The sequence below is a fragment of the Melanotaenia boesemani genome, chromosome 3 (assembly GCF_017639745.1).
Source record: "Melanotaenia boesemani isolate fMelBoe1 chromosome 3, fMelBoe1.pri, whole genome shotgun sequence".
Classification (NCBI taxonomy): Eukaryota; Metazoa; Chordata; class Actinopteri; order Atheriniformes; family Melanotaeniidae; genus Melanotaenia; species Melanotaenia boesemani.
The window spans coordinates 12859083-13003261 of NC_055684.1; the positions used below are offsets into that span (position 1 = coordinate 12859083).

At 43.0% G+C, this 144179-nt stretch overlaps 1 protein-coding gene, 4 long non-coding RNA genes and 9 other non-coding genes across 14 annotated transcripts; 8 read left to right on the forward strand and 6 right to left on the reverse strand.

Annotated features, from left to right (window-relative positions):
• Positions 1-11945: 11945 nt before the first annotated feature.
• On the forward strand, positions 11946-104606 carry LOC121636430 (transcription factor 7-like 1). Its single transcript, XM_041979939.1, has 9 exons — positions 11946-12151; positions 14143-14269; positions 102224-102285; positions 102390-102446; positions 102634-102781; positions 102869-102993; positions 103099-103155; positions 103464-103487; positions 104441-104606. The coding sequence occupies exons 2-9, from the start codon at positions 14186-14188 to the stop codon at positions 104604-104606; spliced, it is 723 nt and encodes a 240-aa protein (XP_041835873.1). The 5' UTR covers positions 11946-12151; positions 14143-14185.
• LOC121636309 lies at positions 16992-25379 on the forward strand. Its single transcript, XR_006009714.1, has 3 exons — positions 16992-17070; positions 19705-19706; positions 25369-25379. It is a non-coding gene; the product is annotated as an uncharacterized LOC121636309 (long non-coding RNA).
• On the forward strand, positions 53867-53985 carry LOC121637573. Its single transcript, XR_006009884.1, has one exon. It is a non-coding gene; the product is annotated as a 5S ribosomal RNA (ribosomal RNA).
• LOC121637591 lies at positions 55114-55232 on the reverse strand. The gene has a single exon (XR_006009897.1). It is a non-coding gene; the product is annotated as a 5S ribosomal RNA (ribosomal RNA).
• LOC121637574 lies at positions 55726-55844 on the forward strand. The gene has a single exon (XR_006009885.1). It is a non-coding gene; the product is annotated as a 5S ribosomal RNA (ribosomal RNA).
• Positions 56975-57093, reverse strand: LOC121637603. Its single transcript, XR_006009908.1, has one exon. It is a non-coding gene; the product is annotated as a 5S ribosomal RNA (ribosomal RNA).
• On the forward strand, positions 57587-57705 carry LOC121637575. The gene has a single exon (XR_006009886.1). It is a non-coding gene; the product is annotated as a 5S ribosomal RNA (ribosomal RNA).
• On the reverse strand, positions 58834-58952 carry LOC121637561. Its single transcript, XR_006009873.1, has one exon. It is a non-coding gene; the product is annotated as a 5S ribosomal RNA (ribosomal RNA).
• Positions 59446-59564, forward strand: LOC121637576. The gene has a single exon (XR_006009887.1). It is a non-coding gene; the product is annotated as a 5S ribosomal RNA (ribosomal RNA).
• Positions 60694-60812, reverse strand: LOC121637562. Its single transcript, XR_006009874.1, has one exon. It is a non-coding gene; the product is annotated as a 5S ribosomal RNA (ribosomal RNA).
• LOC121637577 lies at positions 61306-61424 on the forward strand. The gene has a single exon (XR_006009888.1). It is a non-coding gene; the product is annotated as a 5S ribosomal RNA (ribosomal RNA).
• LOC121636305 lies at positions 66243-67968 on the reverse strand. The gene is made up of 5 exons (XR_006009710.1): positions 67890-67968; positions 67237-67369; positions 66859-67097; positions 66510-66644; positions 66243-66407 (listed from the first exon to the last, which is right to left on the reverse strand). It is a non-coding gene; the product is annotated as an uncharacterized LOC121636305 (long non-coding RNA).
• LOC121636304 lies at positions 90693-91555 on the reverse strand. Its single transcript, XR_006009709.1, has 3 exons — positions 91416-91555; positions 91264-91332; positions 90693-91157 (listed from the first exon to the last, which is right to left on the reverse strand). It is a non-coding gene; the product is annotated as an uncharacterized LOC121636304 (long non-coding RNA).
• A 1229-nt stretch (positions 104607-105835) lies between the features above and the next one.
• LOC121636300 lies at positions 105836-111617 on the forward strand. Its single transcript, XR_006009704.1, has 5 exons — positions 105836-107883; positions 110554-110662; positions 110758-111145; positions 111234-111392; positions 111507-111617. It is a non-coding gene; the product is annotated as an uncharacterized LOC121636300 (long non-coding RNA).
• Positions 111618-144179: the final 32562 nt, after the last annotated feature.

The following is a 144179-nucleotide window of genomic DNA, read 5'->3' on the forward strand; positions in this document are numbered from 1 at the left end:
TTGCTACTTTATAATATGCCTGTATAGAATAATGTCCTTTCAAAAGTAAACACATGTACACACCTAAAAAATTACGTGGAAGTACAAGAGGACAGAATACATGTCAAATGCAAAGGGTTTTTTGGACCAAATTCAGCCTGAACTGAATTTCCACAAGGTGGCGCCGTTACACAAGCTACTTTGTTACAGGCAGTAACCATGGCCACTCTGAGTCCTTAATTCATCTCTCTCTCTCTCTTTATTTATTTATTTATTTTTTTAATCTTCATTAGCACAATTCTGCATATACAAAAGAATTGTCAAACATTGCTGGTTTGATTAAGAGTGCATAAATGTAGCAGCTTAAGTGGGAACAATGGTAGAATCAAAACAATTAACATAATAAAAAAAATTAATTCAATCAACCTAAATTATTAGATTTAGGTAGTAAAACAAAGTTCTTTTTGTTTGTTCCTATAGGTCTTAATGAGAATTGTATAAGACAAAACATTACAGTAACAACATAGGAGCGAGAACAAGAATATTGATTAAAGCAGTAGTAATAATAGCAATAATAGCAAGGGGCCAAGTACAAAGGGATATAAATCTTCCAACAGATGTCAAACAGCATGACATAAGTCAATGGTTTTTTCCTATTTTTTTAATGTTTTATTGTCGTGAGGTATTGTTTGAGTTCTTTTGTAAAATTTAAGAGTAAGGGTTTTTGATTTGAGAATTTACATTTATGGATGTGGTATTTAGCAAGAATCAGAATTAAATTAATTATATAATATTGGTCAGATTTGGTTTGGTCAGAGTTATAGGAAAAGGAACCAAACAACACATCTTCATATGTAAGAGTAAAATGAAGGTCAATTATGGGAACTAAATGTACAAATGTTCTGCCAGAAGATGCAGGAGAAGGCACAGGACCAGAAAAGGAAGAATGTAAATCTTCTTCAGAGTGATCACAAAAAGAGCAAATAACATTAATATCCTTCTTATATCTTTGCAGGAATAGCTTGCTGGGATAAAAGCGATGAATGATTTTCAAGGACACTTCCTTAACCCTGTTTACAATAAAGTATTTAGAAGGAAGACACCAGATTTTTTTCCCGATTCAGATTAGGAATCAAGTGATTCCAGTAAGATACCACATTTGGGACAGAGACCTTGTCTTTCTGGAATAAGGGACATATCTCATGATTATTATTTTTTTTTTTAGTGGAAAACCATGGCCACTCTGAGTCCTTATTCCGTCTCTTTTCCGTTCTTAGATATTGTTCAACCCGAGATATTTAACTACAGACTCAACTCTAATTGAAGCAACAGAGGAGTCAGGGCTTGTATGAATCAGGAGTAATTCCCATCTTTTTTATGCTTTAGAGAAGATTGAGATAGTACTGAGGGTTTTCTCAACCACTTATTTATCTTTTAGAAGGATGGAGGTGTCATTGGCAAATTGACTTATTTTAAAGTCTTTGTTAAAAATTGTTATTCCTTGTATGTTGCTGGAATTTTTTGCTAACAGTTGTGTTGCCCAAGTGAAAAGCTTTGGGGAACAGGGCAACTTTGACAAATTCCACCTTGCACTTTAAATCAAGGAGTCATTCCTGGGTTCAGAGAGACTAAGCTACTGATATCAGTACAGAGCATTTCAACGATGTTACAAAATTTACTTTCAAAGTCCAAGAATTGTAACATTTTTAACAAAAAGGATGTTTAATCGTCTCAAAGAATTCTAGAAAAAACACATAACTGTCTGTTGTGAGATACACCCTATGAGCAGGTCAAGGATCAGTCTAATATGGTTATGTATGTTTCTACCCTTCACAAAGGCTGATTGGCACTCATCCACTATTTTTAATTAATCCCATATACAAACTATTGGAGTAAATCTGTGCTAACAACTTGTAGTCATTGCATAATAAGGCGATGAGTCTCCAATTATCCAGAAACATTTTATCCTTTTGGGTTTTGGAATTAAGGTGATAACACCCCTTTTCATAGTAGGGGACAGATGACCAGATGAAATGCGTTCCAAGAAGGCATTATAGTGCAGTACTCTGATATCATTCCAAAAATAGATATAAAATTCCCTTACCATCCATTCCTGGTGACTTTCCTTTTGCCATCCTCCCTATTGCTAAATCTAGCTCTTCAATTCTAAGGTTATCATCCATATGTTGTCTAAAATCCTCATCATTTTTTTTTCTGCATTCTCTAATTTAATCTAAAAATACTTGACAATCATCTGCTGAAAATTTGTATAGCTTATTATAAAAAATGTCTTATTTCCTCATTGACTTGGTCTTGGTTGTCAATGCTAATATTATTAATGAGTAACTTATTAATTTTCTTTTTTGTTTGTTTTTCTAGGCTAAAGAAATAGTACTTTTCTCACCTTCATCAAGCCAGCGAGCTCTTGAGCGTATAAAAGCTCCCTTAGCTTTTTGTAGATATAGGCTGTCCAATTGGTTTTGTAGATTATTTAGTTCAGCTTGTTCTTCTAGGGATAAATCTGTTTTTTTATATAATCTATTCATATCATTATTAATGTCCTGTTGTTTTGGTTTATTTTCTTTAGCGACACACGTACTCATTTGAATGGAAGTTTCTTTCATTTTAAATTTAAACCATTCCCATTTATTCAAGGGTGACATCACTAACTGATTAATTTCATTTAATAAGTTATTGGTTTTAGTACAAAATTCCTCATTGCTCAGAAGGCTACTATTAAACTTCCGTAAAGTATTAGGGATAGGCTTAACCCCACCTAGTTGAAAGGAAATTGATATGGCACAGTGATCAGTTAGGGGTGATGCTTATATTTCATATTTATGGACCTCATTTATCAGGTTGGTAGAGATGAACCAAAAGTCTCATCTTGAACACATTGACCATTATTAGCTGTATTATACCATGTGTATTGTTTGGTAGAGGGTTTTCTCATTCTCCAACAATCAATTAAGTTTCCCTGAGTAATAAATCAGCTTATGATTTTCTCATAATAATGACTTTGCCCTCTAGGTGGAAGACAATCCATCCAAAGATCGGGGACCAAATTAAAATCCCCTCCTGCTATAATCGTCAGTAGTATAGGTCATTTTCCATCCTTCCAGCATCTTACTTAAGGAAGAATACAATTGCTTGTTCTGTCCCCTTTTGTCAAACCATAAACACAAATCAAAATATTCTTAACATCATTAAACTCAATCACCATCATTAGCCAATGGCCATTGCTGTCACTTATGTGGTTGATTACATTTCCAGCAATGTTAAACAGGATCATTACTCCAGCTGAATGGGAAGTCCCATGACTGAAGTAAACACAGTCTCCCCTTTGTTGTTTCCAGAATTTAGTGTCCACCTCCACTGAATGAGCCTCTTGCAAAAAAATAATATTGCTCTTCTGTTCCTTACAAAAAAGAAATGTTGCCCCACATTTTACATTGTTCTTTAATCCCCTGGTATTTAAAGAAAAAAAAGGTAACATTCGCTAGATAAGAGTGCACAGAGAAACTGATGCACAGGAATGAGCAGCTTAAGTCCCTATCAAAGTTCAACATTAGCATTTATTGCAACCACCCCCTGAGGTATTTGAACTTTCATGGAACTGTTCATTTAGATCACTGTACCTGTTATGAACCAGTGTCACAATATAAGCTGTTCAATTAGGGTCCACATGTCTGTTGCCGATCAGAGCATAGCCTTCCTTCAGGAATGCTCTCTTCCCTTTCTTCCTGGCCTCCTGAACCAGTGGCCACAGCTTGGAACGAGCGTCCCGATCTTCTTTGGAGAAGTCCTCTCTGAAGTATATATGCAGCTCACTACACATGCGCGCTTCCTTCAATTTTCTCCAGACCTCGTCTCGGATGGTTCTCATCCCGAACTGGATGATGACAGCCCTTCACTTTTACATGCTCCCCCTCAGCAATATCATCAGCAGACAGACAGCTCGATCTCAAAACAACACCCACCTCCTCTGCTCCCCTGCCAACATCCACACTGACCACCTGCCTGGAGGAGACAGAGGCATGGATGAAGCTAAATTTCCTCCAGCTGAATAGTTTGAAAACAGAAGCCATTCTTTTTGGCACTGCACACCAGCTCTGCTCCTCCACCATCACTAGCATTACCTTCTCTGGCCGAAACATCCCCCTCTCCACATCTGCCTCTAACTTGGGTGTTAAAATGGAACCTCACCTTACTTATGACACCCACATCAAACATCTCTGTAAGACCTCATTCTTTCACCTCAAGACCATCACCAATCTCTGTCCAACACTCACCCTGGCAGATGCAAAGGAGCTCATCCATGCCTTTGTCTCCTCCAGGCTAGATTACTGTAACGCACTTCTCATCAGAATCCCTGGCAAGAGCATTCAGAGACTGCAATACATCCAGAACAGTGCTGCCAGGATCCTGATGAGGGTGTGCAAGCAAGATGATATCACCCCCATCCTGAAAACTCTTCACTGGCTCCCCATCCTACTCAGAATAGAATACAAGGTCTCCCTCCTCAGCTACCAGTGCATTTATGAACATGTCCCTCTTTACCTACAGGAACTCCTCACCCCTCCTCACGAACCCTCCGTTCTACAACCACAAACAACCTCCAAGTTCCCAGAACCAAGCTTCGTAGCATGAGTGATCGAGCCTTTTTCAGCTGCTGCCCCAAGACTGTGGAACACCATACCAGACCACCTGAGAAGTCCACAGTCTTTAGAAGTTTTTAAGCAAAACTTGAAAACCTTCCTTAAAAAAAAACCTTCTGCTAAATAGTATTTTTTTTTACTTTTTTTTTATATTCCTGTTTTCTGTACACACTTTGAGATTCCCTGCAATATAAAGTGCTATACAAATAAAATGTATTCATTCATCATTCATTCTCTGTACTGCTTAGTCCATTACTGGTCACCGGTAAGCTGGAGCCTATCCCAGCATTAACAGGTGAGAGGCAGGGTGCACCCTGGACAGGTCACCAGTCTATCGCAGGGCCAACACATAGGTACAAACAACCATTCACACTCACACTTGCTCCTAGGGAGAATTTAGAGTCATCAATGAACCTAACATGCATGTCTTTGATTTATTATTATTTTTATTGTCAAATTTATTATTTGTCAAATCTTTTTAAAAGGTCAGTTTGTTCATCCACTTTCTTAGTAAGAGCCTGAACAGCATGGAGAATGGCAGTGCCAATATTTCCGTTATCCTTATCTTTGTCATTCCCCTTCATGTTCTTGGGATTTGGGCTTTTTGATGGTGTATGATTCAGGTTAATTTTACTTTGAAGAACTCTCGTCCACCTCAATGTCTTCAATGTCGCTCCCAGTCATGTTATTTTTTTTTTCCATCCATGATTGGGTGCACCTAAGTTTATCTAATGACAGTTAAAGCTTCATTACACTGTGGAAACTCGGTAACTCTGTCATTTTGCTGTTTTGGTTAAATCAATGAGTGTTAATCGTTTTCAGTCAAATTGTCCGAGTTCATTTTTTTAGTTCAGATACCAATTTTAAAGCTAACTTGCTAATGTAGCATGCCAATGCATTTCTGGGCTATCTTAACCAGGGTCTGAAGTGGTTGTTTGTATTTCTGTTATCGAATGTCTAATCAGTGCAATTGCTTTGTCTTTTTTTTTTTTTTTTTTGTCTCTCAAAAAGACCAGAAGAAACTCATCCATGCCCTCTTCTCCAGTAGACTGGATTACTGTAATGGTCTTTTACCAGAACTTCCCCACAAGAGCATTAAACAGCTGCAGCTTATCCAGGAAACTACTGCTAGAGTTTTAATCAGGACTAAGAGATCTGAACCCATCACAGCAGTTTTACCATCTTTACACCGGCTTCCAGTCGGTCATAGAATAGATTTTAAAACCCTACTGATAGTCTACAAATCACAGAATGGTTTAGGGCCCAGAATGGAAATGTTCAAAGAATATAAACCTAGCAGGGCTCTTGGATCATGTGAAGGAAATGTCTTTATTAATCCATTTAGTGATCCATATGAAACATTATCATTGTCTTCTATTTATATTATACTGTTCAACTCATCCCCTGACTGAGAACAAAGTGTTATTGGTTAATAACACTAAGTTGCACAAAGACACAACACCTACAAGATTAAGGAGAGGCTGTTTTGGGGGGAGTGGGGAAAGTGGACCATCTTACCTGTCCCGTACCAGGCGGTGTAAGGGGTTCTAGTCATAACAATAGTAAAAAAAAAAAAAAAAAATACTTTCTTCCTTAGTTTCTGTCCTTCAGAACCTCACTGGACTCTGTGAGGGCCTGTGTGGTGCTTTTTGTTAAACTTTACTCATCCAGTCTCTTAATCTTTTTTTTTTTTTTCCTTTCTTTTCTTCAACAATTTCATGTCATGGAACAGGATTTCTCGAGCAACTGGACCGGAGAGGATCCAACGACCAATGCTGTGTCTGATCAACCTGAGAATTCAGCCTCCATGTATAAAGGAGGCTCCCTCGTTGGTTCCCTGCAGTGTCGCCAACAAAATCCACAAAGTCAGAACCTAGAGAATAAGTCTGGTGAGTTGGAGCTGCTTCTATTTTTAGATTGTGAGGGAGAGTCTGAAGGGCTTGGGAGTCACTGCTCTGGAAGCAGAGAAATCGCTGTTGGGCAGCATTACTGCTTGGAGTGGTACCCGCTTAGAGCGGAGGAATAGCTGTTGGACAGTAGGTAATGTTCTTTAGGTAGCTGTTAAGGTCCTTCTGGGAGGAGGACGAGAGGCCAGGTTAACTGATTATCTGGATTCTCTAAAGACTCTTACAGCATAGAACGGTATTCCACCCATTCTAGCAAAATGGATAACACACACTCCAAGCGTCTGCCTCTTCCTGAGGGAGAATTGTGTCCATTTATGTCATAAATGAGGGAAAGAAAAAAGTGCCAATTTTCAAAAGGGATGCTGTTGATCCAACAGAGCCAAAGTCACTAAGTTTTAAATAGTTCGATTGTTATGAGGTTCAGTTGTTTAATTAAAGTCGTGGTGTTGTAAATAAGCCTGCTTTACCCAAGAGGTGTGTACGGAGAAAAGAGTTTAAGAACATTTTCTTGGAGATTACATATCTCATCATTCATGCAAAATAATCTGATCAGACTGAGGAAATGTTTTGCTCTACTTTACATTGCTCAGTACTCACACAAGGACACACATTGTTTGTTTGGCAAGAGAGAAAAAACAAATCAGGCTTCTGTAAATTGACACTGCTTACAATGAAGAATGTTTTCGCTTAAACGCACTCAGCTGAAGATTTTCCAGCACTATCAAACCTTTGAGAGAAAAGGCTTGCAACTTTTCACAGAAACACACGTACACACACACTGTGGGGATAACTATTAACCCTATTTTCCTTTTTTTTTTCTCCTCCCTCTGTCCCTGTCTCTGTCTGAGACACCCTGTCCTGAAGCTCCTGGCAGGCTGTACACCTGATTTGACACAGCTCCTCCATCAGGATTCAACATAGACCCACTAATAAATAAAAGGATGAAAACATATTGATCTTTATGTGCATCTGTATAAATACCAAACAGCAGTTTCCTGATTGGGTGTGTGTGGTGAGATGCACGGGCTGCAAGTCTCCTGATTCCTGAGAACTTTTATGTGCTTGATTTGCACTAAACCACTCGTGTGTCTCTGGGTCCGTCCTTTTCATCTTAATTCTGCTCACAATTGGTTTGAGTTGGGTTTTTGAAAATCTTGGTATCTAATTTATATTGAACCACAGCTGAATCTGAAACAGTTTCCATTTCACTCTTCAAAAGGCTGCATAATAACTCTGACCCGTGGCCTCATGTGTGAACCATAACGTGCCATGTGGGAATTTTAGAGGTTCTTTGCCGTCACATCCAGATACGATATTGGAATGATTTTCTTTGTTATTGATCTATGATCATGGCTCATTGGTAAATTAAATGGATAACGTGGCTCTTTGGGATCACAGTCTTAAACACTAAAGACAAATTTTAAAAAGTGGAAAATTTCAGCATTGCTCACAGAAAAAAAAAAAAAAAAACAGAAAAATGCATGTTGTTCTGCTTTTAAGAATACAAACTGAATACCTGATCTATACTTCTACCACGTGAACTAAGGATCCTGTGAAATCTGTCTGAATAATGGACGAATAAATAAATAAATTGCTTAGAAGAAGATAGATCCCTAACACTAAAGGAGCTCCATATTTAACAGGAGCTGTGTTTCCATTACCCGACCCGACCTGATGACACAGACGAGTGTAACTTTTCCTTCCAGCAGGATCTCCTCTAGGACACTTTGCAAATCTTCCATGAGGGATTGATCGCTGTGTTTCATAATGCTGCCAAGTCTGATGCTGTTAACCGTAATACACCTTTTCTTTTCCTGATGAGCAGGACTGTCTACAGGAAAAGACAATGACACTAATGTTTTTCCAAATACGTGCACATGCATTTCTAAATCAAACATGACATTGACCCATTTGACATTTTTAATAAACTTTTACAGGTGGAGAATATTGTTCTCACATATGGACCTCACAGAGACAGAGGAAGCGTTTAACAGAACTTTATTCCAACTAGGAACACAAAGGAATTGTCTTACTTCGACAGGCAGTGGGAGGGCTGATTGGACATCCTTACACAAGGAGATGGAGAGAAGACAGGTCCATGCTGGAGTGAAAACCTAAGTCCGACAGGGAATGACTGTGGTGCTGGAGTATATATGGAATGGGAGAGGAGATTGGGTGCAGGTGTGGCTGATGAGCAATCTGGGGACTGACTGCTGTGGTGAATGACTGGAGTGCATGTGGCAGGGTGAGAAGATTGGGAACAGATGTGAATGATTGGCAGGGCAGAGGATGACAGGGACTGGTGCGGGTGTGCCAATTATCAACATGTATACAGGTGCATGTGCTGACCGGCTTCACAGGGTTGATGCCAGAGCATGCCACTTCAGAATTCAGTCTAAAAAGAATTTGGTTGTTTTATAATGATTTGTTCTGTCTTAATAACAGGAACAAGCATGCGATGTGAAGGCAAATGGTCGATATGTTCCTGTTGGTGATGATAATATACTTTAAAATGTTTGCTTTTCCACAACTTTCTTCATCATTTTATCTTTAATGAAGCTGGTTGCTTGTGGTCTTGGGCATGAGGCATGTGTGCATTCCCTGCAAGATAAACAATGTGAGTTTGGGTGAGCAACATGTTACGCTCTTGTTACGATTTCTTCATGTTGATTACTGATCAACCCTCTTTGATGTCTTCTTATTTTATTTGTAATGTTTATGTATAATTATTATTTTACTTGTTTATTATTTCTTTTTCTCATTCCATTTTTTCTTCATTTCTTTTTTGTCTTTCTGCCAAAACGTCCAAGCTTGTGGCGCCGACTTGAACAGGCCATCTCTCTACAGATGCAGATGTCACTTTTCACATTGATTCCACTTATACATGGAAAATTGTTCATGAGTTTGGAGAAGTCTGATGAAGTCATTCTTTTCCTGGATTCTGATAGTTTTCCATCCTTCATGCTGATAACATTAATGATCACTTAGATGCCTCATTTGTCCCAAGTACAGCAGTTGACTTCAGCTCTGATGTGGGGGTGTGTTAGGTGGTTCCCTTTTCTTTTCCAACTTCCAGACCTAATACTCGGAGGTAATCTAACCCTAACATGCAAAACTGATTCACAGATGAAAGTGCACTTCTCCAGCTACTGCCTGGCTGGCACTTTGAGTGCCATTCACACAGTAGTTCAGGTTGCTGAGAGCTACCAGGTGCCCCTGACCGCAGACACTGCGGCAAAGGTCGTGGATTCCACCTGGATCTCATCTTGCTCTCCTGGTGGCTGCTGGTGCCCTCTTTTACACTGATGCTGAATCAAAGATGTGTTGGATCATCACAATGAACATGTCAATCTTTTGAGGCAATCACTGCAATCAAACGATTCCTGTAACTGTCAATGAGACTTCTGCACCTCTCAGCAGCTATTTTGACCCACTCCTCATAAGCAAACTGCTCCAGTTGTCTCAGGTTTGAAGGGAGCCTTTTCCAGACGGCATGTTTCAGCTCCTTCCAAAGATGCTTAATAGGATTTAGGTCAGGCCTCATTGAAGGCTACTTTAGAATAGTCCAGTGTTTTTCCTCTTAGCCATTCTTGGGTGTTTTTAGCTGTGTTTTGGGTCATTGTCCTGTTGCAAGACCCATAACCTGTGACTGAGACCAAGCTTTCTGACACTGGCCAGCACATTTCTCTCTAGAATCTCTTGATAGTCTTGAGATTTCATTGTACCTGCACAGGTTCAAGACACCCTGTGCCAGATGCAGCAAAGCAGCCCCAGAACATAACAGAGTCTCCTCCATGTTTCACAGTAGAGACAGTGTTCTTTTCTTGATATGCTTCATTTTTCCGTCTGTAAACATAGAGCTGATTTGCCTTGGCCAAAAGTTCCATTTTTGTCACATCTGTCCATAGGACATTCTCCCAGAAGCTTGGTGGCTTGTCAACATGTAGTTTGGTAAAGTCTAATCTGGCTTTGTTATGATTTGTTTTCAGCAATGGAGTCCTTCTTGGTCGTCTCCCATTAAGCCACTTTGGCTCAAACAGTGAGAGATGGTGCGATCGGACACTGATGTTCCTTGAGCTTGAAGTTCACCTTTAACCTCTTTAGAAGTTTTTCTGGGTTCTTTTGTTACCATTCGTATTATCCGTCTCTTTTAATTGTCATTCATTTTCCTCCAGCGGCCGCGTCCAGGGAGGTTGGCTACAGTCCCATGGATCTTAAATTTCTTTATAATATGTGCAACTGTAGTCACAGGAACATCAAACTGCTTGGAGATGGTCTTATAGCCTTTACCTTTAACACGCTTGTCTATAATTTTCTTTCTAATCTCATGAGACAACTCCTTCCCTTTGCTTCCTCTAGTCCATGTTGAGTGTGATACACACCATGTCACCAAACAGCACAGTGACTACCTGTAGCCCTATATCTAGGCCCACTAACTGATTACAAGATTGTAGACACCTGTGATGCTAATTAGTGGCCATACCTTGGATTAACATGTCCCTTTGGTCACATTATTTTAGGTCTTTTCTAGGGGTACCATCATTTTTCTCCAGGCCTGTTTCATGAGTTTATTTTGTTAAATAATTCTGTTGAAGCATGGTTGAAAAGCAACGTCTGACTTTCATAGGTTAAATCTAATAGAATTTTTATTTAGAATGACTTTTGTCAGATTCGTTATTTCTCTGGCCATTGTGAGTTTTTCTTTCATTAACCGAAGGGTACCAACAAATTTGTCCACGTGTGTATGTCCTGGCTACTCAGTCAGGTCCAGTTTTAAGAAAACCTTTTTACAAAAGGCCTAAGAGACACATCCAAAATTAGAAATGAAGTCTTCCTGTAGAGGAACCAACCCATGAAGACAGAGAGCAGTCAAATGAAACAGTTTATCAAACAAATCTCATTTTGAAAACATGAATCTGCTATGTTTGGAAAAACTAAAAACCTCATACACGGTTTAATATTTACATAATTATTACAAATAAAGAAAGAAAGAACCAGTTTAAAACACACACACACACACACACACACACACACACACACACACACACACACACACACAAAGAATTCATATGCATCTATATGGCCCTGTAAAGACTTGGTTACACTTTCAGGTGGTTCAATACCTAAAAGATATCTCCAAATGCATGCGCAGAAAGAAGAACAACGGCTCTGATTACTAGGCAGAATTACATATTTCTAATCCGAAGGTCGCGGCTTTGATCCTCATTGTGGTCACAACGTCAAACTGTCCTTTAACTCATTGTCTGATTATCATATATTCAATTACTTCTAATAAAGTTTGGGGGCTTTCAAATAATAATAAAAAAATTTAGTGAGATAGTTTTAATTGAGGACAGGATATTTCAGTTAATAAACCAAAAAAACAAAAAACAAAAAAGAACACTGTTCTATTAGATAGACATGAGTCGTGTAACTGTTCTGGCTAGAAGCCAACAGAACTAGATGAGAAGATGGCCAGTAGCAGACAAACTGCTAACAGAAACCCCAAACAGGACATTTTTGTGCCGCTTTCCTCGCTGGAGACAGCCTTTGGGCTGTGAATTGACAGAAATCTGATGCTGAGCTTGCAGAATTTTTTCTAGACTGGTAAGGAAAACGCTTGTATTGTTAACATCGTGAATGCAGCTTATGTTTGTAGCTGTAATATTTGTTCTATCTATAGGGCTATGCTGGATTCTGTGTGTTGCTGCTGACTGAGCCCTCTCTGCTTTGTGTTAGTAATATGCCAGAAGAACAGCACCGAGCTTTGTTTTGCACGCATGAAGCTGAAGGCCATTGTAAAAAGCTCGGCAACGTAAATGTTCGCTGTCATGTTTGTGCCAAATATCATTTTATTTCGACTTCATACTCTTGAAGGTGTATTGTTGCGACTGGCCTGCAAAATATAAGCCTTTAACTGTCAATTAAGAGAAGTTTGTCTTCTTGTTAGCCAGCCGGCTAATTCGCTTGATCAGTTCGATCGAAATTAACTGGAAGTAATTTACACACGCACACACAAAAAGCAGAGGAAACGGAAGCCTTGCCTGACCAAACTTTACCTCACCATGGAAATTATTTGTCAATACCTACTTTTCAAAATAAAAATAAAAAATGATATTTTGTCCCTAATGTTCAATTCTTACTTCCGGGTAAGTACCGCAAGGCCTCATGGGGAATTTAAAGTACTACAAAAGTGGGCTTTTTCTGAGCGGGTTAAGTGTTGAAAATATTTTTCTGATTAATCCTGCTGTTTTTTCACATTTTCTCCGGGTTAGACTCGCGTAAGATGGTCTAATATGTCGAAATTAAAATTTTTTGAATCGGCACCGTTTCACAGTCGCTAGGGGCGTAGAGGCCTATAAATAGCGCTCGCGGTCTAGAGTTTGGTGGTGCTCAACTTGCATTGCAGAAGCTATTTCTGTGGGAGCCACCAGCTGCCGCCAGTGCGCGCTACCGAACATCAGTTGTGTGTGGCATAAAAAAATGAGTCGGTACCGAGCGGTTATACCCCTAGAGGGTAATGATAGTATACCCGGTAGACAACACTGACATAAGCTGTGTTAAGCTAAGAATGCAGTTGAGCCTTTTTTTTTTTTGCCTTACCTCAAACTCTCTCTTCTCCGCAAGTTTTACATAATGTAATACAGACTTTGTGGGTAACAACCACAGGCTGTATATAAAAGTTGGATAGAGCCAAAAATGACAGACGTTTTTTTGCGGGCACAGGCTTTTTAATGCTTGTGATTTATTACCGTCACGGTGTAAAACGGTGAGTTATGTTCTTCCAGGTTATGTTATAAACCAATTTACACTTCCTTATTTTCAAGTGCCATGTTTGCAAACATTAAATGACTTTTTACACGATATGAATCCGAGTTTTATTGCTGTTTACTGGCCTCCTTCTGTTCTGAGCTCCGAGTCTTACACGTCGTAACGTCAGTTTAAGTGTAACACCGTGAAATGAATAAAGACACAGTCTGTCACGGCTTTGTCTTGAAACACCCGAATGTCATCCTTTTTTCTGCTTCTGTAACGGGACTGAGACTCTTTCCATGATATTCTCTCGGTATAAAAGTTAGAGATACTTGTTTTGTTTTAGTCACTAAATCCTGTCAATTTGTATAATTTGCCATGTTCTTTGTCAAATATTTACTTGATGTAGTTTTAAGAATTTCTTAAGTGTAGAAATGAATATCTCTGCACTTTTACATGTAAGGATGAAAATGTGTGTTTGACACACTTGATGTGCAGGACATTTTAACACAGTTGTTGGGCTAAATGAAATCAGGACTTTTTACCTGATTAAATTTAATGTTTATTCTTCTTGAACAACAGCAACAAAAAAGGAATAATTAGATGGCAAGTATGAAATGAAAAATACTTCATTAATGGTGGAATTTTTCTTAGTATTCCCTTCACCATACACTTTATCACATATGTTGTTATTTAACCAAGGCCAAGAAAAGCATATTTTTTCCTGAATTCTACTTTCAGACACTGATGAAATAAATCTGCTGATTCTCAATATTAATCAAATAAAATAAAAGGCAAGAGTTAAAATCCAGATCTCTCTCTCCATCTCTTCTGTGGTCTGATAGCAGCCAGGATAGGCTGCATGCTGATTTTACTTCAAGCCAGTAGATGGCGCCATGTTCGCGGCGCGACACAAGGACAAACTCCGGCAAGCAGAGATGGAGGACTCATCGACTGCTCCACGATCCTTCAGTAAGAAGTCTTTATTACTTTTAGTACAATGATATTATGTCCGGGTTGAGAAATCACGAGTTTAAGGAAAACTAAAGTTATATATGAGTTTCTGGGTTTAAGGTAATGCTAACTGTACAGCCACTGTTAGCTAGCTTGCTAGCGTTATTCGCTGTTAGCTAGCCATTTCCATAACACCAAAAAGGAGGATTATTTTCAAGACTCAACAAAGCTAGGATAAAAGAAAACAAAAAAATGAAACCCATGAGATAGTATGACTCTGTTGTACTCTCCAAAGATGTGAAGGTCTACTTTTGATATTTTTGGCCTTTCCTGGCAGCCTCCAGTGGTTTGTTGTTTGAGAGAAATTTCCTGTACATGTCTGTGCACTCCAACGCGAAGCTGACAAGTTTGCAGCTCTGCCTTGCCACTTTCCACGTGGAGACGATTTAAAATACACACATTCTCTCTCTCTCTCTCTCTCTCTCTCTCTCTCTCTCTCTCTCCATATATATATTAAAGCAATAAGCCCCGAGAAGCCGTGGGTTACAGGGATTTTACAACGGCGGAGGGGTCGGGCCTTATGCCCCTCCGCCGTTGTAAAATCCCTGTAACCCACGGATTCAAGGGGCTTATAGCTTTTATAAAACGGTTACCCTTCATATTGCTTATAAAATATAAATTTAATTAAAGAAACACACACATACACAAAACAATTTAACAATTTATTGGCAGTTTAATATAAAAATAATAATAATAATATATATATATAATAATAATAAATAGCAGTGAGGAAAATTAAGTAATAATTTATTGCAAATAAAACTAATTGAGAACTATGTGTTCTCTCCTTCACGTCAGATTAAGTGGATGGTGGCCAACCAAAAAACACAGTGATATATCTTATTTGGGCTCATTAATGTTGAGCTGAACATTTCCAATGGTGCAGTTGTTAAAATAATGACCAATTTTATGAGGTAAGATGGAGGCTTGTGTTTCAGGACAGGTGCGTTTTTGCCCGGACGTATCTGTTGTGCCGCTGTCAGAGGCAAGGATGTTGCTCCACAATCTTCTGTCGTCAAAATTCAGATGCCAATACGATTGGAGAGAACTGTCAGATTTATGTCCACATTGTCTGTTTTACCGTTGCTTTTTCATTTCTCGACGTCTCCAAATAGTCAATATCCTCTTCAGTGATGTCAGCGTGTCTCCTATCTTCTTTTTCTCCCTTGTCCATTTCCTCCAACCACTCATCAAGGCTCAGGCCATCCAGCAAATCGAAATTTACCACAAAGTCTGACATTTCTTTTCTTTTTTAGCAATTGTAAAAACAATTTACAACGGAACAGGTAAGTTGCGCTCAGAGCTATTGGTTGCTAGGCAACGCTACGCCCGTTGACACTGGCGCAGGAATATTTTGTGATGAGGTCTTACCGGGTCTATGTGTGGGTTACACTCAATTTATCACGGCATGGAACGCTGCTCAGCCAATCACAATTAAGGATGAGAAACACCCGTTTTATAAATTTTTATAAATTTATAAATTTAATCCATTGTATAAGGTTCAGTCCGGTTATTGACATCTGTCAGTGTTTCTTGCTTTGTATGTGATTAATGCGACTGTAGAGATTTGTGGTGTTTCCTTGCGGTTCTGCAACCAGGGCAAAACACGCTTTACTATGTAACTCACGCTGTTTGTCATCATCTGGCTTAAATCCAAAATACTTCCACACCGCTGCCGAATGCAAATCTCTTTTGGGTACGAGTTCGGTTCGGGTGAGGGGGTGACTCGCCACTAGTGCTTGGGTTTTCGTTGCTAATTATTTAAACCTCCTTCCTGCAGACTTTGCTCCACTTTAACTCATGCTCACTCTTTCCAAACACTGGCTTGCAGGTGGGCTTCCTCCACTGAATCACGTGTTGTAATGGCGCTTTACCACTGGTTGAGGGAGGAGGCAACGGCAGCGCTGCGTTTGGGGACGTTTGAAATATCCGGGAGGAAATTAGGAGCGTTTGTGATACAGATCATGATATAAAATGCTTTAGAATCGCTGTGTGTATAAATGAGATCACATGAATGTGTGAATCGAGATCGCAATATTTTTTTGTACGATTTATTGTGCAGCCCTACTTTTCACTCAAATATTTCTTTGCTCTTTCATAGAACTGAATGAAATCAACCTTACATTTCTTTGCCAAATCAGAAGTTACCTGTTTAAATGTTTAAATGTAAAAATTGTCCTTTAGCCTCCTCCCAAGTTTCCCTTTAAGTTCAGTCATCACTATAAACACAGAGGTTATGCTGAATGATTTGGCCTTAAGTGCTTGAATGCAGTCTGCGAACACCTTGAGAATGTGACTGAGGAAGAGGAAGTACATCTCAGACACTGAGTGCTGTCCTCTGCAAAGCACTTCCACAAACTCTTTGGCCATTCTTGGTCACTCAGGCTGTGAAAATAACTGGTCAGGGGCTTCCAACACTTTGGCATTGGGTGGATAGACGGCAGCAGAGACAGCCATCTTGTTATGAGGTGGCGCAGCAGGTTGCACTCACCCACCTCTACAAACTCCCAAAACTCCCTCAGCTGTGCTGTTCTACTGGCTGAGATGCTAAAATGGCTATACACCTTTAACCCAACATTTTCAATGTCCGGATCCAAGTTGCCAGCCGCATATCTTGTGGCATTGTGCAAAATGTGTGCTAAACAGTTTGCAGCAAGCATGCCATTTTGAGCTAGATTTAGCTTCTGATAAACACTGTTGTGTTTTCCATAGTTAGTTGCCAGCAGCTGATTTGTTATAGCTTGTAATGTCTCGTTACTGTCGCTGTAACAATCAAGCAGAGCATGCTGCACGCCCTCCTCAAAGTGAAAATATTTGAATACTTTGGGGAAACATGTCCACACGGCTAATTTAATTATGTTCAGTTCCGTTAACCAATAAAATGTCACACAGAGATTAAAGCATTGAACATTGTGTTTATTCATATTCATTCTGTGCAGGTCCCCACTAATATGGACGAGAGTGGTCAGTTCTTACTGCCACTTCTGATGAGGAAAACCCTGCAAAGTCTGAAGGAGCATGAAACTACAGGTGTCCTGTCAATGCCATCGAGGAAGCTTCTGATGAAAAGTGTGTCGTGTAAGTAATGTAGCAGACTTTGTTTCACGTTTGCAATGAGTATTTCACTGTCTAAATGTCTCAGTTGATGGAGGCAACACAAAACAGAACTTATTTCACCGTGGTTTCTTATTCCCCCCCCAGTTATCCAGTGCAGAGAACATGGCTGTACAAAAAGTATCACCTCCCCATCACTGAGTGTCTCCATGGCAGGACAAGGTGAAGGATTTGTGAGTAAAACTATCACTACAGCATACAATGTTGACCACTTTATGTTGCAGCTCAACTGAACCACATCAAAAACATATGACACGACAGTCCGGCTTGCAGTCGAACATCAACTTTAGTGAACAATTTTTATGAACATGTTACAGGGAAACTATTACGCTCAACTTCTCCATTTTTTTTTTTCTGATGTCACACCTTTTGCGCCAAACTAGCGGGGGCAGCACTCAGTTCAAACGCATGATGGGTAATGAAGTTTTCATGTTAACACAAGAATCAGAACATATTAAATTTGTCTCAAACTCTAAAGTTAATTCTTCACTAATGAATCAGGTTGAAATGAATTCTTCCATCCCTTTTAAACATTTAACATCTGAATGAATTACACCATGAATGACCAAATATTTATCAAAACTAATGTAAACCATTTCTTCTTCAAATAAGTCACAACATCCTCCCCGCCGATAAACTACAGTTTATCTAAAATTCCAAAAGGAAATAACAGTTGAACAGGTCTTCTTAATACAGTCCCAGTGTGGGTGCGAACAGCGCATGACAACACCGTCACGGCCTGGAAACAGTTTCTTGATTCTTCCCAGCCTCCAGGATTGCCTTGGTGTGTTGTCTTCTCCTATGAGTACCACATCCCCCACTTTCAGCATAGGGGGCTGCGGTTTCTCACAGCGATGGGCTGACTTCAAGTCCAACAGGTATTCTCTTCGCCAGCTGTTCCAGAAAGTAGTCATTAATCTTTGTCCATATCTCCATCTCCTTGTCATTTCCTCCTACTGAAAAACAGTCATTACTGAAAACAATAATAACACAAGTTTTATTAAAAAAATGTATGTCAAAATTGAGCTTTGCGCTCCTCAGCACTCTCCTCAGGACGTATTTGACTGAGCACACAAGACGCTGCCAGAAGCCACAACCCCAGGCAGCGCTCTCTGCTATGAATCGCCAAGAGATGGCCTTTTCTGAGAAGAACTCCTGCAGCTGAGGGGACTTGATGCTCTGCTACAGTTCTTTAAATCTTGATCCGCTCTCTTAAATGTTCTGGCACTGTTGGAGGAGATCGCCTTGCACAATCCTATTCTCATTTTAGTGCCAGCAGAAAGTTGTCGGTGAACTGATCAGAGACGAGTTCTAAGTGTACACTCTTGTTACTGCACAGGTAAACAAAGCTACATAAGATTTCCTCATGGAGCGCTGTTCCTTCACATATAGTGGCCCAGCGAAATCCACACCTGTGATTTCAGATGGTGGTGACTCGGTTATCCTGTCTCTTGGGAGAGGAGCAGTGACCTGCTGTCCAGCCCTTGCCTTGAATCTTTTGCAAAATGTGCACCGTGATATAACTTGACGTACCGGCTGTTTTGACCTAATAATCCAGTATCTCTCTCTGTCTTGCACCAAAGTGTCTCTCACACCTGCATGCATTATTTTCTCATGTTGATACAGAACCAACACTTCTGCGTACTTGTTTTTGTTAGGCAGAATCCATGGATGCTTCTCTCTGTAGGTGAAATCAGAAATCTGAAGCCTACCTCTTACACCGAGCAGCTCATCTTCAACCAGAAAAGGTTTTAGCTCTGGCATTTTAGAATCAGTGTTGAGAATCAGCCTTCAGAAGTTTGATTTCCTGGCTGAAGCTCTGACTCTGAGTCACCTTGATCTAATAGTATTCTGCTCCTTGCAACTCTTCTGTTTTCAGTTAATCACACATTTTTGTACTGCTACGTGTGTTCTGAATCTCCTTATCCAGACTGTCACCTGGAACACTGTTTTTAAGCTACTACAGTGTGTGCAGAATTATTAGGCAAATGAGTATTTTGACCACATCATCCTCTTTATGCATGTTGTTCTACTCCAACTGGTACAGGCTTGAAAGCCTACTACCAATTAAGCATATCAGGTGATGTGCATCTCTGTAATGAGTAGGGGTGTGGTCTAATGACATCAACACCCTATATCAGGTGTGCATAATTATTAGGCAACTTCCATTCCTTTGGCAAAATGGGTCAGAAGAGAGATTTGACGGACTCTGAAAAGTCAAAAATAGTGAGATGTCTTGCAGAGGGATGCAGCACTCTTAAAATTGCCAAGCTTTTGAGGCGTGATCCTCGAACAATCAACACACCTGACTCAAATTAAATGGATCTAACAGCCAATCAAGTTCTGAACAATGACTAATTAATTTGAGTCAGGTGTGTTGAAGCAGGGATACATGGAAAACCTGCTGGATTGCGGCCCTCGTAGGATCGAATTGAATAGCCCTGGTCTAAAAGAAGAAAAATAATGACATGGCCTCCTTGTTCACCTGATCTTAACCCCATAGAGAACCTGTGGTCCCTCATCAAATGTGAGATCTACAGGGAGGGAAAACAGTACACCTCTCTGAGCAGTGTCTGGGAGGCTGTGGTTGCTGCTGCACGCAATGTTGATCGTGAACAGATCAAGACACTGACAGAATCTATGGATGGCAGGCTTTTGAGTGTCCTCGCAAAGAAAGGTGGCTATATTGGTCACTGATTTGTTTTTGTTTTGTTTTTGAATGCCAGAAATGTATATTTGTAAGTTTTGAGTTGTTATATTGGTTTCCCTGGTGAAAATAAATAAGTGAAATGGGTATATATTTGGTTTTTGTTAGGTTGCCTAATAATTATGCACAGTAATAGTCACCTGTACACACAGATATCCTCCTAAGATACTAAAACTAAAAAGAGCCCCACTCCAACTTCCAAAAATATTCCGCTTTGATATTTATGAGTCTTTTGTGTTCATTGCGAACATAGTTGTTGTTCTATAATAAAATTAATCCTCAAAAATAAAACTTGCCTAATAATTCTGCACACCCTGTATACCTCTCCAGGCATAACACTGGTACTTGGATGCAGCTTGGCTCGTTGTCATTGCTCCATCCTTGGTTTCTCCCTGCAGATAAGCAACTGCACTGTAAGCCCTTTCACTTGAGCTACTTGTGTTTTTTTGACTGTTCTGGGGCTGCACATCAGTCTTGTACCACCTTGAGATGGACAGCTGGTGTAGCTGAGGAAGCTCTGAGCACCACTGTTGCCATTTCTTTGTGAGATCAGGTGGCAGCTCTTCGTCCCATCTCAGCACTCTCTCCAACATTTCCTGGAACAGATACTTTATTCTGACAGTGAAAGGGGTCAAGAATCCAAGAGGGTCAAATATTCAAGCAGCTGATTGTAGGACTCTTCTCTTCCTATTCTCCCTTTGCTTCAAGATCATGTGCAAACCTTTGGGGTCAAACACAAAGTCGTCAGTTGCTGGTCTCCACACTAAACCAAGAACTTTCAGTATTGATCCATGAGCCTCATGATCAACAGTACAGTCCATCTGGCTCCCTGCCATTTCTCCTTTAGTTCTGGTGAGTTTGATCCATACCAGCAGCTCTCATAATACTCTTTGCTGTCAGTGTCAGTCAGAGATGGCAAGTAACGAAGTACAAATACTCCATTACAGTACTTAAGTAGATTTTCAGGTACTTTGTACTTTTACAAGTATTTATTTATCTGATGACTTTTTACTTTTACTCAGTTACATTTTCAACATAAATATCGGTACTTCTACTCCTTACATTTTCCCAAAAAGGCTAGTTACTTTTTTTTTTTATGGCACCACGACACCAATGCGCGTGGACTGTTTTGGGTTTTGAAAGACGCAGGAGGAGAGGCCGCCTGTCTCTCTGTTTGTGGGTGTGCATACAAGTGTGCGCGTATTGTGTGTGTGTCAGAGCAGGTCTGCCACTCCGCGCCCACACCTGTTACACCACCAACGTTTGAGCAGCTGCACAAAATGGACAACGGTGAGGATCGCGCTCAGTCACAGGAGCAGTCTGTTGGGGAGCTGCACCCATGGCCTTATTTGAAAGAGCTTTTTGAGTTTGTTGGTGCTAAAAGCAACTCCTGGCGAATGCGTTGTATCTTGTGCAAACCAAAACCCCAGGAAATATTGGCGTTCAAGAACAGTCCGTCAAACCTCAGGTTAGCTAAGCTAACATTAGACCGCTCATCCGAATACCTAACATCTTACTGTGCAGACGGTATTGCTATTAGAATTCATGTTCTTGCTCTTAGGGATACAAACATTGTCTGGGGAAATGATTTTAGGTAGGTGGTGCTGCTGTTACAATTCAAAAAAGCCAAACAGTACTGTTAACAGCAGTAAAGTTATAGTGAAACTGGGGGGGGTTCTTTTTCATTTTATGAAGTCAAATGTTAATCTGTATATTTTACTTAAATGCAAATTTTGTATTGAATCACATTTTATTAGAAAAACTATCTGACCCATGACTCATAGATGAAAAAAATCAGCGCCCCCATTTGAGAGCCAGATCAAAATTGTTGTGTGCACCGCTGGTGATGATATAAGGCTAACATTATAAGCTAAAGGCAGTGCTGCCCTGACAAACATTTGTATCACTTGACTCTCTTTGTATCCTATGGCTCTCCAACATTTGCCCCTCTAGAGAAAGCACGAGAGATACCTGGAGAAGTACACCAAGCTAGCTATTCAGAAAAGGAAGCATGAGGAAGATCCGAATGACCAAGCAACACCCAAGCAGCTGAAACTGTGGGATACACCTCGTGTAACACAGAAAGGTGTGGATGAGCGTCTTGTTGATTTTGTGGTTAATGGCCTGCACCCTCTGAGTGTTGTAGAAGAACAGGGTTTTCAACGTCTAATTAAATACCTCCAACCCTACGCATCTGTCATGGTTCACAATACCATGAAGAGCAGAATTGACAAAGCAACTACAGAGATGAAAGAGAATCTCAAGGCGGCGATGCATGATGTGGAGTTCATAGGGACCACCACTGACTGCTGGACAGCAAACAGAAAGGGCTTCATTGGTGTCACAGCCCACTGGATACATCCTACAAGTCTGCAGCCGTGCTCTGCTGCACTAGCATGCAAGCAGCTGAAAGGACCACACAACGTCACTGCACTTGCAGATGCTCTGACTAAGATCCATACAGGTATGTAGGCTATTGGAAGATTTAGTAGCATTTTCCTTGAGTCCAATCCAGTTTAAATATTTAGGCTTGTTGTCACATCTGCATTCATTCATTAATTTTAATACTTTGCCTTTAACTCTGAATATCTGGATTCTTAACTGTTAATGTGTGCAATCATCAAATTTCCTGTGGTGTCGTATCTGTATGCCTTTTTTTACCCGTCTGTCTGTCTAGAGTTCAACATCAGAGACAAGATTGTGCGTACAACGACAGATAGTGGGTCCAATTTTCTGAAAGCCTTCAGAGTGTACGGTGTCGATGATGAAAACAACAATGCAGAACCATTCGGGGCAGAGCCAGATGAATCAGGTGAGTGTTGCATCATATTGGTTGTGAAGATGACATAACTATTAAGTGTTTGGATATCTTGAAAAACACCCTTGAATGCTAATTAATATTTTATTAATAAGGAGAGGAGGATGGTGAAGAGATCACGATGGAGGCTGTTGAAGCCGGCCCCTTGCTGGAGCAGGATGATGGCCTGGAATACCAACTGCCAAAGCACCATCGCTGTGCCTGTCATCTTCTGAACCTGGTGGATGATTGATTGAGTTTATGGATTCAAGGGATGACATGTAAGTTTGAACACTTATTCTCAACACGGTCCTTTGATATGCGCAGGTGGCAACAGTTGATGTCAAAGCAGTGAATGAAGACCGGATCTACATAAAGCTCTCTCGCTCATCGTTTGCAAAGTGCCAGGCTCTCTGGAACAAGAGCAGCAGATCCACCTCAGCTACAGAGATAATTGAAGAACACTGCAAACTCCAGCTCCTGAGGCCTTGTGAAACAAGGTACACTTTGCATTTTGAGACGTGTTCAACCCTTTCAATCTGTTTCAGATGTAAAGCACTATACAAATATAATGTATCCTTTTTTATTGTTACAAGGTGGAATTCTCTCTTCTATGCTGTTGAGAGGATTGTACGGATTGTGAAAGAACAAGGAGAAGCAGCCATTGCAGCGATCTGCAGCACGCTGAAGATTCCGATGTAAGTTTACTTTGCACTACCACTAGGGCTGCACAATATATCGTTTGAGCATCATCGCAATATATTTGTGCGCAATAGTCACATCGCAGGTCAAATCGCAATGTAGGAGGCAAATTAACTTGTGTGTTCTTATCTAATTTCAAAGGTACCTGACATACATTGTGCACAGTCATCCACCATTCACTTACTTAGTTTGGCGAAGAAAAAACTTTTTGTGGTAAAACACAATTCACATTTGTACATAATGAAACAAAATGTACTTAGGTCCTAGCAGATTAAAAGCAGGCAATGAGAAAGAACAATACGAACAACTAACAGAAAAAAAAAAATTCCTGAGCTCAGTTAAAATGCTTACAGTTCACAATAGATCAAACAGTGACATCACACAGTAGCTGGTGCAAAGAACATACACAGATCAAAAGGTTGATCTTTGTTCCACCTTTATGTCATATTCATCTGTGTGATGTCACCTTTTGATCTGTGTATGTTCTTTGCACCAGCTACTGTGTGATGTCACTGTTTGATCTATTGTGAACTTTAAGCATTTTAACTGAGCTCAGGAATTTTCCTCCCTATTAGTCCAAGTAGATTTCCTAGTTGGTTGACATGAAAGGAAGGCTGACTGTTTGTATTTTGTTTGTGTATTATGAATGATGAGTGAATCAATTTAAAGATAAGTGTGGTGTTTAATTGTTTGTTGCAGCAGCTGCGCCCTCTGCAGTTTGTAGAGACGGGTGCAAAAGCTTACAGCACCTGGTATTCCCAGGCGGTCTCCCAACCAAGTACTGACCAGGCCCGACCATGCTTAGCTTCCGAGATCAGACGAGATCGGGCGTGTTTTTTTTTTATCTTTTATTATGAAAAAGTACAAAACATCACAGCAGCCCGAAGACCACAAACAATAGAACACAAATCAAACAGACACTACAGGAATGCAACAGGGAAGGACCAGCGGCCTCACAGTCCCACACAATGGCTAGAAGTAGAGCTCCAGGCGCCGTCCTGACACAGACAGAAGGGTGTTGCCCTGGAGGAAGACGTCCTGAAACCGTTCGTAGTCCGCTCGGAACAATGCATGGAGGCACATAGCGACATAGCGTCGGAAAAAACACCACGGCTCTACGCGCCGCCCCTCGAACAGCACGAGATTCCGGGAGACGTACCACACGTGCCGCGCCACGGCCAGAACGAAATTAACCAGACGCGTATTACAACCAGGGAGGGCGCTGGAAAGATAGCCGAACAGCAGGGGAGCATCACGCACGGCCTGCGCCACAGGCAGCCCACACCGCGCGACCAACAGGTGGCGAAGACGGCGGTGGAACGGAGCTAGCAACGGACACGTGAGGAAGAGATGCTCAAGTGTCTCAGGACCCGTTGCGCACCGAGCGCAGTCCCGAGACCACCGAGCCCCATCGAGCTGATGCAAGACCACGGACGTATACAGGAGGCGATGCCGGAGCCGAAAGTCCGTGTCCAGACATGCCGGGGGAACAAACGGGCACGTAATGGACCCCCATACCTCTTGGACCGAAATGGGGCCGAACCAGATCGACCATCGACGCAGAGCCGCCGGCTTTCTCACGACCGGCTGCAGCAAAGCACGGTAGATCCCACGTGTGGGGAGCTCGAGCAAAGACGTAGCCGTCCAGCCATCGCTCAACTGGAAGGACGGCACGGGGTCCATGGCCGGCAACGACCCCGCACCAGTACGTGCCCAGACCACCCACTCCGGTGGCAGAGCCACCACCAGCCGGTCACACACCGCCCTCACCACGCCGGCCCGGAACCGAATCCCCAGCCGCCGCAACCTCCCGACGACCCCGACCCAATCCAGGACCCCCCTGTCGTCCAGCAACTCAGCCAGCGTGCACACACCCCCCCGGTGCAGGGACGCGCATTGAAAAACCCGCCCGTCGTGGCGAAGGTCTGGATTGAAAAACAGCGGCTGCCGCATCACCGCCTCCCTGGAACCCACCCGTGCCCGGAGGAGGGGCCGAAACCGATGCCAGGCCACCAGCACCTCCTCCCAGAAAGCGCCAAGACCTAGGCGGCCCATGGCCGCCCGTGGGAACAGCCCACACAGGTTAAACAGCCCATGACCGCCGCACGCACCCACCGCCCGCTCCAGAGCCCCATGCCAGAAAAGTGCCCCGGGGTCCCGGAGGAAGCGGGCGAGCAAACGCACCCGAAATGCCTGTTTCTTCACCTCAATGTCAACTAAACGGAGCCCGCCCAAATGGTAGTCGGCCACGGCTGTGGCGCGCGCCACCATGATCCGTCGCGTCCTCCAGACAAACGTCGCCAGGAGACGATTCAAGGTGGCCAGCACCCCCGCCGACATGGCGTGGACGTGCAAAGCATGGAACACCTGCGTGACGATCAGTGCATTGGCCACAACTGCACGCCCCCGAAAGCCCAACGCCCGCATCCGCCACAGGCCCACCGCGGCCCTGACCCTGGCAATGACCCGTGCCCATGTGCGGCCCGCCGCCTCCCGCTCGGAGCCCCCCAGCTGCACCCCCAGGTAGTCAAAGGGGCCCGACTGCACGCGCATCAACGGAACCGCTGGCACGGCCAATGCCGGACCGAAATAGGACACGCTGGACTTGGAGAGATTCACCTTGGCGCCGGAAACGGCGCAGAACTCCTCCACGCGCTCCAGAGCACGCCGAAGACCGGCCACATCCGACACCAGAAGAGATGTATCGTCCGCGTACTGCAGGATCCGCACCTGCCGCCCTGATGGAGAAACGGACCCCCGAATGTCCACGTCGGCATCGACTAGCGCCGCCAGCGGCTCCATAGCCACCGTGAAAAGCAACGACGACATCGGACAGCCTTGCCGGACGGAACGCCGCAGAGGAAAGGCCTCCGTCAACCACCCATTCACCTTCACGCGGCTAGTTGCAGCGCCATACAACTTCTGCACCCACCCGATGAACCGTCGCCCGAGCCCCAGCCGTCCCATGACCCGCCACAGGAAGCCGTGCTCCACCCGGTCGAACGCCTTCTCGAAGTCCAGGCTCGCAAAGACCCCCCCGGACTGGGCCAGGTTCGCCAGGGCCTCCTTGGCCACCAGGATGGTGTCATAAATCGACCGTCCGGGAACACCATACGCCTGGCTGGGTCGGACAATCGTGGCCACGACCGCCTTCAGGCGGTTGGCCAAAACCTTGGCCAGGACCTTATAATCCATGTTAAGCAGACTAATAGGCCGGTAATTGCCGAGAGTCTGGCGATCACCCTTGTTCTTGTACAAAAGCTTAATGACCCCGGCGCAGAAGGAGGGCGGGATGGCAAGGCCGCCAGTCACCCCGCGGTACACCACGAGCAGCAACGGGAGGAGCTGGGCCCGAAATGCCCGATAAAACTCGGCCGTCAACCCGTCCGCCCCGGGACTCTTGTTCCGGCCCAACCCCCCCACCGCCGCCTCGATTTCCGATGCCGTGATCTCCCTATCCATGGCATCACGGTCCCCAGGCGAAACCGACCGCGACAAGCGTGCCAGCAACGGTGAGGGATCAGCCAGATCCCCCTGCTCACCGGCAAACTGCTCCGCGAAGTGGGCATGAACCGCCGCCACGATGCCCCCCTGCTCCGACACCACCTCGCCTCCCTTGTCCAACACCGCGTCGACCACCTGCCTGGCCTGCCGACGCCTCTCGAGGCTGAGAAAATACGCCACCGAGCGCTCACCGGCCACCATCGCGCCGGCCCGGGCCCTGACACACGCACCCTCGCACCGCCGCTGGTCGAGGAGACGCAACCGCTCCGTCACTGCGTGCAAGCAGCCGCAGTCGTGCGCCGGTTCCGGCGCCAAGGTGAATCTCTCCAAGTCCAGCGTGTCCTATTTCGGTCCGGCATTGGCCGTGCCAGCGGTTCCGTTGATGCGCGTGCAGTCGGGCCCCTTTGACTACCTGGGGGTGCAGCTGGGGGGCTCCGAGCGGGAGGCGGCGGGCCGCACATGGGCACGGGTCATTGCCAGGGTAAGGGAATTTTGGCCGTTTTTGCCACTTTCCCTTACGAAATGAATGGGCTTTTCCAGGACGTGGACGCTTTCGTCCACGAAACGGTGACGAAGCCTTCGTCATGTCCGCAAACCCGACTTTTCGTGACGTGTCCTCGGACAGGTAATAGACGTGGACGTGGCCATTAGAGGGCGCTCACGCTCCATCTGGGACACGAACTGGAACTGCGTCCACGTGCAATGAATTTCGGACACGAACCTGGATATGTGTCCACGGTCAATGACTCTCGATGAGCGATTGTACCCGAAGTGGGATTTCTGTACACCAACTGTCATTTAGGTGTGGGGGGGGTCCCAGATAGGTGCGGGAGGGGTCCCGGTGTCCACGAACTGGAATTTCTGTACACGAACTGGAACTTTAGGCTCGAACCACCGGCTTTCGACGGGAGGGGTCCCAGACAGGTGCGGCGGGGGTCCCGGTGTCCACGAACTGGAATTTCTGTACACGAACTGGAACTTTAGGCTCGAACCACCGGCTTTCGACGGGAGGGGTCCCAGACAGGTGCGGCGGGGGTCCCGGTGTCCACGAACTGGAATTTCTGTACACGAACTGGAACTTTAGGCTCGAACCACCGGCTTTCGATGGGAGGGGTCCCAGACAGGTGCGGCGGGGGTCCCGGTGTCCACGAACTGGAATTTCTGTACACGAACTGGAATTTTACGCCCGGACCACCCGGAAGGGTCCCAATGGGTGCGGCGGGGGTGTGGGGGGGGTCCCCTGTCCACGAACTGGAATTTCTGTACACGAACTGGAATTTTAGGCCCGGACCACCGGGAAGGGTCCCAATAGGTGGGGGGGGGGGGTCCCCTGTCCACGAACTGGAATTTCTGTACACGAACTGGAATTTTAGCCCTGGACACTCTGTGTTGGACGTGGGAGGGCCCCGTGTCCACGAACTGGAATTTCTGTACACCAACTGGAATTTTGTCCAAAAAAGCTCCGATCAGGCCGCCCTTCGCAGGGTGCTTCCCGCGGACCCCCGAGAGCGCCCCCTAGCGACGGCAGCTCGATCCGAGCAACTTTTGCCCAAAAGCGGTCCGGGGTCCGGTTTGACGTTTGATTCGCGTTTAGGGCACCCCCCCGACGCCGCCTACCAAACGCCGGGCCCCCCGGACCCCCCGGGGCCGAGATATTAAAGCGTGTCCGCAAAGGCGCGAAACGCGGTCCGTCCGGTGTCCCGAGTCCCACACGACGTCCCCTGGCGATCTGGGACGGATCGGACCCTCGGGGTCCGAAATACGAGGGGTCAAATATCTTCAAAAATGCCCCCAAAGCAAGATTCACAGCATTTTCCAATGCTTAATTGATTTGACCTGTGACCTACATACAAATTAAGGCCATAACTTTTTGGTTCTGGGTCCTATCGGGGTCAGACCGGACAGGGGTCATCGGGGGGACGTGCCGAGCGGGCCGCCGTTGCCGCGGCGACGCTAGCACGCTCGGAAAAGGAAGTAGCCTCGGGGAGGGTTTGGGGCCCCCAGCTCTGGGATTCTGACAGGGGACTTGGAGAAAGGGCCAGCGGTCCAAATTTGGTGAAAATTGCACAAAATTTGTCCAAAAAAACCAGCGTCCACGTCCAATGCATTTCCCATTGACGGTACCCTACCGACAACGCCCATTCATTATTATAGACACGTGGACGGCCTCCCGCGGGCACGCCGTGCGTCGCAGCGGCCCGGGGACGCCTGGAACGCGTGCGGGGCGGCCCCCCGAACAACATATCGCGCCTGTGTCGCGGCGCGGCGCGCCGAAAATTTTTTGCCCCCCTCTCAAAAACTTTCCAAAAAATCCTCTCAGACTCTTAGAGCAGAAGAAGCCCTGAGGTTTTTTTGGGGTGAAAAGGGGGGGGGAGATTTTTTCGGGGGCGCTGCGCGCCCCGAAACTTTCAGGAGTTGTAGAGGAGGCCCAGGCGCACGCCCACGCCGAATCTGGGGCCTCTCGGACCCTCGGGGGCCGCGCAGGACCCCCAAAAGCGCTCCATGAAAACCCCATAGACGACTACGGTCGCTTCTGCGTCGGGGTACCACGCGGCCCCCGAACAGGCTACAGACACCAAAATCGCATCAGTCCTAACTGAGGTCGAGCTCTACCGGGGCCAAGTGGAACGGTGGCGATAGGTTATTCCTGTGCGAAAAGCCACACCGTTTTATACTCCCGGACCCGGCCTCCATGTTAAACTGTGGGTCAGAGAGGTCGAGCTCCCTTTTGGGGCCGTACGCGGCCCGGGAAGGGGCTAGAGACCCCAAACTCGGGTCGGTGCAAACTGAGGTCACGCCCTACGAGGGTGCGTTGGGAGGGTGGCGCCAAATCGTTCCTGCGCCGAACGCCGGCCCGTTTCTCACTGCAGAAAAATGGCCTCCTCAGGCCTCCATGTTACAGTATGGGAGGAAACACACATCTAAATATCTCGGCCCGGGAAGGGTCTGGAGACCCCAAACTCGGGTCAGTAATCCCCAAGGACATGCTCTACAAGGGTGCGTTGGGAGGGTGACGCCAAATCGTTCCTGTGCCGAACGCCAGCCCGTTTCTCACTGCAGACAACAGGCCTCCATAGGCCTCCATGTTAAAGTATGGGGGAAACACACATCTAAATATCTGGGCCCGGGAAGGGTCTGGAGACCCCAAACTCGGGTCAGTAATCCCTAAGGACATGCCCTACAAGGGTGCGTTGGGAGGGTGAAGCTAAGTCGTTCGTGCGCCGAACGCCAGCACTGCAGAAAACAGGCCTCCATGTTAAAGTATGGGGGAAACACACATCTAAATATCTGGGCCCGGGAAGGGTCTGGAGACCCCAAACTCGGGTCGGTAATCCCCAGGGACATGCCCTACAAGGGTGCGTTGGGAGGGTGAAGCTAAGTCGTTCGTGCGCCGAACGCCAGCACTGCAGAAAACAGGCCTCCATAGGCCTCCATGTTAAAGTATGGGAGGAAACACACATCTAAATATCTGGGCCCGGGAAGGGTCTGGAGACCCCAAACTCGGGTCACTAATCCCTAAGGACATGCCCTACGAGTGTGCGTTGGGAGGGTGAAGCTAACTCGTGCGTGCGCAACGCGACAGGCTTCTACACACATGTAAACAACATGGCCGCCAATGGAAACTGACCTCAAAGTGTTCCAAGTTTTAAAACACTTTGACTTTGTTTCATCACCACCCACGTGTTCCCAAGGCCCCCAGGAACCCCTCATTGAAATCCCAGGTCTCTAGCATTAAAAATGACCGAGCTAGGCCAGTTTGAAAATGTGCGTCCACGACTAATACCTTGACATTGGGACTCAGGTGGAGTTCGTGGACGCAGGCTGTAACTTAGTCATACTTGGTCCTAGAGGGCTGAAACTTGGTAGGCTGACTCAGAAGGGCCCCCTGAGTGTGTGTTATCAATATCACATCAATATCTCTAAAAATGACAGAGTTACAGCCTCTGTCCACGTCTAATACTTTGCATTCGATTTCAGGTGGGGTTCGTGGACGCAGGCTGTAACTTGGTCAAACATGAAGATATCGGGCTGAAACTGATACCACACACTCAGGGGACTCCCCTGAGTCCACCCAGCGAGTTTCAGCCTCCTGGGACCATGTTTGACCGAGTTACAGCCCGTGTCCACGACCTGGAATTGGACATTGTGTTACAGTTCCAGGACGTGGACACGGGCTGTAACTCGGTCAAACATGGAGATATCGGGCTGAAACTGATACCACACACTCAGGGGACTCCCCTGAGTCCACCCAGCGAGTTTCAGCCTCCTGGGACCATGTTTGACCGAGTTACAGCCCGTGTCCACGACCTGGAATTGGACATTGTGTTACAGTTCCAGGACGTGGACACGGGCTATAACTCGGTCAAACATGGAGATATCGGGCTGAAAGTGATACCACAGACTCAGGGGACTCCCCTGAGTCCACCCAGCGAGTTTCAGCCTCCTGGGACCATGTTTGACCAAGTTACAGCCTCTGTCCACGTCTAATACTTTGCATTATAAGTCAGGTGGGGTTCGTGGACACGGGCTATAACTTGGTCAAACATGGAGATATCGGGCTGAAACTCATACCACACACTCAGGGGACTCCCCTGAGTCCACCTAGTGAGTTTCAGCCTCCTGGGACCATGTTTGACCGAGTTACAGCCCGTGTCCACGACCTGGAATTGGACATTGTGTTACAGTTCCAGGACGTGGACACGGGCTATAACTCGGTCAAACATGGAGATATCGGGCTGAAACTGATACCACACACTCAGGGGACTCCCCTGAGTCCACCTAGTGAGTTTCAGCCTCCTGGGACCTTGTTTGACCAAGTTACAGCCTCTGTCCACGTCTAATACTTTCCATTCAATTTCAGGTGGGGTTCGTGGACACGGGCTATAACTTGGTCAAACATGGAGATATAGGGCTGAAACTCATACCACACACTCAGGGGACTCCCCTGAGTCCACGTAGTGAGTTTCAGCCTCCTGGGACCTTGTTTGACCGAGTTACAGCCTCTGTCCACGAACTGCACCTGACTTATAATGGAAAGTATTAGACGTGGACGAAGGCTGTAACTTGGTCAAACTTGGTCCTAGAGGCCTGAAACTTGGTAGGCTGACTCAGAAGGGCCCCCTGAGTGTGTGATATCATTCCCAGATTGATATCTCTAAAAATGACCAAGTTACAGCTTCTGTCCACGTCTAATACTTTGTATTGTATGGTCAGGTGGGGTTCGTGGACGCAGGCTGTATCTTGGTCAAACTTGGTCCTAGAGACCTGAAACTTGGTAGGCTGACTCAGTTGAGCCCCCTGAGTGTGTGATATCATTCCCAGATCGATATCTCTAAAAATGACCGAGTTACAGCCTCTGTCCACGAACCTGACCTGACTTATAATGGAAAGTATTAGACGTGGACAGAGGCTGTAACTTGGTCATACTTTGTCCTAGAGACCTGAAACTTGGTAGGCTGGCTCAGAAGGGCCCCCTGAGTGTGTGATATCAATATCAGGTCGATCTGTCCAGAAATGACCGAGTTACAGCTTCTGTCCACGTCTAATACTTTACATTGTATGGTCAAGTGGGGTTCGTGGACGCAGGCTCTAACTTGGTCATACTTGGTCCTAGAGGCCTGAAACTTGGTAGGCTGACTCAGTTGAGCCCCCTGAGTGTATGATATCAATATCAGGTCGATCTGTCCAGAAATGACCGAGTAACAGCCTCTGTCCACGAACCCCACCTGACTTATAATGGAAAGTATTAGACGTGGACGAAGGCTGTAACTTGGTCAAACTTGGTCCTAGAGGCCTGAAACTTGGTAGGCTGACTCAGAAGGGCCCCCTGAGTGTGTGATATCATTCCCAGATTGATATCTCTAAAAATGACCAAGTTACAGCTTCTGTCCACGTCTAATACTTTGTATTGTATGGTCAGGTGGGGTTCGTGGACGCAGGCTGTATCTTGGTCAAACTTGGTCCTAGAGACCTGAAACTTGGTAGGCTGACTCAGTTGAGCCCCCTGAGTGTGTGATATCATTCCCAGATCGATATCTCTAAAAATGACCGAGTTACAGCCTCTGTCCACGAACCTGACCTGACTTATAATGGAAAGTATTAGACGTGGACAGAGGCTGTAACTTGGTCATACTTTGTCCTAGAGACCTGAAACTTGGTAGGCTGGCTCAGAAGGGCCCCCTGAGTGTGTGATATCAATATCAGGTCGATCTGTCCAGAAATGACCGAGTTACAGCTTCTGTCCACGTCTAATACTTTACATTGTATGGTCAAGTGGGGTTCGTGGACGCAGGCTCTAACTTGGTCATACTTGGTCCTAGAGGCCTGAAACTTGGTAGGCTGACTCAGTTGAGCCCCCTGAGTGTATGATATCAATATCAGGTCGATCTGTCCAGAAATGACTGAGTAACAGCCTCTGTCCACGAACCCCACCTGACTTATAATGGAAAGTATTAGACGTGGACGCAGGCTGTAACTTGGTCATTTATGAAGATATCGGGCTGAAACTCATACCACACACTCAGGGGACATACATGAGCACCCCCAGCGAGTTTCAGCCTCCTGGGACCATAAATCACCAAGTTACAGCCCGTGTCCACGTCCTGGAACCGGGACCCAATGTCCAATTCCAGGACGTGGACACGGGCTATAACTCGGTCATTTCTTAAGATATCGTGCTGAAACTGATACCACACACTCAGTGGACTCCCCCGAGTCCACCTAGCGAGTTTCAGCCCACCAGGACCACGTTGGACCCAGTTACAGCCCGTGTCCACCACCTGGAACCGGGACCCAATGTCCAGTTACAGGTGGTGGACGCGGGCTGTAACTTGGTCATACTTTGTCCTAGAGACCTGAAACTTGGTAGGCTGGCTCAGAAGGGCCCCCTGAGTGTGTGTTATCAATATCACATCGATATCTCTAAAAATGACTTAGTTACAGCCTCTGTCCACAAACCTCACCTGACGGCCCCATAATAAATCCCTACTCGTGTACAAGAGGCCATAACTTCCCCAAATCTTAACCAAAATGGATGAAAATTAATATTTGGGGTCCTTGAACTATTCCCAACAGGTGTGTGAAGTTTGGTGAGGATCAGACCAGCAGAAAAAGATCGTTAAATGCACTTTGGAGATGACTTTAATGCAAGATGGAGGCCCTCACGTTCGATCAAATAAATACATTTCTCCTGGACAGAAATGGATGAAACTCCAGATTTATGTTCCCAAACCCCCCGTGCTTGTGTCACATTGATTTCAGCTGGATCCGTGGAGATATGAGCCGGTTCTGGCCGCGTGTCCGTCGCGGACTTCCCCCGGTGCTTTTCTCCAATTTGGTAGACGGGACCGGGCTGAGAAGTATCACACATGTCCCCAAATGTCCCAAAAGTAGACCCTGCGATTCTCAGCTCGATCCGTGCAGAAATGCCTGCGCTGTGGCCTCTGAAGCGGGCCCGAGCGTTCCTCAGCATTCTACCCGCAGCAGAGCGTTCAGATGCCGGCCAGTGTCTTCCGCTGGGCCCCGGTCGACCAAGTCGGGCTAATAACGGAAAAACCGCCAGTCAGAAAATTATGAAAAAATTTACACATGTTCCCCAACATCCAACGAGTCTGTCACACCGATTTCAGCTCGATCCGTGCAGAAATGCCTGCGCTGTGGCCTCCGGACGCGGTCCCGAGCGTTCCTCAGCCTTCTACCCGCTGCACAGTGCTCAGATCCCGGCCAGCGTCTTCCGCTGGTCCCCGGTCGACCAAGTCGGGCTAATAACGGAAAAACCGCCAGTCAGAAAATTATGAAAAAATTTACACATGTTCCCCAACATCCAACGAGTCTGTCACACCGATTTCAGCTCGATCCGTGCAGAAATGCCTGCGCTGTGGCCTCCGGACGCGGTCCCGAGCGTTCCTCAGCCTTCTACCCGCTGCACAGTGCTCAGATCCCGGCCAGCGTCTTCCGCTGGTCCCCGGTCGACCAAGTCGGGCTAATAACGGAAAAAACCGCCGGTCAGAAAATTATGAAAATAATCAGACATCTACCCCAACATCCAAAGAGTCTGTCACACCGATTTCAGCTCGATCCGTGCAGAAATGCCTGCGCTGTGGCCTCCGGACGCGGCCCCGACGTTACTCAGCCTTCTACCCGCTGCACAGTGCTCTGATGCCGGCCAGCGTTTTCCGCTGGTCCCCGGTCTAACAAGAGGTCATAACTTCCCCAAATATGCTCCGAAATGGATGGGAATTAATATTTAAGGTCCTTGTTGGAGGCCAAACAAGTGCTCCAAGTTTGAAACAAATCGGACAAAGTACAGTCCAGTTATGACACTTTGAAACAGGTGTACACGTCTGATACTTGCCATTCAAACTCAGGTCGAGTTCAAGGACACGATTATAACTCGGCCGTACGTGCACGTAGAAAGCTGAAACTCCAGATTCAGACTCCTGGAGGTCCACTCACACGGCCACACTGATTTCATACCGATCTGTCCAGAAATTACCGAGTTATAGCCGCTGTCCACGAAGTCGACCTGGCTTTTTAATGTCAAGTCTCACCCGTGTACAAGAGGTCATAACTTCCCCAAATATGCTCCGAAATGGATGGGAATTAATATTTAAGGTCCTTGTTGAAGGCCAAACAAGTGCTCCAAGTTTGAAACAAATCGGACAAAGTACAGTCCGGTTATGACACTTTGAAACAGGTGTACACGTCTGATACTTGCCATTCAAACTCAGGTCGAGTTCAAGGACACGATTATAACTCGGCCGTACGTGCACGTAGAAAGCTGAAACTCCAGATTCACACTCCTGGAGGTCCACTCACACGGCCACACTGATTTCATACCGATCTGTCCAGAAATTACCGAGTTATAGCCGCTGTCCACGAAGTCGACCTGGCTTTTTAATGTCAAGTCTCACCCGTGTACAAGAGGTCATAACTTCCCCAAATATGCTCCGAAATGGATGGGAATTAATATTTAAGGTCCTTCTTGAAGGCCAAACAAGTGCTCCAAGTTTGAAACAAATCGGACAAAGTACAGTCCGGTTATGACACTTTGAAACAGGTGTACACGTCTGATACTTGCCATTCAAACTCAGGTCGAGTTCAAGGACACGATTATAACTCGGCCGTACGTGCACGTAGAAAGCTGAAACTCCAGATTCACACTCCTGGAGGTCCACTCACACGGCCACACTGATTTCATACCGATCTGTCCAGAAATTACCGAGTTATAGCCGCTGTCCACGAAGTCGACCTGGCTTTTTAATGTCAAGTCTCACCCGTGTACAAGAGGTCATAACTTCCCCAAATATGCTCCGAAATGGATGGGAATTAATATTTGGGGTCCTTGAACTATTCCAAACAGGTGTGTGAAGTTTGGTGAGGATCAGACCTGTAGAAAAAGATCGCTAAATGCACTTTGGAGATGACTTTGACGCAAGATGGCTGCCGTCACGTTGGAGCAAATAAATAAATTTCTCCCGGACAGAAATGGATGAAACTCCAGATATGTGTTCAGCATCCCCCCGTGCTTGTGTGACTTTAATTTCAGATCGATCCGTTCACATATGTCCACCGTTATGTCCAACAGAAACTGGTGTCCACGGCTGAGACTTTACAATGGCAGCCTTAGGTCCACTTCGTGTACACGGACCTAGCGTGGTCCTGCGGTCACGCAGAAAGCTGAAACTCCACACACGGGGTCCAGGAGGTCCAGTCACACGGCCACACTGATTTCAGACCAATCTGTCCAGAAATGAGCTCGCCATAGCCCCTTTCCTTCCGTCAATGTCTCGGAACGGCCAAACTTTTCAAGATGGCCGCCGAGAGGTTTTCGGACCATTACTGGCGAACGCCTTGCTCTAGAGGGCTGAAATTTACAGGGCGTGTGCGCAGAGGACCCCCGCACGTGTCCTGCGAGTTTCGGCCCGATCGGTTCCGAAACGGCCCCGCCAGAGGCCGCTGTCCGCGGCTCGGTACGTCCGGCCCATGTTCAGGTATAGGACCGAGGACACGGTACTTAAAAGCTCGGTTCTAAGAACGGCGTTGCCCCACAGACACGAAACTCTCCGGACCGGTTCTGACCCGTCCAAAGAACCCGTCCTGTGAATTTCACACACGCCAGTTCAGGGGAAACCCACTTTCCGGGCTGAATGGGTGTTGGGAATCCCGCCCTCCGGTGGACGCAGCGCGCAACTGCGTTTGCGTCCCCCTCTTTGAGGATTTATTTCGGGGTCACCGCCCGGGGGTACGCGCGCCCTGCCTTCCCGTAGCGTAGAGGAGACCCGGACGAACGCGTGGATACCAGGCACGCCGCCGTGCGTCTCCGGGGGAGCCCGCGCAGGGCTCCCGAAAACGGCCGAAAACGGCACTTTTTCCCCAGTCAAAGGTATAGGGACGTGGACGGCGTTCCGACCCCGTAGGCGCTAGGGGGGATAACGCCGGGGGGATCAGGCGTGTCCACGAACAAAGATGGGCTGTTGGGGAAGGCCACCGCAGCCGCCTCGGCCACGCCCGAAGGGGTCAGCACCGACTCGGCCACGACCTCCACATCGTCTCGTTCCACCATCGAGGCCCCCCCCCTCACGGCGGTAGAAGCCCCCTTGGCCCGTACCCCAACAGCTTTAATTTCCACTTCACGGGCAGGGCCCATTTTTGGAGCCCCCCCGGCCGGGTCGCCAGCAGGGCCCATTTTTCGAGCCCCCTGGACCCCCGGAACCTGATTGCAGGCGCCTTCCGGCACGGCAGGACCCATTTTTCGAGCCCCCCGGGTCGGGTCTCCAGCAGGACCCACTGTAGGAGCCCCCTGGACCCCCTCAACCTGTTCATGTACACCCCCCGGCGTCCCGGAGGCTGCCTGGTGGGCCCCCTGCTCCACCTGCACGACCTCCTCCCACTCCACAGCTGAGGGCTCGGGCACCGCGCGGTTTGGACGGGGACCGTCCGTGTCCACCAGCTCGGGGACGCAGGCGCAGGCGGCCGCCGGCCGACGGCAGTCCGTGCACCTCTCCCCCACTTCCCCGCACTCCCTGGCGTAATGCCCCTGCCTGCCGCACTTATGACAGAGAAAATCCGGACAATCACGCACAATGTGTCCCGGCTGCAAGCACAGCCTGCAAACCCGGAGCTGCCTATCGTGGACCACCCTGAAAAACTGGACCCCTGTCGCCGTGTCAAACTTGGCCGAATATGGCAGTGACTGGACCACGTCGGTAAAACGGACCTTCAGGAAACGCGTGCCGTCTGCAATTGACGTGCCCGGCCACATCCTCCTGCGGACGGCGGACACAGGCTCCACCCCCCAGCCTCTCAGCTTCTCCAATATTTCTCCATCTGAAATGTAAACGGGCAAATTCAGAAACGACACCACCATCTCATTATTCAACAACTTGCGACCCACCACTCTGTTATTCCCAATTCGGAACCCGTCCAACAACTTGCTCTTCGCCGCCTCATTGCTCGTCGTGACCTCATACGCCCTCTGTCCGAGCTGTCGACAGCCCAGGATCCCGCCACACACCAGCTTGGTTGAATGCAGCAACTGCTGCACCGTGACAGCTTCTTCCCCCTCTACCTCAATCACCAGCGTCAGGTCTTTGCTATAGGCGACCAGGCCCCCACCGCCTGGCCGGGCCTGGCCCTGCCGCTGCTCTCCGTCCGTTCCCGGCTCAACCATTGTGCCAGCAAAGAAGACCACAAACAATAGAACACAAATCAAACAGACACTACAGGAATGCAGCAGGGAAGGACCAGCGGCCTCACAGTCCCACACAATGGCTAGAAGTAGAGCTCCAGGCGCCGTCCTGACACAGACAGAAGGGTGTTGCCCTGGAGGAAGACGTCCTGAAACCGTTCGTAGTCCGCTCGGAACAATGCATGGAGGCACATAGCGACATAGCGTCGGAAAAAACACCACGGCTCTACGCGCCGCCCCTCGAACAGCACGAGATTCCGGGAGACGTACCACACGTGCCGCGCCACGGCCAGAACGAAATTAACCAGACGCGTATTACAACCAGGGAGGGCGCTGGAAAGATAGCCGAACAGCAGGGGAGCATCACGCACGGCCTGCGCCACAGGCAGCCCACACCGCGCGACCAACAGGTGGCGAAGACGGCGGTGGAACGGAGCTAGCAACGGACACGTGAGGAAGAGATGCTCAAGTGTCTCAGGACCCGTTGCGCACCGAGCGCAGTCCCGAGACCACCGAGCCCCATCGAGCTGATGCAAGACCACGGACGTATACAGGAGGCGATGCCGGAGCCGAAAGTCCGTGTCCAGACATGCCGGGGGGACAAACGGGCACGTAATGGACCCCCATACCTCTTGGACCGAAATGGGGCCGAACCAGATCGACCATCGACGCAGAGCCGCCGGCTTTCTCACGACCGGCTGCAGCAAAGCACGGTAGATCCCACGTGTGGGGAGCTCGAGCAAAGACGTAGCCGTCCAGCCATCGCTCAACTGGAAGGACGGCACGGGGTCCATGGCCGGCAACGACCCCGCACCAGTACGTGCCCAGACCACCCACTCCGGTGGCAGAGCCACCACCAGCCGGTCACACACCGCCCTCACCACGCCGGCCCGGAACCGAATCCCCAGCCGCCGCAACCTCCCGACGACCCCGACCCAATCCAGGACCCCCCTGTCGTCCAGCAACTCAGCCAGCGTGCACACACCCCCCCGGTGCAGGGACGCGCATTGAAAAACCCGCCCGTCGTGGCGAAGGTCTGGATTGAAAAACAGCGGCTGCCGCATCACCGCCTCCCTGGAACCCACCCGTGCCCGGAGGAGGGGCCGAAACCGATGCCAGGCCACCAGCACCTCCTCCCAGAAAGCGCCAAGACCTAGGCGGCCCATGGCCGCCCGTGGGAACAGCCCACACAGGTTAAACAGCCCATGACCGCCGCACGCACCCACCGCCCGCTCCAGAGCCCCATGCCAGAAAAGTGCCCCGGGGTCCCGGAGGAAGCGGGCGAGCAAACGCACCCGAAATGCCTGTTTCTTCACCTCAATGTCAACTAAACGGAGCCCGCCCAAATGGTAGTCGGCCACGGCCGTGGCGCGCGCCACCATGATCCGTCGCGTCCTCCAGACAAACGTCGCCAGGAGACGATTCAAGGTGGCCAGCACCCCCGCCGACATGGCGTGGACGTGCAAAGCATGGAACACCTGCGTGACGATCAGTGCATTGGCCACAACTGCACGCCCCCGAAAGCCCAACGCCCGCATCCGTCACAGGCCCACCGCGGCCCTGACCCTGGCAATGACCCGTGCCCATGTGCGGCCCGCCGCCTCCCGCTCGGAGCCCCCCAGCTGCACCCCCAGGTAGTCAAAGGGGCCCGACTGCACGCGCATCAACGGAACCGCTGGCACGGCCAATGCCGGACCGAAATAGGACACGCTGGACTTGGAGAGATTCACCTTGGCGCCGGAAACGGCGCAGAACTCCTCCACGCGCTCCAGAGCACGCCGAAGACCGGCCACATCCGACACCAGAAGAGATGTATCGTCCGCGTACTGCAGGATCCGCACCTGCCGCCCTGATGGAGAAACGGACCCCCGAATGTCCACGTCGGCATCGACTAGCGCCGCCAGCGGCTCCATAGCCACCGTGAAAAGCAACGACGACATCGGACAGCCTTGCCGGACGGAACGCCGCAGGGGAAAGGCCTCCGTCAACCACCCATTCACCTTCACGCGGCTAGTTGCAGCGCCATACAACTTCTGCACCCACCCGATGAACCGTCGCCCGAGCCCCAGCCGTCCCATGACCCGCCACAGGAAGCCGTGCTCCACCCGGTCGAACGCCTTCTCGAAGTCCAGGCTCGCAAAGACCCCCCCGGACTGGGCCAGGTTCGCCAGGGCCTCCTTGGCCACCAGGATGGTGTCATAAATCGACCGTCCGGGAACACCATACGCCTGGCTGGGTCGGACAATCGTGGCCACGACCGCCTTCAGGCGGTTGGCCAAAACCTTGGCCAGGACCTTATAATCCGTGTTAAGCAGACTAATAGGCCGGTAATTGCCGAGAGTCTGGCGATCACCCTTGTTCTTGTACAAAAGCTTAATGACCCCGGCGCAGAAGGAGGGCGGGATGGCAAGGCCGCCAGTCACCCCGCGGTACACCACGAGCAGCAACGGGAGGAGCTGGGCCCGAAATGCCCGATAAAACTCGGCCGTCAACCCGTCCGCCCCGGGACTCTTGTTCCGGCCCAACCCCCCCCACCGCCGCCTCGATTTCCGATGCCGTGATCTCCCTATCCATGGCATCACGGTCCCCAGAGCGGAAACCGACCGCGACAAGCGTGCCAGGCAACGGTGAGGGATTCAGCCAGATCCCCTGCTCACCGGCAAACTGCTCCGCTAAGTGGGCATGAACCGCCGCCACGATGCCCCCCCTGCTCCGAGACACACCTCGCCTCCCTTGTCCACACCGCGTCGACCACCTGCCTGGCCTGCCGAAGCCTCTCGAGGCTGAGAAAATACGCCACCGAGCGCTCACCGGCCACCATCGCGCCGGCCCGGGCCCTGACACACGCACCCTCGCACCGCCGCTGGTCGAGGAGACGCAACCGCTCCGTCACTGCGTGCAAGCAGCCGCAGTCGTGCGCCGTTTCCGGCGCCAAGGTGAATCTCTCCAAGTCCAGCGTGTCCTATTTCGGTCCGGCATTGGCCGTGCCAGCGGTTCCGTTGATGCGCGTGCAGTCGGGCCCCTTTGACTACCTGGGGGTGCAGCTGGGGGGCTCCGAGCGGGAGGCGGCGGGCCGCACATGGGCACGGGTCATTGCCAGGTAAGGGAATTTTTGGCCGTTTTTGCCACTTTCCCTTACGAAATGAATGGGCTTTTCCAGGACGTGGACGCTTTCGTCCACGAAACGGTGACGAAGCCTTCGTCATGTCCGCGAACCCGACTTTTCGTGACGTGTCCTCGGACAGGTAATAGACGTGGACGTGGCCATTAGAGGGCGCTCACGCTCCATCTGGGACACGAACTGGAACTGCGTCCACGTGCAATGAATTTCGGACACGAACCTGGATATGTGTCCACGGTCAATGACTCTCGATGAGCGATTGTACCCGAAGTGGGATTTCTGTACACCAACTGTCATTTAGGTGTGGGGGGGGTCCCAGATAGGTGCGGGAGGGGTCCCGGTGTCCACGAACTGGAATTTCTGTACACGAACTGGAACTTTAGGCTCGAACCACCGGCTTTCGACGGGAGGGGTCCCAGACAGGTGCGGCGGGGGTCCCGGTGTCCACGAACTGGAATTTCTGTACACGAACTGGAACTTTAGGCTCGAACCACCGGCTTTCGACGGGAGGGGTCCCAGACAGGTGCGGCGGGGGTCCCGGTGTCCACGAACTGGAATTTCTGTACACGAACTGGAACTTTAGGCTCGAACCACCGGCTTTCGACGGGAGGGGTCCCAGACAGGTGCGGCGGGGGTCCCGGTGTCCACGAACTGGAATTTCTGTACACGAACTGGAATTTTACGCCCGGACCACCGGGAAGGGTCCCAATGGTGGGCGGGGGTGTGGGGGGGTCCCCTGTCCACGAACTGGAATTTCTGTACACGAACTGGAATTTTAGGCCCGGACCACCGGGAAGGGTCCCAATAGGTGGGGGGGGGGTCCCCTGTCCACGAACTGGAATTTCTGTACACGAACTGGAATTTTAGCCCTGGACACTCTGTGTTGGACGTGGGAGGGCCCCGTGTCCACGAACTGGAATTTCTGTACACCAACTGGAATTTTGTCCAAAAAAGCTCCGATCAGGCCGCCCTTCGCAGGGTGCTTCCCGCGGACCCCCGAGAGCGCCCCCTAGCGACGGCAGCTCGATCCGAGCAACTTTTGCCCAAAAGCGGTCCGGGGTCCGGTTTGACGTTTGATTCGCGTTTAGGGCACCCCCCCCGACGCCGCCTACCAAACGCCGGGCCCCCCGGACCCCCCGGGGCCGAGATATTAAAGCGTGTCCGCAAAGGCGCGAAACGCGGTCCGTCCGGTGTCCCGAGTCCCACACGACGTCCCCTGGCGATCTGGGACGGATCGGACCCTCGGGGTCCGAAATACGAGGGGTCAAATATCTTCAAAAATGCCCCCAAAGCAAGATTCACAGCATTTTCCAATGCTTAATTGATTTGACCTTTCACCTACTTAACAATTAAGGCCATAACTTTCGGTTCTCGGTCCGATCGGGGTCAAACTGGACAGGGGGTCATCGGGGGGCGTGCCTGAGCGGGCCGCCGTTGCCGCGGCGGACGCTAGCCACGCTAGGAAAAGGAAGTAGCCTCGGGGAGGGTTTGGGGCCCCCAGCTCTGGGATTCTGACAGGGGACTTGGAGAAAGGGCCAGCGGTCCAAATTTGGTGAAAATTGGACAAAATTTGTCCAAAAAAATAAGCGTCCACGTCCAATGCATTTTCCCATTGACGGTACCCTACCGACAACGCCCATTCATTATTATAGACACGTGGACGGCCTCCCGCGGGCACGCCGTGCGTCGCAGCGGCCCGGGGACGCCTGGACACGCGTGGGCGGGGCGGCCCCACCCGAACAACATATCGAGCCCGCGTCGCAGCGCGGACGCGCCGAAAAATTTTTTGCCCCCCCCTCTCAAAAACTTTCCAAAAATCCTCTCAAGGACTCTTTATAGCGGAAGAAGCCCTGAGGTTTTTTTAGGGTGAAAAGGGGGGAGGAATTTTTTCGGGGCGCTGCGCGGCCCCGAAACTTTCAGGAAGTGTAGAGGAGGCCCAAGGCGCACGCCCACGCCGAATCTGGGGCCTCTCGGACCCTCGGGGGCCGCGCAGGACCCCCGAAACCGCTCATTGTAATACCCATGGACGACTAGGGTTTTGCCCCCGTGCGGGGTACGTACGCGGCCCCTCGAAGGGCTAGAGACCCCAAACCTCCGGGTCAGTAATCCCTAAGGACATGCCCTACGACTGTGCGTTGGGAGGGTGAAGCTAACTCGTGCGTGCGCCGAGCGCCAGCCTGTTTCTCACTCCAGAAAACAGGCCTCAGGCATCCATGTTAAAGTATGGCAGGAAACACACATCTAATATCTGGGCCCGGGAAGGGGCTAGAGACCCCAAACTTGGGTCACTAATCCCGGGGACATGCCCTACAAGGGTGCGTTGGGAGGGTGACGCCAAATCGTTTGTGCGCCGAACGCCAGCCCGTTCTCACTGCAGAAAACAGGCCTTAGGCCTCCATGTTAGGAAACACACATCTAAATATCTGGGCCTGGGAAGGGTCTGGAGACCCCAAACTCGGGTCAGTAATCCCTGGGACATGCCTACAAGGTGCGTTGGAGGGTGAAGCTAACTCGTGCGTGCGGCCGAACGCCAGCCCGTTCTCACTGCAGAAAACAGGCCTCAGGCCTCCATGTTAAAGTATGGGAGGAAAAAACACACATCTAAATATCTGGGCCTGGGAAGGGTCTGGAGACCCCAAACTCGGGTCAGTAATACCTAAGGACATGCCCTACAAGGGTGCGTTGGAAGGGTGAAGCTAACTCGTGCGTGCGCCGAACGCCAGCCCGTTTCTCACTGCAGAAAAACAGGCCTCATAGGCCTCCATGTTAAAGTATGGGAAGGAAAAACACACATCTAAATATCTGGGCCGTGGAAGGGTCTGGAGACCCCAAACTCGGGTCAGTAATTACCTAAGGACATGCCCTACGAGGGTGCGTTGGGAGGGTGACGCCAAATCATTCGTGCGCCGACGCCAGCCCGTTTCTCACTGCAGAAAACAGGCCTTCCATGTTAAAGTATGGGAGGAAACACACATCTAAATATCTGGGCCCAGGAAGGGTCTGGAGACCCCAAACTCGGGTCACTAATCCCTAAGGACATGCCGTACGAGTGTGCATTGGGAGGGTGAAGCTAAACTCGTGCGTAGCGCAACGCGCCAGGCTTCCACACACATGTAAACAACATGGCCGCCAATGGAAAACTGACCATCAAAGTGTTGCAAGTTTTAAAACACTTTGACTTTGTTTCATCACCACCCACGTGTTCCCAAGGCCCCCCAGGAACCCCTCATTGAAATCCCAGGTCTCTAGCATTAAAAATGACCGAGCTAGGCCAGTTTGAAAATCTGCGTCCACGACTAATACCTTGACATTGGGACTCAGGTGCAGGTCGAAGTACAGGGGCTATAACTGGGGCATTTATGAAGATATCGGGCCCTGAAACTCATACCACACCACGCTCAGGGGACTCCCCTGAGTCCAACCCAGCGAGTTTCAGCCTCCTGGGACCATGTTGTGACCGAGTTACAGCCCGTGTCCACCACCTGGAATTGGAACCCAATGTCCAGTTCCAGGTGGTGGACACGGGCTGTAACTCGGTCATCTTATGAAGATATCGTGCTGAAACTCATACCACACACTCAGTGGACGTCCCCTGAGTCCCCCCTAGCGAGTTTCAGCCTCCTGGGACCATGTTTGACCGAGTTATAGCCCGTGTCCACCACCTGGAATTGGAAACCCAATGTCAGTTCCAGGTGGTGGACACGGGCTGTAATTCGGTCATTATGAAGATATCGTGCTGAAACTCATACCACACACTCAGTGGACTCCCCTGAGTCCACCTAGCGAGGTATCAGCCTCCTGGGACCATGTGTGACCAGTTATCAGCCCGTGTCCACCACCTGGAATTGGAACCAATGTTCAGTTCCAGGTGGTGGACACGGGCTGTAACTCGGTCATTTATGACGATATCGTGCTGAAACTCATACCACACACTCAGTGGACTCTCCCTGAGTCCACCTAGCGAGTTTCAGCCTCCTGGGACCATGTGTGACCAGAGTTACAGCCCGTGTCCACCACCTGGAATTGGAACCCAATGTTCAGTTCCAGGTGGTGGACACAGGCTGTAACTCGGTCATTTATGAAGATATCGGGCTGAAACTCATACCACACACTCAGTGGACTCTCCTGAGTCCGACCTAGCGAGTTTCAGCCTCCTGGGACCATGTTTGACCCAGTACAGCCTCTGTCCACGTCTAATACTTTCCATTCAATTTCAGGTGGGGTTCGTGGACACGGGCTATAACTTGGTCAAACATGGAGATATAGGGCTGAAACTCATACCACACACTCAGGGACTCCCCTGAGTCCACGTAGTGAGTTTCAGCCTCCTGGGACCTTGTTTGACCGAGTTACAGCCTCTGTCCACGAACTGCACCTGACTTATAATGGAAAGTATTAGACGTGGACGAAGGCTGTAACTTGGTCAAACTTGGTCCTAGAGGCCTGAAACTTGGTAGGCTGACTCAGAAGGGCCCCCTGAGTGTGTGATATCATTCCCAGATTGATATCTCTAAAAATGACCAAGTTACAGCCTTCGTCCACGTCTAATACTTTGTATTGTATGGTCAGGTGGGGTTCGTGGACGCAGGCTGTATCTTGGTCAAACTTGGTCCTAGAGACCTGAAACTTGGTAGGCTGACTCAGTTGAGCCCCCTGAGTGTGTGATATCATTCCCAGATCGATATCTCTAAAATTGACCGAGTTACAGCCTCTGTCCACGAACCTGACCTGACTTATAATGGAAAGTATTAGACGTGGACAGAGGCTGTAACTTGGTCATACTTTGTCCTAGAGACCTGAAACTTGGTAGGCTGGCTCAGAAGGGCCCCCTGAGTGTGTGATATCAATATCAGGTCGATCTGTCCAGAAATGACCGAGTTACAGCTTCTGTCCACGTCTAATACTTTACATTGTATGGTCAAGTGGGGTTCGTGGACGCAGGCTCTAACTTGGTCATACTTGCTCCTAGAGGCCTGAAACTTGGTAGGCTGACTCAGTTGAGCCCCCTGAGTGTATGATATCAATATCAGGTCGATCTGTCCAGAAATGACCGAGTAACAGCCTCTGTCCACGAACCCCACCTGACTTATAATGGAAAGTATTAGACGTGGACAGAAGCTGTAACTTGGTCATACTTGCTCCTAGAGACCTGAAACTTGGTAGGCTGACTCAGAAGGGCCCCCTGAGTGTGTGATATCATTCCCAGATTGATATCTCTAAAAATGACCAAGTTACAGCTTCTGTCCACGTCTAATACTTTGTATTGTATGGTCAGGTGGGGTTCGTGGACGCAGGCTGTATCTTGGTCAAACTTGGTCCTAGAGACCTGAAACTTGGTAGGCTGACTCAGTTGAGCCCCCTGAGTGTGTGATATCATTCCCAGATCGATATCTCTAAAAATGACCGAGTACAGCCTCTGTCCACGAACCTGACCTGACTTATAATGGAAAGTATTAGACGTGGACAGAGGCTGTAACTTGGTCATACTTTGTCCTAGAGACCTGAAACTTGGTAGGCTGACTCAGAAGGGCCCCCTGAGTGTGTGATATCAATATCAGGTCGATCTGTCCAGAAATGACCGAGTTACAGCTTCTGTCCACGTCTAATACTTTACATTGTATGGTCAAGTGGGGTTCGTGGACGCAGGCTCTAACTTGGTCATACTTGCTCCTAGAGGCCTGAAACTTGGTAGGCTGACTCAGTTGAGCCCCTGAGTGTATGATATCAATATCAGGTCGATCTGTCCAGAAATGACTGAGTAACAGCCTCTGTCCACGAACCCCACCTGACTTATAATGGAAAGTATTATACGTGGACGCAGGCTGTAACTTGGTCATTTATGAAGATATCGGGCTGAAACTCATACCACACACTCAGGGGACATACATGAGCACCCCCAGCGAGTTTCAGCCTCCTGGGACCATAAATCACCAAGTTACAGCCCGTGTCCACGTCCTGGAACCGGGACCCAATGTCCAATTCCAGGACGTGGACACGGGCTATAACTCGGTCATTTCTTAAGATATCGTGCTGAAACTGATACCACACACTCAGTGGACTCCCCCGAGTCCACCTAGCGAGTTTCAGCCCACCAGGACCACGTTGGACCCAGTTACAGCCCGTGTCCACCACCTGGAACCGGGACCCAATGTCCAGTTACAGGTGGTGGACGCGGGCTGTAACTTGGTCATACTTTCCTAGAGACCTGAAACTTGGTAGGCTGGCTCAGAAGGGCCCCTGAGTGTGTGTTATCAATATCACATCGATATCTCTAAAAATGACTTAGTTACAGCCTCTGTCCACAAACCTCACCTGACGGCCCCATAATAAATCCCTACTCGTGTACAAGAGGCCATAACTTCCCCAAATCTTAACCAAAATGGATGAAAATTAATATTTGGGGTCCTTGAACTATTCCCAACAGGTGTGTGAAGTTTGGTGAGGATCAGACCAGCAGAAAAAGATCGTTAAATGCACTTTGGAGATGACTTTAATGCAAGATGGAGGCCCTCACGTTCGATCAAATAAATACATTTCTCCTGGACAGAAATGGATGAAACTCCAGATTTATGTTCCCAAACCCCCCGTGCTTGTGTCACATGATTTCAGCTGGATCCGTGGAGATATGAGCCGGTTCTGGCCGCGTGTCCGTCGCGGACTTCCCCCGGTGCTTTTCTCCAATTTGGTAGACGGGACCGGGCTGAGAAGTATCACACATGTCCCCAAATGTCCCAAATGTAGACCCTGCGATTCTCAGCTCGATCCGTGCAGAAATGCCTGCGCTGTGGCCTCTGAAGCGGGCCCGAGCGTTCCTCAGCATTCTACCCGCAGCAGAGCGTTCAGATGCCGGCCAGTCTTCCGCTGGTCCCCGGTCGACCAAGTCGGGCTAATAACGGAAAAACCGCCAGTCAGAAAATTATGAAAAATTTACACATGTTCCCCAACATCCAACGAGCTGTCACACCGATTTCAGCTCGATCCGTGCAGAAATGCCTGCGCTGTGGCCTCCGGACGCGGTCCCGAGCGTTCCTCAGCCTTCTACCCGCTGCACAGTGCTCAGATCCCGGCCAGCGTCTTCCGCTGGTCCCCGGTCGACCAAGTCGGGCTAATAACGGAAAAACCGCCAGTCAGAAAATTATGAAAAATTTACACATGTTCCCCAACATCCAACGAGTCTGTCACACCGATTTCAGCTCGATCCGTGCAGAAATGCCTGCGCTGTGGCCTCCGGACGCGGTCCCGAGCGTTCCTCAGCCTTCTACCCGCTGCACAGTGCTCAGATCCCGGCCAGCGTCTTCCGCTGGTCCCCGGTCGACCAAGTCGGGCTAATAACGGAAAAACCGCCGTCAGAAAATTATGAAAATAATCAGACATCTTTCCCAACATCCAAAGAGTCTGTCACACCGATTTCAGCTCGATCCGTGCAGAAATGCCTGCGCTGTGGCCTCCGGACGCGGCCCCGACGTTACTCAGCCTTCTACCGCTGCACAGTGCTCTGATGCCGGCCAGCGTTTTCCGCTGGTCCCCGGTCTAACAAGAGGTCATAACTTCCCCAAATATGCTCCGAAATGGATGGGAATTAATATTTAAGGTCCTTGTTGGAGGCCAAACAAGTGCTCCAAGTTTGAAACAAATCGGACAAAGTACAGTCCAGTTATGACACTTTGAAACAGGTGTACACGTCTGATACTTGCCATTCAAACTCAGGTCGAGTTCAAGGACACGATTATAACTCGGCCGTACGTGCACGTAGAAAGCTGAAACTCCAGATTCAGACTCCTGGAGGTCCACTCACACGGCCACACTGATTTCATACCGATCTGTCCAGAAATTACCGAGTTATAGCCGCTGTCCACGAAGTCGACCTGGCTTTTTAATGTCAAGTCTCACCCGTGTACAAGAGGTCATAACTTCCCCAAATATGCTCCGAAATGGATGGGAATTAATATTTAAGGTCCTTGTTGAAGGCCAAACAAGTGCTCCAAGTTTGAAACAAATCGGACAAAGTACAGTCCGGTTATGACACTTTGAAACAGGTGTACACGTCTGATACTTGCCATTCAAACTCAGGTCGAGTTCAAGGACACGATTATAACTCGGCCGTACGTGCACGTAGAAAGCTGAAACTCCAGATTCACACTCCTGGAGGTCCACTCACACGGCCACACTGATTTCATACCGATCTGTCCAGAAATTACCGAGTTATAGCCGCTGTCCACGAAGTCGACCTGGCTTTTTAATGTCAAGTCTCACTCGTGTACAAGAGGCCATAACTTCCCCAAATATGCTCCGAAATGGATGGGAATTAATATTTAAGGTCCTCGTTGAAGGCCAAACAAGTGCTCCAAGTTTGAAACAAATCGGACAAAGTACAGTCCAGTTATGACACTTTGAAACAGGTGTACACGTCTGATACTTGCCATTCAAACTCAGGTCGAGTTCAAGGACACGATTATAACTCGGCCGTACGTGCACGTAGAAAGCTGAAACTCCAGATTCAGACTCCTGGAGGTCCACTCACACGGCCACACTGATTTCATACCGATCTGTCCAGAAATGACCGAGTTATAGCCGCTGTCCACCAACTCGACCTGACGTTTAAATGTAAAGTCCCACCCGTGTACAAGAGGTCATAACTTCCCCAAACATGATCCGAAATGGATGGGAATTAATATTTGGGGTCCTTGAACCATTCCCAACAGGTGTGTGAAGTTTGGTGAGGATCAGACCTGTAGAAAAAGATCGCTAAATGCACTTTGGAGATGACTTTGACGCAAGATGGCGGCCGTCACGTTGGAGCAAATAAATAAATTTCTCCTGGACAGAAATGGATGAAACTCCAGATATGTGTTCAGCATCCCCCCGTGCTTGTGTGACTTTAATTTCAGATCGATCCGTTCACATATGTCCACCGTTATGTCCAACAGAAACTGGTGTCCACGGCTGAGACTTTACAATGGCAGCCTTAGGTCCACTTCGTGTACACGGACCTAGCGTAGTCCTGCGGTCACGTAGAAAGCTGAAACTCCACACACGGGGTCCAGGAGGTCCAGTCACACGGCCACACTGATTTCAGACCAATCTGTCCAGAAATGAGCTCGCCATAGCCCCTTTCCTTCCGTCAATGTCTCGGAACGGCCGAACTTTTCAAGATGGCCGCCGAGAGGTTTTTCGGACCATTACTGGCGAACGCCTTGCTCTAGGGAGCTGAAAATCACAGGGCAGGTCCGGCGAGATCCCCCGCACGTGTCCTGCGAGTTTCGGCCCGATCGGTTTCCGAAACGGCCCCGCCAGAGGCCGCCGTCCGCGGCTCGGAACACTCGGCCCATGTTCCGTTATAGGGCCGAGGACACGGTACTTAAAAGCTCGGTTCTAAGAACGGCGTTGCCCCACAGACACGAAACTCTCCGGACCGGTTCTGACCCGTCCAAAGAACCCGTCCTGTGAATTTCACACACGCCAGTTCAGGGGAAACCCACTTTCCGGGCTGAATGGGTGTTGGGAATCCCGCCCTCCGGTGGACGCAGCGCGCAACTGCGTTTGCGTCCCCCTCTTTGAGGATTTATTTCGGGGTCACCGCCCGGGGGTACGCGCGCCCTGCCTTCCCGTAGCGTAGAGGAGACCCGGACGAACGCGTGGATACCAGGCACGCCGCCGTGCGTCTCCGGGGGAGCCCGCGCAGGGCTCCCGAAAACGGCCGAAAACGGCACTTTTTCCCCAGTCAAAGGTATAGGGACGTGGACGGCGTTCCGACCCCGTAGGCGCTAGGGGGGAAAACGCCGGGGGGATCAGGCGTGTCCACGAACAAAGATGGGCTGTTGGGGAAGGCCACCGCAGCCGCCTCGGCCACGCCCGAAGGGGTCAGCACCGACTCGGCCACGACCTCCACATCGTCTCGTTCCACCATCGAGGCCCCCCCCCCCCTCACGGCGGTAGAAGCCCCCTTGGCCCGTACCCCAACAGCTTTAATTTCCACTTCACGGGCAGGCCCATTTTTGGAGCCCCCCCGGCCGGGTCGCCAGCAGGGCCCATTTTTCGAGCCCCCTGGACCCCGGAACCTGATTGCAGGCGCCTTCCGGCACGGCAGGACCCATTTTTCGAGCCCCCAGGGTCGGGGTCTCCAGCAGGACCCACTGTAGGAGCCCCCTGGACCCCCTCAACCTGTTCATGTACACCCCCCGGCGTCCCGGAGGCTGCCTGGTGGGCCCCCCTGCTCACCTGCACGACCTCCTCCCCACTCCACAGCTGAGGGCTCGGGCACCGCGCGGTTTGGACGGGGACCGTCCGTGTCCACCAGCTCGGGGACGCAGGCGCAGGCGGCCGCCGGCCGACGGCAGTCCGTGCACCTCTCCCCCACTTCCCCGCACTCCCTGGCGTAATGCCCCTGCCTGCCGCACTTATGACAGAGAAAATCCGGACAATCACGCACAATGTGTCCCGGCTGCAAGCACAGCCTGCAAACCCGGAGCTGCCTATCGTGGACCACCCTGAAAAACTGGACCCCTGTCGCCGTGTCAAACTTGGCCGAATATGGCAGTGACTGGACCACGTCGGTAAAACGGACCTTCAGGAAACGCGTGCCGTCTGCAATTGACGTGCCCGGCCACATCCTCCTGCGGACGGCGGACACAGGCTCCACCCCCCAACCTCTCAGCTTCTCCAATATTTCTCCATCTGAAATGTAAACAGGCAAATTCAGAAATGACACCACCATCTCATTATTCAACAACTTGCGACCCACCACTCTGTTATTCCCAATCCGGAACCCGTCCAACAACTTGCTCTTCGCCGCCTCATTGCTCGTCGTGACCTCATACGCCCTCTGTCCGAGCTGTCGACAGCCCAGGATCCCGCCACACACCAGCTTGGTTGAATGCAGCAACTGCTGCACCGTGACAGCTTCTTCCCCCTCTACCTCAATCACCAGCGTCAGGTCTTTGCTATAGGCGACCAGGCCCCCACCGCCTGGCCGGGCCTGGCCCTGCCGCTGCTCTCCGTCCGTTCCCGGCTCAACCATTGTGCCAGCAAAGAAGACCACCTACACAAGAAAAGAAAAAGCACACGAGACAGCCTCCCCCCGGACAACGCCACCGGGGGGGGGGGGGGGGGGTTTAAAGACCACACCCCGCACTCACCTGCTGCAAGGAAAGAGCACCACCAAACTCAGCAAAATACCCAAAGGTCCCACCAAAACAAACAAAACCAAAGCCCAGTGCCAAAAAATCAAACAAACACAAACTGTATCCGAAAAGAGAGCAGAAAGGGAAGAAAACCGTGGAGAAAAGAAGAAAAAGCCGCAAGGAAAGGAGACAACTCACCACAAACACCTCTGCTGCTGCTCCTCAGCTCCCACACACCACTCTGCCACTCCTGCACACCTGGCCCCAATCAGCCAATCGGGCGTGTTCAGGGTGGTATGGCCATAAGCGAGAGAGCCAGGCCTAGACGGCGTTTTTATACTCTATGTGCACTCACCATCTTTTTCTACTGTTTGGAAACAGCAGTAAAGTAGAGGTCCTCCGTCCTGGTCTTCCAGGGCCAGGGTCCTTCTGATTTTTCACATTTTTTATAAAGGTTTCCCTTGGGCAACACACCTGATTGAGATGCTGTTGTTGTGAGCCAGGTGTGTTGCTTGCCAAGTGGGATTGAGCAGCCCATGTTGATCCGTCAGCTTTCTCGCCACTCGTGAAAGTGCGTCTCTCAGACTGGGTGGCTGCAAACAAAGAAGCAGACGTTTGTTCCTTGCTTGTATATTTGTAGTGAAGCTGGACACGCAGTAAGATACATGCACATTTGTAGCGTGTGAGCATGTTAAATAGCAGCAGAAACCTAGTTTTGCTGTAATAAGCAGAGACAAAGGTGAGTGTGTAAATGCTGCTGCTGGATGACGTAGAAAAGGATATTTTCTCGCCTTTGTTGTCGCTTACGGCCATACCACCCTGAATGTGCCCGATCTCGTCTGATCTCGGAAGCCTAGCAGGGTCGGGCCTGGTCAGTACTTGGATGGGAGACCGCCTGGGAATACCAGGTGCTGTAAGCTTTTGCACCCCTCTCTACAAACTGCAGAGGGCGCAGCTGCTGCAGCATCACTTCCAAACAGCTTCATATTTCACAATGACAAAACCAAAACTTCCACAAACATTACCATTACAAATGCTTCACGTGCTGCTTTAACACAATCTTCGACACTCCGTTTGGAGCTTCTTGCTATATTTATATACACAGGAACACACACTTCGGGTGTGTTCACAAAACTTCTTTTTTACCTGCACCTCGCACATGCACAGCTGTCAGTCTTCATACAGAATCAACAAGAAAATTCTTTATTTCAATCACAGCAGTCACCTGCCACGTAACAACCTCTTTGTGTAGAAGATGTAAATCAGTTTCACTCCTGAGCTCAATGCTAATGCACTCTTTAAAACCATTTATTATTACGTTTTTCTCTGTTACTGTTGCTTCAAACCAAGAGAAAAGAAATAAATAACAAATAAATATCCTTTGTAACATTGCATATTATCACAGGGTTGCAAAATGCTTTTGTAGCACCATCTGTGCTACAACCTTTATGATGTCACATTTGCCTGTGCGATGTCAGTGATTGACCTGTGCATGACCATTTTACTACTCTTTTGATGTTATTGTCATCTGTGTGATTTCACACTTGCATCTTTGTTTCGCCTTTATGATGTCATACTCATCTGTGTATGATCTTTGTGGCACCTTTTTTGATGTGAAAGTATCTTTGTGATGTCATTGTTTGATCAGCGTATGATCTTTGTGCCATCTCTACGGTACCACACTAGTCTGCGATTTTTTTTTTGAATTTTGACTTTTTTGTGTTTGCTCATTGATCTTTGTTCCACCTTTATGTCATATTCATCTGTGTGATGTCACCTTTTGATCTGTGTATGTTCTTTGCACCAGCTACTGTGTGATGTCACTGTTTGATCTATTGTGAACTGTAAGCATTTTAACTGAGCTCAGGAATTTTCCTCCCTATTAGTCCAAATAGATTTCCTAGTTGGTTGACATGAAAGGAAGGCTGACTGTTTGTATTTTGTTTGTGTATTATGAATGATGAGTGAATCAATTTAAAAATAAGTGTGGTGTTTAATTGTTTGTTGCAGCAGCTGCGCCCTCTGCAGTTTGTAGAGACGGGTGCAAAAGCTTACAGCACCTGGTATTCCCAGGCGGTCTCCCAACCAAGTACTGACCAGGCCCGACCATGCTTAGCTTCCGAGATCAGACGAGATCGGGCGTGTTCAGGGTGGTATGGCCATAAGCGAGAGAGCCAGGCCTAGACGGCGTTTTTATACTCTATGTGCACTCACCATCTTTTTCTACTGTTTGGAAACAGCAGTAAAGTAGAGGTCCTCCGTCCTGGTCTTCCAGGGCCAGGGTCCTGCAGATTTTTCACATTTTTTATAAAGGTTTCCCTTGGGCAACACACCTGATTGAGATGCTGTTGTTGTGAGCCAGGTGTGTTGCTTGCCAAGTGGGATTGAGCAGCCCATGTTGATCCGTCAGCTTTCTCGCCACTCGTGAAAGTGCGTCTCTCAGACTGGGTGGCTGCAAACAAAGAAGCAGACGTTTGTTCCTTGCTTGTATATTTGTAGTGAAGCTGGACACGCAGTAAGATACATGCACATTTGTAGCGTGTGAGCATGTTAAATAGCAGCAGAAACCTAGTTTTGCTGTAATAAGCAGAGACAAAGGTGAGTGTGTAAATGCTGCTGCTGGATGACGTAGAAAAGGATATTTTCTCGCCTTTGTTGTCGCTTACGGCCATACCACCCTGAATGTGCCCGATCTCGTCTGATCTCGGAAGCCTAGCAGGGTCGGGCCTGGTCAGTACTTGGATGGGAGACCGCCTGGGAATACCAGGTGCTGTAAGCTTTTGCACCCCTCTCTACAAACTGCAGAGGGCGCATGCTGCTGCAGCATCACTTCCAAACAGCTTCATATTTCACAATGACAAAACCAAAACTTCCACAAACATTACCATTACAAATGCTTCACGTGCTGCTTTAACACAATCTTCGACACTCCGTTTGGAGCTTCTTGCTATATTTATATACACAGGAACACACACTTCGGGTGTGTTCACAAAACTTCTTTTTTACCTGCACCTCGCACATGCACAGCTGTCAGTCTTCATACAGAATCAACAAGAAAATTCTTTATTTCAATCACAGCAGTCACCTGCCACGTAACAACCTCTTTGTGTAGAAGATGTAAATCAGTTTCACTCCTGAGCTCAATGCTAATGCACTCTTTAAAACCATTTATTATTACGTTTTTCTCTGTTACTGTTGCTTCAAACCAAGAGAAAAGAAATAAATAATAAATAAATATCCTTTGTAACATTGCATATTATCACAGGGTTGCAAAATGCTTTTGTAGCACCATCTGTGCTACAACCTTTATGATGTCACATTTGCCTGTGCGATGTCAGTGATTGACCTGTGCATGACCATTTTACTACTCTTTTGATGTTATTGTCATCTGTGTGATTTCACACTTGCATCTTTGTTTCGCCTTTATGATGTCATACTCATCTGTGTATGATCTTTGTGGCACCTTTTTTGATGTGAAAGTATCTTTGTGATGTCATTGTTTGATCAGCGTATGATCTTTGTGCCATCTCTACGGTACCACACTAGTCTGCGATTTTTTTTTTGAATTTTGATTTTTTTTGTGTTTGCTCATTGATCTTTGTTCCACCTTTATGTCATATTCATCTGTGTGATGTCACCTTTTGATCTGTGTATGTTCTTTGCACCAGCTACTGTGTGATGTCACTGTTTGATCTATTGTGAACTGTAAGCATTTTAACTGAGCTCAGGAATTTTCCTCCCTATTAGTCCAAGTAGATTTCCTAGTTGGTTGACATGAAAGGAAGGCTGACTGTTTGTATTTTGTTTGTGTATTATGAATGATGAGTGAATCAATTTAAAGATAAGTGTGGTGTTTAATTGTTTGTTGCAGCAGCTGCGCCCTCTGCAGTTTGTAGAGACGGGTGCAAAAGCTTACAGCACCTGGTATTCCCAGGCGGTCTCCCAACCAAGTACTGACCAGGCCCGACCATGCTTAGCTTCCGAGATCAGACGAGATCGGGCGTGTTCAGGGTGGTATGGCCATAAGCGAGAGAGCCAGGCCTAGACGGCGTTTTTATACTCTATGTGCACTCACCATCTTTTTCTACTGTTTGGAAACAGCAGTAAAGTAGAGGTCCTCCGTCCTGGTCTTCCAGGGCCAGGGTCCTTCTGATTTTTCACATTTTTTATAAAGGTTTCCCTTGGGCAACACACCTGATTGAGATGCTGTTGTTGTGAGCCAGGTGTGTTGCTTGCCAAGTGGGATTGAGCAGCCCATGTTGATCCGTCAGCTTTCTCGCCACTCGTGAAAGTGCGTCTCTCAGACTGGGTGGCTGCAAACAAAGAAGCAGACGTTTGTTCCTTGCTTGTATATTTGTAGTGAAGCTGGACACGCAGTAAGATACATGCAGATTTGTAGCGTGTGAGCATGTTAAATAGCAGCAGAAACCTAGTTTTGCTGTAATAAGCAGAGACAAAGGTGAGTGTGTAAATGCTGCTGCTGGATGACGTAGAAAAGGATATTTTCTCGCCTTTGTTGTCGCTTACGGCCATACCACCCTGAATGTGCCCGATCTCGTCTGATCTCGGAAGCCTAGCAGGGTCGGGCCTGGTCAGTACTTGGATGGGAGACCGCCTGGGAATACCAGGTGCTGTAAGCTTTTGCACCCCTCTCTACAAACTGCAGAGGGCGCAGCTGCTGCAGCATCACTTCCAAACAGCTTCATATTTCACAATGACAAAACCAAAACTTCCACAAACATTACCATTACAAATGCTTCACGTGCTGCTTTAACACAATCTTCGACACTCCGTTTGGAGCTTCTTGCTATATTTATATACACAGGAACACACACTTCGGGTGTGTTCACAAAACTTCTTTTTTACCTGCACCTCGCACATGCACAGCTGTCAGTCTTCATACAGAATCAACAAGAAAATTCTTTATTTCAATCACAGCAGTCACCTGCCACGTAACAACCTCTTTGTGTAGAAGATGTAAATCAGTTTCACTCCTGAGCTCAATGCTAATGCACTCTTTAAAACCATTTATTATTACGTTTTTCTCTGTTACTGTTGCTTCAAACCAAGAGAAAAGAAATAAATAACAAATAAATATCCTTTGTAACATTGCATATTATCACAGGGTTGCAAAATGCTTTTGTAGCACCATCTGTGCTACAACCTTTATGATGTCACATTTGCCTGTGCGATGTCAGTGATTGACCTGTGCATGACCATTTTACTACTCTTTTGATGTTATTGTCATCTGTGTGATTTCACACTTGCATCTTTGTTTCGCCTTTATGATGTCATACTCATCTGTGTATGATCTTTGTGGCACCTTTTTTGATGTGAAAGTATCTTTGTGATGTCATTGTTTGATCAGCGTATGATCTTTGTGCCATCTCTACGGTACCACACTAGTCTGCGATTTTTTTTTTGAATTTTGACTTTTTTGTGTTTGCTCATTGATCTTTGTTCCACCTTTATGTCATATTCATCTGTGTGATGTCACCTTTTGATCTGTGTATGTTCTTTGCACCAGCTACTGTGTGATGTCACTGTTTGATCTATTGTGAACTGTAAGCATTTTAACTGAGCTCAGGAATTTTCCTCCCTATTAGTCCAAGTAGATTTCCTAGTTGGTTGACATGAAAGGAAGGCTGACTGTTTGTATTTTGTTTGTGTATTATGAATGATGAGTGAATCAATTTAAAGATAAGTGTGGTGTTTAATTGTTTGTTGCAGCAGCTGCGCCCTCTGCAGTTTGTAGAGACGGGTGCAAAAGCTTACAGCACCTGGTATTCCCAGGCGGTCTCCCAACCAAGTACTGACCAGGCCCGACCATGCTTAGCTTCCGAGATCAGACGAGATCGGGCGTGTTCAGGGTGGTATGGCCATAAGCGAGAGAGCCAGGCCTAGACGGCGTTTTTATACTCTATGTGCACTCACCATCTTTTTCTACTGTTTGGAAACAGCAGTAAAGTAGAGGTCCTCCGTCCTGGTCTTCCAGGGCCAGGGTCCTGCAGATTTTTCACATTTTTTATAAAGGTTTCCCTTGGGCAACACACCTGATTGAGATGCTGTTGTTGTGAGCCAGGTGTGTTGCTTGCCAAGTGGGATTGAGCAGCCCATGTTGATCCGTCAGCTTTCTCGCCACTCGTGAAAGTGCGTCTCTCAGACTGGGTGGCTGCAAACAAAGAAGCAGACGTTTGTTCCTTGCTTGTATATTTGTAGTGAAGCTGGACACGCAGTAAGATACATGCACATTTGTAGCGTGTGAGCATGTTAAATAGCAGCAGAAACCTAGTTTTGCTGTAATAAGCAGAGACAAAGGTGAGTGTGTAAATGCTGCTGCTGGATGACGTAGAAAAGGATATTTTCTCGCCTTTGTTGTCGCTTACGGCCATACCACCCTGAATGTGCCCGATCTCGTCTGATCTCGGAAGCCTAGCAGGGTCGGGCCTGGTCAGTACTTGGATGGGAGACCGCCTGGGAATACCAGGTGCTGTAAGCTTTTGCACCCCTCTCTACAAACTGCAGAGGGCGCTGCTGCTGCAGCATCACTTCCAAACAGCTTCATATTTCACAATGACAAAACCAAAACTTCCACAAACATTACCATTACAAATGCTTCACGTGCTGCTTTAACACAATCTTCGACACTCCGTTTGGAGCTTCTTGCTATATTTATATACACAGGAACACACACTTCGGGTGTGTTCACAAAACTTCTTTTTTACCTGCACCTCTCACATGCACAGCTGTCAGTCTTCATACAGAATCAACAAGAAAATTCTTTATTTCAATCACAGCAGTCACCTGCCACGTAACAACCTCTTTGTGTAGAAGATGTAAATCAGTTTCACTCCTGAGCTCAATGCTAATGCACTCTTTAAAACCATTTATTATTACGTTTTTCTCTGTTACTGTTGCTTCAAACCAAGAGAAAAGAAATAAATAATAAATAAATATCCTTTGTAACATTGCATATTATCACAGGGTTGCAAAATGCTTTTGTAGCACCATCTGTGCTACAACCTTTATGATGTCACATTTGCCTGTGCGATGTCAGTGATTGACCTGTGCATGACCATTTTACTACTCTTTTGATGTTATTGTCATCTGTGTGATTTCACACTTGCATCTTTGTTTCGCCTTTATGATGTCATACTCATCTGTGTATGATCTTTGTGGCACCTTTTTTGATGTGAAAGTATCTTTGTGATGTCATTGTTTGATCAGCGTATGATCTTTGTGCCATCTCTACGGTACCACACTAGTCTGCGATTTTTTTTTTGAATTTTGATTTTTTTTGTGTTTGCTCATTGATCTTTGTTCCACCTTTATGTCATATTCATCTGTGTGATGTCACCTTTTGATCTGTGTATGTTCTTTGCACCAGCTACTGTGTGATGTCACTGTTTGATCTATTGTGAACTGTAAGCATTTTAACTGAGCTCAGGAATTTTCCTCCCTATTAGTCCAAGTAGATTTCCTAGTTGGTTGACATGAAAGGAAGGCTGACTGTTTGTATTTTGTTTGTGTATTATGAATGATGAGTGAATCAATTTAAAGATAAGTGTGGTGTTTAATTGTTTGTTGCAGCAGCTGCGCCCTCTGCAGTTTGTAGAGACGGGTGCAAAAGCTTACAGCACCTGGTATTCCCAGGCGGTCTCCCAACCAAGTACTGACCAGGCCCGACCATGCTTAGCTTCCGAGATCAGACGAGATCGGGCGTGTTCAGGGTGGTATGGCCATAAGCGAGAGAGCCAGGCCTAGACGGCGTTTTTATACTCTATGTGCACTCACCATCTTTTTCTACTGTTTGGAAACAGCAGTAAAGTAGAGGTCCTCCGTCCTGGTCTTCCAGGGCCAGGGTCCTTCTGATTTTTCACATTTTTTATAAAGGTTTCCCTTGGGCAACACACCTGATTGAGATGCTGTTGTTGTGAGCCAGGTGTGTTGCTTGCCAAGTGGGATTGAGCAGCCCATGTTGATCCGTCAGCTTTCTCGCCACTCGTGAAAGTGCGTCTCTCAGACTGGGTGGCTGCAAACAAAGAAGCAGACGTTTGTTCCTTGCTTGTATATTTGTAGTGAAGCTGGACACGCAGTAAGATACATGCACATTTGTAGCGTGTGAGCATGTTAAATAGCAGCAGAAACCTAGTTTTGCTGTAATAAGCAGAGACAAAGGTGAGTGTGTAAATGCTGCTGCTGGATGACGTAGAAAAGGATATTTTCTCGCGTTTGTTGTCGCTTACGGCCATACCACCCTGAATGTGCCCGATCTCGTCTGATCTCGGAAGCCTAGCAGGGTCGGGCCTGGTCAGTACTTGGATGGGAGACCGCCTGGGAATACCAGGTGCTGTAAGCTTTTGCACCCCTCTCTACAAACTGCAGAGGGCGCTGCTGCTGCAGCATCACTTCCAAACAGCTTCATATTTCACAATGACAAAACCAAAACTTCCACAAACATTACCATTACAAATGCTTCACGTGCTGCTTTAACACAATCTTCGACACTCCGTTTGGAGCTTCTTGCTATATTTATATACACAGGAACACACACTTCGGGTGTGTTCACAAAACTTCTTTTTTACCTGCACCTCTCACATGCACAGCTGTCAGTCTTCATACAGAATCAACAAGAAAATTCTTTATTTCAATCACAGCAGTCACCTGCCACGTAACAACCTCTTTGTGTAGAAGATGTAAATCAGTTTCACTCCTGAGCTCAATGCTAATGCACTCTTTAAAACCATTTATTATTACGTTTTTCTCTGTTACTGTTGCTTCAAACCAAGAGAAAAGAAATAAATAATAAATAAATATCCTTTGTAACATTGCATATTATCACAGGGTTGCAAAATGCTTTTGTAGCACCATCTGTGCTACAACCTTTATGATGTCACATTTGCCTGTGCGATGTCAGTGATTGACCTGTGCATGACCATTTTACTACTCTTTTGATGTTATTGTCATCTGTGTGATTTCACACTTGCATCTTTGTTTCGCCTTTATGATGTCATACTCATCTGTGTATGATCTTTGTGGCACCTTTTTTGATGTGAAAGTATCTTTGTGACGTCATTGTTTGATCAGCGTATGATCTTTGTGCCATCTCTACGGTACCACACTAGTCTGCGATTTTTTTTTTTAATTTTGATTTTTTTGTGTTTGCTCATTGAACTTTGTTCCACCTTTATGTCATATTCATCTGTGTGATGTCACCTTTTGATCTGTGTATGTTCTTTGCACCAGCTACTGTGTGATGTCACTGTTTGATCTATTGTGAACTGTAAGCATTTTAACTGAGCTCAGGAATTTTCCTCCCTATTAGTCCAAGTAGATTTCCTAGGTGGTTGACATGAAAGGAAGGCTGACTGTTGTATTTTGTTTGTGTATTATGAATGATGAGTGAATCAATTTAAAGATAAGTGTGGTGTTTAATTGTTTGTTGCAGCAGCAGCGCCCTCTGCAGTTTGTAGAGATGGGTGCAAAAGCTTACAGCACCTGGTATTCCCAGGAGGTCTGCCATCCAAGTACTGACCAGGCCCGACCATGCTTACATTCCAAGATCAGACAAAGTTGTTACGTGGTAGGTGACTGCTGTGATTGAAATAAAGAATTTTCTTGTTGATTCTGTATGAAGACTGACAGCTGTGCATGTGAGAGGTGCAGGTAAAAAAGAAGTTTTGTGAACACACCCGAAGTGTGTGTTCCTGTGTATATAAATATAGCAAGAAGCTCCAAACGGAGTGTCGAAGATTGTGTTGAAGCAGCACGTGAAGCATTTGTAATGGTAATGTTTGTGGAAGTTTTGGTTTTGTCCAGAGACGGCAAAAGTACCCGCATTTCTTAATTGAGTAGAAGTAAAATACAAATGTAAAAAAACAACTTGAGTAAAAGTAAAAAGTACTCATCCAAATATCTACTCAAGTAAAAGAAAAAAGTACAGGCTCTGAAATGTACTCAAAAGTATTTTTAAAAGTAAAATGTATTTCTATTGCATGATTCACTTTCTGCAAAGCTATTAAACACAGAATAATTTATATGGATTCTACTTTAGCAATGTTATTGTTTCAACAACCACCGCTGTCTAGTATCTCAATGTAAACTGTCACAAATCATGCTCATAGGCCCAACTCTCAAGCAACTTTATTTAATAGCACTTTTTTAATACATCAGGTAACAAATGTTTAACACTGTACAGGTGTGTTTTTGTAAGTGGCACACCCAGGAACTACAGATGAAAATAAGCTTCTCTAGCTATTTTCCAGTACAATAAACACTGTGAAATCTTCCTGCCAAAGAAATTGAAAATGGAAAAAAGAAAAAGTTGCACACCATGCATTCAGTGAAGATCAATGAAAAACCCTTCACATTAAAGACAACACTTGTGCTCCTCATTTGTTACTCATGTTTACACCTACACAACACTAAACCCCCTCTCCACCTCTGCACTGCATCACTCCATCCCTCTATGCGAGTTTAATGTGAAGGCATGGTAAACAAAACAAATTTAACAAAACCTTTTGTTGAGCTTCATGAGAAGCAGGTTTTCCAAGTTCTCAGAAAGTAGCTTAGCCCTCTTGGGTCTAAAAATCATTCCTGCTGTGCTAAAAAGCCTCTCACAGGCAGCTGAGGCAGGTAGTGGTGTGTTGAGCTTAAGAGACAGGTGGCACACAGATGGAAATGTTTTTAGGATGTCCATGGTATCAGTTGGACTGATCAGGTAGGACTCAAGTTGTTTGGTGTTACCGTCCCGTTGATCTGTCTGCTTGATTGACAAAAAGAAGTCCTCCTCTTCTGCTGACGACAGAGCGTCACCTGACCGTGCTGCACTACTCTGCTCCTTCAGGTGGGTTTTGATGTAGTCAAGGCCTATGGGGGATATAAAACCAAATGAAGAAACAAAATTAGAATACAAGAGAAGGGGATGGACAGAAGAGGGAGGGACTGAGCAAGGGAGGGCAAGGAAATGAAGGACTATGGATGGAGGTGTGGAGAAGGAGGTAGGGAAGGGTTGTGGGGTTATAAGTGGAATTTAACAGGTGCAACGGTCGGTTGCACCTGTTGCGATCCACTTTGGTTGAATGTACATATAGATGTGAGGGGAGTGAGTTTTAGGGTGCTAAGAATATTAGACATAATTTAAAAAATATAACAATACAATAAAAGAAAATAGGGGTGTCCTGATACGATATCGGAAATAGGTCTGATATCTGCAAAAAATAATCGGATTATATCGGACTACATCAAAAATCTCCGATATATAAGCAGTCCATTCCACCCTGAATTCTGGTCTAGCAATTCTTTCCAGCAGCGCTCGGATGCAGCATGCGTTTGGTTAATAATAAATGGTTAATAATAAATTGGTCAGTTTTTTTCCCCTCATGCTTACTGTTGCTAAATATTGTTCTATGTTTGAGTAATATCACTTGATCATGCCGTTCACATATTTCACACTACAAAATGGGTAAAAGTGTGTATGATTTATGTTGATATCTTATCGGACTGATATCAGTATCAATCAATCCTGAAGGCTGTGATATCGGTATTGTATCAGAAGTGAAAAAGTTGTATCGGGATTCAGGACACCCCTAAAAGAAAGCAGCACATACCACATTTAATGATGGCTTCATCAGTAGTCCAGCGTGTCCTGAACTTGGGGACAAGAATGGCAGCAGCAATCAGCTCTGGATCAGCAAGCATCTCTCCAAAGCGACGTTCAAGCCCTGCTTGAAGAGCATCCACCAATGGCCCACAGTACTTGGAGGTGGTGTGAAGGTTCTGGAGCTTGGACTTGAGCAGTGTGATGGTGGGTACAAGCCACCCCATCTGCACGTTTGCCTCACCCTGAAAAACATCAACTGCTTTTGCAACTGGGCTCATGGTCTTTGCATATTCTGTGAGAAAAGCAATCTCGGCAGGACTGAACCTGAGAAACATACAGATACACAAAACCATCAGTGTCTAAACAGTCAAACATTACATGCCCACAACACCTAAAACTATGCAAAGTTTGTGCTGTGTTCTTTGCAAGTGCATTATAGCATTATTACTTAGTTCTACTCCCTGTTAGGCCACTAGGCGGCACTATAAGTTAGCACTGCAGGTCATCACCTTCTTTAGTGTTGGTAGAACAGCAGGGAAGAATATATCACCTGAAAAGATGGTGAATAAAGAAGCTAGCTGCTCTTGTTGATTATCTCTTACACATTTACTTACACCAGCCAACCCTACAGTTAGGTGGTAATTAGGGCTGCACGATATTGGAAGAAACTGGCATTATAATATTTTCCAACCCTGCGATATACATTGCGATATATATTGCAATATGAAAAGATACAAGAATTTCAGCAGATGACTTGAACAGCACTTTAAGTTCTGCCATCTTGTTGACAATGAACCTGCACTGATCTTAACTTTCTAAATGTTGCAAGTCTGTTTTTTTTCTGTTAGTTGTTCGTATTGTTCTTTCTCATTGCCTGCTTTTAATCTGCTAGGACCTAAGTACATTTTGTTTTATTATGTACAAATGTGAATTGTGTTTTACCACAAAAAGTTTGTTCTTCGCCAAACTAAGTAAGTGAGTGGTGGATCACTGTGACAATGTATGTCAGGTACCTTTGAAATTAGATAAGAACACACGAGTTAATTTGCCTCCTACATTGCGATTTGACCTGCGATGTGACTATTGCGCACAAATATATTGCGATGATGCTCAAACGATATATTGTGCAGCCCTAGTGGTAGTGCAAAGTAAACTTACATCGTAATCTCCAGCGTGCTGCAGATCGCTGCAATGGCTGCTTCTCCTTGTTCTTTCACAATCCGTACAATCCTCTCAACAGCATAGAAGAGAGAATTCCACCTTGTAACAATAAAAAAGGATACATTATATTTGTATAGTGCTTTACATCTGAAACAGATTGAAAGGGTTGAACACGTCTCAAAATGCAAAGTGTACCTTGTTTCACAAGGCCTCAGGAGCTGGAGTTTGCAGTGTTCTTCAATTATCTCTGTAGCTGAGGTGGATCTGCTGCTCTTGTTCCAGAGAGCCTGGCACTTTGCAAACGATGAGCGAGAGAGCTTTATGTAGATCCGGTCTTCATTCACTGCTTTGACATCAACTGTTGCCACCTGCGCATATCAAAGGACCGTGTTGAGAATAAGTGTTCAAACTTACATGTCATCCCTTGGATCCATAAACTCAATCAATCATCCACCAGGTTCAGAAGATGACAGGCACAGCGATGGTGCTTTGGCAGTTGGTATTCCAGGCCATCATCCTGCTCCAGCAAGGGGCCGGCTTCAACAGCCTCCATCGTGATCTCTTCACCATCCTCCTCTCCTTATTAATAAAATATTAATTAGCATTCAAAGGTGTTTTTCAAGATATCCAAACACTTAATAGTTATGTCATCTTCACAAACCAATATGATGCAACACTCACCTGATTCATCTGGCTCTGCCCCGAATGGTTCTGCATTGTTGTTTTCATCATCGACACCGTACACTCTGAAGGCTTTCAGAAAATTGGACCCACTATCTGTCGTTGTACGCACAATCTTGTCTCTGATGTTGAACTCTAGACAGACAGACGGGTAAAAAAAGGCATACAGATACGACACCACAGAATTTTTTAATGATTGCACACATTAACAGTTAAGAATCCAGATATTCAGAGTTAAAGGCAAAGTATTAAAATTAATGAATGAATGCAGATGCGACAACAAGCCTAAATATTTAAACTGGATTGGACTCAAGGAAAATGCTACTAAATCTACCAATAGCCTACATACCTGTATGGATCTTAGTCAGAGCATCTGCAAGTGCAGTGAAGTTGTGTGGTCCTTTCAGCTGCTTGCATGCTAGTGCAGCAGAGCACCGCTGCAGACTTGTAGGATGTATCCAGTGGGCTGTGACACCGATGAAGCCCTTTCTGTTTGCTGTCCAGCAGTCAGTGGTGGTCCCTATGAACTCCACATCATGCATCGCCGCCTTGAGATTCTCTTTCATCTCTGTAGTTGCTTTGTCAATTCTGCTCTTCATGGTATTGCGAACCATGACAGATGCGTCGGGTTGGAGGTACTTAATTAGACGTTGAAAACCCTGTTCTTCTACAACACTCAGAGGGTGCAGGCCATTAACCACAAAATCAACAAGACGCTCATCCACACCTTTCTGTGTTACACGAGGTGTATCCCACAGTTTCAGCTGCTTGGGTGTTGCTTGGTCATTCGGATCTTCCTCATGCTTCCTTTTCTGAATAGCTAGCTTGGTGTACTTCTCCAGGTATCTCTCGTGCTTTCTCTAGAGGGGCAAATGTTGGAGAGCCATAGGATACAAAGAGAGTCAAGTGATACAAATGTTTGTCAGGGCAGCATTGCCTTTAGCTTATAATGTTAGCCTTATATTATCACCAGCGGTGCACACAACAATTTCGATCTGGCTCTCAAATGGGGGCGCTGATTTTTTTCATCTATGAGTCATGGGTCAGATAGTTTTTCTGATAAAATGTGATTCAATACAAAATTTGCATTTAAGTAAAATATACAGATTAACATTTGACTTCATAAAATGAAAAGGAACCCCCCCCCCCAGTTTCACTATAACTTTACTGCTGTTAACAGTACTGTTTGGCTTTTTTGAATTGTAACAGCAGCACCACCTACCTAAAATCATTTCCCCAGACAATGTTTGTATCCCTAAGAGCAAGAACATGAATTCTAATAGCAATAACGTCTGCACAGTAAGATGTTAGGTATTCAGATGAGCAGTCTAATGTTAGCTTAGCTAACTAGCTAACATGTAGCTAGCGCTAATGACTTACCTTAATGTGTTTCCTGAGGTTTGACGGACTGTTCTTGAACGCCAATATTTCCTGGGGTTTTGGTTTGCACAAGATACAACGCATTTGCCAGGAGTTGCTTTTAGCACCAACAAACTCAAAAAGCTCTTTCAAATAAGGCCATGGGTGCAGCTCCCCAACAGACTGCTCCTGTGACTGAGCGTGAGCCTCACCGTTGTCCATTTTGTGCAGCTGCTCAAACATTGGTGGTGTAACAGGTGTGGGCGCGGAGTGGCAGACCTGCTCTGACACACACAAAATACGTGCACACTTGTATGCACGCCCACAAACAGAGAGACAGGCAGCCTCTCCTCCTGCGTCTTTCAAAACCCAAAACAGTCCACGCGCATTGGTGTCGTGGTGCCACAAAAAAAAAAAAAGTAACTAGCCTTTTTGGGAAAATGTAAGGAGTAGAAGTACCGATATTTATGTTGAAAATGTAACTGAGTAAAAGTAAAAAGTCATCAGATAAATAAATACTTGTAAAAGTACAAAGTACCTGAAAATCTACTTAAGTACTGTAACGGAGTATTTGTACTTCGTTACTTGCCATCTCTGACTGACACTGACAGCAAAGAGTATTATGAGAGCTGCTGGTATGGATCAAACTCACCAGAACTAAAGGAGAAATGGCAGGGAGCCAGATGGACTGTACTGTTGATCATGAGGCTCATGGATCAATACTGAAAGTTCTTGGTTTAGTGTGGAGACCAGCAACTGACGACTTTGTGTTTGACCCCAAAGGTTTGCACATGATCTTGAAGCAAAGGGGGAATAGGAAGAGAAGAGTCCTACAATCAGCTGCTCGAATATTTGACCCTCTTGGATTCTTGACCCCTTTCACTGTCAGAATAAAATATCTATTCCAGGAAATGTTGGAGAGAGTGCTGAGATGGGACGAAGAGCTGCCACCTGATCTCACAAAGAAATGGCAACAGTGGTGCTCAGAGCTTCCTCAGCTACACCAGCTGTCCATCTCAAGGTGGTACAAGACTGATGTGCAGCCCCAGAACAGTCAAAAAACACAAGTAACTCAAGTGAAAGGGCTTACAGTGCAGTTGCTTATCTGCAGGGAGAAACCAAGGGTGGAGCAATGACAACGAGCCAAGCTGCATCCAAGTACCAGTGTTATGCCTGGAGAGGTATACAGGGTGTGCAGAATTATTAGGCAAGTTTTATTTTTGAGGATTAATTTTATTATAGAACAACAACTATGTTCACAATGAACACAAAAGACTCATAAATATCAAAGCTGAATATTTTTGGAAGTTGGAGTGGGGCTCTTTTTAGTTTTAGTATCTTAGGAGGATATCTGTGTGTACAGGTGACTATTACTGTGCATAATTATTAGGCAACCTAACAAAAACCAAATATATACCCATTTCACTTATTTATTTTCACCAGGGAAACCAATATAACAACTCAAAATTTACAAATATACATTTCTGGCATTCAAAAACAAAACAAAAACAAATCAGTGACCAATATAACCACCGTTCTTTGCGAGGACACTCAAAAGCCTGCCATCCATAGATTCTGTCAGTGTCTTGATCTGTTCACGATCAACTTTGCGTGCAGCAGCAACCACAGCCTCCCAGACACTGTTCAGAGAGGTGTACTGTTTTCCCTCCCTGTAGATCTCACATTTGATGAGGGACCACAGGTTCTCTATGGGGTTAAGATCAGGTGAACAAGGAGGCCATGTCATTATTTTTCTTCTTTTAGACCAGGGCTATTCAATTCGGTCCTACGAGGGCCGCAATCCAGCAGGTTTTCCATGTATCCCTGCTTCAACACACCTGACTCAAATTAATTAGTCATTGTTCAGAACTTGATTGGCTGTTAGATCCATTTAATTTGAGTCAGGTGTGTTGAAGCAGGGATACATGGAAAACCTGCTGGATTGCGGCCCTCGTAGGACCGAATTGAATAGCCCTGTTCTAGACCTTTTCTGGCCAGCCACGCAGTGGAGTACTTGGATGCGTGTGATGGAGCATTGTCCTGCATGAAAATCATGTTTTTCTTGAACGATGCTGACTTCTTCCTGTACCACTGCTTGAAGAAGGTGTCTTCCAGAAACTGGCAGTAGGACTGGGAGATGAGCTTGACTCCATCCTCAATCCGAAAAGGTCCCAGAAGCTCATCTTTGATGATACCAGCCCATACCAGTATCTTACCTCCACCTTGCTGGCGTCTGAGTCGGAGTGGAGCTCTCTGCCCTGTACTGATCCAGCCACGGGCCCATCCATCTGGCCCATCAAGACTCACTCTCATTTCATCAGTCCATAAAACCTTGAAAAAGGTTTCAGAGACTGAAAAATCAGTCTCATGATATTTCTTGGCCCAGTCTTGACGTTTTATCTTGTGTGTCTTGTTCAGTGGTGGTCGTTTTTCAGCCTTCCTTACCTTGGCCATGTCCCTAAGTATTGCACACCTTGTGCTTCTTGGCACTCCAGTAATGTTGCAGCTCTGAAATATGGCAAAGCTGGGGCATCTTGGCAGCTTCACGCTTGATTTTCCTCAGTTCATGGGCAGTTATTTTGCGCCTTCTTTTTTTTAACAAGCTTCTTGCGACCCTGTTGACTATTTTGAATGAAACGCTTGATTGTTCGAGGATCACGCCTCAAAAGCTTGGCAATTTTAAGAGTGCTGCATCCCTCTGGAAGACATCTCACTATTTTTGACTTTTCAGAGTCCATCAAATCTCTCTTCTGACCCATTTTACCAAAGGAATGGAAGTTGCCTAATAATTATGCACACCTGATATAGGGTGTTGATGTCATTAGACCACACCCCTTCTCATTACAGAGATGCACATCACCTGATATGCTTAATTGGTAGTAGGCTTTCAAGCCTGTACCAGTTGGAGTAGAACAACATGCATAAAGAGGATGATGTGGTCAAAATACTCATTTGCCTAATAATTCTGCACACACTGTAGTAGCTTTAAAACAGTGTTCCAGGTGACAGTCTGGATAAGAAGATTCAGAACACACGTAGCAGTACAAAAATGTGTGATGAACTGAAAACAGAAGAGTTGCAAGGAGCAGAATACTATTAGATCAAGGTTAGGGTTAGGAAAGAGCTTCAGCCAGGAAATCAAACTTCTGAAGGCTGATTCTCAACACTGATTCTAAAATGCCAGAGCTAAAACCTTTTCTGGATGAAGATGAGCTGCTCGGTGTAAGAGGTAGGCTTCAGAATTCTGATTTCACCTACAGAGAGAAGCATCCATGGATTCTGCCTAACAAAAACAAGTATGCAGAAGTGTTGGTTCTGTATCAACATGAGAAAATAATGCATGCAGGTGTGAGAGACACTTTGGTGCAAGACAGAGAGAGATACTGGATTATTAGGTCAAAACAGCCGGTACGTCAAGTTATATCACGGTGCACATTTTGCAAAAGATTCAAGGCAAGGGCTGGACAGCAGGTCACTGCTCCTCTCCCAAGAGACAGGATAACCGAGTCACCACCATCTGAAATCACAGGTGTGGATTTCGCTGGGCCACTATATGTGAAGGAACAGCGCTCCATGAGGAAATCTTATGTAGCTTTGTTTACCTGTGCAGTAACAAGAGCTGTACACTTAGAACACGTCTCTGATCAGTTCACCGACAACTTTCTGCTGGCACTAAAATGAGAATAGGATTGTGCAAGGCGATCTCCTCCAACAGTGCCAGAACATTTAAGAGAGCGGATCAAGATTTAAAGAACTGTAGCAGAGCATCAAGTCCCCTCAGCTGCAGGAGTTCTTCTCAGAAAAGGCCATCTCTTGGCGATTCATAGCAGAGAGCGCTGCCTGGGGTTGTGGCTTCTGGCAGCGTCTTGTGTGCTCAGTCAAATACGTCCTGAGGAGAGTGCTGAGGAGCGCAAAGCTCAATTTTGACATACATTTTTTTAATAAAACTTGTGTTATTATTGTTTTCAGTAATGACTGTTTTTCAGTAGGAGGAAATGACAAGGAGATGGAGATATGGACAAAGATTAATGACTACTTCCTGGAACAGCTGGCGAAGAGAATACCTGTTGGACTTGAAGTCAGCCCATCGCTGTGAGAAACCGCAGCCCCCTATGCTGAAAGTGGGGGATGTGGTACTCATAGGAGAAGACAACACACCAAGGCAATCCTGGAGGCTGGGAAGAATCAAGAAACTGTTTCCAGGCCGTGACGGTGTTGTCATGCGCTGTTCGCACCCACACTGGGACTGTATTAAGAAGACCTGTTCAACTGTTATTTCCTTTTGGAATTTTAGATAAACTGTAGTTTATCGGCGGGGAGGATGTTGTGACTTATTTGAAGAAGAAATGGTCTACATTAGTTTTGATAAATATTTGGTCATTCATGGTGTAATTCATTCAGATGTTAAACGTTTTAAAAGGGATGGAAGAATTCATTTCAACCTGATTCATTAGTGAAGAATTAACTTTAGAGTTTGAGACAAATTTAATATGTTCTGATTCTTGTGTTAACACAAAAACTTCATTACCCATCATGCATTTGAACTGAGTGCTGCCCCCGCTAGTTTGGCGCAAAAGGTGTGACATCAGAAAAAAAAAATGGAGAAGTTGAGCGTAATAGTTTCCCTGTAACATGTTCATAAAAATTGTTCACTAAAGTTGATGTTCGACTGCAAGCCGGAGTGTCGTCTCATCCGTTTTTGATGTGGTTCAGTTGAGCTGCAACATAAAGTGGTCAACATTGTATGCTGTAGTGATAGTTTTACTCACAAATCCTTCACCTTGTCCTGCCATGGAGACACTCAGTGATGGGGAGGTGATACTTTTTGTACAGCCATGTTCTCTGCACTGGATAACTGGGGGGGGGATAAGAAACCACGGTGAAATAAGTTCTGTTTTGTGTTGCCTCCATCAACTGAGACATTTAGACAGTGAAATACTCATTGCAAACGTGAAACAAAGTCTGCTGCATTACTTACACGACACACTTTTCATCAGAAGCTTCCTCGATGGCATTGACAGGACACCTGTAGTTTCATGCTCCTTCAGACTTTGCAGGGTTTTCCTCATCAGAAGTGGCAGTAAGAACTGACCACTCTCGTCCATACTAGTGGGGACCTGCACAGAATGAATATGAATCAACACAGTGCTGAATGCTTTAATCTCTGTGTTTTATTGGTTAACGGAACTGAACATAATTAAATTAGCCGTGTGGACACGTTTGCCCAAAGTATTCAAATATTTTCACTTTGAGGAGGGCGTGCATGCTCTGCTTGATTGTTACAGCGACAGTAACGAGACATTACAAGCTATAACAAATCAGCTGCTGGCAACTAACTATGGAAAACACAACAGTGTTTATCAGAAGCTAAATCTAGCTCAAAATGACATGCTTGCTGCAAACTGTTTAGCACACATTTTGCACAATGCCACAAGATATGCGGCTGGCAACTTGGATCCGGACATTGAAAATGTTGTGTTAAAGGTGTATAGCCATTTTAGCATCTCAGCCAGTAGAACAGCACAGCTGAGGGAGTTTTGGGAGTTTGTAGAGGTGGGTGAGTGCAACCTGCTGCGCCACCTCATAACAAGATGGCTGTCTCTGCTGCCGTCTATCCACCCAATGCTAAAGTGTTGGAAGCCCCTGACCAGTTATTTTCACAGCCTGAGTGACCAAGAATGGCCAAAGAGTTTGTGGAAGTGCTTTGCAGAGGACAGCACTCAGTGTCTGAGATGTACTTCCTCTTCCTCAGTCACATTCTCAAGGTGTTCGCAGACTGCATTCAAGCACTTGAGGCCAAATCATTCAGCATAACCTCTGTGTTTATAGTGATGACTGAACTTAAAGGGAAACTTGGGAGGAGGCTAAAGGACAATTTTTACATTTAAACATTTAAACAGGTAACTTCTGATTTGGCAAAGAAATGTAAGGTTGATTTCATTCAGTTCTATGAAAGAGCAAAGAAATATTTGAGTGAAAAGTAGGGCTGCACAATAAATCGTACAAAAAAATATTGCGATCTCGATTCACACATACATGTGATCTCATTTATACACACAGCGATTCTAAAGCATTTTATATCATGATCTGTATCACAAACAAACGCTCCTAATTTCCTCCCGGATATTTTCAAACGTCCCCAAACGCAGCGCTGCCGTTGCCTCCTCCCTCAACCAGTGGTAAAGCGCCATTACAACACGTGATTCAGTGGAGGAAGCCCACCTGCAAGCCAGTGTTTGGAAAGAGTGAGCATGAGTTAAAGTGGAGCAAAGTCTGCAGGAAGGAGGTTTAAATAATTAGCAACGAAAACCCAAGCACTAGTGGCGTGTCACCCCCTCACCCGAACCGAACTCGTACCCAAAAGAGATTTGCATTCGGCAGCGGTGTGGAAGTAGTTTGGATTTAAGCCAGATGATGACAAACAGCGTGAGTTACATAGTAAAGCGTGTTTTGCCCTGGTTGCAGAACCGCAAGGAAACACCACAAATCTCTACAGTCGCATTAATCACATACAAAGCAAGAAACACTGACAGATGTCAATAACCGGACTGAACCTTATACAATGGATTATATATATATATATATATATATATATATATATATATATATATAGAGAGAGAGAGAGAGAGAGAGAGAGAGAGAGAGAGAGAGAGAGAGAGAGAGAGAGAGAATGTGTGTATTTTAAATCGTCTCCACGTGGAAAGTGGCAAGGCAGAGCTGCAAACTTGTCAGCTTCGCGTTGGAGTGCACAGACATGTACAGGAAATTTCTCTCAAACAACAAACCACTGGAGGCAGCCAGGAAAGGCCAAAAATATCAAAAGTAGACCTTCACATCTTTGGAGAGTACAACAGAGTCATACTATCTCATGGGTTTCATTTTTTTGTTTTCTTTTATCCTAGCTTTGTTGAGTCTTGAAAATAATCCTCCTTTTTGGTGTTATGGAAATGGCTAGCTAACAGCGAATAACGCTAGCAAGCTAGCTAACAGTGGCTGTACAGTTAGCATTACCTTAAACCCAGAAACTCATATATAACTTTAGTTTTCCTTAAACTCATGATTTCTCAACCCGGACATAATATCATTGTACTAAAAATAATAAAGACTTCTTACTGAAGGATCGTGGAGCAGTCGATGAGTCCTCCATCTCTGCTTGCCGGAGTTTGTCCTTGTGTCGCGCCGCGAACATGGCGCCATCTACTGGCTTGAAGTAAAATCAGCATGCAGCCTATCCTGGCTGCTATCAGACCACAGAAGAGATGGAGAGAGAGATCTGGATTTTAACTCTTGCCTTTTATTTTATTTGATTAATATTGAGAATCAGCAGATTTATTTCATCAGTGTCTGAAAGTAGAATTCAGGAAAAAATATGCTTTTCTTGGCCTTGGTTAAATAACAACATATGTGATAAAGTGTATGGTGAAGGGAATACTAAGAAAAATTCCACCATTAATGAAGTATTTTTCATTTCATACTTGCCATCTAATTATTCCTTTTTTGTTGTTGTTCAAGAAGAATAAACATTAAATTTAATCAGGTAAAAAGTCCTGATTTCATTTAGCCCAACAACTGTGTTAAAATGTCCTGCACATCAAGTGTGTCAAACACACATTTTCATCCTTACATGTAAAAGTGCAGAGATATTCATTTCTACACTTAAGAAATTCTTAAAACTACATCAAGTAAATATTTGACAAAGAACATGGCAAATTATACAAATTGACAGGATTTAGTGACTAAAACAAAACAAGTATCTCAAACTTTTATACCGAGAGAATATCATGGAAAGAGTCTCAGTCCCGTTACAGAAGCAGAAAAAAGGATGGCATTCGGGTGTTTCAAGACAAAGCCGTGACAGACTGTGTCTTTATTCATTTCACGGTGTTACACTTAAACTGACGTTACGACGTGTAAGACTCGGAGCTCAGAACAGAAGGAGGCCAGTATGTATTAAAACAGCAATAAAACTCGGATTCATATCGTGTAAAAAGTCATTTAATGTTTGCAAACATGGCACTTGAAAATAAGGAAGTGTAAATTGGTTTATAACATAACCTGGAAGAACACAACTCACCGTTTTACACCGTGACGGTAATAAATCACAAGCATTAAAAAGCCTGTGCCCGCAAAAAAACGTCTGTCATTTTTGGCTCTATCCAACTTTTATATACAGCCTGTGGTTGTTACCCACAAAGTCTGTATTATATTATGTAAAACTTGCGGAGAAGAGAGAGTTTGAGGTAAGGCAAAAAAAAAAAAGGCTCAACTGCATTCTTAGCTTAACACAGCTTATGTCAGTGTTGTCTACCGAGTATACTATCATTACCTCCAAGGGTATAGCCGCTTGGTACCGACTCATTTTTTTATGTCACACACAACTAATGTTTGGTAGCGCGCACTGGCGGCAGTTGGTGGCTCCCACAGAGATAGTTTCAGCAACGCAAGTTGAGCACCTCCAAACTCTAGACCGCGAGCGCTATTTATAGACCTCTACGCCCCTAACGACTGTAAAACGGTGCCGAATCAAAAAATTTTAATTTCGACATATTAGACCATCTTACGCGAGTCTAACCCGGAGAAAATGTGAAAAAACAGCAGGATTAATCAGAAAAATATTTTCAACACTTAACCCGCTCAGAAAAAGCCCACTTTTGTAGTAATTTAAATTCCCCATGAGGCCTTGCGGCACTTACCCGGAAGTAAGAATTGAACATGTAGGGACAAAATATCATTTTTTATTTTTATTTTGAAAAGTAGGTATTGACAAATAATTTCCATGGTGAGGTAAAGTTTTGTCAGACAAGGCTTCCGTTTCCTCTGCTTTTTTTTTGTGTGTGTGTAAAGTACTTCCAGTTAATTTCGATCGAACTGATCAAGCGAATTAGCCGGCTGGCTAACAAGAAGACAAACTTCTCTTAATTGACAGTTAAAGGCTTATATTTTGCAGGCCAGTCGCGACAATACACCTTCAAGAGTATGAAGTCGAAATAAAATGATATTTGGCACAAACATGACAGCGAACATTTACAGATGCTGCCCTCTGCTGTTCAGTAAGAAAAAGTGCATTTTGATTCATTCAGCTTACGCTGCTTTTATTTAGTAAAGCCCGATGTTGAGACATTTACACTTGATGGATTTATTTAATGCAAATTATAGAAGGTATTCTTAGCAAACTGACACAACCGATGCTGTAGTTCCTAAAGGCAGTTGTAGCAATTCCAGTTACCTGCTTCACCTCAAAATGTCCCTCTAAGTCAGTTCTACAACCACAATTAGAATCCAGGCAAATTTCTAAAGGAGTGGAGACCCTACACTGACTCTGACAGCCAATAAACAAAACAGAAGGAGTGGATGCCCTGAATTAAATTGTGTTAAAACAAGAAAAGCAGTCTACAACCTCAAAACTGCAGAATTAATTAGACTGAAGTTAAATATGTCCAGCAGATGGCAGCGTTGTCTAAATATTGTCTTTTGTTAGCTTTTATTTTTCACCACCATTCAGCAGCCAACTCTGCTCACCATTTACTGAGTTTAATTGGTTTGAAGCGCTCACGTTCACATTAGTTACACCAGAAACGGATGTGTGACACTCGTGAGTAAGACCCGTGGAGCTTGTGGTGACTAATCCTTGTTAACATTAATTGTGATTCCCCCACATGGTGCAGTCAGTGACACCATCAAGAACACACAACTGGTAGCTGTTTCTGTCTATCTACCTGTATTGTCTGCACACAGAAAGTTTAGTTTAAACCTCGTGGCAGGTAGACTCAGTATACCCCCCGGTAGTTTCTCTGGGAATTGAAGAGTCAAGTTTCATGAATTGCAGCCTTGTTTGATTAGAAAAGTGAAAGCAAAGTGTCCTCTTCCTCTTTAACAAGTTGGAATCTTCCAGTCAATGAAATTAAAGTATGTCTGTGCCCGATGAAATAACATGACATGCATGCACAGATGTCCCTCAGTTTCTCATTTCCATGTTTTTGAAAAGTTTGGTGTGCAGTAATGACCTATTAGTCTGTATCTCACACCAAGGATGCGCTCAGCTGGTAAATCAGCAGAGCTTGTTCCTAAAATGTTTATTTACTTCCCTACTCCAAAATCTTGTCTCTCTTCACCTCTCTAGATTAAATCTAGATAGAAAAAAACAAGACAGTCTGCAGACTTTTAGTTTTATCACCTAAAAACAAACAAACAAACAAACAAACAAAAAATCTGTATTTAGTGGGTGGCCTTGTGTTATGGCATAATTTGCATCGTTTCTTTGCATGAAAAGAAAACTTGAACTGGACTAAACTGAAATAACTTGAAGGCAGCTTAAAATGTTTCTTGTGTCCAGGGTGAGAGAAGAAACTTGGCTGCATGTGTGTTTTCTTAGAACCCTCAAACATGAATCTATACTCACTGCCCAGCATCACATACCACTCATCACATATTTGGTGTATAAATAAGAAGATGTAGCCTATAAAAAGCCTTATACCAAGATGTGGTGGAGCACTTAGTTGATTTAAAGTAGATCCTACTACAGCTGAATGAATGAATGCACTGAATCAGCTTCATGTTTCATGGGCCTGGTTCAGAATGCTATGAGATAAATGGACTAGATCCCTTTGTGCTTAAAGTGATATTTCTTTGAAGTTGAACGTAAACTTCCCTGCAGCAGTCAGACAGAGGCTAGGATTAGTTAGATTATGTACTATTCCATTTAATTGAATATGCACACAAATCAGCCCCAAATCAAGACTAATACCTGAATAAAAGTTAACATGTTGGTCTGCCTGGTGTGTACATTGTTTTGTTAAAGACACATATCAGATATTATTGGAATTACTCGTGGGATTCATGAACTTCCATTTGTAATGTTTGGGGGGGGGCTGAACCGGGTATCTGAAGTATCACATATAACATTAACTATTCAGAACATTATTTCAGCTCCATGGCCTTAATTAGTTTTGACCTGTTCGCTCCAGGCCCACACCCAGGAGGACCAGACCAGCCCATCCAGCCACCCACCATGGGTCTGCATGCTGTTCTGATGTCGGAAGAAACAAGCTTGATGTAATCATTTTAGCAGCAGGAGCACTGCAGTGCACAGATTTACTGTGCGTAAGAGTTCAGATAGTTGCAGTCTCTGCAGAGCTTCCATCATTGCACTGATTCAACAGAAAGAAACTCAGCATGACATTTTTGAGGCATTTTAACTCCACAGGATTGTTAGGTTTTACATTTGTACACATAATACAGTTTAAAGCACTATAAAAAATCTGCAAGAGTAGCTGTTATTGTGGCTGGTCTACAAAGTATCAAGAGTGAGATCAAAATTAGGGTATGATTGTCTTATTTTAAGTTGTTGCCTTTTTCTGGTAAATGATTTTTTAAAGTGATGAGTCAGTAGCATGCCAGTCAGCAGGGCGAATGAAGATTTCATTACTCATCAGGGTAAAAAATATGCATTTTAAATGACTTATTAATAAGAATACAAAGGTTTGTCTCATAAAACTCAGCCCCCTTGTGGTGACAATTTTCAAAGAACAAAGTCACAAAGTCCACCTTTAAACTTCACTTTTGTTTGTTAGGTTGCCTTCAAGCGCTTAAGCCAGCTTGAAAGGTTCTGGTAATTAACTATTTAACTCTTTCAGTTTAGATGTTAAAAATGATTTTTTTTAACAGATGAGGTTTTACTGATGGGATAGTGAGATCAACACTTTTTTTATTTATTTAAAATGCATTTTATTCAAATTATCTTTTTTAAAAGTTCCTACTGTAGTGCATGCTTGTGTGGCACTTTTCAACTTTCTGCCATGAACTGAGTCATAACAGCAGGTTTGACAGTCTAATCTGACTCCATTTGCAATAAGTGTTTGAGTTAGTGATGTTTCACACTTTTCTGTCAGGTCCCATAATCTGTAACTGGCCTTTTTCACTGCTGTGGCAGGTTAATGCCGTATCTTTCCCTTTACAAATGTTCTTCAGTGTGCACGCTTCTTTAAAAAGAACTTATCAGATGGTAATCATTTGTTCCTGCATTCAGAGGCTTTTCTCAGGCTGGTTGCAACACTGATGTGTTTGAACACAGCGCTGCATAGAAGAATCTTTTGTGTCATGTTTGCTGCTCTGCTGGGCCTCCAGTCCCTCATCAAGCTCATATGCTCCATCTGTGGCATCCTTGATTACCACACTACCTGCACTTTTGCTCTGCCCTACTTAAACCCTCCCCCAATCCCAAACCGAAAACTTGAGCACTCGCCCTGAGCCCCTGATGACTAAATGACATCACCTGCATGAGGAGTCGAGGGTGACAGGCCACAAGGGCTCGAAATGCTTTAAATAGGATTGGGACAGCACTTTGAGACCTGCACTGCAAGGAGAGAGACGCCAAAACGAGAGGATTACAATTCTTTAAAAAAAAAAAAAAAATGACAGAAGAGAAGTTGCTGCAGCGACGATTTGTCTGTAAGTATAAAACACTGCAGCCATGATTTATTGTCATGAATGTCTGAAAGAATGTGGCTAATAACAACGTAATATCTCCATCAACAGGGTCTGAAGACCAAACCAAAAAATTAATTTGTCTCAGGATAAAACATGAAGCGCTATTTACGGGCTTCCGCAACGCGTCCTTACAAGGATTTGAGTAAGTGTTGAGTTCTTGTAATCCATATAAAAGTAAATGGGCTGAAAACAAAAGAAAACCAGTGTTGATGAGCAGCATTTGTGTCTGTGTGCGTATGTGTATAGTGTTATCATTGCAGAAATGGGTCTGCAGAAGGTTGTGACCCCCAGCCAGGCTGCAAAGAAATGGGAAAACTTAAAGAAGAAATATAGGGTTAACCTGTTTAATGTTTATGCACATGGGTTGCTGGGTAACGACCCAGCGCCACAATACTGAAGAACATGTTTCACACGTCGGCTTCTCTCGGTAAACTCCGTGTTTCACGTGACATCGCAGTGATTTATGGGTAATTCCTTAGCGAAAGTTGGCATCGATGCTGACTTATGGAAAGGGGGCAGAAAGGGCTCAAAAATGTCCGCCATCATCCCTTGATCACTCACACAATTCCAATTGGAATACCACTGAACCCTCGAGCCCCTCGCGGGAGCGCGCCCGTGAGTGCAGGAGTGCTCAAGTGTTCCATTTGGGATTCGACCCCTCTCTCATTCATGCTTCCCTGCCAGATGGTCATTTACCTTCCCTGTGAGATATCCTGCAGTAAATCCTTGTCTTGTTCTAGATCTCTGTTGCCGACCTTGCTACCACACCTGGACTCCCCGTTGCCTGATCCCCTGCCGGACTTACCTGATCTCTGCCTACCTGGAATTGACCTCTTTCTGGACCGACCACCTCTTTCTGCCTAGCCCCACTTCCTGAATCTGGTGCCTGTGCCTGCCGTCAACCTGCTCCCTTCCTGCCTCTACTCTTCAGCGCCAAATAAACTGTTCACTGTGTGTGGGCATTTCCGGGTCTTCCTGAGACAATCTTTACACTTTTGGGGATTCAGTAATACAAGGTTTAATATGGTACACAATTCAACTTTGATTTTTCTTCACAAAATGTTGGATTAGTTAATTTGTGAGTGCTGGAGCTTGGCCTGTGACCAGCCTCCTGAGCAAACACACGATTGCTAATGGTTTGAATAGTTGCAGTGTAAATCTATCTGACTCGACTGCTTCAAACACACTAAGAGCTTAAACACATGCCCCCTGTTCTGTGATGGCCTAACTGCCTTCTTTGTCTTTTCTGTTTCTTTATCTCATTCTGTCTTTATCCAGTTTTCAAAAATAATTCATCAAAATCTACCATTTTATTTTTCTCTTTATTCTGACTGATTTATCAGTATCAGCCCTTCTTTACTGAAGCACACAAACTTTTTGTTTTTCTTATTTAAAAAGACACTTTTTACTGTAAAATTTAGTGTCCCGGTTTGATGAAAGGTAGTTTTTTTTTTTTTTTTTCTAATTTGAAGACAATCAGATGTAACGATAAATGTTAAAAATGTCTTAAGTAAGAACTTGATGAAAGTTATGTTGACATGATATAACGTGTAGGTACTTAAAGGTAGACTGAGTAAAGTACATATTTATTTGTTGTCCATCCACTGGACATCTGTTGCCTAATGTCCAAAGGGCGCATATGCACAAACATGTGCATAATGGCTCATCAGCTGCTTTAGGTTCCCAAGGGCAATCCTTCTTTAAACACAAGATCACAACAGTCTTCACAGTATCATTGCTGTTTATTTTGCTAGTTAAACTAGACCTTAAGTTCTTTCTAACAAACCCCTGATTGTCTTTATGTGCAAAGTGCTCTTGTTATTGACCCCGTGCATAAAGTGAAAATGTCTTCAGCAGCCTGACCTTGTCCCTGGTGCACTTATTCTCTTGTAATTTTCTGATCATGCAGAGAGAGGAATCTCAGGTGTGGGCTCATTTGAATATGATTTGTGTATTTTAATGGTGGCGTGGACAGGGAGGAGTTGCATAGTCCAACACGTATACTTAATACTATGTTGTGATTGGGACGTACAAAGGAAATATGCTTGGATTCAAGCATGCACACAGATTCATATATCTGGATTTTTGTGCACATATAATGTTTTCTGGATTTGAGCATACATGTTTTGTACACAAGGCCCCAGGTCAAAACTTTTGAAATGGACAGTATCAACAAACTCTTTGTCTTCATCAAGATCAATCAATAAAGAGAAAAATATTGTGATAACATCTTTACCATATTTCAGTTTAGTGTGACAGATGACCGTATCTGTGTTTTCCATATCAAAAGTAAGAATATCTATTCTTATAAGGAAGAATATTTTCAACTACTTTAATTGGAGTCAGAGCCATGAGGCATGAAAGCTGGAAGCTATCTCAACTCCTACTGGGTAAGAGGCAGGGTATATACTGAACAAGTCCCCAATCCATCACAGTCTCATTTGTTGTAAACCCAACATACTGAATGTTTGTTTAAATGATAGTTTCCTTTAATAAAACTGTTATCCAGTGAATAAGAACAACATCCTCTCCTCTAAACTACTTCCATTCTCCTGGTTCTGTTGGTGTAATTTCAAGCACATGTTTGTACTTGTAATAATTTCTGGGAAAGATTTTTAGGGTAAAGTTTAAGAGAACTCTTTGGTATTGTATAAAAGATTAAAGGTTACTGACACAACAGCTTGGTTTCTGAAAGGCCCACACCACACAAGTGTTTCTGCAGGTTTCAGATTGCTCGTAAACATTCAGGTTTTTTTCATCACCTAAGCAGAAAGATGTTGGAAATAGTGTTGAATCTTTTCCTAGAAATGTCCTTTAAATACAGAGTTATACTGGGTAATAATTCTGACATTTGTGTCTCTTGTTTTAAAGGACAAATCTTTGCAACAACATCCCTGAAACGACCTTCAGGGGATACCTAATCTCACAGAAATGTGTAGAATAAGCATGTTCTGCTGGCGGTGAAATCCTGTTTTAGCACCATGGAAAAGATGCTGAGTAGAAGAATTTTACTACTTTTTGTTTTCTGTCAGCTTGTGGTTGGGTTTGGGCACCAAAAACACTTCTTTAGAGCTATATATATATGTATATATACACACACACACACACACATATATATATATATATATGTATATTGTACTGTTGACATGTCAACCCATCAGTTGGATGTGAACATATAAAGACAAGTTATCTGGATCCCCAGTAGCTGCAGCCAACAGCTGCTGCTATTCTTTCTGGGGTCTATTTATTAAATACAATTCAATATCCATGCACATACATGCAGACAAATATCTTTACATATACACATAAATACATTGCATTGATCCATGCAAACTCCATAAAGTATTCTTTGAAATATATATTAATATGGGTACCCACATACATACACATATATCCCTACATACAAACTCGCATACACATCAGCATACAAGTATTCTTTCATTTAACACAAGAAAGTCCATGTCTAGATTCAGATAGATAATGTATACATGCATATAATTTATAACTCAACTTCCTGCTTTATTAAAGGCTGCTGTTGTCTAACAGTGATTGACCATGCTGAAGGATACTCTCAAAAGACTACATGAATAACAGAATTACAGGAAATTGCTGTTCAGGGGTCTCAAATATTTCCTGGAATATCTTTGTCCTTCTCTGTGATGCTGCTGTGATTTACAGTGAAGTACCACCGATCAGAGGGCTCTTCTCTTTGCGTCCTAATTCCTGCAAAGCTTTATGCTCACCATTTATGGGTGAATGTCAGGACAGGATATGAGGGACGTGTCTTCCCAGTTCCAGGTGGATTGATTTATAATGGAAATGTTGTGCGTGACATGGTTTCATTAATCTCGTGGTTTTTCTCTTTTCCATTCCAACTTTTTGTGTGCACACTTATGGATTCTATGTAATAAAGTAAGCCTGTGGTTAAATGTGGATAGGGTAGGAGAAAAAAGTGAAACTGACGTTTTTGTTCGTTTTCGTGGATATTTTGACAACCACAGATTTTTCCATGCACCACAACGATTCGACAAGCTTCATCCATATAAAATGTGTTGTAAACACTAAATGGAGGGTGTTTTTTACTAACCCAACATATTGTCTTTTTTCCCTTAAACACATTGTTTTGTCACATTGTTGCTGCTTTGAGATGGAGGGGCTAAAACTGCCAAATGAGTAAATCCTTGGTTCCATTGCTTTGAACTGAAGTGACATCAAATGGGATAATGGATCATTGTTAGATCATTTCTGCATGAATGATTATATTTCAGCTGGCAACATGATATTAAACCCTAAGTACTGCAGTAAGTAGCTTCTTCTTAAACAACCCTGTCAGAAGACAAATCCTTTGGTTGCAGAAAAGATGTTCATCTATTTCAGAAGGGTCAAACTAATGGCATGCAGCAAAGAAAACACCTAAGAGATGCTGTGACTATCACAGTGAAGTTAAGAACTGTCTAACACATTATCAGATACTGGAAGGATAATGGGGAACCATTATCTTTAAGGAAGAAATGTGGTCAGATGAAAAAACTTGGATGATAGTGATCTACAATCAATGACACACCTAGTGAAATTAATTTATAAAACAAAAAAGAAAGAAAATGTAATGGTGTCTCCCTGAGGACCCGGAAATTCAGCCACACACACAGTAATAGATTCCAAGAAAGTAATTTATTCAGTCTGGGTAATGGAGGAGATGAGCAGGGTTTGGTCCAGTAGGAAGCGGTGGCGCCTTCCTCAGGTAAAGCAGGGAATAATATCCTGAAAGGGCTCCAGAAACAGTCAGGATGATCCACAATCCAAACGAGCAGAGATTTAAGAAGCCAAGAGTCATAAACAGGGGTAGGAGGCAGACTAGCTGGGGCAGGCGAATATCCGTGGTCGTTCCAAAACAGGTCAAAATCCAGGAGAGCACAAGGCAGGAGCAGTCCGACAGGGGATGAGGCAAGAGAAGTCCAAGGGCCGTAACTGGGTCAAACACAGGAATCAGAAAACAAGAGTAAACGCTGGACATCAACAAGGGAAAACAATGCTGACCATCTGGCAGGGAAGCAAGGACTGGAGTGAGCTTAAGTAGGGAGGGGAGCAGGTGAAGAGAGTGAGCAATCAGGATTGCCACAGGTGGAGCAGATGAGCATGATGAGGGACTGGAGGCCCAGCAGAGCAGCAACCATGACAGAAAAAAGAAAAACAGTATCATGGCCATGTTTAATAGTGAAATAAGAGCACCAGTGGGATTGGGACTTAAACACTGTGTATCCTTAAAGTGACAATATGTAACTTTGTGACATTAATGATATTAGTTTCTGACCTCTTTAATGGCCCAGTGACCTGATCTACATTCATGGAGCTGACATTGCTTTGCAATGTCCTGAGGCTGAGAAACTGCAGCTTCAATCAAATCAGTGTTATACGTCCAAAGAATGAGGTCAGCCACCTGAATATACTGAACGAGCAGGTTGTTCCATCTTTCCTGATGGACGGATATATTCCAAGATGACAATGCCAGGATTCATCAGGCTCAAATTGTGAGTGGGTACATAATGAGGCATAAATGCATACAGAAATGTAAAAAGGAAACAGAAATAAAGACGCTTAGAGAAATACAGGAAGAAAATGCAATACTCGAACCCTGGGAGACTGCTGCTTTACCAGTTGAGCTAACCAGCTTTTCCAGTTTCGACCAAAATATATTCTTTAGTTTTATGCTATTCATTTCTTTCTTTTTTTATGTAAGATGCACTTAAAGAAGTTTGTGCTGGCATAGCTGTGTGAGTCAGTGGTTCGATTCCTACCTTTCTCTATCCACATGTCCAAGTGTCCTTGGGCAAGGAAGTGAACTCCACATTTCTCCTGATGTGTGCATGAGTGTGTCTAATAAAAAGCACCAACAACATGAAAACTGTATAGTGCTATGTGAATATCACTATACACATCACAGCGTGCTCCAGCCAGGGCTCCGAGGCCTTCTGCCCAGCTCCTTCTGAAGGTCCCTTCTTCTAGGCTCAAATCCAGGGGTGACAGAGATTTTTCGGTTGCTCCTCTGAATCTGTGAACAGTTTGCTACTCCACATTAGAACTGTGCAGGCTGTTTCTGGTTTTAGGTCCTTGCTCAAGACCCACTTCTTTGCACTGGCTTTCAAACATAGTTAAGATTGACATTAGCTTGTTTTTACTTTTTATTCTGGTCTTATGTTATTTATTCATTTATTTATTTATTACTGATTTTATTGTTTTACTGTGTATTTGTTCTACTGTTCAGCACTTTGTGCAGCTGGGGTTGCAGTACATGTGCTTTGCAAGCAAACTTGAACTTGAAAATGTAGATATATGAATGAGGTGAACGTGGTTTTGAAAAAGCACTTTGAGTGACTATTAAGGCTAAAATCACTGCATTAATGCAATCCATTTATCAAAGATATGAAACTGAAATGTATGAAAATGTTTTTATATAAAATAAAGAGCTGCTCTAAAAACATGTATCTACCATCAGAGGTTCATCTTTATTTTCTTCTCTGATCAGAGAAAACAACACAGGTCTAAACAATAAAAATGAAGCCTCAGTAGAAACACATTTCCATCATTGCTGGGTTTACTTCACTGATATATGCTCCTAAATGTAGTCACATGCTGATAGCTATGTATAAATGATTAACTAATAATATTTTCATTACTGGTAAATCGATACTCTTTAAGATGTTGTCATTCTTTAAGTCTTTCTTCTTTTTTTTGCCTCATTGCATGAATACAGACATTTCATAGTGCCTTGCTAATTTTTGATAGTGTGCGTGTGCTTCCTGCAATCCCCCTTTGCAACATATCAATATGGTGCACTCTTAAACCCTGAGAAAATCCATGAAACAATGAAAAAGAGCACCAAAAATAAAACAATATTTTACTTGATTCCCTTAATAAAGACTTATTATCCAAACTGTAAATCTGCAAAATTGCTATTCTATCATTGACTAATGCAGTAATCTTGGAATGCCTAACACAATATAAGATTATCTATTATTGATCTTTATTGTTTATTTATGCTTGAATATTTCCGACCCACCAGTTTACCTGTATACTATTTTAGCTTTTTTATAATTACAAAAAGTGTGTTTCATAATTTAACCTCACTGTTGGTACCTATATATATATATATATATATATAAATCTGGCAAAGTCCTAATCATACCCCCTTCTTTTCACATTGTTATTTATGGTAAATAATAATAATAATAATGATAATAATAATAATAATAATAATAATAATAATAATAATAATAATAATGATAATAATAATAATAATAATAATAATAATAATACAAATAATAATAATAACACTACCCCCCCCCCCCCCCCCCCCCCCCCCCCCCATAGTGCTTTATTGATATTGTGCACAAATATGAACATTACAAATAGGAAGAAAGTACCAAGGGAAGAATGACTGAAACAAGAGAATATGCCACACAAAGTATCTAAAGTAAGTAAAGTATATTATATAATAGGAGGAGCCAGGCTCAGTTGTTAATGTTGTATTTGTCAAAGATATAGAGTGTTCTTTCAGTCTTTTTATTTTGTAAGTTGCTGATAGATTTAATATATAGATTAATGTCGCTAAGAAAAACAGAAAAATTTGGTTTTCTTTCGGCACATTTCATTTTGTGTAAATGATATTTTCCCATTATAATGAAAAGCTGAATAACAAAGAGTATAACATTCTCTAGTTTTCTGTAGAGGGAGACACACACATCTCTAGCATTTAGAGTTATTAACTGACCAGTCTTCCTAAATGTATCATTTTGAACATCAATCCAGAATATTTTACAATATATGCATTTAAAAAACAGATGTATAATAGTCTCTTTGTGCAGTTCACAGAAGTCACAAGAATAGTTGATATTCAGCTGAAATCGTTCCAGAACATGTTTTGCAGGATGAATTCTGTGAAGGAATTTAAATGACACCTCTTTCATCTTGTTGATAAGGCAGTATGCATCTGTGATGCACCATGCTTTTTTCCAGTTTATACTGCCATATATGGACGTCCAGAAATGTTGAACCAGAGGAGTAACGTTTCCATCAATGATATCTCTTATGAACTTGTTGCTGCATCTTTTGTTTAGAATGTTTATGTTGTTAAAAAAAATACCACTTCTCCAATCTGTTGGGTTTTGGGTGTCAGGGCAGTTTTTCAGAAGCTGCAGCTCCTTTTGGGCTAGCATCAAACACCACCTCATACTCTTTAGGTGTAACAGGTAGTCCAAACTTCACAAGAAATTCACCATAAGATAATAACAGTCCAGTTTCATTTATCAGTTGTTTTACCAGAAAAACGTTGCAATCAAACCATCTTTGAAGGAACAGAGTTTTATGTTTAAACTGAACATCTTGGTTATTTCAGATGTAATATCTGTGTGGTGAAAAATTATGTTTGAAGGCTAATGACCATGCCAATAGTGCCCGTCTATGAAAGCTGGCCAGTTTGATAAGTATCTTATCAATAGAGTAATTACATTTCAAGAGAAATTCATTTCCTCCAACCTCTTTAAAGACAAAATCAGGGAAGATCCTCCAAATACTATTCTTATTTTTTAAAAGTTTAAAAAGCCAATTGACTTTATATAGTTTAAAGACTCATAATCCAAAACTTCTAATCCACCAGTTTGTTTACTGTTTAGTAAAATTTCTTTCCTGAGATAATGGGGTTTGTTTCTCCAAATAAAGTTATATAAGTGTGAATTAAGTGACTTAGATATATGAGTAGGCATCTCCAGTGACAGCGAGGCGTATATATACCTTCAGTCTTAGATAATAACACTCTCCCTTGTAATGATAGATCTCTAGACAACCAGGAACTAAATTGATTTTGTGTTGTGTTTATTATTGGATCAAAATTGAGCTTTGTTCGTAGTTTCTCATCTTTGCATATTGTGATACCTAAATAAGTAACAGTATTTTTAACCTCAATTCCCTTTATATCTGTTAAATTACAATCTTTGAGGGGAAAAAGAACAGATGTTTTCCAGTTCATTTTCAGAGCAGATACATAAGAAAACTTGTTTACATACTCTACTGCTTTTGAAACTTCATCTTTGTTTTTTAAAAAAAGGGAAGTGTCATCAGCTAGGTGACAGATTTTGAATTCAGTACCTAGCGTTGAAACACCTCTAAAATTGGTTTGTTTGATATATGTGGACATCACCTGTGTAACTAATAAAAATATAAATGGAGAAATAGGACACCCTATTAGACCCCGATGAAGTTGAAATCTTTGTGTAGTACCATACTGAAGTTTGATTGAGCTGTTGCAGCCATTGTAGACTGTTGTGACTGCATTCAGGAATTTATCACCAAAACCGTATTACTTCAAAAATAAAGATATGTTCAGCCATGTCAAAAGCTTTATAGAAATCAATGAATATTATAAAGCTTTCATCTAAATGATTATAGTCAACCATGTCCAGTATGAGTCTGATCTTATTATGAATATTCCTACCTTGCATAAAGCCTGACTGTTCTTCATCTATTAAATCGTCTAGTCCAGTTTTTAACCTTTTGGCAAGTATTGAAGAAAATATTTTATAGTCATTATTTAATAATGCAATGGGCCTCCAGTCGTCAATATATAATTTATTTTTGTTGGGTTTGGGAAAGTGTTATTACTTTGAGTGAAGCCGGGAATTCCTGTTTGTGTAATGATTCTTCAAACAAGAGAAGGATGAACGGTGCTAATAAATCGAAAAAATATTTTTAAAATTCACTTGTGAGCCCATCATTACCTGGAGCCTGGTTGTCCTTAAGCTTTCCTACACATTTGTAATTTCAGTAATATTAAATGGGTCTTCACATGCATTTTTGAAATTGTTTTCTACTTTATGAATTGTATTAGAGACTGTGTCTAGGAAAATTTGAATACTCTCTACATTTGGGTTAGACGATGAGTACAATTTTTAATAAAAATCCCCGTTTTTTGACTCTAACACGGATCCGTCCCGAGTGCACGCGTCAGAGGGCGAGAACAGCAAAAACCAGCAGAGTCAAAGCAGATCCGGCCGAAGTCTTTTTAAACGAGTGCGGGAAGACTTTTCTTCAGAGTGAAGACAACAGATTGAGAAGGAGATAAATTCTGCATTTGGACTTAAAAGTTTTAAATGGTAAGTTTCGCAATATAGTCACAATGTGTTACAAATTAATAGTTTGAGTTTTTGTTAGGGATTGGTTTATGTTGAATAGGTTTTAAAGCTTGCTTGTTATCCGGTAATTTTATCCTTAGCTGAGGAGAATAATGGTTTGGTTAAGGCTTTAAAACGAGGGCTTCTTTCTTTGCTTTTTAATTCAAACAGCATTTTGTAACAGGTCCTACTACTCAAGTGTCAATAACACCTCGGAAGCTTCAAATCAGCAGAAAGATTTTATTAACAAAAGCAGAGGAACTCCTCAGCAGCTTAATTCAGGCTAGTCACACACCCTACAGTTCTAGGCATAACCCCATAACCATAAACCCTAGAAATGACACATCACAGCACACGGAAGAAGTTTTCACTACAAATCCTCACACGTGAAGACACCTCAAATTCACACCGGTTTTACGGAGCCCAGGAACTGAGCTGTGTGATGACCTACTATATTATGCTGAGACGAGGGAGTAGCCCAAACAAAACAAAAAACAAAAATAAGGCAGTAGTTAGTCCACTGTACAACTATGTCTTTGCTATCACAAGCACCCCACTCAAGTGGAACTAACTACTGCAACAGGAAAAAAACTAAACAAATTTAGGACAGCAGGAAACAGTGGCATTAGCCGTCCGGCAACTGAAAAAAATAAAAACATAAACACAATTAACTACACATCTTCCAATAAAACAGCTTTAATCAGTCTTTCATTAAAAACAAAATCTAAAATTAACTTTTACATCACCTGGCGTATTGATATCCCTCATACGCAGAAACCGTAGTGCACTGCCCTCTAAAATCCTGTGCGGCCACACTAAAATTTCAAACAATCATTAAAATACCAAGCAATCTGGTTATCAACAAGAAACACTGATTTTACAAACCAAGACTGCTTACCAAGCTCACCCTTGACATGAGGCTCACCTCATCACCCAGCCTCAATAGGTTACAGCTGGCCTTTCCCTCCACTTCCTGCCTCTTTTATCCACTTCCTTCCCCATCAGGAAGTTAACCACCAACCCCCAGGTGGCACTCGTTACAATTTATATCCTGTCCCAAAACAGTGTAAATGACATGTTTGCTGCTTAATAAGGTTGAAAAAGATGGGATGTCAGGCATGCTAACCTTGTAAGATAACTGTAAACTGAAAACCTGTATGAGTTTCCTCCGGGAGAAACCGTTTTTTTTTTTATTTCAAGTTCATTTAAATTATGATTAGTGTAATTTATAAAGACGTTTGGTGTGTTTTGTTATCTACAGAGAAATATTTCTTATGTTTGCTAGTGGCAGAGAAGTCTGCCCTGATACTTTGCTTCTCCTCTACAGTTTGTAAGTAAACTGGATGCTATGCTAACAGCTAGCTACCATGCTAACAGCTAGCGACCAGCTTCTCAGGGTGACACGTTTTTTATTTATTGAGTGCATACCAGTATTATCGGGACAGGGCTTTCACTGTGGCAGCATCAAAGCTGTGGAATCAAATATAAAAAAGGCCTCGTTGTTGTCTGTCTTAAAAAATCCTCTTAAACCCTCTAATTTTCTTTGGGTGTTAACACCAGGTGAGGTGATGCTTTTATGTAAAGGTTTTGTTGTTTTTAGTCATTTTATAATTTCTTGGCGGTGGTTTTGGCCTGTGTTTTAGTGTATTTATAGGTTACATGTTTTGTAAATGATTTGCTGTTTTATTGGTCATCACTTTGGCCATATTTTTGTGTTTGAAGTGCTCTATAAATAAATTGGATTATTAGTGTGAGCACAATCTTTTTTTCTTTTATTTGTTTTTTGGCCATGAAGTGATAGTGTTGCTATTTAAAAATGATAAGAATTAACAAGGTAACATAACCTATGTTGAAGCAGTGATACTAGCACTCACTTTTTTACTGAAGACTTTCAGAAAGTAGCAGGAAATTTAAGGTTTAAGAGTGATTAAATTCCAATCTGGGTTTGTGCTATTGAAAGGAAATGTTGTATGTGTATGATAAATATATGTGCAGGCCATGGATGCTCTGAATTTTATTTAATTTTTTTTCCATGTTTTTGTTATGTGAACAGCATTCTACACCATCACCTGGGCGGCCACAATATGAGCTGCAGCAGTTCGTCTGGGGACTTGATTTAAAGTATGTTTATCTCTGGTATTTATACATGATTTCTTTGCAAGTTTTTACATTGTAAACATTCAGTATCTCTTTCCTCTGCAGAGAGAGGACCATCTACCCCAGAGGTCTGGTGTCCATGTGGCAGCTGGTCATAGGAGTTTTGTTAGAATGACGTGGACGTATACGTACAGCATCTGGCAGGCAGTTTTCATGTTTAACACGAACACTATGAAATCTTTCTGTTGCAGCAACATTTTCTTTAAGCATTAGTTTTTGTACAAGTAATTCTCTCAACAGGAGCTGGAACAGAGAACAAGTTGTGTTGGAGTGCTGGGGACGGGACCTGGATTCTTCGGTCATACTGGCCTATGGACGTTGCAACTTGCCATCATGATGGTTGAAGAACCTCTTCAGAAAATTACTCCAAAAAGAAGCTCCGCTCCAGAGGCTGTCTAACTTCAGTCCAGAAGAACGTAAATATTTGGGACATTATTTAGATATTTATATATTGGCCATGTTGAATACCCAAAGCTAACACCTAACAATGCTATCGCTCTTTCATGAAGCTATTACTTTTACTCTGAACGTTCGTGTTATCTTTGCTTCATGCCTTTGTTACTCTGTGAGTTTTACTTGACCAGTTGAATCTGTAAAAAAGGAAAACCTATAGCTTAGCTGGATGTGTGTTTGAGATCTTCTCACTGAAGAAAGTCAGCGTTAGCAGCCTGCTAGCTGTTAGTAGTCTTTCTGTAGCTTATGTTCAGACATCAGAGCTGTTGGTGATGGAGAATGCAGGACTAAAATAGCTTTATTGGCCTAATATATATGTAAATAATCCTGAAATCACACCGACATACCGTCCACAGACAGACATAATTACAGATCATTCAGTAAAGATAAATACAGAGTTGAGTTACACAGGGATTTGGGGGTTGCCTTATTTACTGTTGTACATTGCAACTCTCAAGTGACGTGCAGCGTACATATATATTAGTGCAGGGCAGCGGTCAGAAACATTCAGCTCCTTCTGTATGAGGCTATTATATTCAGTACATCTAATTTAGAGATAGAAAGTTAACAAAAAGCAGCAAATTAACACAACACACAACAAACAATGCTGCTGTCCACTGTGATTAAATGAAGTCATGTTTGGAAGATTTAATGTGTTAAATACACACAATGACAAATGCTGTACTTTTGATTTAATGAACATCAGGAACCTTAGAAAATCAAATATAACCTAAAAGCTCCCCTGTCATTCCAACCCTGATTAAATATATTTTACTCCAACATCAACCAGTCTGTCAGTTAATAAGGCTCTATGATCACATCAGGGTGTTTACCATTTACAGTCTCCATGTTTATCTTTCAGACTAACTGCTTGTCCTGAACGTTAAGAGATGTCTGGTCGTCTCCAACCAGCAGCAGCATCTGCAGACCAAATTAACAGAATTCATTTCCTGAACTCCAAGAAAGGCTGATGAAGAGCAAAGTGGAGCCAGCCTTCAGTAAGTTTTACCAACCTTTTATTGGGACTTTACAAAAGTATTAAACAAATAACTTGCAATTATACAACATTAATATTGCATACAGATAATAAATAAATAAATAAATATATATATATATATATATATATATATATATATATATATATATATATATATATATATATATATATATATATATATATATATATATATATATATGAGAGAGAAATTATATATTCAATACTACTGACACAAATTTAGGGATATTCTGGTTTTTGTATGATAAAAAGAATGAAGCTAAAACCACCTGTAACCTTTACAGGTGAACCTTATTTGACCCTCTCTAAACTTCTGAATGCACATGTCCAACTGTTCATTGAGTAAGTATTTATGCTAAACCATGCTGTTCTCTAACAAGATGATTAACCACGAAAGAAGTCTCTGACCCATGAATGGAGCACTAAGTGCTCTGGTCCAACGATAGGTCGAGGTAAAGGACTTTAATTATCTCCGAATGTCTGTCTGTGTATTCTGTGTTCATTCCCCCTCGACCCAACACACATTAGACATCCGGTACGGCAAAGAACGACACAGACATGAACCACGTTAACGTTGGAATCATTGTAAAATGTGGAATAGTTTGCAGTTTGTTTATATGTGGTTGTTATCTATTATCCTCACTAATTTAAGAGTTATTCAGTGAGCCTGAGCAACATGAAGTAGAAAACCTGGATGAGAGCTGAATGGGTTTCAACCGCTGCAGCACCTCCAGCTGTGTAACGTCACCCGAAGTGACTGGGATCAAATCTCCCCCAGTTCAGCAGTGGCTAAAAAGTTATTCTTAAAAATAAAGAAATCCAACACTACGCTGCTCTAGAAAAACTGAAAGAGCTGCATCTATTTCTGGTGAAGCCAAAAATATGAAATTAGTGAAAGAATTGAACTATGAGGCAAGACAAGTTTATTTGTATATATCATTTCACGTACAAGACAATTCGGAGTGCACATAAAACATTAAACATTAACATTTGAAGCTTGTCTGTGGTAATACAAACTAGTTTCTTTCCACCAGGTCCCCATAGCTATTGTTTGTCTCAGACCAGCAGCTATGTTCTCCCCGGTGTTATCTGGAAAAAGGAGTCAGGAGACATTTTGTTTTCACGTTGAAATCTGCATCAATAAAATGTAGCAACATTTATATACAGCTCTATGATGCGGCTTGACCACAGGTCCGTAGTGATGGCGAAACATTGGACTGTAGCCACGTCCTTCACAACACCCTCACCACACTCATCATGCAGGGCAGGGAGAGACTCCACTAACATGAAGACGAGATGGCGGGTTCTGATTCATCTGGTGGCAGGATATTCTGGTCTGGCAGTGGTATGGCGTGCCAGTGTGCCACATTGTGGAGGACGCCGCACGGCATCACAGTGCAGCATACCTTCTCAGGACTGTACAGCAGCATACCCCCAGTCCTCTCCAGGCAGCGCCACCGTCCCTTCAGGAGACCGATTGTCCTCTCAACGACTGACCGAGTGTGGGAATGGAGGTCATTTAACCTTCGCTCTTGGTCAGTCTCAGGGTTGATGAGAGGGGTCATCAGCCAGCTCTTAAGTGGGTCATTAATTTTGAACACTATCACGTGGATCTCACACTATTGTTGCACACACTCTGGAAAATTGGAAAAATCTGTTTCTGGTGAAGCATTAGAGTGAGAATATACTGGCTGACAAATCTTGCTAGTAAACCAGACCAGCCTCCATCAAACTCAATCTGTGTTTGAGCTGCAACTGAAGGCTGTCCTGGAGAAAATCTGTAGAAAATAAATAATTATGGTTGACAGAACGACTAATATGAGAGGCTGCCGTGTCCAACTAGATAAATATCATATAAAACATTAAATGTAAATCTAGATGAGGATAATTTTCCAGAGGCAGCAAAACCTCACAAGTTGTTCCAGTTTGAAATGTTTAATTTCATTCAGTTCAGTGAAGGTAGAAGTTTTTTTTTTTTTTTTTTTTTTAACGTTTTTTTTCTACTTTACATTCTTTCATTATTTAAAGACAAACATTTTTCTAAACCTAATTTTTTTTCACAATAACTAAAATAACCATTGCTGTATATATGTAATAATTAAAAGACAATCCTTAAAATGCATTAAAATGAGCCGCTGAGAACAACATTGTAAAATTTGGGGTTCTCCTACATTTTTTGCTGTTGCACCCAAATTAAAAAGTGCAACCAATGCTAAAAGTTCGCCTGGAGCCCTGTTATAAGCTAAGTAGCTCTATAAAACGTGGCATTGCTGGAGTAGTTGGATAACAAGTTAAAGTAAAATGTGTTTGTGGTAACTGAGAACCAAAGCAGTAATTAGCTGCACATCTGGTTGTTGGGGAACACACACTGTTTGTCCAGACTGTTTATATTTTTTATGAAGATATTAAAGTAATGCAGGAGGACCCTAAATAAACAATGATTGATAAAATTAATAACACCATGGACTATTTGTATATAAAAATTTAGCCTCACTTTTTACATGACATGAACACTTTAGCTGTAAGAAAATGAATGAATGAATGAATGAATGAAAAATACTTTATTAATCCCAAAGGGAAATTTGAGATAAAATAAAATAAAAAGATAAAATAAAAACAATATAAGCTAAGATGTAGCAGAACTGCTGTTTTTTTTTTTTTTTTTTTTTATATGGACAGATGTAAACGTGTGATTGGAACTTTTTCAGGTAAACATGATACAACTTCACAGATATGAGACAATAAAAACATCTCATACCACCATTTTGACCACATCAACAGAATTACACAGAATGGCTGACCTGGATTCCTGGTTGCTATGGTTTTTACTCAGGTGCATCATTATTTAAAAATAAACAAAGTTTTCACAGATCAAATTTTCTGAAAATTCCAATTTCATCTCAACAAGTCCTCGTTGAAGACAAGTTGGTTATCTTTTGACTTCAGTCAAGATGAAAAGCAAGCTATCAAAAATGGAAAATGTAAGCTCATTTCAATATTGTATGTTGTCATTTAAGACTTTTAACTTCCAGTAATGAGGTAACAAAGTAGATTCAAGAGTTTAAATCTGGATTTGACAAATTTAAAGCAGAAAATGTGCATTTTAGAACTTAAGTTTTAATATTTTGGTTGTTGGTATTCAAGTTTTGTACATTTCAAGAAAAACAACTTATAAGTGATTCGGTTTAAGGGAACTGTAGGACAAGTTTAAGACAATGTTAATGTTTAAACCTGTTTTGTTTGGTCAAAAAAAAAACTGTGGTTTGATATATAAAACTCTAATTTTATCTGTAAATGTTATAAAATGTGTAGAAAAGGTTTAGGATTTTAGTTCATCTTATATGTTTCTACATTTTAAATTGTTGAATTGTTAATCCAGAACTTGCACTTTAAAAATAAGGTGTTTTTGTTTGTTTGTTCTTTTTGGGTTTTTTTTTTTGGACTTGAAGGCTGTTAATACACAATATTCTGTTCCTAAATTACATCTAACTACTAAATTAAGTGCTAAATATTGACTATATGTAATTAATGGAAAGAGTTCATCCTACATGCTTGTAGACTTTCTACAAATAATAATTATTCAGATCAGAGAGATATGGAGGACGTAAAGTGACACAATGAATTAATTAAATATATCATTCAATAATTACTTAAATGTGTCATTAAATAATTAAAATGATAATGAAATACATAAATGTGTAATTAAATGTATCATTAATTAATTCAAATACAAATTAATATATGTAAAAACATATATAATTATTTCACTATTTAATTAATTATTTATCTATTTAATTAATTATTTCACTATTTAATTAATTATTTAATTATTTATCTATTTCATTATTTCACTATTTAATTATTTATCTATTTAATTAAATATTTCACTATTTAATTAATTATTTCACTATTTAATCAATTATTTCATTGTCCGCCACTGCCATTATCATTAATTTATTTTATCTGTCAGCCTAGTCCATCAAACTCGGTGGGCGGGGCTAACCAGCGCATGTAGGAGGAAAGCAGAGAATATGTTGAAGTTGTTGGACTCATTTACTCACTTTCCGACCAAAGTATTGACCACAGAGCAAGGTTGTTATAGTTAACGAAAACTAACGAAAAAACTAAAACTAGAATTAAAAAAACATTCTCGTTAACTGAAATAAAAATAAAAACGAGAGTTTTTTAAAAAACGAAAACTAACTGAAACTGTATTGTGTGTTTACAAAACGAACTAAAATGAAAGCAAAAATGTCCTTCGTTTTCGTTTTTTGTAAATTTGTTTCATACATAAGGCCTCGGGGTTGATATGAAACCTGTTTACTTCGCTCTGCCGGATTTACGCCAGCTGTCTGCGTCGTACGGCCGTGACGTCACATGTCAACAGCGTGTTCGCCCGCGCCGGCTAGCGTGATGCGACGGAGAAAGTTAGGAGAAAGTTAGTGAACACCTTTCAATACACTGTGTGGCGTTATTCCTCTATGTTGGTTCAGCTACTCTATTAAACAAACCCATAGCACAAACTTTTATTAACGCAGAATATTGGACAGTATGCGACGTGAAGGAGCTGCTGAGAGAAGCTGCGGGTTTGATCGTGGAAGCTCTAAACAGAACTTTTACTTGGTTCTCCAGAACTGCCGTCGGGTCAAACTCCAAACGTCCCGGTCCCTGTGTGTTCTGCTTGTTGTATCATGGTACCAGAGAAGCTGTGGAGTACTTCTAAACTTTCAGTCACTCTGTGGTCAATATTTTGGTCGGAAAGTCAGTAAATGAGTCCAACAACTTCAACATATTCTCTGCTTTCCTCCTACATGCGCTGGTTAGCCCCGCCCACTGAGTTTGATGGGCTAGGCTGACAGATAAAATAAATGAATGATTATGGCAGTGGCGGACCATGAAATAATTAAATAGTGAAATAATTAATTAAATAGATAAATAATTAATTAAATAGTGAAATAATTAATTAAATAGTGAAATAATGAAATTGATAAATAATTAATTAAATAATGAAATAATTAATTAAATAGATAATTAATTAAATAGTGAAATAATGAAATAGATAATTAATTAAATAATGAAATAATTAATTAAATAGATAAATAATTAATTAAATAGTGAAATAGATAAATAATTAAATAGTGAAATAATGAAATTGATAAATAATTAAATAATGAAATAATTATATATGTTTTCACATATATTAATTTGTATTTTAATTAATGATACATTTAACTACACATTTATGTATTTAATTATCATTTTAATTATTTAATGACACATTTAAGTAATTATTGAATGATATATTTAATTAATTCATTGTGTCACTTTACGTCCTACATAGAGAGAAAGTAGAAGTTTGTCTTCTAAATACTGACAGAAATTAGGCAGTACATTTAATATATTTGTGTGTACTCTGCACTGTAGCCATCAGTACACATCAGATATACCTAAATTTTGTCTAAAAGCCAAAGCAGACTTGTGAGGGTGAATTTCCATACGTTTTCATGCTGTATGAAGCAATAAAAGACACTAACACCGGACATGATTAAAGTCTTAGGCTGAGTACTTTTTTACTGGATGAATTTGACCTTCATGTTTGCAGCTGAATATTTAAAATGATCCTTCGCATAAACGTAGACCAATTAAATGATTTCAGTGAGCAAATAATAATACAGGTAATTTTACAGGAGGTAAAATCCAACACTGGCAGCAGAACTCTGTGGGTTAAAAAGGTTTACAGGCTTCTTAAATTCACCTAGAAGGTGACTAATTTACTTCAGGATGAAGTAAATGAATTATTTTAACGTCATAATGTAGCCAATAACTGACATTTTTCCTAAATAAAACACGTTCCTGAGATGAACAGGAATGTTTGAGTTGACAGTTTACTTTCCAAGCCTGCTGCACAGCTTAGAATATAAAGGTTTGACATGTACAAGGACAGAATGTGTGTGAGTGACGTGGTCACGTGCAGCATTTGTACATTTTGCTCTGTGGGAATGTAAAAGTTAAGTCAGTTGGTTCCTCTGCGCTGAACTTCTTTTCTGTGGAAGTGACCTTGTCCAGGCGTTTGATGTAGTTTTTAAAGAGGCGAGTCCTTAAATGCATCAGCTGTGTGATGTGTTTCCATCTGCAGAGTCAGTCTTAGTGTCATTTAATGTTCAGTGAGAGTCTGAGAGGCTTTAGTTTTCTGCTCTGTGGTTTCTGGGAGACGTTAAACTGCAGCAACATGTCGTCATGTGTTACAGGAACTCCTCACCGGAACACCGTCTGGGGAGGTGCTGGACACAAGCCCTCCTCCAGCTCTGTTTCCTCCTTCTCTTTTCCTTTCTGATTATCTCAACCCTTCTCCTCCTCCTGCTGCTCCTTTTCGCTCTACCTCTTCTCCCCCTTCTCTTCTCTCTATTACCACTCCTCTTCCTCCTCTTTCTCCTCCTCCCCCTTCCCCTCCTTTTACTCTTCTCTCTTGTCCCTCTCCTCTTCATCCTCCCCTCTCTTCCCCCCCCTCTCCCCCTCCTCTTCTCGCTTGTCCCTCTCTTCTTCTTCCTCCCCCGACTCCTTCTCTTCTTTCTTGTCCCTCTCCTCTTCCTCCTCCCCCCTCTACTCCCCCCTCTTCTCCTCCTATTATCTCTTTTCCCTCTCCTCTTTATCATTCTTCTCCACCTTCTCCTTTTTCCGCTTTTATTTCTCTTCTTCCTCCTTTTTCTCCTTCTCCTCCCTCACCTGTTCTCTCTTGTCCCTCTCCTCTTTCTCCTCCCCCCACTTCTCCCCCCTCTTCTCCTCCTCTTATCTCTAGTCCCTCTTCTCTAAAGCCTTCTTCCCCTCCTTCTCCTCTTTCCTCTTTTATCTCCCTCCTACCTCCTCTTCCTCCTCCTTCTCCTTCTCCTCCCTCACCCGGTCTCTCTTGTCCCTCTCCTCTTCCTCCTCCCCCCTCTTCTCTTCCTCTTATCTCTAGTCCCTCTCCTCTTTATCATTCTTCCCCTCCTTCTCCTCTTTCCTCTTTTATCTCCCTCCTACCTCCTCTTCCTCCTCCTTCTCCTTCTCCTCCCTCACCCGGTCTCTCTTGTCCCTCTCCTCTTCCTCCTCCCCCCTCTTCTCCCCCCTCTTCTCTTCCTCTTATCTCTATTCCCTCTCCTCTTTATCATTCTTCCCTTCCTCATTCCTCTTTTATCTCTCTCCTTCCCCCTCCTCCTCCACCTCCTCCTGCTCCTCCTGTTCTCCCTGCAGTTTTGGGTACAGCTAACCCTGCTCCCATCCTCCTGCATCCGGCTAACCTGACCAGCCAGGTAGGTTCTGACAGGAACAGGTGAGAGTGGAGGGAACGGACAAATGTTTATTCTGCTTCGTCCATAAAGATGTTGATCAATGATGAAGATTTCAGAGCAATTCGGGATGAATTCATAGAACTAAATCATTAAATACAATTTGCTTTTTAAGACGTGAAGTGACCGTATTCAAAGTATAACAATAATAATGATAATTAGTGTATTTCTAATGTAACAAAGTGTTTAACATGAGAAATAAGATCTTAACCTGCTGGTACCAGTGGAAAGCTACGATTACTGAGATGTGATTGATCTATATCATTCCAGCCTACAATCATATCCGAAGATTCACTTAACACCTTCTCTGACCAGTCCCCAAAGCAGTTTATCTTTGAAGCCGTAGCAGATGATACAACAAAAATGCTCCTGTTCCATCAGCAAGGGTCCAGTGAAAGTAGTCCAGTAAATAGTTGGTCCACAGCAAGTCTTTTATCCATAAAAAACCTGGTTCAGTTAATAATTAAAGGATTTTAAGGTTCATCCAATTAATAAACAAATGAAGTCAGACAAAAATTCCAAAACCAACAATATGTTCAGATAAACAGAAGATTTCTTTCTAAAGATGAATGACATGAAACATTTTTGATGATAAAAGCTGGTCAGCTGTAACTGATCAAAGTCAACAGGTGAACATGGTCCCGTTCCCCAACTCTTTCCTATAATTGAAGAATGTGTTACTGTATGTGTGAGCTGGTGGGCAGATGTCACAACAGCAGCTTGTTGTTTCACATCTGTTCTGTGTGTTTGTGTCTGCAGGCCAGCGCTGTGCAGGTTTTTCAGCTGCCTGATGGCCAATTTCTGTTCCCTATTGAATACTTGTAAGTAAAGAGGAATCCTGATCAATGTTTAGTATCAGCAGCTGAGCTTCTGTTTTTATGTCCACACTGTCTTCCTGCTGTAAAAAGTGTGTGTGTCCCTGCAGGATGCCCGTGCACGACGCCCGCCCCGCTGCAGCCACCCCGAGCCCCTGCTGCTCACAGTAAGTTTCCTCTGGATGCTTTCACTCCAAATCTTCTTCACTTTACTCCTGATCTGTGTCAGTGGATCCGGTTTCTGCCTTTTTGTCTCAATATTTCTCTTTAAAATACTTTTTTTTAAAAAACAAGTCACCATGGAAACACCTGAGCTCTGCTCTGACTGTTTTTTCTTCTGTTTTGTGGCTGCAGGAAAAGGAAGCGTGTAAATGACGAGCTGCCGTATATAAAGAAGCCACCCAACGCCTTCTTGCTCTTCTTGAAGGAGCAGAGGGCGGCTGTGGTGGCTGAGCTCGGCATCACCGGGAGCGCGGCCGTGAACACCGTCTTGGGGGAGAGAGTAAGTAAATGTAAATCTGCTAAGAATCCCGTCTTGATGCTGGTTTCTGTTCCTAGAGACTGACAGTGTTTTGTGGTGTGTCCACAGTGGAGGTCCTTGTCTTCTGAGCAGCAGGCAAAGTATTTTCAGGAGGCCAATCAGTTGAGGCGGCAGCACGAGCAACAATACCCCCACTGGTCCAGCATGGACAACTATGTACGTACGCTGTGCTCAGACACGATCACCTAACGGCACTGACTCTGATGAACGGTGACAGCAAAGATTTCCTATAACCTGATATCAGAGGAAAAATCTAATGTGTCTTTTTCTGTGTTTTTAGGGCCAGAGGAGGAAGAGGAGGCGCCAGAGGAGCACAGCTCCCAGCAACTCTGGAGGTAACACAAGACTTGCGTGGATCACAGCATGTGATCATGTGATGATAACAAGGTGACATGTGACCACACTAAGTCATATTTGACTGGATTAGATCCCAGATTATTAGAACATCGTTGTTGAACCACAGAGAGACACAAACTGAAGATTTCAGAACGTTGTTTAGCACCGTGGAGGAGAAATCAGCTGATTTAGACTTTAAGATGAAGGTCACAGTCAGGCTTAGAATTAAAATCTCTCTCCGTGCAGAAGCTGCTTCTCTTCTTGTAGTTCAGCAGGCTGATGGTGTTTTTCTGTATCTGTGTTGCAGCTTCCTCTTCTCAGCCCGAGATGGGTCTTCAGGGGTTAGCTTCCCCCTCACCTGCCTCTGATGTCTGAGGTAAGCCCCGCCTCCTGGTTGATCCTGTTGGGTCCTCCACTGGTGCACCACCTTCAGCCCAGACAGACTCCACCTATTCAGAATTTTATGGAAATTTTTGGCCCTAAAATCCTTAAAGATGGTTGATCAGTTAGTTCCTGTTACTGGCAGGAAGCTTGGAGTCATTCTTGACCAGGATTTGTCTTTTAGTTCTCACATCAAACACATCTGTAGAGTAGCTTCATTTCCATTATATCACCAAAATAAGCATCCTGTCCTGAAGTGATGCTGAACATTTGGTCCACACATTTCATCTCATCTGGTCTGGACTACTGTAACACCATCCTAACTGGATCCCCAAACCCCTTAAAATCCCTCAGCTGCTCCGAAATGTTGCTGCCAGATTACTGACAAGAAAGAGCACATTTCTCCTGAGTTAGCCTCTCCACACTGGCTCTCTGTAACATTTATCTCAAACATGTGATTGTGTCTTATTTCCCATCATTCCCAAAAGATTGGTACTGAGAATTTCTGAAACTAGAAACGGGTGGCAGGACTTTTAAGTTTTCAGCCCACTCTCTGTCTGTCTGGGGAAGAAAGGCTGACATACTTCTTGTTTTTGAGACAAAACTAAAAGTTGACCTCTTTGAAAAAAGCTAATGAGTCATTTATTTATTATCATGATGTTATTCATGTTTCTTCTCTCTTGCAGGCGTACGAGTGGCCGTCTTCCAGCTAGGTCCCAGAGGGTTGACCAGAAGCTCTGGGACACTGAGATGACATCAGAGCCACTTCAAGTTTAACATTTTAATGATGTTAAACTTTTGTATATAGTTCATTTTGTTGTTTGATGTTGTGTTGTTTTCTTTGTAGTAATAGTTTAAGTTTAAAATTGGATAATTGTTTTTGTATATATCATCCTTGTGCAGTGTGGACCAACCACCTGCAGAGCAGCCACCACCCGCCTCCACCTGTAGCCACGACCAACGGCTTAACACCAGCCTCCTGCCTCCGCCTGTAGCCACCACCATCGGCTATACACCGGCCTCCACCAGCAGCCACCACCATCAGCTGAACACCTGCCTCCACCTGTAGCCACCAACATCGGCTGAACACTGGCCTCCCGTCTCCACCTGCAGCCACCACCATCGGCTGAACACCGGCCTCCACCTGCAGCCACCACCATCGGCTGAACACCGGCCTCCGGCCTCCACCTGCAGCCACCACCATCAGCTATACACCGGCCTCCACCAGCAGCCACCACCATCTGCTGAACACCGGCCTCCACCTGCAGCCACCACCATCGGCTGAATACCGGCCTCCCGCCTCCACCTGCAGCCACCACCATCGGCTGAACACCGGCCTCCACCTGCAGCCACCACCATCGGCTGAACACCGGCCTCCACCTGCAGCCACCACCATCGGCTGAACACCGGCCTCCGGCCTCCACCTGCAGCCACCACCATCGGCTATACACCGGCCTCCACCAGCAGCCACCACCATCTGCTGAACACCGGCCTCCACTAGCAGCCACCACCATCGGCTGAACACCGGCCTCCACCTGCAGCCACCACCATCTGCTGAACACCGGCCTCCACCTGACGCCACCACCATCGGCTGAACGCCTGCCTCCACCTGCAGCCATCACCATCGGCTGAACGCCTGCCTCCACCTGCAGCCACCACCATCGGCTGAATACCGGCCTCCCGCCTCCACCTGCAGCCACCACCATCGGCTGAACACTGGCCTCTACCTGTAGCCACCACCATCGGCTGAACACCGGCCTCCGACCTCCACCTGCAGCCACCACCATCGGCTGAACACCGGCCTCCACCTGCAGCCACCACCATCGGCTGAATACCGGCCTCCCGCCTCCACCTGCAGCCACCACCATCGGCTGAACACCGGCCTCCACCTGCAGCCACCACCATCGGCTGAACACTGGCCTCCGGCCTCCACCTGCAGCCACCACCATCGGCTGAACACCGGCCTCCATCTGCAGCCACCACTATCGGCTGAACACCGGCCTATGGCCTCCACCTGCAGCCACCACCATCGGCTGAACACCGGCCTCCACCTGCAGCCACCACCATCGGCTGAATACCGGCCTCCCGCCTCCACCTGCAGCCACCACCATCGGCTGAACACCGGCCTCCACCTGCAGCCACCACTATCGGCTGAATACCGGCCTATGGCCTCCACCTGCAGCCACCACCATCGGCTGAACACCGGCCTACGGCCTCCACCTGCAGGAACCACCATCACCATCACCATCATTTGGAAGAAGATCACCTGCAGGAACCACCACCTTCTTCTTCCAACACAGTACTGTACAAAAGTCTTGAGCCACTCCTTTTTCTGTCCTTTCCACCTCCAACGTTGACCTTGTCTTGAGCAGGAGTTTCTGTTGCTTAAGACAAGTTCAACTTTCCTGAAACATTTAAAGCTGTCACTTTTCTACTGTCCTCTATCATCAGGTGTCCAGGCTTTCTGAAGGTCTGGAGCTTTTCTTTAGACGTTGGCTGCTTTTTAACTTATTTTCAATCCAGTTCTTGGACCTGAATGATTTAAGAGGAATGTGTTTGTTTTATTTATGTGTTTGTTTGTTCATATTTATGTGTGTTTGCCTCTTAACACTGACCTCTGAATCATTCAGGTGTATAAAGGCTCCTAACTTAAAGGATGAACCAGTGTCGTGTTGACACAACCAGAAAACTTGAAACCCATTTTAAATTGGCTCTATAGGCTCTTTGTTAGCCGTCTGCCACAAACATATTATTATTATTCGTTTAGATTTCTTTTTTATTTATGTTTGACAGACATGAAAAGTAGTATTTTGACCCAACAATTTGATTCCCAAAGAGTTATCAGCTGAAAACCTGGCATATCCCAGTATGGTATCCACCAAGTCACTGGTTCAGATGGTGTGAACGTCTCCTCTTCTTTCTTTCTCAGTTTGTCCAGTTTAGTTGAGGACACACTGTCCACCATGCTGAGACGTGTTTTTATTGCTGTAGATTCTCGGCCGTTTGACTGTTTTGTCCTTGGTGAAGCAGTTTCTGTCTGAGAGTGATGATGAGGGTTTGAAATGAACTAGGATGTCTTGTTCGGAGAAGATCCTGAGTTTCTCAGACACTCCTGCCACTTATGGGATGACAACTTTCTTCCTCCTGTCCTCTTTTCTCTGTTCCAGATGACTTTCCAGAATTTTTAGCTGATTTAATTTAAGTCCAGTTTGGATTAACGGGTTTGAAGTGCTTCCTTAATGTGGTTTTGTTCCTGAAGTTCTCCCTCCGTCCTCGTAGGAACATTTTCAGCCTGGTGGAGTGAGGTTCTGTTGATGGACAGTTTGTGTTCTCGTGGGTGGAGTAAGTCAAAACCTGAGTCCTGGTCTGTTTGGGTTGCTGGTAAACATCAGTGTTTTGGACTGTGCGGTCACGTTGAGGAGGATGGAAACCACAACACTGAAGATCACCAGACACCCCCACACCAGGATGCAGTTTTTGACTCACACCACCTACTGGATCACAAACTGTCTGTCGAGGACGGAGGAAAACTTAACAAAACCACATCAAGGAAGCCATTTAAACCTGTTTTTATCCAAACTGAATTTCATCAAATCAGCTAAATTTCTGGAAAAAGCACAAACAGAGAACACAGAAAGAACAGGAGGAAGAATATTGTTCTAGATCTGACAGGAGGGACCAAACATCACTTTCAGAAGGGGGTGCGTCACCCGAAGGTCAAAACATCCAAACACAAGCTGAGTTGCGTCATGTCCCAGCATGGTGGACAGTGTGTCCTCAAATAAACTGGACAAGTTGAGAATCAAGTGGAGAAGTTCACATATCTGAACCTGTGCTCAGTTCAAAACTATACAGCATCTGATATCCAGCAAAGAGCCAATAGTGGAGCTGAAACAGGGATAAAAGGCTGAGGTATGCCAGATGACGGCAGAACTGGACTGAAAATCAGTGGTAACAGGTCTGATGGAGGGATGAATCCTCCCCAGAGCCTGGATGTAATCATTGTTGAAGAAATGTAGAATCATGTTAACAGAGAAGAGAACAAGAAGCAGCCAACGTGTTTCAGTAAATCTCTGCTTTTTTTCTGCCTTTTTTTTTTTTTTTTTTTTTGGAGTGGCTCCAGACTTTTGTACAGAATTGTGCAAAAGGTAAGAATCAACCTTCCATCCTTGTGATGGACACACACCATCAAATGTTCTTCATGGTAACTTTTGTATATTTAACAAGTCATTTCTGTGCCATGTGAGTAAACTGTACAATACTCTTTTCTTTCCTTTCCCGGTGCCGGGGGTTCCCCGGTGCCTGAGACGTCCTGACTGAGGAGGACATTGTGTCAAAGACTCAAGGTAAACAGAGGAAGTGTCCCTCATGTTCAGAGAAGATAGAAGGTCTTTAGTTTTTATAATTTAATTATTAATTTATTTTTTCTCTCTTCAGTGAGTTTTTCTCTTCAGTCTCCACCTGCAGCCACCACCATCTGCTGAACACCGGCCTCCTGCCTCCACCTGCAGCCTCTACCATCAGTCTACGACATCACGTGACTCCTGTCTCCACCTGCAGCCACCACCATCGGCTGAACACCGGCCTACGGCCTCCACCTGCAGGAACCACCATCACCATCACCATCATTTGGAAGAAGATCACCTGCAGGAACCACCACCTTCTTCTTCCAACACAGTACTGTACAAAAGTCTTGAGCCACTCCTTTTTCTGTCCTTTCCATCTCCAACGTTGACCTTGTCTTGAGCAGTAGTTTCTGTTGCTTAAGACAAGTTCAACTTTCCTGAAACATTTAAAGCTGTCACTTTTCTACTGTCCTCTATCATCAGGTGTCCAGGCTTTCTGAAGGTCTGGAGCTTTCTTTAGACGTTGGCTGCTTTTTAACTTATTTTCAATCCAGTTCTTGGACCTGAATGATTTAAGAGGAATGTGTTTGTTTTATTTATGTGTTTGTTTGTTCATATTTATGTGTGTTTGCCTCTTAACACTGACCTCTGAATCATTCAGGTGTATAAAGGCTCCTAACTTAAAGGATGAACCAGTGTCGTGTTGACACAACCAGAAAACTTGAAACCCATTTTAAATTGGCTCTATAGGCTCTTTGTTAGCCGTCTGCCACAAACATATTATTATTATTCGTTTAGATTTCTTTTTTATTTATGTTTGACAGACATGAAAAGTAGTATTTTGACCCAACAATTTGATTCCCAAAGAGTTATCAGCTGAAAACCTGGCATATCCCAGTATGGTATCCACCAAGTCACTGGTTCAGATGGTGTGAACGTCTCCTCTTCTTTCTTTCTCAGTTTGTCCAGTTTAGTTGAGGACACACTGTCCACCATGCTGAGACGTGTTTTTATTGCTGTAGATTCTCGGCCGTTTGACTGTTTTGTCCTTGGTGAAGCAGTTTCTGTCTGAGAGTGATGATGAGGGTTTGAAATGAACTAGGATGTCTTGTTCGGAGAAGATCCTGAGTTTCTCAGACACTCCTGCCACTTATGGGATGACAACTTTCTTCCTCCTGTCCTCTTTTCTCTGTTCAAGATGACTTTCCAGAATTTTTAGCTGATTTAATTTAAGTCCAGTTTGGATTAACGGGTTTGAAGTGCTTCCTTAATGTGGTTTTGTTCCTGAAGTTCTCCCTCCGTCCTCGTAGGAACATTTTCAGCCTGGTGGAGTGAGGTTCTGTTGATGGACAGTTTGTGTTCTCGTGGGTGGAGTAAGTCAAAACCTGAGTCCTGGTCTGTTTGGGTTGCTGGTAAACATCAGTGTTTTGGACTGTGCGGTCACGTTGAGGAGGATGGAAACCACAACACTGAAGATCACCAGACACCCCCACACCAGGATGCAGTTTTTGACTCACACCACCTACTGGATCACAAACTGTCTGTCGAGGACGGAGGAAAACTTAACAAAACCACATCAAGGAAGCCATTTAAACCTGTTTTTATCCAAACTGAATTTCATCAAATCAGCTAAATTTCTGGAAAAAGCACAAACAAAGAACACAGAAAGAACAGGAGGAAGAATATTGTTCTAGATCTGACAGGAGGGACCAAACATCACTTTCAGAAGGGGGTGCGTCACCTGAAGGTCAAAACATCCAAACACAAGCTGAGTTGCGTCATGTCCCAGCATGGTGGACAGTGTGTCCTCAAATAAACTGGACAAGTTGAGAATCAAGTGGAGAAGTTCACATATCTGAACCTGTGCTCAGTTCAAAACTATACAGCAATCCGAGTGTGATTGACAGATTCATCAGTCAATCAGTTAATTCGATAACATTACATGATCTACAACGAGGGAATGTAAGATAAATGTGTTACTTACAGGTTGTGATTGTTGCGTCTCCTCCATGTCTGCCCGCTAGTTGGACTTTAACTACCATGCTCAAATAGCAGTATTAGCTCTGCGACATGTCTAAAAGTGTGGAGAAAATGTAAGGAGCAGTATGATTGGCTGAATGCAAACACACCTGATTGACTGATGAATCTGTCAATCACACTCGGAAATTTGATTGACAGATTAGTCAACCAATGGTGAGATTCGTTACACTGCGGCGTCAGGGGAGTCTCAAAATCCACCGCAGAGAATTCTCTCACGAATGCAGAGATGTTCACAAATGAGAAGCAGTTCGTAAATGCACGTTCAGCAATTCGTATAATCTTACAAGTGTGCCTCAAAATTATATTTGTGAACCACAGCGTGTGCATTTGTGAAACAGATTGTGTGCATTTCCGATTCTGAAATACAAATGCAAACCAGAGCGTGTGCATTTCCGATTCTGAAATACGAATGCAAACCAGAGCGTGTGCATTTGTGAAACACCTAGCGTGAGTTCATTCTTATTGAGACTGATCTGGCCTCATATTCCCCGGTGCCTGAGATGTCCTGACTGAGGAGGACATTGTGTCAAAGACTCAAGGTAAACAGAGGAAGTGTCCCTCATGTTCAGAGAAGATAGAAGGTCTTTAGTTTTTATAATTTAATTATTAATTTATTTTTTCTCTCTTTAGCGAATCCTCAGGTTTCCAGCTCGAACCGTTACAGTCTCCATCTTTAACCTCTTTGATGAATCTCCACAAAACACACCTATAGCCTCCACCTTCTGCCACCAGCCTCCAGGTAAATTTCACCTTCAGTCTCCACTCACATCCTCTGCCATCCACCTTCAGAAAATTTGAGTGATCCATTGTCTGTACCTACTTATTCAACTGTAGGGTCATGGTGGGGGGGCTGGAGCCTGTCCCAGCAGTTACCAGACAAGAGGCAGGGTCCACCTTGGACAGGTCACCAGTCCATCACAGGGCCAACACACAGAGACAACAACCATCCACGCTCACTCAGAAGCCAGAGTAGCTGGAGAGAAGCCTCACAAGCACCGGGACAACATGCAGACTCCACACAGAAAGGCTCCAGCCGACCTTCAAACCAGGAACCTTCTAGCGGGGAGGCCGCAGTGCTAACCCCCACACCTCCATGCAGCCCATCTTCCAACTTACACTGTTAGAAACAAATCTACAGATTGAACCTCCACCTGAATCGTCTCCATGGTAACATCCTCTCTTCAGCCCCATCTCATCTTCCATGTAGCTCCATTAACTTGAGGTATTTTTGTGTTCCTCTGTACCTGCAGCCTGGCTGATAAAGTCCTCCACCGTCTTCTTTGACTCTCAAGATCTTTATTGTCTTTCAGTTTAAAATGACACAGCTCCACCTGCAGTCTCTGCCATCCACCTGCACAGCATCCACCTCAAGGAAGAAAAATCCACCTTCCAACTCTACCTGCAACCTCTGGCATCAAGAAAGAAACTAAATCCATCTTCAGCCTCCACCTTCAGGCATCACCCTCCAGGTAAAATTCACCTTTATCCTCCACCTGCAGACTCTACCATCCACCCTCAGTAAAACCACCTCTATCTCTTCATGAACTTTCTAACTTACACTGTTGAAAACACATCTTCTACAGACTGAACCTCCACCTGAATGGTCTCCATAGTAACATCCTCTCTTCAGCTCCAGCCTCCATCATCTTCTGTCTTTGTGCATGAAGCTCCACCTGCAGTCTCTGCCGTCAACCTGCAAAGCATCCACATCCAGGAAGAGAAATCCACCTTCAGCCCATTATTGCATCCCATTATTCCTGCTTCCATTCCTCCACCTCCACACTCAGCATCAACACCCCCATCCTTCCTCCGACTGGGAGCGCTCCTTCACACGGACTTCTTCACTGGACTTGAAGCTCAAACTGTTCTGATAAAATGAAACTTTCTGAATTTGAATTGTTAAAAAATTTCTGCTCATTCCACAAGTGTTATCGTGAAAGAGAAACCTTAAGAACTGAGATGTTCATCATTTTGTTGGATTTTAATGCATTTAAATCTGTCTGATTAAATGTTTCTGCTGTGGCTGTAAAATCTGAAAGTGATTGTTTTTTATATTTGGGTGGAAACAAGTGTGTAAAGCAGGAGATTTTACTTCACACCTGCAGAGGAAACAATCTGTTATAGAGTTTAATATTATCTCAATATTATAGTTCTTATTTGTAAAAGAAATTTTGTATTAAGAATATATCTGTAAGAGCTTTTCATCTCTTGATAGTAATTATTCAGTTTCATTGGATAATTCAGTTTAGGTTCTTTTTGATATTTGTTTTAAGAAAATATTTTCAGTTTTTTTATTTAATTATCAGCCATTTGAGGGGAATAAATTTATAAATATGGTGTCAGGTATGGCATCTTCAACTGGGCCAGGAACATCAGATGCTCTGGCCATGCTCCATGGAGAGGGAGCTTGTCAGGAACATGAATGACTTCGATGAGAGTCATGGATCACTTTGCTGCTTTGAAAGAATCTTAGTTTTTAATAGTTAATATTTTTAAGGCAATAGGCCAACCTCTTCATTTTTGTTCATGTTTACAAAGCTATATGTATATACACAAATCTATATCTTATCAGATTTGAGAACTCTGCTCTCCTGCTGTGACTAAATAGCCGCCTTCTTTTATAAACAAGATGTAAAAATTCACACTGAATACTTTTTTAAATAAACTTTTTGTTTATGACTCATATCAAGTCCCCTCTTCTTAATGAATGGTAAAGCACACTTACAATGTTCAAGGGTATTTGAGGGTAAACTAATTGACAGTTTATCTGTTGACCACAGGGGATCGATCATTTGATACACCCGAGAAATGTGACTAAATTTGTAGTTTGATTCACTCCGGATGTCAGATACTAGTCAAAGCCCATTTTCAGAGAGTATCGTAGCTAGAGATATCCTTTCAGGGTATTTCCAGATATTTTTCATGTACTTACACTGCTATTTATGATTGTGAAGATATTGTACATTTTGTTTTTAAGAGAAAATTTGATGCAAGGGTCTTCATGTGTGTTTTTTTTTAAGAGAAGCATTTCACATCAAAAATTTAAATGAAAATTCAAATGTTGCAAATGGCTAATAGCAAGCATTCATTTTAGAACATCACCATATAAACCTCTCACTAGCAAAAATACAACAACAGCAAAAATGTTTCTTCTTTTATGTGTCCAAGTCAGTGGTACTGCCTTGTTGCACCAGATAGCCACTCTGAGAAGGAGGTGGCTGACCTAAAACCCAGCACCTTGTCTGAAGTGCAAGGACCTGGGCTCCACATCCCTCTTCTGGTTGTCGTCTAGTGTTTGCTGGCATGTTTTTTGTGACCCTGGTAAGCCATGTGGAGCTCCACTTTAGGGAGACATATTTGTATTTGTCTTCTCATCACTACAGTCTTCGTCATTACCGAAGTCAGCATTCGCTCCCTTCAAGTAGTTGAGGTCTTTTTTGTTTAGTGCTTCCTCACCAAGTTTCACACACCTCTTAAAGAGCTGTACAACAAAAGGGAAAAGACCAGTTAAAATTTACAAAGCAATAAAAAAAAAAAATGATAGGCAAGTTCATTTTATCCTTTTCCTAACAATATATATGTATATATATATATATACATATATATATACATATGATTAAAAGTTTTAATCAGATTTAACACAGCTTACAAATTAATTATGATTATTCACCATTCATGACTATGCCTGAAATTTGCCCATTATTACTACAAGCTAATCCTTTAGTGTTATTTATATAACATTTAGGAAATCCTTTAGGACAGCAGAGTAGCAGCAATTTCTTGGTTACAAGAGGAAAAAATAAGTGCAAGCCCCCATTGACTCAGTCTCAGGGAGTTCCTACTTGTATACTGAAGTAATGAAGCCAAAGCCTTGGGATCATTAATGATTACTCAGTCTAATCATGCTATGTTGATGAGTGGATTGGCTTTTTTTTCCAGAAAAAAACTCATTTAAACACGGAACTAACTAAATAGCTGTGTTTTACAACAAACATTTTGGGTAAAAATGAGTCACGACAAAGGCAATTTTGAGTATTCTGTGAACTAGACTTGGTTTACAGCTTGCTCTGAACTCTGCTTTTATGATGTTGATGCATGTCAGTTTTAATGTCTTTCAGTGAGAACGAGGACAATAACAAAATGAGCATCCGTTTTATTTGAAATGTTTTAGACATTACCTAAATATCAAATACTTCATTCAATATTCAGTAATAAAGCAAAGAGAGCACACAAAAACAAACAGGAGTGCAACAGCAAATTAAAACCAGTATTGAAGGAGAAATGGGAAGAGAGGGACACATCTGGAGAACTAACTACTGGGCAACAAGTGGTAGTGGTAAAACACACACACACACACACACACACACACACACACACACACACACACACACACACACACACACACACACACACACACACACACACAAACACACACACACACACACACACATGCAGAGTTTACATCATATTCATGATTACACACAAAGGCATGCATCAAAACACACAGTCACTGTGTGTATGAAGAGAATCCAGATGTTTGTGTCTATCCAAAAAGCCTACTGTTGAAGTGTGTGTGTGCGTGTGTGTCAAGTTTCACTCTTCTGAAATTATATTTTAGAAATAGAACTCAAGTTAGAAAGAATTAAAAGTGGACATGAATAAAATTCTCTTTTCTGTGTGGAAAGCAAAGTGTTTAGTGGTGAAGTTATTGTTAACTTTGTTTTGGCCTCTTGTGTCTGAAAATACATCATTAACTGATTTTATGATTTTATTATTTAAATCTACAGGGAGAAGTAGCTCAGAGTTGTTATCCAGCTTCCTTGTCTTTATCTCCAACCAACCTTCAAGCACAAGCGTGCTGCATGTCCTGTACCTCAGAACAGGGAAACTCTCATTTCTTCTGTTTTTTGATGTTAATAGCAACTTCTCATCAGCATTCATCTAGTTGATTATTGGACGAAATCAGAAGTTGAAAATTCTTATTAGCAATAAGCGATACCAAAATGTTTCCTGTCCATGCGATACCATTAGATGATGGTGTTCCCTTTAAGGAAAATCACAAGATTGCACCATGTGCATTAATATCTTTATTGTAGGGCAATATGAAATATGAATAAAACTCAATAACATAAATTCTTGAAATAAATGTTTATAAAATTATAATAAAAATGTATTGATGAGCAAAATAAATAAAAATATTGAAACATTTTTTAAATTATTAAGTAATTAAGCTACAATTTATTATAAGCTCATGTAAAATTTCTTGAAGACTAATCAGATGTATTTTTGTATAATTTATATTTGTATAGTTGCTAGGAGGTGTAGGCTGATCCCCAGTGAGGTAACATGCACACATGCATATTTTAATAACCACCAAGATTGTGAATGTTGTCCCATTCTGGTCTGATGCAGGATTCTAGTTGCTCAGCAGTTCTGGACCTTCGTTGCTGGATTTTTGGTTTCATGATGCTCCAAGTGTTTTCTATTGGTGAAAGGTCTGGACTGCAGGCAGGCCAGTTCAGCAGCCGGACTCTTCTCCTGTGAAGCCATGCTGCTGTGAGGTTGTCTGGATGGCAGCAGATGTTGCTGGAGCTTTTGCAGATATGAAAGTACATTTTCTCATCTCAGCTGCACATTTTCATCCATCTGACCCCAGAACAGGTTTCCACTTTGCTTCAGACCATTTTAAATGAGTTTTGGACCAGAGAAGACGGCGGTCGTGTTCAGATGTGGCTTCTTCTTTGCATGATCAAGCTGTAACCTGTATTTGTGGATTTTAGAGTGAACTGTGTTCACAGACAGTGATTTCTGGAAGTCTTCCTGAATCCATGCCGTGATTTCCAGTAGAGAGTCATGTCTGTTTTTAATGCAGTGCTGCCTGCAGGCCCATTTATCACCAGCATCTAGTTTAGACCTTCATCCTTGCCCCATATGCACAGATTCCTCCTGATTTTCTGAATCTTTTGTTGACATTATACACTGTTGAAGGTGGGATCGTCATAATATTGAGGAACATTTTTTAATTGTTCCACAATTGTTAGAAGTTTGTCTCAGATTGATGAAGCTCTGTCTATCTTTACATGCGAGCAGCTCTTCCTCTCTAAAATGCTCCTTTTATACCCAGTCTTGTTACTAACCTGATGCCAGTTAACCTAATTAGTTGTCAAATCCTCCTTCAGTTGGTTTTGATTTGTACTTTTTCAGCATTTTGTTGCCCCTGTTCCAACCTATTTTAGATCTTTTGCTGCCATCAGATTCAAAATTAACTAATATTTTCCATAAAATGGTGAAATGTCTCAGTTTCAACCTCTGCTATGTCGTTTATGTTCTATTGGGAATAAAATATGGATAGATGAGATTAGCAAATTTTTGCATTCTGTTTTATTTATGTTGTAAGCAGTGTCCCAAATCTTTTGTGATTAAGGTTAAAATTGAGGGACAAAATGACTACTCTGGGATTGTAACTCGTGGAACTTGAACCTACCACCAATCAGTAGTGAAGATGAATTTTGGATGGTAGGTGAACATCTTCATGAATCAAACAAAGAGTTCCAGCTGCCCTTAGTTTAAGCACTTTGGGTCATCATTATCTAGATGTCTGAGAATCTGCATAGAATGACAGCCTTAATGGAAATTTACTGTAGTTTTTATATATAAAACACAGAATGACCCAGAGTAAAAGGATAGAATTATAATATATTATGTGTACCGGTAGTTCACAAAAAACAGAAAAATGACCTTTATTACTCAGCACCATATTCGTCAAGTTGATATGATTGGAATGACTTTAAATAAGCGGGAACTACTTCATCAGAATAATCTAAACTATATGTTTGTCTGAAACCAAGAGCAAAAAATGTATTATTAATACTGCTGAAATAAGAAAGGGTTTCCTCAGAATAATTTACTAAACTTTTAAAGTTATTGCATAATTATACAGTCACTAAACCAAACCATACTATCAGGTAAAGTGTTGTTGAATCATAAAAGTGACTGAGCATGTGCTCATTTTTCCAATAATGATTGACTGTAATGCTGAAACAGACAGATGCTGCCCTCTGCTGTTCAGTAAGAAAAAGTGCATTTTGATTCATAAAGCTTACGCTGCTTTTATTCAGTAAAGCCCGATGTTGAGACATTTACACTTGATGGATTTATTTAATGCAAATTATAGATGGTATTCTTAGCAAACTGACACAACCGATGCTGTAGTTCCTAAAGGCAGTTGTAGCAATTCCAGTTACCTGCTTCACCTCAAAATGTCCCTCTAAGTCAGTTCTACAACCACAATTAGAATCCAGGCAAATTTCTAAAGGAGTGGAGACCCTACACTGACTCTGACAGCCAATAAACCAAACAGAAGGAGTGGATGCCCTGAATTAAATTGTGTTAAAACAAGAAAAGCAGTCTACAACCTCAAAACTGCAGAATTAATTAGACTGAAGTTAAATATGTCCAGCAGATGGCAGCGTTGTCTAAATATTGTCTTTTGTTAGCTTTTATTTTTCACCACCATTCAGCATCCAACTCTGCTCACCATTTACTGAGTTTAATTGGTTTGAAGCGCTCACGTTCACATTGGTTACACCAGAAACGGATGTGTGACACTCGTGAGTAAGACCCGTGGAGCTTGTGGTGACTAATCCTTGTTAACATTAACTGTGATCCCCCCACATGGTGCAGTCAGTGACACCATCAAGAACACACAACTGGTAGCTGTTTCTGTCTATCTACCTGTATTGTCTGCACACAGAAAGTTTAGTTTAAACCTCGTGGCAGGTACACTCAGTATACCCCCCGGTAGTTTCTCTGGGAATTGAGTCAAGTTTAATGAATTGCAGCCTTGTTTGATTAGAAAAGTGAAAGCAAAGTGTCCTCTTCCTCTTTAACAAGTTAGAATCTTCCAGTCAATGAAATTAAAGTATACTATAGTTGATGTCTGTGCCCGATGCTACTTGCAGGCGTCATTTGTTTAATATGGTAAATGAGGACAGATTCTTACAAAAAAAAATAAATGAATAAAAGTGAAGAGGGATTTGAAGAACTCGTCATATTTGTCTGTTTCGTTGACTTTCTTTTTGTTTGAAACTTGGTTGAATTACCAGATGAGAGAAATTTTCCTGATCTAAATCCACATGGTTACTCATGCTGTAAGTTTAAGAATCCTCAGTCCTTGAAACTTTTCTCCTAAGTTTAGTTATTTCCTGGCGTGTCGCCCACACCATCTGGTGTCTTTGATTTGGAAAGTTATCAACAGAGTCAAATGGCCTGGCTTAACAGGCCTTTGAAGTATCACATATAACCTTAACTATTCAGAACATTATTTCAGCTCCATGGCCTTTAATTAGTTTTGACCTGTTCGCTCCAGGCCAACATCCAAGAGGACCAGACCAACCCATCCAGCCACCCACCATGGGTCAGTACCCACCCCAATACCCCGCCTAAGCTCCCCCGGAACTGGGGTGCTCTCAAACACACACAAACTCCCACCCCTACCATGTTAAGGTGCTTTTATATAGGATGCAATGGGAGCTTTCTGCTTTTGAAGTCATACATGTCTGAGTCATGCAAGATCAAGTCACCCATGTGTGGATATAAAGTTTAAGATGTCAACATGCCCAGTCAGAGGTAATGTTTTTTTCCCTTCCAAACAGCTCTCTTGTTAAGAAACTGGGTTGAAGCAAAGGTAAGGACAATAATTACAGTACATTTTTATAAAAACAGTAATACATCAAGGATCAGCTTCCTGAGTTGTTATGGAAGATAATCATAATTTGTATTCCATCCGCTGAATATGAACACTAAGGTTGGACATACACTGAGAAAGTCCTCAGAGAACAGCTGACAGGATTTTGAAGAAGAAACCCCCCATTGTGGCAGAAGAATGGACTTCTCTATCTTCAAACCAGCAGAGGAAAAATAAAAAATGTCTCTGAGAATGTTTTCATGACTGATAAACCAAGATGTCAAAAGAGTTATTGTAGTGTTTTACAGTCAAAGAGAGACAAATGAACAGACAGGCTCAGAGGAGGAGAAAGAGCAGGAGAGACAAGGACAACAAGAAAGAGATGTACTGAGAGATTGGGGGGGGGGGGGGGGGGGGGGGGTATGTAGATATTCCAGGTCCTGTGAAATTACCTAAATGGATTGATGTGTTTTTGTGGTCGTAACATCACAGAGGACTTTATTTTAAGTTCAAAAGTGAGTGAGATTAAAACAGAAAATGACCATTTAGCTCCCTGGGCCCTGGGTGAGGATCGCTTGCCAGAGAAAGAGGATAAAAGTGTTTTTATCTTAGATGGAACAGTTGCCAGCTGACATCTAAATGAATATTTCATACTTTCCTTTTTAAACATCATATTGGATAGTCAGTGTAGAAGTGACTGGGAATTGAGACTGACCCTACATACCTTGATGTCAGTTTTTTAGTTTGGAATAAAAACAAAACAAAAAAACAATAAAAAGCTAGCTTGCAACTTTTTCAGTTGATAAGAAATCGGTTCTTTTATGAATTATAGAGGATTACAGGCTCTTGACAGTGCTTCTAATTCCATTTCAGAAACGTCTCGTGGCTCCACTCAACTAAAAACTGGTACCTTCTTTATTTTTAATATAAACCATGAACAAAAGCAGATGAGCTGCACGAGAAGTCAGACAAGAAAACGCCACAAATAAAACATATTTTTCCCCTCATAGATAATGTGTGAAAATCACCTGCAGGAGATTCAGCAGCAGAGGGTGTATAACTGAATATTTAGAAAACAGAAAGATTTTGCCCAGTGGAATGTGATGTGTTCAGTCTGGCAGACAATATTTTCCACGTCTGAAACACTTCTGGGAGGACTTAAACGGTTTTTGGCTACTCTAACGCAGGGGTCTGCAACATTTACAATCCAAAGAGCCACGTTACAAATGCTACAAGACCTTTTGAAAAAAGACAACTTATAATTTTTAATAATTATCTATCATAGGAAATTCTTTTGTCATTTTTGAAGAACCAAATTATTTCTATTTTTAGGTTTTAAAATAAAGAAAAATAGAAAACATTTGCAAAAAGTCTTTTAATTGCTTATTGTCTTAACTGTGTTTAGTGGTCATAGCAGTGGCTTTGCTGAGATTCTGGGCTTTCTGTTGATACCACACGTGTAAAGTTACATTACAGACCGAGCTAGTAGCTACAGTAACGTATTACAGTAATGAGATGGAGAGGAATGTCAAGTGGACTTTTTTCCCTGTTTGTTCTTTCTCTATTCTGTTTATTGTCATAACCAATTCATGATTGACAGATAAAATACCATCACCAGTGACTTTGGGCCACTCCCTACGTCGTCAGTCCAGATATCCATTCTGCTGTCAGTGTCAGTGGCTGCAGATACGAGGTTGGCGCTGCAAAAATGGATCACTGCAAGATGGCGCAACACAAAACAGTCGTTGGATTTGTCCATATACATGTTAAATGGATTCCTTTGAGCCCCTAGATAGGGAGATGGACTTCAAAGCTCAGGGGGGAGGAATTGTGGGATGAGTTTTTATGTTCCTATACCCTTTCCCAGAAGGTAGCGGTACAAAGAATGTGGCTGTGGATGGGATCTGCAGCAATGCATCAACACGAGGCCGTCTTGAGTTTGAGACCACCTTGGAAATACTGTTTCATTGTTTAATGTTTTGGTCAGTCAGTGTTTTTATTTCGAGAATGAAATGGACATTAAAATAGTCTGAATCTTAATCAAGCCATCTGCTTTGACTGTAGTTCCTTTAAGATGTTTTGCTTTAATCCAGAAACCTTTAATCAGTTCTAATGAAAGATAACAAGAAGATAACAACCAGAGAATCTGTCTTTCCAGACTTTTTGTTTGTATTTAAAACCAGAATTAAAACCTTCCGTCATCCCTTTCACCTCCCTTCTCATGCTTCATCCAGCCACCTGCTGAGTATTCTCTCAAAGTAACTTACCAGATGGTTTCTACAGAGAACTTCTAGTTCTGCACGCCATCTGGTGCGCCAGGTCAACTTTCCCCTCCCATCCTGTCACCTTATGAGGACCTTGCTGCTTAGTCACTAGTTAAGAGCCCATAATGTCTTATGTAACAACCTGTACACGAGTACAGATAAGCATTATTCATCCTGCCACACTGGCTTATTTGAAATCTTAAGAAACAGAGCAGTCTTTAAAGTTTTTTTTTTTTCTTTTTTTAATTATTTGCACCAGTGCTTTTCTTAGTATGGCCCTGGTCAGCGAACACTTTAAAAAAATACTCCATATGTTTAATCTTTTTCCATATTGCTCACTGTCCCACTGTTCAGATCCATTAGTTGTTATTGAATTAAATCATGCCACAGAAGCAAGGGACATGGCTCACAGAGGTACCTGGAATTTTTTGTTATTATTTTTTTTTATTATTATTATTATTATTTTACACTTATGATATATGTTAACTTACAATATCATGTAATTTGGAGTGGATTGAAAACCTAAACAAGCAAAAATCTAAACTCCAAAATGTTTTTATTCAAGGATTGACATTAAGGTTTAAGTGTTTGTTTGTCTGTTTGCTTTTGCATAATAAATACAGTTATTACGGCCCAGTTCAGCAGGGAAAAGGGATGTAACATAAAATAAAAGATGCTAAGATGTTAAATTGAGTAACAGGAAATTTATTGTCTGTGGTGGTGGTCAGAATTCAAGAACAAACATAAACAAAGAAGAAAGAACGAAAGCAGAGCGGGCCTAAAATGTTAAGAAATAAACTTTTCAACTAAGTAAGGTTCTGAATACTTTGACTCATAGCAATTGCATTGAATCTGTGAAATTAAAAAGAATGCACATTTTTACATATTTTTCTATTCACATTTGTAATTTAAACATCAAATTATTATGATCCAGTTTTTGCAGAGATCTGTTCCAAATAAAATGCCTTTTTAAATCTGGAAATTATTATGTGAAGGTCAGGTAAACATGTCAGTATGACAAATTTAGATGAAATTTCATTTAATTATATGGCCCACATCACAAATGTAAGTACTAAAACTCACCTTCAGCGACCTTACCTCTCTGTTGGCCTCAGCATTGACTCAAACTAACTTCAATATGAGAAAAGGAGATGAACACCAACGAAGAAGATGAAGCCAATGTGCGTGTGAGCGGGAAGGAATAACCACTGTGATTGGCTTATGTGTGAAAGGAGGCGGGTCTTGGGGGAATTTATTTTGGGGAGGAGTATCAGTCCCTGAAGCTGTTTATTGGCAGGAACTACATGGACATGTCACACCATGCCTTATGGGGGTTGATGGTGACAAAGTTGCCGCTCTGCTTCGACTACAAAGTGAAAATCAAATCATCAAATCTGGTTTGATTTAATTTGATAAGTACTGCCTACTTGTTTTGTATTAGTGCGGCCAGTAAGGTGTTTTTCTGTTGTTGTTGTTGTTGTGTCAGCTGCTGCACACACACAAAAAAGTGAATTGTAAACACTGTAATTTCTGAATTTATTGTTTAAGTATTTATCAATAATACAGTGAAAATGAAAGGAAATGTGAATATCTGCTTTGCAAGGCGATTTCAGTGTGCGTCCCTAAATTTTCTGCTTCCGCTCCTAAAAATTCAAGTTAGGAGCCACTGTGCTCCTTTTAAAAAAAGTTAGTCTGGAGCCCTGCTCACAGCTTTGATTCAGTCACCTGACAAAATAACACTGACACATGATGAAACAGGATTTTTGTGACTGTTGTTAATCACTATTATTAACTACTAAATAGCAACTGAGGGAAGTGTATTTCTTTGTGACTTAAATGCTTGACTCACTCTATAATAACTCCTGACGTTCTGACTGAAGAGACAACCACAGTTGACTCCATTCTCTGCTGCTAGCTAGCACCAGTTGCACTTTCAGCAAATGGAGTGTTAGCAGAGACAACCAGCCATGTTAGTATGAAAAGAAAAAGCAATGCTGGACATTGGCAGGGACCAGGGATGGACTCGGGAGAAAAAATAAGCCCAGGCATATTGACCCAGACTGGCTCATATACAATATACAGACAAATATATTCCTTAGATTGCATTCACACTAGGATAGTCCACAAGACTCTGTAGGATTGGGGGTTTGGTTCGGTTGGAGGGTGCAATATTCTCCCAGACCAAGTGTGCATTCACGCTACATTACTCAAACGAATCAGACCTTTTAAATAAAGTGTTCCCCTTCCTGCCACAGACGATACTGCATCATCAATTATTAAGGGAGAAGATGAGATGAACAAAGAAAAAGAAATATGATTCATCTATCGGTTAATGCAGGAAACTTCTGTTTCCACCACATGAGAGAAAAACATGGAGCTGCATCAGATCCTAGCAGTCTTAGGTTGCATATACATATATATATATATTATTTAATATATTTATATTATTGTGGGTTGCGTTTACTGACAGTTCTGTGTGCTGAACTCACAGTGTACTTTGTTTTGCAGTCCACTTCCTGTATTTGGTCCACTTGAAGTGGACCGAGATTCACAGCTGTAGACAGACCAAGTCTGCTTCTATGATCTGAATCAGAGTTTGTTTCCACATTCACAATTCCTCAAACAAAGCGGACTTTCCAAGCAAACGGACTAAGATTCAAATCAAAGAGGCTGTTGTTAATGCGCCCTTGTGAATATCAACTTTGCAACTCCTTCAAACCGTGCAGTGACTTAGCAGGAATCAGTGAGAGTAGAGATGTTAAATACATCCAAAAAGTGTAATTTGTCAATAAAATAAACATCTATACTCCAGCACAGAGATAAATATTAGAGGAGCATTTATTCTACTGTGTTTGATGGAGAAAGAAAACAAGAACATACATGAGAAATGATAGATCTGATGAAAAATTTCATGGACAAAATGTAGAGATAGTGTTTCTGTATCTGTTGCCTCAACTTCTGTTCTGGAGATGTATCTCAACTCAGTTATTGGTCATCTTGGTCATCTTCTCCAGATTCTTCACGTTCTCAATATAAAGGGAAGACACCCCCGTGGACAACGCAACTTTTTCAGTGCAAGAAATTTGTCTTCAGTTGTGAGGGAAGGCTACTAGTCAACAATAAATGGAGCTTGTTTTGGGGGGCCAGCCACAGAGTTGCACCAACATTTGTGTTTGTGACCTACACAGTAAAGACTGCTGGATAAATAAGGATCAGTACAACAAGGGATTTGCGACCAGGCTTTAGCTGAACGGAGGGTCTGTTCCTACAACCAAGGACAGAGTTTCTGATCCTGAGCCACAAAGCTGTAAGTAAAACTGAAAAAGTTGTCTGTTTTGTTTTGATAGTTAGTGTGTGAGCAACGAGATGGAAATGCTACAAACGTAGCACGGTACAAACAACCAGGCTAAAAACACCCAGCTAATTAGCCACGTGAAACAACAGGTGTACATGGAGTGACGAGAAATAAAGCTACCTAACAATACATGAAAGTGTTAGCAAACAGCATCATTACCTTTTCTGTTTCTTGGCAGCAGACATTTTCCATGTCTGTTGGCATTGTGGTACATTTGCTACATGTACACCTATTAACAGGGACATGTACAAATATGTAAGGCGAGTGAAAGACAGCAAACAACGTTATATCTGACGACAGCTGGTAAGCAGAGTATTTACCTATTACTTATTTACTTATTTATGTTATGCTGCCTTTGTTGCTGCAGGTTGCTGAGTTCATTCTCGTTTTGGGGTCTGATTCAGGCTCAGTGTAAGGATCTTTGCACTATCTAACTATTAATATTGTTGATGTCTCAACATTGAATTGTATGGCAAATGTGTGCTGTTTTCTGATAGGGTAGCACAAATCGACAGATTCAGCTTGCAACAGGATGTTTTGACAAGGTAGGACACTGGCCCATTGTTATTTAGGCCACCGATTTGCTGAGTTTTATGAAACAGTCATATAAATAAACTGTGTTGGCCCAAAAAAACCCATTAGCCCACTGGGAAAATGCCCGATGCCCATCCCTACCACCGCTACCTAATTTTCTGCCCGTGCACAGAACAGAGCTTATAGGAGAAAATCTGACACATTGGCCACAAATGAAATTGTGATCCATTTTCATCGGCTTGGCCTGTGAAGATGGTAGTCATAATCCTCTTTACAAAGGAATAAGAACAACGCAGGGATGATATGTTAGGACTAAAAGTAAAACAATCTTTCTGCCTTTTGATTTCTCTTTATAATAATGTTTTTAAGCCTTCATAATTGACATATTGTCTTGTCACTTGTTTTTGGCACTATTTTTCATTGTCAAGCTGCTAATATTGTCAGTAGGTGTAAGAGTAGTGTTTAGTTTCAAAACAACATGGCCTAGAAAGTGACTTTTCAAAGCTAGACATCTCAGCACCTGGCAAAGTAATTGCAGAATAATTGCCATTAATCAAGAACCTCATTAACCCCGTGCAGATGTAGTCGATGGTAATTTGTGTTATGTGCCAATTAAATAACAATTACTGTACATTCTGAAAAGAAACTTCTGTGAAGTTTAAGAAAGAAACTGGAGCAACACTTTAACTGAGCATTTACAGGAAAAAAGAAGAGCTCAGCTGTTACACAAAGAGAATAAAGGAGAAATCTGGCTAGTTTTGAAACATTTGGAACAGTCTCAACTTTTTGACCCCTCCAGGTCAGTTTAAAGCAGTGGGAGTCTCAGCTTTGTACGCTCTGTTAGACAAAAACAGACTGAGTGGTCATATGCAGCCGTTGTCAGCTTTATGTTTTACCCAGGCGCTGCGTGGAAGCAAATTAAAAGTTAAGTTAATTAACTACTTGAGTAAGTAGAGCAGGCGGGTTGGAGCCAAATCAATTAGCTATTGGCAGGGGAGACAGAGCTGGGGGGTACTAGAGAAGGGCCTCAACTAGCCAGAGCCAACACACATATTAAACACACATGCTTTGCAAAAAAAAAAAGGCATGAATGAAAAATTCAGACACACAATTTGTGCTGCATACACATAGACAAGTCTTCAATATGTGCAATGTACAGTACAAAAAGAAAAAGTCCTGCATGACTTTAGAACACGCACAGACTGTAGCAAATATGACAAATATATTTCTGTTTGCTGTCAAGAAACGATGATGGTGCTCAACAGAAACGAAGATCTGGCAGAGAGAAAGAGACATATGATGCAGAAGCAAAATGAAACTGAAGTGGAAGAACAGATTTCTGCACAGAAGCTCAGAGAGGAAAAAAAATCTGGCTTGAGAATCCAAAATAGTGTCTGTGTGATATTTCACAATGTATGAAGTCTCAGTTTGTTTGGATACCAGAGGACGGTTTTACCACATTGGCTGGGAAAGCTAGGACATTATAACACATTCAGATCTGCAGGAGGGCACACGCACACACACACACACACACACACACACACACACACACACACACACACACACACACACACACACACACACACACACACACACACACGCACACACACCAACTGAAAGTGAGAAAACTGCAGGGAGGTGAGGTCTTAATTAACAGTGTGACAATTTGTATTTCTCACTTGAGTGTCTCAGAAACGGGTCGTGTTACTCACAAACACAACTGAAACCCATGTAGACACGTGCACATGGATGCACACACATGGGAGTCGGTTACACCATGTATAGTGAAAAAATACAGTCACTGGTTATCCGCCTTGAACATATTGCATGTGTATTTGTCCATTGTCGTTTGCATGTACACTTATTTTCACTGTCTTTTGCCGCCCACCATATTAGAGGATTTAATTTGAATTTTATGTTTTCATGACAGGTAAAAAGGACAAGTGGAGCTCAGCAGGAGCTTCCGTCCCAGATTTGGCTTTCTCTTCATTTGCATAAAACAAATTATTTAAGTGGAACCAAAATAAAGAATCTTTCACTCAACATGCCAACTGGTCTACTTGACTGAATCCACTTACTATAGTCACATAAATACAACACACAGGCTGAGCTGCCGAGACTGAAATCGTGTCTGTTGTAATCCCAAAGAGCTGTGACAAGAAAGCAGACTTTTCAGTTTGAATCATGTTCAGCTGAAGCCTAGGGAAAAGGGAGTGTTCTAAGAAAGGAGTGGACATTGTTATGCTTTTATGGAAAACATGAAATACCTCAAAACCAAGAGCCAAAAACACAAGCTAGAGAAAGATCTTTAATAGAGTCAGGCAAGACTACGTAAATGGTAAATGGACTGCACTTACATAGCACTCTTCTAGTCTTATTGACTACTCAAAGCGTTTGGTTTTCTACAAGCCACATTCACCCATGCATGCACACACTCTTAACTCATCAGCACTCTTTGTACAAAATGTTCAAAGAGCAAAACCAGTCAAACTGCCAAAATCTGAACTAGTCTTTTACAGAAATACATAGCAAGGATCATACAAATATAACTCACATCTGCCAAGTTTTAGTGTTGAACAAAACCTGCATGCTAGAAATAATCCTCCCACGGACATTTTTATTTAGATGATTGACATCTTTGTGGTGTAAAATCATAATTTTAGTGTTAAAACCAACATTTAAAGCTGAAAATAAGTTTCAAACTTTCAAAGTCAGTGGTATATTTGTATATAAAAAAGAAGCCATATAAATTGAAATGAACACTATTTAAAAAAATGTCATGTCTCAAAATTGTACATTTTGAAGATTTTGCCAAATATATACTGTATATATAATAAACCTTTCATGACCTTAAAATATTAATTCTGATTGTAATTTTCCATTAAGTAAAAGACCATGTGCAAATCTAGCCTTGCCCACATCCCTTAATAACATGGGAAGCTAGCACAAGCTGCACACTGAAATTAGCAAAGGGGCTAGTGGCAAAAGTATAAGCCTGATATTTGTGTGTGCTTTTATCTGAATGATACAGTACAAACTAAATGAGAAACCTATGCAAATATATTGACACGGTATGACAGAATTATATTTATGTCTGCCATGGAGGAACCTTGATGGTGCTAAATCGGTTTGCTTTTTGCAAATTATATGAAGATGCTAGTAGGGCATCTTGACATTTTCTCTCTCTTCACTCCAGTATATGACCAACCAGTAGGTGTCATCTTTGGCCTATATCTGGACTTAAAATGAAATTGAACCCTGTAGTAGGTAAAATGACTTCACTTATGAGTGATCTGCTGTAGCATTCTGGTACTGAAAGCTCAGAAATTTTCCCAGGAAATCAGATTATTTTTTTTGTCAAGTACAAATTTAAGCAAGAAAATTGATATTTTAATTAAATAGATGCCTCTAAACTTGACACTTTTTTTTTCTACATTTTTAGTTATGTGAATTAATTTTCCTGCAGATATTGGATGAAAGTGTGGGAAAAAATAATTGACATTTTAACAGCAACCTAGATGTCAATGGTTTTAAAGGTTTTGGGGTTGAGGTGTAGATTTGTTAAAGACACTGAACCACTATGGTTTAAAAACAAAGACAAGATGACTACTTCAAGTTTGAAAAGGTACACTTGTATTTCCCTGTGGTGCAAACTGTGGAGAATATATTCACTATATGAAAGGTCTGTGTTTCTTAAAACACACATACACACACAAACATACATGCACACTATACCAGCCTGCAGGTGTGATCCAGTTTTAAGCAGCAGATCTGAAGTGTGCTAATCGAGTTAGTGTTAATCCTCTGAACAGGCGGCTCCAGTCACACAATGATGACCTTTAGAGGGTACATCAGGGCATGCTCCCACACACACTAACCAATACACACAGATACAGTTAATTACACTCTCGCTCCATCTGCACATACAGATGTGCATTAAACTGATATTCTTTTGTTCATACTAAGATTTTAGACTTAAGCCTTTTGAGAAATGTGTTGTTAGGTTAAATCTGTCATTTGCTTAAAGCTGAAGTCATGCGACTGACAGCATGTTTAGCATGTTTTTAGAATAATAACCACTTACACTCTCCATCATTTTGTGATTCTGCATACTTATTAACTAATCTAACATAATCAAAAGTAAAAAGTAAAATTATGTGATAAAAGTTTTTTGTTATAGTACAGTGCTAACAATTTATAAAATATTGTTGTTAAACTGTCATAAATAGTACTTTAATGCAACACTACATAAGTTTCCAATCCTAAAAATCTGAGCCTCTTACCCATTTTGATGGTGCACTGACATTCATTATGTACATTCCTGAAGTGTCTTGCAGCGTCCTGAGAAATCTCACTCGCCCCGAGCATCACATCTGCGCTTTGCTTTACGTCAATGCATCACCCACCAGCAACTGGGTATTAACACACTGGCGGTGTTGAACACACACCATTCAGCAAAGAAACTCAAGAGGATGTTACTGGAAGAAGAAAGTTACAGAGCAACAAATAAGACAGGGGTCTGAGAGAAAGTTCAGAGAAGAGACAGGATGCAAAACAGATGCTGAATTAGCTTTAGTTAGCGAGAAAGTCTGCCAAAGTTCAGCAGCGTTACCTTGAACCACCATAAAGAGGATTTTAAACTAGATTTGGTTTAAGAACAGCAGTAATTCAACTGTTCAAACTGGGATAATTTTTTCAGAGCTTGCATTATTTTTGGAGTAATTTAGTCCAGATATGACCACTGTAAAGCTTGTTACATACTCTGCATGAAGTGAGAACTCTTGTCAATACATACTCCATGACAAGCTTTGTCATGTGCGAGGTGTGAGGATTACTGTGGGGGGATGTTCGTGTTTTTATGTGCAATGAACAACTGACCCAGTTCTTTCATATTTAATGTGAAACATCATCCGGGGCAGGGTTCTGCATGCGGTGATGGCCTTACAATGCCACATGCGTTGTATACAGTTTCGTACTTTCTCACCACCTTGATCATTGTAAATGTGTAAGTGACATCGTTCCTCTTCATGATTTTCCGCATTACCCACGGCCACCTGAATGTCCACCTAATCACGAAACTTCTTTGAGCCCCACGGGAAGAAAGTTCTGCTTAGCTGATGCCAAAAGAACTCCAAGAAAAAGAACAAAATAATATAGTTTCGTTCTCGTGGCCTCGAGAAAGTTCTCGCTGAGTTTTTTTCTTTATCTTTCCTCGACCTAACATGGTGGTTTAAACCCCCCCCACCAAATGTCCTGAAATGGTCCCTTTTTTTAATTGCCTATTTTGAAGCTTCAAATAGATCAAAACTTCTAAAGTAAAGCAGCAAATGTTCAAGGGGACATAGGGTCTGGTAAAACAGATGGTAATAAAGTGAATGAACGTATATGAGTAGCAGCTATCATATGAGTTGCTTGATTTGTCTGAACAATAAACAAAAAAGATTTAATGCAACCTTTTATTTCCTTTATAAGAGGAGAGACGATTCAGTCCCACAATTCTTTGTGGCCACAATGGCTGCAACATCTTTCCTTAATCTCATGAGGTTTTCCAAATCTCATGGAAACGTGCTCAGGAGAAAACTTTATACCTTGACAGTGGTGTACACCGGAACTGGGAAATTACATTGAACTGTTGCAATGCATTTGGACTCAAGAATGAAGAAGAAAGGAAATAACTGTTGGACCTACATTTGTCTTTAATATAAAAAAGTTTCATTTTGTGAAATGTGACTCCATTTTGTACACAGGCACCCCCATAAAACAGCACAAGTCAATTCTAGTGATGCCTGTTAAACAGTGTCTGTGTGTACAAGACCACTGAAGGTCATGTACTTGCTTTGTGGGCTCATGATGCTCTGCTAACTAGTGCTCTGCTAATTAGTAAAAGTATTCTTGCTGTTTATAATTGCACACAACACATTCCTCATATTACAAGCTGGAAATGGAGTGCATGTATTATTCATGCTGATGTATGATGATTGCAGGTATTTAATTAGCAGAATAGCAAAGACCTGCAGTTGAGTGTGGCATTATTAATATGAATCATTTCTTAATCTATTCTGTCATCTGTCTGCCATCATTATTGCACCTTGATGTGCATATCACTCTGTAATGTAAATCTGTAGTAATGTTGCTGTTATACTGTACCAGAGGTTGTGCTGCATAGATCCTTGTGCATCTCAATCAGGTAAATGCAAATATCCTGAACGTAAAATGACAGGATAACTAGATCGGTTAAGCACCATTAACTCGGATATGTCATTTATTGCTGCTTCTCACCTAAGACTGCGCATCTAGTTTTATTTTTTATAGGAACATGAAATCACTGTATAGGCTATTAAAGAGTACTGTATATGGTAACATGAGCTGTCTTGGTCTGTTTTCCTTACAAAGTGTGACCAGAGAATACACTCCAGCTACAACCAGTTACCAAGCCATGGATCCTAAGTCCTGTGTGGTTTTTGCTCAGATCGGAGAACAGTGGACCTGATCTTTACCGTTGCAGAGATACTGAAGGGTCAAGGTCAAGAGAGTTTTCTAATCCAGTCTAATAGTGTGCTGTGGACTTGGAGAAGGCTTAGAGAATAAGAAGCTTGATCATCCAGTGGTAGCTTGAAGTTAGTGTAGTCAATAAAAAAAAAAAAAAAAAAAAATCTCAGATATTAATAGAAACTAAAATCCATCCATATTTTTATATCGCTTAGTTCAATTCATGGTTGCAGGTTGGAGCCTTTCCCAGCAATTAGCAAGTGAGAGGCAGGGTACCTGGACAGGTCACCAGTCCATCACAGACTTTTTCAATATATGAATTAAAAACACCTTGTTAAATAAGATGTTGATCATCTTAACTAGTTTGTTTTGTTCACCTCATCTGTTCTTAAGGTAGGTAACCACTGTTGCCTCCACAACCCAATGATAAGCAAAAGAATAGGCAGATAGATGAATGGTCTTTCTTCTCAGATCTAAAGCTTATTGAAACATAAGCTTTTTTCTATGCCAGCAACACTTAATATGAGAATAATTAAAAGGCCTGAAAATGTAAAAAAGCTCTGGCTTACAAAATTACATTCAGCCTAATTAAAACAAAAACCAACACATTCTCAGTCAAAACTCGTTACAAGAACCATTCTCCAGTTTTTAGTGCATGTACCACTTTCACTTTCCAGTGTGAAAGGAACTGCTGCAAGTTGCCAGTTTAGCTATTGCATTGTCTATATTTACAGTAAACAGCAAGAGATAAGCATTGTTGTACAGTGTTTGAGTAACAGGATGTTTGGGAGGTAGAGGTGGACAAAAGTTCAGATTTGGCTCAAATGTTTTAACTTTCTCTTTGTCTTCATTTGATTTCTGTCAATAATTTTCATTTCCTTTGCTTTACTACTTTGCCACATATTAGAAATACTTAATTAATGTTTATAAAAATCATGGTTTGGCAATTTAAACTTATTTTAAAAGGCTTCACAGACTTATTTTACATACAATACCACTGTGAAGCTCCCTGCTGCTGTTATGTAGGGTGGCAAATTTTCACTTCCTAAAACAACACCTTTTTTTTTATTTCAATGTATTTTGCTGCAAATTTGCAAATTGTTGGTTTTGTGCTACATCATTACGTAGTGGCTACTGAATGCATTGGCGTATGCATAACTAACAGTGCACATCGCTGACTACCATTTTTTAAGTCAGACTATTTTTGTTTGGGACAGAAAGAGAATTGTTTTACCATACAGAGATGTGGAAATAATGTTTTACAGCACTGTTTCTGCTGGGGCTTTAGCAAGCAGAAGCAACAAACTGGAGTAGATGTTGATAACGACAGAAAAAAAAAGGGAAGGATGGCAGTATATCACTCAACTGGTCAGCAGAGTCAAATGCACATTATATGTAAAGAAGCTAGCTTACCACGGCTCTACCTAACAATGAGGACTACCATAACTATCACGAAAATACTGTACTTCAGGAGCAAAAAGACCTGACTGTTTTGTTGTAACTAAACACTTGTAAGCAGAGCTCATTTAGCTCACTTGGTTGAGCAGCCCCCAAATAAACACAGGCTCTTTGCTGCAATGGGCCCAGGTTCAAATCCTGCATGAAGGTCCTTATCACCCCTTCTCTCCCTAAACCCCTGACCTTTTTACCCACTGTAGAATAAAGGCCACTAGAGCCCACAAAGTCTTAAAAAACAAACCAAAACACAAGCAGCTGCATTAATGATGTCACAACTAATAAATTTTAACTGCTCAACGTTTTCTACTTCTAAAAATTGCTCAAACTGCCCATCCCCTGACATTACTGCTGACCAGCTGAGTGTCAGGTGTGTCCTTTTGATTGCATAGCTTACACATCAAAATGACTTTTGCATTGATTTAAAATATAGTATGTGTTTTTTAGGCTTTTATTGTCCTATCTTTAGTAGTTTTTTGGTTGACCAATGTAGGCTTTATGTATGAATGAATGCTTCCTTCCAATAAGTATATCAATCTTAGACTTTAACAATATTTAGGTGTCACTTTTAATGCAGTTCTGAACTGCTGCAGTAACATTAATGCACTGACACACTGTGTCGGGTCTTGATTTAATATATGATCTGTGTTTCAGAAGAATTACACAGATTGTGTAATTAAAGATAATTTTTGAATGACGTCATCCAAATTTTCTTGTACCATTATTTTCTTAGTTGCTACTCTAACTGCAAACTTTTTTTTTAACTTCTTTTTTTAATGGATCCAGGCAAAATGAAAGAGAAACTATGCTAAACGTCGTGAGACATCATACAATAAACTCAGGCTAAGAGTGTTTTCAGCCATTACTTTTAACTGATCCGATTGTAGGAATAAATTAAGTCATGACAAAACAATTGAAGAGGGTATTACCATTACATAGTCCATGTCTGAAAAGGGCTTAACTCAGTTTGTAGTCCATTACAATAGATCCCTGTATTGCGATCATTACTGGGATTTCTGTGTTTTTTGGTTAGAGGGTCTTCCCAAAATAATGAAACCCATTTGAACACACTGTTACTTTCTCCTTTTGTTTTTAAATCAAGCAACTTAGCAACCAAGTGACTAAATCTTACTCTTGTTTCCTATCAGTATTCTACGCTGAATGGATGTTTTTTGCTGAAACCTGATAATTTTTTGGGCTTGCAGATTTGATTGGTCTCTGTGCCTTGCCTGTCTTTTTTTTAGTGATTAAACCAGTCCAATATTTAAAAAAAAATAATGTCACAATTGCAGTTGTATATTTTAGGAACCCTAAGGTTCCCTCATGTAGTTAAGCTAACTCATTATGCTGTTTTTTCATCTTCATGTGGTTACCCTGCATAACCATGTTAAGTTTTTGTTTCTAAAAACTGCTTATGAATACATGCTAAGCCAACTTTACTAATTCCACTTATCAGCCCATTCTTTTTTTTTATCCCTTTTATTGTGTATCCCTTTTAACTCATTTTTTAGTATGAATTTCATTGGGCAACCATTAAACCTGCTTTGTGTCTTTTGAAACAACACAGTCAGGAGAGTTTGAGAGAAAATCCACCTCTTTAAAAGCCTTTTCAATTCTTCCTCTGTAATTTATGGGTGAAATTGATTAATTCAACTGAAATATTATGCTGATATTGAATATAAAATCCTTTGTCCTCTGATCTATGGAATATCTATGGGATAAAGACAACACTGAAAGACAGAGTTCACTCCTTTGATGTAAGCTGGTGGAAGAAAAGACTGATTAAAATAAAAGCTTTCAGTGTATTTTTATACCATATTAGGAATTTAAGATTCTTTACCTCTTGCTTATTTTCCAGCAGAGTAAATGGCTTAACTATTAGGTCAGAGCATTTAGCTAACTGTTCTCTTTACCTCAAACTTTATGTTCTGTGCAGCAATTCTAAGAGGGTTCAGACTATTTGGGCCACTCACTGTCACCATTTTCCACATCTCGACTCATTCATTGTTTACTCACTGAGGAATGTATTTTAATGTATTTTCACTTTTCGAAACACGAGACCAAGGGATATTTAAGCTAAAAAAACAAAAAACAAAAAAACAAAACATAAATAAACTGGAACAAGAGATCACTATGCACAAAAGATAATTTATTCAGAACTTGAACTAGTGGTATAAATGTTGGACATATAAAAAGAGTGTAAACTCTTTTCAATCAGCTGCACTCAGTAGACCAAAGACATGGATCAAACAAAAGTGAGACAATACAGTGTCATTGGGGAGACTCAGGCAGAGCAATGTTAATTAAGTCTAGTTTTGACCATTCAATATGATCTCCTGGACCTTGGCTCCAAAAGTTTTTCTCTAACTGGACCTCTATAAATTTTAGTTGAATAGCCCTGTATTATGTGATAGCTTGTGTGGCTAAGCTTATGACTTGCCAAAACAATGGCCATGAATTAAAATCTACCAGCATGCTCATCTAATATGAGCATCTCCTGGACTCCTGTCCCATCCCTTTACTTCATGTCACACTCTGCCATGACATTCAGTCACTCTTATTTCCAAATGTTTGTACCATAAATATGTGTAAATCAATACATTTTAATTGATCTTGCCAAAGCGGCAACCTCCGCCGGTAAAATGTGAAGCCTATGCAGAGGTGCATAAAATTGCCGTTCACCCTTCATCCACTAGGGGCTGGCTTAAAAACAGAGCAAATTCCCATCACTCCCATGTTAAAAAGACCAACTTGGTCAAGTTTAGTTTCATGACAACTGTGAGGTGAATATTTTTCTAACTCATCTGTTTGGATGTTGTTTAATCTTGAAATTGGGCATAATTAGGGGTGTGTCCTGTTGACTGACAAGTATCCAATATCTGCAGCAAGAAGGGAGAGTGCAACACAACTGCGTTTTTAGCCGGCTAACAGCACGCCTTAGCTTTAGCCCGCTTACCTCCGTTAGCTGGTTCGCTACCTTTAGCTCTGGGTTAGCTCGGTTAGCTCTTAGCTACAGGCAGCTCGGCGTTTGATGGGTGTCAATCATCCACCCCACCTTTACAGTCCCCCTCTCAGAGCCACCTCTTTGCCCATTTTTGGATTTTCTGGGAATGACGACACGCATGACGCTGCCAAGATGGCAACAGTGGGAACCCCCCAATGAGCTTCTATTCATCTCTTCAGAAACCCACATGTGACATCACGGAGGCTCCGTCCATCTTTTATATACAGTCTATGATCTTGTCTGACTGAATTGACCATCACCTTGTTAGCTACCTGTCTGACCAAGACATTTTACTGACAATGAACCCTAAGTTGAAATACCAATTGCAGAAGCATTTTGAGGACTAACAGAATCAGGATGCAGCAGTTCTTTATATTTAACTACATAAGATTTTAATCATTGTGCTTTTACCATGAGTAGGATGATGAGAGAGAAAAATAACCGAATTCTTTTTAGGATAAGTGTCTAACAACAAAATGTGCAAAACTTGACAGGGTAGAAAACTTTCCATCTGTCCTGTATGACTTAGCTCTTCACTGTGAGGCACACACTGCTTGCGTGTGCCTCGCAGTGTTAAGTGTGGTTGAATGTGTGTGAGATTGGTTGTGTGAAAGTCAGCTCAGCAAACAGCTTGGCTCAAACAGGATCAACCACTAATCCTTTATCTGCTTAGCCATGGAGGTGGCTCAGTGTGTGTGTGTGTGTGAGTGGATGTGTGTGTGTTTGCATGAACTTGAAAGATTGTACCTTATGTAGCTGTTTTTTGTGTGCATGTGTGTGGGTGCGTATCATAATTGACTCTGGGGAGCTCAGAGTGGGAGATGCTCTATTAACCTTTTAAATCATGAACACACTCCTGCTCTCTAATTTTTTCTCTCTTCCAACGTTCCAGCAAGCAAGGCACATCCTGAAACCTTGTGTCTGCTCCAGTGTAGGCTTTACAGTCTTTCAGGTACTGATGAGTTGATGCACTTAGAATATATAACGGCCTCAAAGTCATCTAAAATACACTGGCAGTCTCTGACCTTGGTGCTGTGTCATAAAATAGCCATATAATAGTATACGATATTAGCAAAAAATAATATAGCGATTAAAAAAAGCCAACTTTGGCTCATCTTTAGCAGTTTTCAGACAGTTTGGGCTCTGAAACCAGTGTCCTTGAGAAAGACTGGACTTCCAATTTAATTTAATTGTGTTCCAATTAAATGAACCGACTAACCTTATAGTTTAGATATTTAAATACAAAATATTTAATTAAACAATTTATTTATTAATTAAACTTTTCTTTAATGGCATAGGTTTTCTGCACCTGTAGCTCATTTCTTTCTTTCTGTTTTTCTGTTTTGTTTTGTTTGTGTGCTTGTTTGTTAAAAAATCCACTGGCCTTCCCACGAGTGTTAGATGTTTGGTTTCTAGACGCTGCTTTAGTGTTACAGGCTTCAATGCTTTAGTGTTGTCTACATTTCTTCATTTTAAATACTTCTTCACAAGTTTTGCTACAGGCTAACAGCTAGTTTCTTCTTCTGCTTCTTGGAGTTTGTTCCCTTCCTGGTCGCTCAGGTCGACAGACAAGCTGCTCTTGAGTGTGCAGAGGATGCGACGTAAGCTCAGAGGAGACAGAGCCTTCTCGGTTAGGAACTCCCTGCCACTACATGTTACACAGGCCTCTGTTTTTAAATCTCTTCTTTAAACCAGTTTCTTTTCTTTGGCCTTTACCCAGCATGAGAGTTGATTTCATTACTATTATCTGACATTAATTTTGGTTCTTTATTATTGTAGTTTTGGTCTTATCATACATTGTTTAACATGCTCTTAAATGTGTTGTGTGTTTTAATGTTGAATGTTTTATGTATTCTTACTGTTGAGAACTTCGGTCAGTACCTTTAAGTGATTTTTAAATAAAGTTAGCTTGGCAAGCCAACTTTATTTGACAGTTGTTTGTGTCTCTGCACCAAACAGCAGTTCAGAGTATACACTCTTTTTGGAGTCCTTACATTGTTGAAGCGTGCTCCTTCTGGGGACTCCCTCATTTTGCTGGGGGACTTCAGTGCTCACATAGGACATGACAGTAAAACCTGAAGAGGGCTGACTGCGAGGAACGGCCTCCACCAATCTGAACCCAAGTGTATTTTGTAATTGTACTTCTGTGCTTATCACAGATTGTTCATAATGAACACCATGTTCAAGCATAAGCATGTCCACATGTGCACTTGGCACCAGGAAACTATGCTGTAGCTCTGTTGTTGGACTTCAGCTCATGTGTTGGACACTGAGGTAAAAAGAGGGAGAGAGGGATGGAGCTGTCAACATCACCTGATGGTGAGTTGGTTCAGATGGTGGGGGAATGATGCTGCTCGAGCCTGGTAGGCCCAAACATGTTGGGAGGGTCTGCTGGCAGTGTTGTGCCTGAACAAGTTCATTGACCAATTGTTCATAAACTTGTTCATATTGTGGGTGAACATGAACTGAACGTACTGTATTTCTGCCTGATGAACATTATTGTGAGCACGCTCATTCGGGTTATTGTGAACAGGGTTCTCTCACAGTTGAACTTTGTTTAAGAGAGATCCAGATTTCCATGGAGCCTTCCAGGCAAAATTCCGGCTAAAACACATCGTAAACAGGCCTTAATATAAAGGTGAAAAACAGCAAATCTGGCAACACCAGCCACCACGGAGTCGCACCGTGCATGCATCACCAAATTGTGAAACATGGAGGCAAAATCCAGTGACGGCATCAGCACCACCTCTGCTTCAATAATCACTACAGCATCTTCATAACACTTTGAGGGAGGGAGAAATCTTGCCTTTTTGTGTAAACTTTGCCTGCCAGGTATCAAGAAGCAACTTCGAACATCAACAACATCAACAGCAAACCGGAAACAGCATATTGAAATAAAGCACCCAGCTTGCCTTCCAAGGTATATGAACTAAATGTCACTAAAAGCAATCTAAAGACTTGGCAACAGCGTGCTAAAGCAGGTCCTCTACCACTCAAAACTAAATAACAGTGTACAGTAGCAGCAGCTCTGTTGTCTTCATCTGCAGTCACAGCTGGAAAACCTTTTGCAGTATATTGTCTCAAACCTGAAACTTTTGAGGAAAAAGGAACCATCAGCATTCACGAACTTGACAAATGCAAGACATATGGTCTTGCATGTCTTTTTTTAGTTTTGTTTTTTTACTTATTCATTTGGGCTGAATATTGCACTTTGTTTAACATGCTCTTAAATGCAGCCAAATAACTTTTCTTTGGACAAACAAGTCAGAAAAAAATACATTCACAAAAAAGTGATTTAATGAAAAGATAAATAATGTTTAAATGTTTTGCACTTTAAATATTGCACTTTGAGGTACATCCTTTGTTTCCTACCTCAGCCTTGTTTCCTACCTCAGGTAGTTTAATTATAGCTCATTAAAAAAAAAAAAAAAAACATTCCAACAAGTTTTTCCTCATGTTTTTATACTGTAGGATTGAAAGCTGCAGCTGGCTACGAGCAGGGACTGAATGGGTGGCAACAATAGGGAAATGCCAGTATTCTGAGGGTAACAGCTCACAGCAACATATTGGAAAAAACAGCTATGCTGTGTTGACTGAAGCTGTGACTGTAAGGTGGTTGGTACCTCTCGCAATGGTAATCCCTGAACACGGTGCACACCAACAGTGAGGGATGCTGTCAGGCTAAAGAAGAAGCTATTGGTCCTCTTTGGCCTATGGGACTCCAGAGGCAGCTGACAGCTAAGCAGAACGTGGCTTCAGTGGTCACTGAGGGGAAAACTTGGTGTGGAGGAGTTTGGTTAGGCCATGAAGAACAACTTCTGGCCCACCATCCAGCAGCTCCGAAGCAGGAAGTAGTGCACCATCAACACTGGGATTCGTTTAAAAAAAGATGCAATTTTTTTCTTTTTGACTTGGAGACCTATTTTTTTTTCCAAGGGAAAGTTTATAGAAATGGCTGTATTTTTGTTGTATTTTAGTAAAATTTAATCTGTGTTGTTTAAACCCTTTGAAGTTTGAACTATAATATAAAAGTAATAGAAAAATGTTTCTTTGCATTTTTCCTTTCCTTTGGACAAGAACAACAAGAGTCAATGACAAAATACTGGTACTCCTGAAATGGTCAAAATTTGAAACAGCAACTTTGAAAAATTACATACCCTAACCAAGTAGTAAAGATGGCTGAGGCAGGTTAATTTCCACACTTTTCTAAAAAAATTCACTGTACTCACTGAAAATTTTGCTCTACCAAATGGTAGAGCAGACCATGGGAGGGTTAAGAGTTTGATGTCAAGCCGATTATTAAACTGAATTGTATTATTAAACTATGAGCTGATTTGTGTGTGACACTAATATTTGTGTGATAACGACTCAATTGTTTTCTATTTAGGTAACTAATGAGGCTCCTCTGTGCTCAGTAACATTTTAGTGTCCATACATTTCTGTCTAACTATGCAGATGAAAAAAATCACAGTGACTGGTAAGATTGGAAAACTGAAGTGTGAGTGTGAGAGCAGGGATTAGTATTAGTGGAGAGGATAATCCAGTCGAAGGGCTGCCCGCCTCACCGCCTGCCTGTAAGTGCTTCTGTCTGTCTGTCCTCGATCTGAAGCAGTGGAGAGGTCTTAAGGTGCCAGATAATAAAGAGTAAAACCAGCCATGGAACAGTCACTTAGACACACTTTAAACATCCTCCTCCAATTTGTGTCATTTCTGTACCTTCTCATCCTGAAGTTGTCATTCAGTCTTTTCTTTTCATTTATTTTTTCTCTTCCTTTATTCCTTCACCTTCTCTTCCTAAACTAAATGGTGCTATTTTTTTATTCCTCAGCTGCACTCATTCTAGCTTATTCCTTTCTTGCAGCACCTTTTCTCCTCCTTTTCAATTTCTCTTTCACTTCTCATGACTCTTCTTTTTAAAATTCTGTTTTCTTTTCTCTTTGTTCTTGTCTTAGAGGAGGTTTTTTCTTACTTTATTTCACCCATAATCACTCTTTCTTGACCTCTCATTTCTGTCATCCTTTCTTATTTTGAAACATTTTATTGTTCCAATTAATCCATAACAATCACAACAAACTATAAGCACTCAGGGAACGCAGATCTCTGCCAAGCCATATGATCACTCACCTGAGGAAAACTCTAAAAGGCCCAACTGCCCACCCAGTTCACCCCATGCCAACACTCTCATGTATAATTCAAGATATCACGATCTATTCCCATCATCAGGGTAGATGATCTTATTTATGGTCTTATTTAGAATCCTTGACCCTGAAAAAAACATACCCTTAGACACCAAGATGAAGCAAATAGTCTTAAAGTTTTAATAAAATTCACATTTTCTCTAATGGCAGGAATCAGAGTTAGCTGTTAGTGCATTTACCATCTAACATGATGTCATCTTGAAATTTCTTTTGCCAGTGATTCTGGACATTCTCTGTTCAGTTAGAAGCTGCAATGGCAAAAATATCCATATCTTCAAATAGTAAAGAATCCTTTTAAAAAATTCCTGGATCCAGGCGGTGATCTGGTGTAGGTACCAGATCTGCTCAGGTACTCAGATCTGCTCAGGGTCCTGTGCCTTCCGACGATGTCACACTACATGATTGGGTGAATGTTGGCCCAATTTCATAGAAGACTGTGATTGGTGAAATTACAAAATAGTTTTTTGCGGGTTTTGTAGTTTTTGTACGAAACATGGACGACTTTACAAAGAAATCCATTATTATCTATGGAAAGGGACCTTCCACAGCCATCCCCTCTAAAAGTTCAGAGAGCAGAAAGGTCACCGTTTGGACGGCATAAAAATAAATTACACATTTAAAAGTAAATAACGGTGTGACTTACCATTAACGTTAGCAACTCCAATTCATATTTTCAACATATGAATGTCATTGTGTTTCTGGAGTGCTCATTTATTCCCAACATAACCAGTTATTTTACATACACTCTAAATGAATGTTGTTTTTCCTGTTGCATTAGAACAGCCGTTGTATAACTACCAGGGAAAGTTGCGCCTGGTGGTAGTTCTGGTGGTAGGAGTTGCCTGACCCCACCTGTTGAGAGGAGCAGATCCTGCGATCCTCTGTGCTTTGACATTTGTACCAGCTCTATTGCTCCAGTGTTTCTGTGTTTTGATGTAAATAAAATTTAGATTGAGAAAAAAAATGTGCAACATTTTAAAAGTATAACGTGAAATTTGCAACCATAGCTGATGTAGTTAACTTGTAATGAGGTTCTTTAATTATATATTGTAGGGTTTAAAGTTAAATGTTTTGACTTTAGGGTGGGAGGTCACTGCCTTTTGATTAATATGTGTGTCAATAGGAAGATGTATTTTTAGATATGTGTCCAATATGTGTTCACTATCTATTCATAGAGACCTCAAAGCTGGTTATTAGGAAATGGGCTTTGTTGGAGTGGCATTGTCCTAGTGTGACATCGTTGGCAGGTGCCGGCCTGCGAGCAGATCCTACACCGGATCACCCCCAAAATGTAATCACTTGTTCCTTTTCTGACATTTCCTGAGAATTTAATCAATATTTGTCAGGATGTGTCCATCCATAACCTTTTGAGTTACATTGCTGACAGACAGACAGACAAACCAACGGCACTGAAAAAATAGTTAAAATACCATTTACTCTGCATTAACCTGCCGTGCCCAACGGCTTAGCTGATTAGCTTTTAATAAAACGTGGGGTAATGGAAGTTGCTGTATTCCTTGCTTAATTCTGCCCTTCATTATGTTGGCTGCACTGTTCTTTGCTGTCATAATAGCTTATGTGAAACGTTGGCATTCGTCCCTCCATGGTTAACAGGCTTAGACACCTTCTGATCTTCCTCAGGCTTAACTTCTGACACTGACACTTTGTGTACTTCTCTATGTAAGAGCTCTCAGTAGTGTCTAAAAAGGATTCACCTCCTCTGACACATAAATACAGGAACAAAGACTTGTCTAATGGAGCTGTCTTTAAAGCCACAGGAGTTTTGTTGACAATAATCCCATATGTTGGGGTGTCGGTTTTCAGTGATTGTGGTTCACATTTGACAGCACTCAGCCTTTGGTCACAAGTACATTGAAAAATAATAGAAAATAAATAAATAAATAAATTATCTTAAAAAGCCCTGCAGCCTAAACATTAACATTAGAGCACACCTGTAGTCAAATCAGAGATGGAGACATTTAAACTTCAAGTTGGAGAATCGGTGAAGGAGTGATACTACCTTTCAAGCTTTCAAATATTTTAAGGAGATTAACCTCCGTGTGAGGACCCCTGCAGGGCACCTGGGTAATCTGCCACAGTTTAGGTTTTGTTTAGCTTCTTAAATCTGCAGTCAAGTAGTTTTGTTTCTTTGCACAGCAACCAGAGTGGCTGTAATGGGTTAAAGATGTTAGCAGCAGAAAGAGACTTCAGACTACTTGGGATGGAACTAAAAGCTTTTGTCACTGTAAGAAAATAATATATTAAACTTCACATTAGAATCAGCTTAAGGTCAAATCGAAATGCTTAAATGGTAATTTAGGAGAGTCTTTAAAGCAAATAAGAAGAAATCTGAGCAGTCACCTCATGATGGAGCCAGTACAACATGAGGCTGTCATGTTTTAAATCAGCAATCTGTCACAGAGAATCAGGTCAGACACATGAGCTCCTGAAAGTTGACACTCCCTCCGGTGGAAATGAAGGATTTACCAAGATAGAGGTGCAGCTCAGTGTAATCTGATCTCTTTTTAAGAATAACACCTAAAAAGTTTAAAACCTTTATCAAAATGTTGACTGCCGGACAGTATTATAGATCTTACACTAGCTATATTGCCGTGTGTTAATGTTTAAACTGGGTTTTCAAACTTCTAAAGGGTTGGATGGATTAGAGAATTGATATAAATTTTAAAAGCGTTTATAATGAAGTCTTAATTTGAAAGGATGTGTTAGAGGAAGCTGTGTGTTTATAGTGGATTCTGTTTTTTTTTATTTTGGAGCACAATTGCTTTTTGATAACTTCCAATAACAGATCACTAAAGAGATTGGCTGGCTATACCAGGTCATGGCAAAGAGTAAATGGGACAGGCTTAATGGACAACTTGAGTTGAGCTTCTTTATTACCTGAACTGAAAAGGAATCACGAGGTCACACAGCATCACACCCTTATGTCTAATAATAGATGATGGAGAAATATCTAATAACAAACAGTAAAAGGAGATAACCTCTCACAAACAGAGAAAAAGCTCAAGATGAATTAATATTAAAAGTAAAATCCAGATTCTGAAGGGCTTTTAGTCCTGTGAATGTTTATCTTGTCTGATGGCTGAATGTGGAGCGACCGGTGTTTTTGTCACCGTGTTAGGGAGATTGATCTGTCACGACATGACCTTAGTGGGTCAGCAACAACGCTTTGCTGATTAATGCTCACCGGTCTACTAAAACATTACCATGTGCAGCTGCAATTCAAGGTCCAATCTGTGGCATTTTACTCTGA

What these genes read in the sequence shown, in the direction of transcription:
- LOC121636430 (XM_041979939.1), top strand. Translation starts at nt 14,186, where the DNA reads ATGGCGCCATGTTCGCGGCGCGACACAAGGACAAACTCCGGCAAGCAG. An exon ending in GACTGCTCCACGATCCTTCA is followed by an intron (nt 14,270 to 102,223) that starts GTAAGAAGTCTT and finishes TTGTGTCTGCAG; the next exon opens with GCCAGCGCTGTGCAGGTTTT. An exon ending in TATGTACGTACGCTGTGCTC is followed by an intron (nt 102,994 to 103,098) that starts AGACACGATCAC and finishes TTCTGTGTTTTT; the next exon opens with AGGGCCAGAGGAGGAAGAGG.